Source organism: Wyeomyia smithii, chromosome 2 (genome assembly GCF_029784165.1).
Source record: "Wyeomyia smithii strain HCP4-BCI-WySm-NY-G18 chromosome 2, ASM2978416v1, whole genome shotgun sequence".
Taxonomy (NCBI): domain Eukaryota; kingdom Metazoa; phylum Arthropoda; class Insecta; order Diptera; family Culicidae; genus Wyeomyia; species Wyeomyia smithii.
In genome coordinates, this window is record NC_073695.1 from 105,039,440 (window position 1) to 105,183,618 (window position 144,179).

At 37.1% G+C, this 144,179-nt stretch overlaps 7 protein-coding genes and 2 long non-coding RNA genes across 26 annotated transcripts; 5 read left to right on the forward strand and 4 right to left on the reverse strand.

The window, feature by feature from the left end:
• Positions 1-452: 452 nt before the first annotated feature.
• Positions 453-24,296, forward strand: LOC129723004 (uncharacterized). The gene is made up of 3 exons (XM_055676917.1): positions 453-818; positions 928-1,125; positions 23,339-24,296. Exons 1-3 carry the CDS (start codon positions 737-739, stop codon positions 24,196-24,198), a joined length of 1,140 nt encoding a protein of 379 aa, XP_055532892.1. The 5' UTR covers positions 453-736; the 3' UTR covers positions 24,199-24,296.
• A 2,426-nt stretch (positions 24,297-26,722) lies between these two features.
• On the reverse strand, positions 26,723-28,490 carry LOC129723005 (transmembrane protein 134). Of its 2 annotated transcripts, none has more exons than XM_055676919.1 (2): positions 27,924-28,490; positions 26,723-27,635 (listed from the first exon to the last, which is right to left on the reverse strand). In XM_055676919.1, exons 1-2 carry the CDS (start codon positions 28,124-28,126, stop codon positions 27,320-27,322), a joined length of 519 nt encoding a protein of 172 aa, XP_055532894.1. In that variant the 5' UTR covers positions 28,127-28,490; the 3' UTR covers positions 26,723-27,319. The 2 variants fall into 2 exon arrangements, with proteins under 2 accessions (XP_055532894.1, XP_055532893.1); XM_055676918.1 differs by having other exon boundaries at positions 26,723-27,668; positions 27,924-28,489.
• A 2,079-nt stretch (positions 28,491-30,569) lies between these two features.
• LOC129723006 (uncharacterized) lies at positions 30,570-43,952 on the forward strand. Of its 2 annotated transcripts, XR_008727696.1 has the most exons (8): positions 30,570-30,697; positions 30,757-30,889; positions 30,952-31,223; positions 41,156-41,311; positions 41,555-41,747; positions 42,912-43,175; positions 43,307-43,654; positions 43,725-43,952. It is a non-coding gene; the product is annotated as an uncharacterized LOC129723006 (long non-coding RNA). The 2 variants fall into 2 exon arrangements; XR_008727695.1 differs by lacking the exon at positions 41,555-41,747.
• A 4,022-nt stretch (positions 43,953-47,974) lies between these two features.
• LOC129724452 (citron Rho-interacting kinase) lies at positions 47,975-55,586 on the forward strand. The gene is made up of 6 exons (XM_055679381.1): positions 47,975-48,390; positions 48,458-48,555; positions 48,621-48,773; positions 48,851-50,685; positions 52,121-54,300; positions 54,446-55,586. Exons 1-6 carry the CDS (start codon positions 48,168-48,170, stop codon positions 55,483-55,485), a joined length of 5,529 nt encoding a protein of 1,842 aa, XP_055535356.1. The 5' UTR covers positions 47,975-48,167; the 3' UTR covers positions 55,486-55,586.
• Positions 55,587-58,871: 3,285 nt separating this feature from the next.
• On the reverse strand, positions 58,872-60,095 carry LOC129723597 (cuticle protein 19.8-like). The gene has a single exon (XM_055677918.1). It carries the CDS (start codon positions 60,016-60,018, stop codon positions 59,098-59,100), a length of 921 nt encoding a protein of 306 aa, XP_055533893.1. The 5' UTR covers positions 60,019-60,095; the 3' UTR covers positions 58,872-59,097.
• Positions 60,096-62,054: 1,959 nt separating this feature from the next.
• LOC129723598 (alcohol dehydrogenase 2-like) lies at positions 62,055-74,727 on the forward strand. Of its 3 annotated transcripts, XR_008727778.1 has the most exons (6): positions 72,081-72,258; positions 73,341-73,574; positions 73,629-73,802; positions 73,958-74,115; positions 74,169-74,347; positions 74,430-74,727. XR_008727778.1 is itself a non-coding variant. In XM_055677921.1 (5 exons), the coding sequence occupies exons 1-5, from the start codon at positions 62,203-62,205 to the stop codon at positions 74,290-74,292; spliced, it is 702 nt and encodes a 233-aa protein (XP_055533896.1). In that variant the 5' UTR covers positions 62,055-62,202; the 3' UTR covers positions 74,293-74,444. The 3 variants fall into 3 exon arrangements, 2 of the variants coding, with proteins under 2 accessions (XP_055533896.1, XP_055533894.1); XM_055677921.1 differs by lacking the exon at positions 72,081-72,258 and adding an exon at positions 62,055-62,214 and having other exon boundaries at positions 74,169-74,444; XM_055677919.1 differs by having other exon boundaries at positions 72,082-72,258; positions 74,169-74,444.
• A 4,770-nt stretch (positions 74,728-79,497) lies between these two features.
• On the reverse strand, positions 79,498-80,320 carry LOC129721869 (lectin subunit alpha-like). Its single transcript, XM_055674951.1, has 2 exons — positions 80,272-80,320; positions 79,498-79,908 (listed from the first exon to the last, which is right to left on the reverse strand). The coding sequence occupies exons 1-2, from the start codon at positions 80,287-80,289 to the stop codon at positions 79,528-79,530; spliced, it is 399 nt and encodes a 132-aa protein (XP_055530926.1). The 5' UTR covers positions 80,290-80,320; the 3' UTR covers positions 79,498-79,527.
• A 1,478-nt stretch (positions 80,321-81,798) lies between these two features.
• LOC129721870 (uncharacterized) lies at positions 81,799-82,307 on the reverse strand. 2 transcript variants are annotated; one of them, XR_008727504.1, is made up of 3 exons: positions 82,176-82,307; positions 82,047-82,110; positions 81,799-81,966 (listed from the first exon to the last, which is right to left on the reverse strand). It is a non-coding gene; the product is annotated as an uncharacterized LOC129721870 (long non-coding RNA). The 2 variants fall into 2 exon arrangements; XR_008727503.1 differs by having other exon boundaries at positions 82,021-82,110.
• A 12,759-nt stretch (positions 82,308-95,066) lies between these two features.
• LOC129721868 (uncharacterized) lies at positions 95,067-125,843 on the forward strand. Of its 13 annotated transcripts, none has more exons than XM_055674947.1 (5): positions 95,067-95,212; positions 107,520-107,942; positions 121,897-121,971; positions 124,889-125,142; positions 125,203-125,840. In XM_055674947.1, the coding sequence occupies exons 2-5, from the start codon at positions 107,808-107,810 to the stop codon at positions 125,390-125,392; spliced, it is 654 nt and encodes a 217-aa protein (XP_055530922.1). In that variant the 5' UTR covers positions 95,067-95,212; positions 107,520-107,807; the 3' UTR covers positions 125,393-125,840. The 13 variants fall into 13 exon arrangements, with proteins under 13 accessions (XP_055530922.1, XP_055530920.1, XP_055530923.1 ...); XM_055674945.1 differs by lacking the exon at positions 95,067-95,212 and adding an exon at positions 95,267-95,401; XM_055674948.1 differs by lacking the exon at positions 95,067-95,212 and adding an exon at positions 96,357-96,381.
• The last annotated feature ends 18,336 nt before the right edge of the window (positions 125,844-144,179 follow it).

A 144,179-nucleotide genomic window follows, 5' to 3' on the forward strand; every position in this document is an offset into this window, starting at 1 on the left:
TTGTGATAAATGTATGTCGGGTTGGTTGAGCACAAAAACGACTTCCCGGAACCCCGGCTACGTCAGTTTGATCGATATAACTTCCATGCATCGTTATCATAAGAGACTTCGTCAGCCATCCCTTATGTTTTCTCGTGTTAAGGGGACCATCTTAGATTACGACCTAATTCGATAAACCAAAATGTGCTATTTGATACAGTTTGCTGAAAATCAGGCTACCTACTATGAATGAATAATTTGCGGTATACTCATGAAACTTTTGTACCAAAACAAAAACTATCAAATATATTTGAGGTGTTAGAAAACCTGTTACAGTTTGTTATTTAATGACTTTTATGGAACTTATGGAACTTTTTATGGATGTCTACCGACCCGCACCGCACGCAACGCTGCTGTTAAGGACACGAGCCAGTGAACCTGGCGGTTTCCAGTTGCACCTGAAAGCATGTTTAGTTTTAGTCTGTTACTCTGACTGTTCGTTACTCTGGTTGTTCGTGACTGCAACCTGTTTTGCTTAATAGTTCATTTCAGCTCCTAAAAACTTTATTGGGAATACGCAAGGAGAAAGTTATAGAAATAATTTAATCGAAATGGGATATAGAACGCACAACTTTTAGAAAAACACTAGAATGAGTATCATTCGAAAAACATCTGTCTAAAAGCGTATTGCACCATCTTATTGATATAGCAAAACCAATAGGATTACCTGGTAGTGCAGAGAAGAGCGAGGTTTCGGATGCGACCAACTGGAAAGATTTGCCAATCTTACAGTGACGTGATGATCGAAAACGACGACGAGGATGACTACGAAGCATATTGTGAGTACGGTGTCGTGTCAAGTGGATAGTTCAGTTTGGACCGCAAGGCATTGAACTTGATGTGGTGAAAATAGTGCACTAAGTTCTCCGTATTTTTTTTTGTCTGCAGTTCTACGCCCAGCCAACGAGTACAACATCAAGGAGAAAATCAAATTAGCTAATCAGGAATCCTTTGCAATTCCGACACCACCATCGCCAAAGTTCGCTATTGGTGAACGGAGGGTTACGTTTCGAGAGCAATTGGTCGACTATGAACCGGACGAACATAGCGAAGCCGAAGATGAAAACGGTTTCGGGGAAGTAAACGGTGAGACTAGAAAAAATATTTCATTAGTCAATCTTACATATGCTAGTAAAACAAAAAGACTCTAGATTACTGAACTTTATTGCTGTGTTATCCTTAATTATATAATATGCAAACTGCTTTTGACAAATATGTTCGTTCACCCTAATGGAAGCTTCTAATTCTTCCTTGTAAAAACCGAAGGTATCTTTTGAAAGTGTTATAAAAACCACGTTTCAGCTTTTTTAAACAACAAGTAACGATATATGAAATGATCAAGTTGATTCGAAAGTCGATGTAAAAATAGCAGAAGTTTGCAGAGAAATTGGATTCCGTGTTCTTGTTTTATTGCGACACGCCTTTGTTGTCCTGGTTGCAGCTATAACTGGTGAAAATGCGTATTAGTAGATAGTTTGGAGAATTCATGATTTGAAAATGTATTATTTGCGTACTATGGTTGAACAAAGTAGGTTATTTCCATGTGTATCAAAAAAAAAAACATTTGTGTTTTCTCTGAAACGAAAGGACACGACTGTTTTCAATTCAATTTCCATCCATAGAGACCATCCCAGAAAGTAATTATACACCCCAATTTATTTATTTGTCTATTTATATAGAAATGAATTGGATTCTCTTTTACGCGGGGGATGCGTTCCAAATTTGTATGGGTCCGCGTAAAAAAGACCTTTTTGAGTTGGAAATATAACGGAGAAAACCGTCCTTGAATATTTTAACCACGTTTGAATACGAAAGTAGGCAATCTAGAGACCAAAATACAATACACTAAGGTCACTTTTTACGCGGTTTTTTTACGCGGGTTTTTTACGCGGATTCCGGAATTTACGCGGTTTTTTCTACGCGGATTCCGGAATTTACGCGGTTTTTTTTACGCGGATTCTGGAATTTACGCGGTTTTTTTTACGCGGCACGTATCCCCCGCGTAAAAAGCGACTTTAGTGTACTTCAAATTTGCAGAATTTTTTTTCAAAAGGGATGTAGGGGTACTGGGGGTAAGCCCGGCCCCCTAAGGAAAATGATTCTTTAGCAGCACTTGATGACGAATATTGTTATATTCCTTTCACAGAATCATTGCCCAAATTGTTTTCTACAAGATATGAAGGTTTTCAGAACTTTCAAACTGTTATTTTACAAGGAATAGTGAAGTTTTGAAAAACGACGTTTAGCAATCAGTGCGGGTGAAACCGGCACCCCTTGGGGTAACACCGGCACCTAGGTTTGTTCACGAATTAACTCGAATTAACTGAACCAATTTGAATTCGGAAACCGCCGAATGGGAGATCTTACATTTCTGTATGTTACTGTTGAATTTAGTTGTCGGTTAGCTGGTTCTGGGCAGATTGCCGGAACAAGTTCCGGTGAACATTATATATAAACAATGAAAGAATTTGATACTCGGCAAGCCTATCATGTGGCACTTTAAATCATATTATTAACTAGTTTCATTGAAGCCAGAATCACATTGATCACACCAGAGCATATTTCAAATACCACCGGGAAAGCCGTCAGTTTTGTGACTTGATTCAGTACATTTGGCATCTCTGATAACCCTTGGAATCATTCATAAATCACAGAAGAGCTTGAGTGCATGGTTCTAAGTCGGTTGATTAATTTATTTATCAGTGAGACATCGGTAGGGTAGTTTGGGTTGTTATAAAGCTACGTAATTATCTAGAGGGGGTCCTGATTTTGTGACGAAATGCTACTATGGGGGAGGGGGGTGTCAAAAAAAAAGCTACGTCATTTATGGATGTTGCCTAACAATACAGGCAATAAATAGTAGAGCAACAAAAAATTATTTTAGTCTTTTCAAATGAATAAAAGCTTAAGTTCTACTCACGAAAAATTACATCCGCTCACGCACCAGCTGCAGTAGCGTATATTTTGTTTATAATTTTGACGTTTGACGTTTCACGGTGGCTTCGATGTGTCTTAAAATGTCTAAAATATTAAATACCAACACTTCACCCAAAACACAGTTAATTAGCGTTTTCTAGTGAAATCCCAGGGGTGACGGTCTTACCCTCAGTGCCGGGCTTACCCCCAGTACCCCTATGATTGTTTTTAGCCTGAAACAGAAAATGTGATTGAAATGAGGTCGATATCTTGTACCGTACCCGCGTAAAAAAGAGCTGCACTGTGCGTTCGTGACCGCATACTCAGGAACGAGTTACCGTTTTGTATCATACTTTTTTTGTTCATCTTAGGCTGTGTCACAAAAGAAGTTGGGAAGATGTTCTGGAAAATTTGAAAAAGATAGAAAACCAATTTAGTTATGGGAGAAAATTTCCAAAACTAAAACACAAGCATTCGCTAATCGTAGTGGGCGCATGATAAACGTAAACAATATCCGTTGTTTTTTTCATGTTAAAACGCAGGTTGATAAATTGTGCATCAGAATAAATATAAAAACTAAGAAAAACAAATGTACATACATAAAAAAGAAGTTCTGTTTGTCCTTAGAAACATGAAAGTTACCGAACCGATCGGTGTAAAAAAATTGCATGTAGGGGTTTTTGGGGCCTGGAAAGGTTCTTACGGTAGCTCGAGAACCCTTCCCTTTCTGAAAGAGAGCTTTTGTAAAGGGTGATTTTTTTGCTATTTGGTTACAAATAATCGAATTTTTGGGCCTTAGAACAACTTGCCGAAAATCCACTCTTTTACCGAAAAATTGTGTTCAGTGACGAAGCTCATTTCTGGTTAAATCGGTATGTTAATAAGCAAAATTGCCGCATTTGGATCGAAGAGCAACCAGAGGCAATACAAGAATCGCCAATTCACACAGAAAAATGCACGGTTTGGTGCGGTTTACACGCTGGAGGCATCATTGGTCTGTACTTCTTCAAAGATGATCAAAATCGCAACGTTACGGTCAATGGCGCTCACTATCGCGCGATGATTTTTGATTTTTTTTTGCCGGAAATGGAAGAGCTGGGTCTTGTTTACATGTGGTTTCAGCAAGACGGAGCAACGTGCCACACATCGCGCGAATCAATGGATATATTGCGGAATGAGTTCGGTGAGCAGTTCATCGCACGAAATGTACCGGTGAATTGGCCGCCTAGATCATGCGATTTAACACCGCTAGATTATTTTTTGTGGGGCTACGTTGAGTCTCTCGTCTATGCGGATAAGCCAACAACAATTCCAGCCTTGGAAGACAATATTACACGCGTTATTCGCGAGATACCAGCCGAAATGCTCGAAAAAGTGACCCAAAATTGGACTTTTCGTATGGACCATTTAAAACGTTGCCGTGACCAACATTTGAATGAAATTATCTTTAAAAAGTAAATGGCATAAACCAATTTATCGGCTCAAATAAAGATTTATATTTATATTTATTTATATTTATAAGCAACTACCAACAGACATAAATAGCTAGTCCTAATGGTTAATAATATAAAACACTACGAAACAGAGAAATGAATTTTGAGCGTAAAGCTCGATGCGATAGATGAAAATCAAAGGCAGATGAAACTCGGTTGAAAGCTCGCTGAATACCAGTGATGGCACCGTTAGCACTGTAGTTAGTGCGGCGGAAAGGTAGTTGCAGCGTAGATGACCTCCGCAGGTTTCTAGATGGCGCGTTTAGGTTGATCAAGCGGAGAATGGCTGGGCAATCGATCCGGGATGTCAAAACGTCCGACACTACCATGGCGCGTGCTGTTTCTCGACGAAGCTGGAGAGTCTCGAGCTGGAGAAGCTGGCAGCGGTCCTCATATCGGGTATTGCGCATGAGCTGTCGCCAGGGGAGCATTCTAAGTGCGTAACGCACAAACCGGCGCTGGATGCTTTCGATGCGATGAATTGCGTTATTGTAGTGAGGAATCCAGACAGTAGAGCAAAATTCTAGCGAGGACCGAACAAGTGAGCAGTAGAGTGTCGTTAAACATTGTATATTTCTAAAGTCCCGCGTCAAGCGACAAATCACACCCAGTTGCCTAGAGGCTTTAGCAACAATGAACGATATATGTTGCTTGAAGGTGAGTTTGGAATCAAGGAGGACTCCAAGATCCTTGACGTGTTCGACTCTCTGTATTGGAGTCCCATCCAATGTGTAATCGAAATGTAGTGGGCGGTGCTTTCTGGTAAACGTTATCACAGAGCATTTATCGGGGTTTAGTATCATGCAATTCAACTTACACCAGCGTGTAAATAAGTTGAGCTGTTGTTGAAGATGAGTGGCGTCTTCGACGTTTTTGATTTCATTGAACAGTTTCAAGTCATCAGCGAAGGCAAGGCGAGGACATTTTAGCGAGTGATGTACGTCATTGAAATACAACAAAAATACCAGCGGGCCAAGATGACTACCTTGGGCAATCCCGGAAGTAGCAACAAATGATTCCGAAATTTCGTCGCCGATTTTTACTCTAAGAGTTCGTCCTCGCAGGTAGGATTCGAACCAGTGGAGCAAGCTGCCACTAAATCCGTAGTGGTCGAGTTTGGCAAGAGTGATTTGATGATTTACTTTATCGAACGCAGCTGAAAGGTCCGTGTAAATCACATCGGTTTGACATCGTTTGTCGAAGCTATCAAGCACGTAACTAGTCAGGCAAAGCAAGTTTGTAGCACAGGAACGTTTAGGAAGAAATCCGTGTTGGTCGTCCGCAATAGAGCATTGGCAATGAGAAAAAACTGGTTGGAGGACGACTAGCTCGAATAGCTTCGAAATTGCACACAAAGCCGAAATCCCTCTATAATTGTCTATTTTCGAGCGATCGCCTTTTTTGTGGACCGGAAACAAAAAGGCCTGTTTCCAAGTTGTGGGAAATCTACCAGTAGCGAGTGATAAGCGAAACAAGTGAGAAAGCGGTGTGACCAAACCAGTAATGCATTTTTTAAGTAGCGTTGCTGGAATACCATCCGGGCCTGGGGAGTACGAATGTTTCAATTTACTAGCAGCGGCGAGGATAGCATTGTCGTCAATGTTGACCGAGGCGATGGAGCGGCCAGGTAAAGGAACGTTATTAGCAGCATCAGAAATGTCCCTATCCGTTGGTGTATCCTTGCTGAACACGCTTGAAAATTTGACTGCGAACATTCTGCAAATAGAGGCAACATTATCCGCTTTCTCACCAGCGAATTCCATCGTGGATGGAAAGCCTGATTTCTTCCGTTGTTCGTTGACAAAGTTCCAAAATTTCTTTGGATCGGCTCGCAGTTTACCTTCCATATGTAGTCTGTAGTTAGAATAGCACCGTCGGCGAAGTCTCTTATAATCGTGGTTTAACTGTCGGTAGTGTTCGCGAAGTATAAGGGCACCACTCGCTGAGAACCTCCTCAACGCAGAATTTTTTAACGTTTTTAAGCGTCGCAAAGCCGGTGTCTGCCACGGACGATATTTCTGCGATCGGTTCCGTGTTTTAGGGACGAAAACTTCTATCAGACCGTTTAAAATGCCGGAAAAATCGTTCACAGCCGAATCGATGTCAGTCGAATTTAAAATGCCAATCCAATCGACAGATAGTAACGCATTCAACAAACCGTCGAAGTCGGCTCGCCGAAAGTTGAAATTAAATCGAGTGGAAGGTTCCCGGTAGTCGATTTTGAATCGATCGTCGAGAGACAAGACAAGTGCCGGGTGATGAAGAACGTTTTTTACGAGTGGATCCGGTGCGTAAGCCAAGGGCGGTGCCGTGTCATTAGTGCTGACGAAACAGAGATCTAGACAACGGCCGTTCTCGTTTGCTTTACCATTGATTTGCTGCAGTCCTGCGGCGCTGTAACCGTCCAACAGATCCAAGGCGCAGGCATGAAAAGTGGACTGGTCCGGGTCAGGATAAAGAAAACCGTCGCGGGAGGGACGCCAAAGTAGGCCTGGTAAATTGAAGTCCCCAATAACAATAATCTCATCGCACGGCTTAGCTCTGGCGGCTATCGTTGACAACGACTGAAGATGAGTGTCAATCAGTAGCTTGTCGCGTGTTCGATCAGGTGGAAAATAGACAATGCAGATGAATAACTTTCGACCAGACAATTGAACGGACACCCAAACCTGTTCAAGAATGTTCCAATAAGTCTCGTGGATTATGCTCGCATTCAACCGGCGGTGGACAGCAATAAGCACACCTCCACCGGTCCTTTTCTGGCTGTTGATAGGACTGCGGTCGCAGCGAAAGCCCTCGTACTCAGAGCCGAATAAATGCGATGATTGAGTGCGATCATCCAGCCAAGTTTCCGTAAGCGTAACAAAGTCGTAGTATCCTTCTGAGAAAGCCAGTAGATAGTCGTCGATGTTCGAATTCATGCCACCAGTATTCTGATAATAGAGCTGAATCGGCGAGTTGGCTCTGCAAGCATTTGGCGTCCTAGATTCGATCAGCGACGGACTTGTCGAAACGGGGGCATTATCATGCATGCTAGAACACGAATCGGAATCTAAACATTCGTCGTCATAAGTATAAAACGGAAGATACTTAACTTGTGCGAGAGCCGGCTGACTCTCGCTTAACAATATCACAGCGTTTGAGTAGTCATACAGTTTTGTAATTTTTATGCGTTTTTTTTTTAAGAAAAACCCAATTCTTAAAAAATCAACTTTTACAAATGAAACAAAATTTTCTACATAACTCGAGAACTAGTAGAGCAAATGAAATCAAATTTGGCATCTAGAAGTTATGGGAGCAAGAAATGTTTCTATGGTAGTTCCACACTCTCTCCTTTATCTAGGGGGGCCACATGAAATACAAATTTCTGCATAACTCGGAAACTAATCAAGCAAATTAAGCCAAATTTAGTATGTAACAGTGTTTGGGTACGAGCAATGTTTCTATGGCGGTTTGATATACTACTTTCAGATATTAACGCATTACCATTAATGCTCTACAGACTCGATATTACCTATTTTGCTTTGTGGAATATACTAAAACCATGCCAAAAGCGTTGTCGTAGAATCACCGTTTTAAGCTCAGTTTTTATCATAAGTTTTATGATCTCTTTTGATGGCGAACAGAGTAGTTGATGTTATTTTGTGGTGATATATAATTGTTAATTTACGTGTGAAATAGTGAAGTGATTCACGGTAGATATATTCTAACGTGTGTCGGTAGTGAATCTACAAAAGGCTAAGTACAAGAACAGTTGCTTTAAGCAGCAAGTTCGCGTTAAAGTTTGTTAAAATAAAATCCCCCCCGACGCTTTCAAAGCAGCGGTGGTGGCGATCATTTTTTTTGCCTCTGTCTCTTGTTTCTCTGCATGTCTATTGGTATAGCGTCCCGTGTTAACGTGTGTTGTGTGCGATGATTTGCTCTGGCTGTGGTACGGCAATTGTCCTATCGGATTTGCCGTTGAAATGTGTGGGCTTCAACTGTGCACGTTTGTTTCACTACAAGTGTACTGGACTCACCAAGGCAACGGCAAACATAGTTACAGATAATGATAATCTTTGCTTCAAGTGTGACGAATGTTTATCAAACCAGTGTTGTGGTGGGCAACATTTGATACCGGACATCAAGCGTATTGAAGAAGAGATGAAGAAATTATCTTCTCTCTCTGATTCGGTCATTGAAATGCGGGATCAAATATCGGCCCAGATAAACAGCGCGTTGAATTTCGGTATGGAACAGTTGAGATTAAATGTAAATGAATCTCATGAAAAATTATTTTGTGAGAAATTTGATAAATTAAACAATTCGGTTTTGGAATTAAATACGCGTCAAAATTAAGCTGCAGTTAATGATGCCCGCGCGCGGAAGGGGCGGTTCCTTCTGAATCGGACCAAATCGGCAAGAAGCGTAGAATTGATGACGATAATAGTGATGATGTTTTTGATGACGGCGTGACTTTTGCGCAAGTCGTGAAGGGTCGCCGTAAAAGTATTAAAACGAGTATTAGTAATAATAATAATATTAGTGATGGTTTTAAGCCCGTTAAACATAAGACTCGTCCGGTCATTGTGATCAAACCGAAAGAGTCCAAACAAGCTTGCGAGGAAACTCGGAGGTTTTTGAAAACAAAATTAGATCCAAAAACACACAAAGTGAGTAATTTTAGGAACGGTAAAGATGGTTCCATTATTGTTGAATGCGCTGTTGGCGAAAATATTGATAAGTTGAAAAATGGCATTGAAAGCAATCTGGGTGAAAACTACAGTGCTGTTGTTCCCACGTCGGTGCCGAGATTGAAAATAGTGGGCATGAGCGAGAATCTTTCTCCTGATGTTTTCATTGACTTTTTAAAGAGTCAAAATGAAGGTATCAAAATTAATGATGTAAAAGTAATAAACTCGTATGAAAATCCACGCTTTCGGTATAACAAGTATAGCGCGGTAATAGAGGTTGATTTGGAAACGTATAACAGCTTGTTATCTGCTAAGCAAGTAAATGTAGAATTTGATCGGTGCTTAGTATTTCCCGCGGTAAATGTTTTGAGATGCTTCAAATGTGGAGAATTTGGGCACAAGAGCATGGATTGCAAAAATTGTGATACGTGTTCCAGGTGTAGCCTTAAACACAAAACATCTGAATGCACGTCTACTGTTTTGAAATGCGTTAATTGTTTAAAGACGAATAAAGAGCGTAACATGAATTTGGACGTCAACCATGCCGCATTTAGTTCAGAATGCTTGATATATAAAAGATTATTCAATCAAAAGAAAAGCAGCTTGTGTTTCAATAAATAGCAAACAAGTTCCAAGAAGAATGTGAATAAGTTTGAATTTTTGTATTTGAATATTGCGGGGTTGACAACAAACTACGTTGCATTACGTCAGATTGTTGAAGATAAACGTCCACTTTTAGTGTTCTTATCAGAGACTCATATTGTCGATATTGAAGCATATGATCAATATAGTATTCCTGGATATAATGTGGCTGCTTGTTTATCACATTCTAGACAAACTGGCGGTGTTGCTATTTATGTCAGAGAATCAGTTCAATTCGAGCTTTGCCGAAACGAAGCGAAGGATGGCAATTGGTTCTTGGGCATAACAGTAGTACGTGGTATGAAGGTGGGTAATTTTTGTGTTTTGTATCATTCCCCAATGCTAGTGATCACCGTTTCCTTGAAATATTGGAAAATTGGCTTGATGAATTTCTCGATTATAGTAAAATGAATATATTGACTGGCGATTTTAATATCAACTGGCGAGATAATACAAATTCGAAACATTTGAAGCGTTTAGTAGAATCTTTCAATTTAAAACAAAGCGTTAATGAATTTACACGTATTTCCCAGCGAAGTAGAACTTTGATTGATCATGTTTATTCCAATTTGGATTCCATTTGTTCAGTAACGGATTCTGATATGAAAATAACCGATCATGAGACATTAGTGATCACTGTATTAGACAACTTGAGTGAGAAAAATGATTTAAAAAAATTGAAATGCTGGAGAAAATATTCGAAACAGGCTGTTTCGAATCTTGTTGAAAGAAGCTTGGATTTTCCAATCGCGTCCGGTAATTTAGATGATTCTGCAGCTGTTCTTACTAGTATTTTGAAAACGTGTACGAATCAATTAGTTGAACATAAATTTGTAACCTTAAAGAACGCGAACAGCTGGTACAATTTGGATCTTTTGCGTCTTAAGCGCAAGTGGGATAAATTGTACAAAAAGTTTTGTAGATCAAATAGTCAGAGTCATTGGAATGAGTACACAAACGCGCGTTATAAATATTTGAAAGCGTTAAAAAAGACGCGTTGTGAATATATCCAGAGAAAGATGACTCAGCATCAAAACAACAGCAGAGTTATAAAAATTTTGAAATCTTTATTAAAACCTAGTAATTGTAAACCGCGGTCCATAACTTTTGATGGCACATTAGAACAAACAGAACAAATAATTGCTAATAAGTTTAATGATTATTTCATCAATAGTGTTTCATTGATCAATCAATCAATTGAACTGGTTGATGAACCGGATGAAATAAAACAGCCGACTTACGTTAATAGTAGATTTGATGGTTTTCACCCAATCACAATGGATGACCTTAAAAATATTTGTTTTTCATTAGGTAAAACGGCTGGCGTAGACAATGTAAATGCTAGGGTTATTCAAGATTGCTTTAATGTTATTGGTCACACTCTGCTGAACCTTAATAATGAATCATTGCTAAGTGGGCATGTGCCTAAAGTGTGGAAAAAATCGTTGGTTGTTCCGATTCAAAAGGTTGCTGGAACGATTAAAACCGAAGAGTTTCGTCCCATCAATATGTTACACACGTTAAAAGATATTGGAACTTGTTGTTAAAGGTCAGCTGTTAGAATATTTAAATAGTAACTCGTTATTAATTCCGGAACAATCTGGCTACCGGGAAGGCCATTCGTGTGAAACCGCGTTGAATTTAGTTCTTGCAAAATGGAAAGATAACTTAGAAAATAGAGACACAATAGTAGTATAAGCAATTGAAATTGAATATTGATAAAACTAAATTTATGATTTTCTCGCGCACCGTGGTAAATGACGATGTCTCTGTTATAATAGATGATGAGACAATTGGTCGCGTTCGGGAGATTAAATATCTTGGCGTGATTATTGATGACAACCTAAAGTTCAACGCTCACATTGACAATGTTATCAAGAAAATTGCCAAGAAGTATGGAATATTATGCCGTTTGAAAAACGAATTGACAATTAGTAGTGAAATACAGCTATACAAGTAAATCATCTCGACCTATTTGGATTTTTGCCCTACCTTTTTGTATTTGGCCAATAACACACAATTATTGAGGTTACAGCGTTTGCAGAACAGAATAATGCGTTTGATTTTAAATTGTGATAGATTAACTTCCTCTGCTTTTATGTTGGACGCTTTGCAATGGTTATCCGTGAAGCAACGAATTGTTTATTTGTCTATGGTGTTCATTTTTAAAATAATTAATGGTTTGCTACCTCAATATTTGTGTGATCGAATTGAAAGAGGAAGTGATTTTCATAGATATAACACTAGAAACGCGGATGAAATAAGAACACCTTTCTTTTTAACCAGAGCTTCACAGAATTCATTATTTCATAAAGGTATAATTTTTTTCAATTCGATGCCAAGACTTGTTAAACGTGCACCAACACTTGCGGAGTTCAAGAGACAATGTATTTCACACGTGAAAGTTTCTGTTGTACAGAACGAAATTTAAAAGCTTTTAACAATGACGAGAGTTTATATGACGAAGTTTAAACAACGGATTTATTTTGGATGAAATATTTATTTTTGAAACCTATTTATTTATTGATTGTTTAATTGAAGCCTGTAACTGACGAAGTTTTATACGAACGGATATGATTGTGTTGTAAAATTTTATTTATATTTTATATTGGATCTTTTTTTAACATATAATGACAAAACTACTGTGTTCGTCACGGTGGTGATGATGGATTTTTTTTCCTTTATGTTGTTGTCGCATAGAAAGTGTCTACATAAGTTTGAGCCTCGCGCGCGGAAGTCAGATATAAATAGATTCTTTTACAATTTAAACTTAATTGTTATTTGAATGCTTAGAGAATATACATGAAGTAGTTGTGGTTAGTCTGACTGAAGGTCATGAAAACCCTGTGCTAGCTTTGTGTAGCTCTACAGCAATTCACGTCTTTACCGATGTGAATCAAGTAAACAGTTTTTGAAGAAGTTTATATCTGGAAATGGAATCAGTTCGTTTTTTTTGTATAACTGATTGAAATTGTGATTACATTAATTATCTATAGATAAATCGTCCAGCTCAAACCTTTGTAGGGGTATGTGGCGGGACCATCATCATCATCATCATCATCATCCGATTCAAGATCTGTTTTTTTTTAAAGATGGGTAAGAAGATGCTATTATGTGGACAAACTCTTTGAATTTTGATATTTGGCTTTGAAAAGAAATGGCGTCGAAGAAATATTGAAAATTTTCGATTTCTCAAAAATTTTCCAGTGTTGCCCTTAGGGTGAAATGTGTTCAAAATCGGCAAAATTTGTGCTTGCGTCAAAATACATCGAAAAATCATGCCAAGGCAGAAGAAAAAGAATTTGTTTTGTTGCACTGCGTAATCGTTCTAGGTAAACTATTTTGAGTATTGGAGCAACATTTTTTTCTCTATTGTCGACTAGCGTAATTTATTATTGATTTTATTGAATTCTTGATATTGCGATTATACTCGAATGCAACAACGCATTCAATATAACAAACAGCTCTACAGAGTGTTCAATAAGTTCGAATACAATTTAAAAACGTATTAAAAAAATGAAAATATAAGAAGTTTTTTCCTGAATTAGTTTTTATCGAAGCAGTGTTTATTGAGAACCTTTGCGACATATTAGCTGGGAGTACACCCCCCTTGTGTTATATGGCGAGCTTGAGATGACGCACCTGGTCCATCGGGATCTTGTCCGAGATCTTGGAAATAGGCTTTTTAAGGGTCCACAGTTCTAACTTTATGTTCGCTCTGCTTGGCCAGCTTGTACGACTATACATAAAATTGCAGGGAATCAAGGTCATGGCATCTGTGAGGCCACAAAGCCTTATCGAGCAAATCAGTCAAATTTTCCTGACTCCACGCTTGGACGGCATTCGCCGTGTGGACCGGTGCACCGTCCTATTAAAGGACGTAATGATCCTTACCGTAGAGGTCCCGAAGAGCCGAGGCCTCAACCTTCTCCAGAACATAGGCCTTGGAAACGACCTCAAACCATCACCGACAGGGCGCTCTGGAATCGCGGGACGTTCATTTGGGACGGGGGGATGCTGTCCAACGTTGTTGCCTACAGTTGATCATTTTGGACATTGTGCGGCTGTTGCAAGACAAAAAGTGTCTCATCAGAAAGCACGAACTCCTGACCTGCTGCGTGCCGCAAATAACTTTATTACGACGTCGCGGTACTCCTTCATCGTGCGCGGTAAAAAACAACTAATATAAGCAAGCCGACGCCATGCGCATCGGTTAGCCTATATATAGCCGAATTAAGGGTGAGGGCAAGGGGGCCATGGACTCCGATGTAAATATTTTCATTACGAGTCGTGTCTAAAATATCAGCGTGTCTAGTGTCTCTAAAAACCTGGTGAAATTAGTGAATTTTGCTTGTACAACAAAATTTCTTCTAAAGGATTTATGTTGCTTTTTGTACATTCGCATATTAAGTCAAGTTGTATGAAATATATCTTTATTGAAATTTTGACGAATAAAAAGCGGGCCCACACAACCTTTGATCCGGCCATGCCTATATATACCAAAGTAACCAAAAGTTCGGATAAAAGTAGAATTCATAGACTAATCAGTCAATCTATCGAACATGAATAGAATTCTATTCAGCTCAATTTTTGAGTAATTAACCGTACTTTCAAGTTCGAATTTGTTGAATAAACTACGAGTAGCATGCAAAGCAGCTTCTAAACCGAACTAGAAAGTTCACATTAAGTTCGGATAGGTCGCTGAACAGAGCGTTATTCAGCTTGAAAAGAAAACTTAAAAAAAAACTAAAATAAAAATCAATTTGCCATTTTGCCATGATAATCATTACTGAAGAAATCTAGATCTGAAGAATAATTGCCTGGCTCCATTTATTATTAAATTTCATATTTTTTTTGCAACTTACTACACCAAGCTTCGAACTCGAGTCCTCCCTCTTTAAAGCCTTGATTCATACCACTGGTCCGTTCCCGCTATAAGAGATCGGCATCGATTTTACTCGATGTGCTGATTTCTCTTCGTTACCTACACGTTCATGGCTAGGAACATACCGGGTCTCTCTTTCAGCTTGAAAGTTCAGATAAAGTACAGGCGGAACCTCATGCGAACTAGGAAGTTCAGTAAAGGCTGACGCGGAACTTTTTCTGAACTTTCAAGTTCAGAAAAAAAACACGCGGAACGCAATGTGAACTTAAGACTGACAGTTCTCTAGTTTGTTTTGATTTTACTTTAATTTGAATGTTTATTTTTAATTTAATTTTTGATTTTGAATTTATTCTGGTATGCAGTATATACAAAATATGATAAATGACCAAAATCGATAAAAACTTTTTAGATTAATAGATATGCTGTTTGCCGTAATCGAAACGAGCCGTTGGTGACATAGAAAACTCTCGGTGGTATCCGAGAAATGGATTCGGACCTCCAGAACCGGCAACATCATGCCGTGGCCGAACGTAAAAAACACCCAAGATTTGGACAAAATGCTGAGGGATAAAAGCATCACGCGCAATCAAGTGTCTAACGGGAATTCACAGCTTACATCCGGTTTATTTTTTCTGCTGATCTGAATTCTTAATAGATTTCCTGTAAGATAACAAAAGAAAGTGTTTAGATAGAGAAAGCCTTTAAACACCCTTATATTACCTATTGGAATTATAGCTTTGTTTTCCTTTTGCCGTTTATTCAGATAAAAAAATCCGATGATAATAAAATAAACCACTTTTCCTTATTGTTTTTGAAAAACTCATTTTTCATCACTAATCCTGGAGCAAACTTCACTTTCGCCAAAGCCGAGTCGGAACTTAACATGAACTTTAAAGTGGAAATGAAGTACGGCATAGACTTCTCCTGAACTTTCGTGCTGATTAAAAGTACGGATAAAATGCTAACCGAGCTTAATTTCCAGCGGCTTTGAAGTTCACGTGTGAATTTTATATGAACTTTAAGGTTCTAATGAAGAGTAGTAAGCAGCTTCTACTGAACTTCCGTGCTGATTGAAAGTACGGATAAAATGCTAACCGAACTTTAATTTCCGGGGGTTTTGAAGTTCACGTGTGAACTTTATGTGAACTTTAAGGTTCCAATAAAGGGGAACAAGCAGCTTCTCATGAACCTTCAAGTTGCTTTCAGGTGTTGACGGTACTTTATTTAGAATCAAGTTCGGTTTGTGAGTATTGTGTCCTGTTGTTCAGCAAGAAAGTTCCACGGAACCAAATCTGAACCTTATGTGAACTTCTAAGTTCGTGTGTTAAGTGAAATTCGAATTTCTGGTTGCTTGGGTGAGGCCTAAGCTGACACCAATACCACACAGAATGCACAAGGTGCATACCTACACAACGATGAAAAGTTGTATTCGAACTAACTGAATATCCCTGTAGTTCCACGTTAGCCTTGGGGTCGTGGCTTTTGCACAACAACCCCTGTTTTTTTTTTTGTAATAACTACAGAAATTTCATCAAAACAATTTTAGTACTAGCTGAGGTTTTCGTTCGATTGATTTTGTTCCTTCAATATTTCTATCGTTTGATACCGACCAAAGAAAGACTCATTACGAAAATGTTTCCGAATATCGCCCAGAGTCCAAAGCTGTGTTCAGAATTGAGTGCATGTGCAATCTTAACGGCGAAAAACAAAGATATCGACGATTTGATCTTTATCACTTGAAACGAAATTTTTGGAAAGATTGTATGTATAAATCAGTAGATTTATGAAACATGAACCAACCTAAATTATGTAGCGGGACAAGATTGGTCGTAAAGCATCTAAAACCAATGTATTACAAGTAACGATACTTTAAGGCCAAAATTTGAAACGATTTGCCTTATGAGTTTAAAAGTATTCAATATCCGATTCGCCATGAATTTGAAATGACTAGCTAACCAAATCGCAAAGTCAATCTGTGGAATCAATTTAGAATTCCCATGCCATTAATAGAAAAAAAAATCAAATCAATGAGTAGAAAAAAGGTGGGACCTAGTTTGCCAGATTAGCTAGTTAATCATAATTCCAAGATTGAACACTGATGAGTTTTTTGTCGAAATCGCAGCGATTCAGGAGGTTCGGTGGCCAAATTCCGGAGAAAGAGAATTCCGTGTAGTAGACCCTACTGCACACACTTCTTTCAAGTACTACATCTACTACAGTGGCGACAAAGCAGCGGAACCAGGGGGCTCTTATGGCTGTCAAACTCCATACATTTTCCATCTACCACTCATTGATTCTGGTACCAGCGTTTCTGGTACCCACTTTTTGGTTTGTTTGCCCTAAAACAAGTGAAATAGAGCAAACGTCCAATTTTGTCGGTAGACTTATTTCGAGTAAATGTCGTTTTAGATGCGAAAAAACAAGAGCTCAACATTTATTTTCAGTACAATGTGCACTTTTAATGAATAAGATAAGTTTTGTAAGCATTTGATATGAAATATTTATGATTGGTAGGCAAAATGTTGACGTTTATAGGCGGAACGGGCTGTCGGTTTCGTAGTGTTAGGAAATCAGTAAACAAGAGTCATCCGGTGGAGGCCCGTAGATGACCGTATATGCTTGTTGAGGATTAAGGGAAAATTCTTCAACTACAGTTTAATCAACACCTACGCACCATCAAACGACAAATCCGATGAAGTCAAAGATGAGTTCTATGAAAAGCTGAAATGAACCTATGACGTGTGCCCAAAATACGACGTAAAAGTTGCCATCGGAGATGCAAACGCACAGGTTGGGAGGGAGGAATTCTTAAGCCCGGTCATTGGATGGCATAGCCTCCACTCGTCAACCAATGAAATCGGCCTGAGGTTGATGAACTTTGCCGCGGCTAGAGGAATGGCCAGATGTAGCTCCTTTTTTCCACGGTGGAATATTCATTCGGAAACACACCTGAAGGCATCTAAATGGAGAAACCAACTCACAGATCGATTACGTACTGATTAATGTCGGCACTTTTCGAATGTTACTGATGTTAGGTCTTTTTTTTTTTTTTTTATTCTCGCTTATTTTCCGTCGGTCTATTTCCGCCACTGTTGTGGCCAATTACCGACGCCCAGGGAGGCGACTCCACACCCAGGTCCCTAACTCACGACCCGTTTATTAACGGACCGGCGCCAACGGCTTTACTTCCTCATGCGATGGAAGGCGTGATCCCAGAGATTTTTCGCCTCAGAAAATCTCCCGGTGTCGGCTAGGATTGAATCTAGACCAGTTGGGTTGGTTGTGAGTGAATCACGCCACCCCACAACCATCGACACCTATGTCGGCGGTGGGATTCGAACCCAGGCGTCGAGCGTGGCTGGCGGAGACGTTACCAACCACACTAGGCCCCCGCTAGATGTTAGGTCTTTTCGGGGACCAAACATTGACTCTGACCATTATTTCGTCGTTCGCAAGATTCGCGTACGGCTGTCGAACGTGCTGAAATCTCGCACTGAGAGGACGACGCGTTTCAACATTCAGCTGATGGCGTGGCAGCAGAACACGCCAGAGAGCTGGATCAACCGATCGCAGAACAGCAGGATGAACGAGCGGAAGACATAAATGGGCTGTCGAGCAGTATCCACGGTGCCATCGAAACGACTGCGAGAGAGGTGGTAGGCACGACGCGTGGAAGACAGCACAACGACTGGTTTGATGCCGAATACCAGAAAGATGAGAAGAACCGCGTCAAAGCAGAGCGAGATACAGGGAGGCAAGAGCTGCCGAAAATAGAGTCCACCGTCGGAAGAAGCGCGAGTACAAGGAGTAGGTGCTCGCCAGACCAGAGGACAGCTATGCTAGAAACGACGTGCGGAGCTTCTATAGAGCAATCAACTGGGTCAGAAACAGGAATTTCCCTGTGCCGGTCGCATATATCAAGATGGCTTGACAACGTAATTTTTTTTAATTCTTTTATCACCAATATTTAGTGGTTAATTTGAGAGTTCGAAATCCAATTTGTGGTAATTTGTGGTTAAGTGGTTTCCGAGAAATTTTCAAAAAACTGAGTCAAGCCATCTTGAAACATGATTTTTCTTTAAATGAATCGGACAACGATGATATATACATCAATCGAAAGCTCTCACAATCGAAAGTGGTTCACGAAAATGTAATTTTTAACGTCATAATTACTAGTGTTTGTACAGAAATTTGTGTTTTATTGTTCACGTAGTTCTACGTTTTGATTATTTGTTGATGACGCTGCTGTCCGCTAGTGGCGTTGGCCGTTTGCGGTGTTTGTCACTGCTATACTGAGCGTGCGTTTGGGGAATATGGTAAATATCGAGATTCGGGGAACTTAGCCAACACACTTGCTCTACTACAGGTAGCCCAACAGGCGCAGAAAGGATATGTGTAAATTTGTTGACAAAAAGGATACCGGTAACGAAAATGTACTTTCAAAGGAAAGCAATCCAAATTCGACGGATTATTTTTCGAGCGCACAGAGAGGTAACTCGAGTGGAAACCTGGCCAAAATTATTTTCGCTACTGTTTAGTAATATGTTGAAAAATATTTGAGTGAGAAGTGGAAGTGGCTGGTTCGAGTATTGTATCAAAGAGTAACTCTAATAATCACGCACATAACTTGATGTTTACATTTACATAGCCTATGTGGCTTCATTAATGTTATCGAACAAATGAAGAAATACGCTCGTATAATTTACGCCTGAGAGGCCGTTGCGTCGAAGAAGTTTCCTGCATTTGGATCCTCGAAATCGACTTCATGGTTGTCATGATCCAATTCGTGTTATTTGCCACCGTTTAAATGAGGTATACGACCTGTGACTTCGACTTGCCAATCAATGTGTTTCGTCAACGACTCCTAGATGCTTTCCGCAGACTGTGACGGTAAAGTTTTAATTTTAATTTTAGTTCATTAAGACTTATCTTTGTCAGATGAATGTAATTGTTTAATAATAATAATAATAATAATTTGTGTTCGCAAAACGGGCAGCGAAACGAATCGAAGAATTTGCAAGAAAAATGATGTAGCAAAATATCTTCATTTTGAATTTTCAATTTGTTGCTCACAGATTATATAATGCCTCGTGGAACCTACGTAGGTTGGAAAAAGGCTTTTGGACGGAGTGTTATTTACCTGGATTATTGATTCTGTGCATCAAGTTAATTTTAAGTTAACTTAAATTAGTTGAAGTTCATTCACTTAACTAATCTCATTTAATCTTTGTTGAATTGAAACTCTGTTTTAAGCATGAGGCAGGTATTCGTCAAAATATGCCATGAACAACATTTTTCAAACGGGTCGCAAATGTCAATCCGGACGTTACCGGATGAGATATTTGCGAGGATGTGATGTTATGAACTTCCATTCCCCCGATGATTATATGATCGGATTCCGCGAGATTTGATAACTCTTTCAATATTGAAAACGCTCGAAAATATGTCAAAATCACTAATTTCGAAAACTTCTTAAGAGTGGCTATAATTTTTAATATCGGAATTTTTTTCAACCAATTTATTAGCATTGAACATAAAGAATTCATTTGGTGCATAATATTAATCAATTGTCATTTTTTTGACGCCTGGCACAACTTGGTTCGATTCCCAAAAAATGCTTGTAAATTTGTCAATGTTTACAGCTCTCCCAGCATATGATAATACCGTTTAACGCTGATCGAGTGATGGTATATTGTGAAGCATTTATTTAAGCTGCAGAAAAAAATATAGCGGCACCAAAAAGCGAAAAAAAATTTTTTTTCTTATTTTGGCCAGATTTTTGTTCTAGGTACTCCTCTGTGCGACGGTGCCACTAGTAGCTTGACAGACACGCGGACAGCAGAAATCTGCTTTATTACTTTGCTCATAAGTTAGCACATATACATGAAAATATTACAGAAGAGCAACATTAAGTTGGATCCCGACATTTGTTTGAATATTTCTGAAACATTTCTCCGAATCTAGGTGATGAAAAAGTGATAATTATTGTTTGCCATTCCTACTGGTTCTGAAAAATAATCCGTCGAATTTGGATTGCTTTCCTTTGAAAGTACATTTTCATTACCGGTATCCTTTTTGACAACAAATTTACACATATCCATTCTGCGCCTGTTAAGCTACCTGTAATGCAAGTGTGTTGGCTTAGTTACTAAGAATCACGATATTTAGCATATTCCCCAAACGCACGCCCAGTATAGCAGTGACAAACACCGCAAACAGCCAACGCCACTAGCGGACAGCAGCGTCATCAACAAACAAACAAAACGTAGAACTACGTGAACAATAAAACACAAATTTCTGTACAAACACTACTAATTATGACGTTAAAAACTACATTTTCGTGAACTACAAATTAAGAGCTTTCGATTGATGTATATATCATCGTTGTCCGATTCATTTAAAGAAAAATCATGTTTCAAGATGGCTTGACTCAGTTTTTTGAAAATTTCTCGGAAACCACTTAACCACAAATTACCACAAATTGGATTTCGAACTCAGAAATTAACTACTAAATATTGGTGATAAAAGAATTAAAAAAAAATACTTTGTCAAGCCATCTTGATATATGCGTGCCGGTCATTTGTAATAACAAGGACAGCAACCTGCTTACTGATAAACCGACGGTGCAGCCTGGTGGAAGGAGTATTTTTAGGCGCTATTGAACGGTGAGGAGCCGGATGAGCAAAGCAGGAACAGGATGACGATTGTGAGTGACGAACAAGCTGTGGAGCCACCAACAAAAAAAAAGGCGATTAGTGAGCTGTAAAACGACAAGGCCGCTGGGAAGGACGGTATCCCGGCCGAACTTCTAAAAGCGGGAAGCGAGCGGCTGTACTATGCGATCCATCAGATGATACTAAGGATCTAGGCGGATGAACAAATGCCGAACGACTGGTTGGCCTCATATGCCCTATCTATAAGAAGGGTCATCGATTGGATTGTTGCAACTATCGAGGCATTACGTTGTTCAACTCCGCGTATAAAGTGCTCTCCCGTATCCTGTTCTTCAGATTGAGACCGTTGTCGGAATCCTTTGTTGACGAATACCAGGTCGACAGGGGCGTTCCACGACGGATCGAATTTTTATTAAGTTCCGGAAGTACAATTTACCGACTCACCATCTGTTTATAGATTTGAAGGCGGCATACGATTCACTGAAAAGAAACGAGCTATGGCAGATAGTGCTGGAATACGGTTTCCCGACGATACTAATTAGGCTGATTCGTATGACGCTGGAGAGGTCGAAATCATGTGGATAGCTGGCGAGACATCAGCTGCGTTCGTAACGTTAGATGGACTAAAGCAGGGGGATGCGCTCTCTAACTTACTGTTCAACACCACCCTTGAAGGTACAGTACGAAGAGCAAACGTGCAAAGAAACGGTACGATCATCACGAAATCTCACATGCGTCTAGGTTTTGCGAACGACATCGATATCATCGGTATCGACCGTAAGGCCGTGGAGGAGGTACGAAACCTTTTAAGAGGGAAGCAGCTAGATTGGGACTTGTCATTAACTCTGTCAAAACGAAGTACATGATAGCTGGCAGGGAGCATGGGAGTTCCCGTGGTGTTGGTGCAGAGGTGGAAATAGATAGAGAATGATTTGAAGTGGTTGTTGAATCCGGTTATCTTGGTACGCTTGTGTCATGTGACAACGATGAGCCATGAAATGAAACGACGAGGTGCAGCTGCGAACAGGGCCTCCCACGGACTACGTAACCAGCTTAGGTCCCGTATTTTGCAAACTCGCACAAAACTACCCCGCACAAACACTCCCGGTGGCCCTTTACGGATATGAAGCATGGAAGATGAAGTGTGGCGTATACGCATGAATCATGAGTTGTACCAGGTATACAAACATGCTGATATAGTGACGGTAATACAGCGGGACAGGCTTCAGTGGGCTGGACATGTAGCCAGAATGCCATTAAAGCCACTAAAACTATCTTCAATAGATAACTAGAAAGAAGCCGTCGACTCCGTGGTAGGCCTCGCATGCGGTGGATGTGCGCGGTGGAAGAAGATGCACGATCTGCTGGTGTACGCGGACTGAGGAGTCTGGAGAACGGCTGCCCAAGACAGAAGAAGCTGGACATCTCTAGATCGTTCGGCCCTAGACCGGTGAATGGTTTGTTAGCCAACAAAGTTGTTATAACATTGCAAACTCCGATTCAGAAATTGACTTTCTGTTTATTCGATACAAAACTTCAGTGTACATGACAATTACGCTAGGAGTTCATTGATTTTAAAGGCGTCTTCCAACCAAGATTTATAAACATGACCCCAACTTCAACCTTAAAGTGCAATATACATGTTATTGTATTATATAATATTGTTTTATATTTTTTTCGATTAGGTTATCATTTGGATACAAATACTCGATTTTTTTGCTCCGTCACGTTAAAGGTTTAGCACAGATTTATTTTAAATAAGCTTTGAAACTTTTGTCCAATATTTATAAATTTTCAACTATATTAGCTTCAGGTATTTGGGAAGTTGTGCTTCCAGTTTATGTTTTTTTTGCACAAAAAATGCAAAAAACTATATCTTGCATTGTATTTCATAGACATGTTATGAACGGCTTGCGTATCAGTAGCAAATTGTTCAACAAAAATCTTCATAACTGCGGATAATCTGTACAGTGCTCGAAAACAAAAACAATTTTGACATACATTTTCTTTTAATAGGCTCTTCAAAAACACAATCCAACTCACCACTAGAACTGAATAGTGAGCAGAGCAAAAACACTGCTGTTGATATGGATGAAGTTGATGAAGAAATCATCGAGGAGTTGAGTCTCAATGAACCGCCGGAGGATGATGTTGAATCCAGGATTAAGACAGTTTCGGTGGATGACGATGGCCAGGAAGAGGAAGAGCATTGCGATTATGATGAGTTTGAAGAGGAGGTAACAGAATCTAGTTTCGACACCGAAATTCACAATCCGGAAACGCCCAGTGAAGATAGTAGTAGCCCAACTAAAACCCATGGTAGCGAAGAAGTGTCTGTTTCTGGACAAGAGGAAATAAATTACTCCGAAGAGTCTCAGAACGATGATGAAAATTCAGAAGAGCGTGAAATGATGAAAGAGCGTTTGATGCGAGAGTCACTAATATATGATCAGGAACGTGGGGAGGGCGAAGATGTTATGGAAGAATCGGCCGTGGGTAGAGATAGTCCTGTGCAAGCACATTTTCAAAAAAGGTCCGTGAGATGCCAGCGTAAATGCTGCCGTTTTAAGAAACGAGCGGGTGAGAAACTTCCATACTATAATGGTTTTCATTCGGAGTACGGTTTATCTAAGGAGGAATTGGAAGCGAAAATCAAGAGGGTAGAGGCAAAAAAGAAACTTTTCTACGAGCGTCACCAGAAGAAAATCGAAGAGCAGCAGATTAAAGCTCAAACTAATGAGGAAGCATTCTCCGCGTGGCTGAACAAAAAGCTGAGAAATTCTATAAATAAGTATCAAAATATGTACGATTTCAAGGAAAAGAAACACAAACGAAGTCTTTCAAAAGACACTTGTATCAGTATGTCCGTGTGTTAAGCAGCGTGTGTTTATATTATTCGTGTTTTATATAAGATGTAGCAAAGAAACCTGATATTCAAGTTTTCTAAATGAAACATGATTTGCATGAATAAATGGAGATATCAATTGAAGTGTTTGGTTTTTTTTTTCTATCGGATCTTTTCACTAAACTCGAATTTGAAAGGTATAATTCATAACAACCCATGAAATAGTGCTGGTAAACCGTACTACATCAGAGAGGGTTGGATGAGCTGCCGACTTAATTAGATCCCACCTGGGTCTGCTTGGCTTCTAAATTTAGTATTAATTTTCTTCGCACAATGATCTCCTAATCATGTCTGAATCAAAGTTAACTTCCAAACAACACATGACATTCACCCAGTGGCGTAGTGTGACCGGGTGACACCCGGGGCGGAAAATTGCGGTGAAATCATTTTGTTATCAAAAATTGTGAAAGTTAACACGTTCGTTTCCAATTGCACTTTACCCATTTTTGAAAAATTGGTTGTGATTATACTCTTAGAAGCAAATTTCTATAATTTTCGACGACGGTTTCACCCATTTCACCGCGACCTCCACCTAATATTGATAGTTAATCTCACGGGTATCGTCCTTTCGAAGGTGATACGTATGAAAATTTTCCTCCTGGGTGTCACCCCCTAGAGGGTGATTTTATGAAGCGAAAGTTTTTTTTCAATATTCGCATAGTATGATGCGGATGCAAATGCGGATGCGGATATCCGTAACATCCCTACTTAGAATAATGCGAATCAGTGTGGAATCTCTACTACCTATCTGAATGGAATAAACAGAATCGAATCAGTGCAACGAAGATCTGTTCGCTTTACTCTCCACGTACAGAATAGGCCAATAGGCCCCTATTACAGAAGACGAGGCGAGCAAACTGTTGTATTAGGGACTGCGAGTAAAACCTTGAAACGTTACGTTACGTTTTTAAAGATAAATGATTTCAAAGCTAAGCTGGAAATACTATGTTCTTTCGAGAAAAAAGGGCACATGTTTTCACTAATGAATATAATTACTATTAATAAAAGTTTTTGTTTATTGTATATGCCTTAAAAGTAATAATTACCGTATCTTCGATTAAGCATGTACCAAACATACAATGAAAATCAATTATTGAGGTTAACGGTCTCAGATTCCACATCTTCCGCTCTGTTTCACTATAACCTGTGCACTAAGGAAACGTTTTTGAAATTAAAAAATAGTTATAAGCAAAGCAAAGCTCATATTAGTTTTCTTAGCGTGGCATTACAACCTGCTGTTCACCAATGTGTTGCAATGCATTCGTCATGGAAGTATTATTTCAGATTTTCAAATATTATCTATACTATGCGGTTCATATAAGTTTTGAAGGTTAGATTGGATTATTCAGACAATGATGCAAAAAAGGGGCATATTCGTAATTTCCTAGCCTTTCTATTTTTCTCATATCAATATTTAATATACGTCATGTACTGCTTTAAAAAATTGCATATCCAGTCTCATCCTCTTCCATTGCAATACTGTGTCGCGTAAATTTGTGGAATATAATCTTGGTGATGGCAATCGCTTTCCATAATGCTAATTTTAGATGTTACCTCTACCATCTGCGTACTTTTTTATCGATTTATTATAAAACGGTTTTGTTTACTTCACAACATCCGAGTATCAAAAGGACGATGGCACTGAATTCAATTGTTGTTGTTTTGCCTATTAACGGAAAAGGGCATTTTAAATAACCAGTGACATGAATCACAGTTACGAAAACAGAAGAAACCTTGAAATCATCATACGAAACATACGAAAGAATGAATATAAATTTACTGACCCATATTCTGCGTTAAATAAACGGATTACGCGCATTCACTAATTTCATTAATAACGTTTAGTGTTGTATTTAATCTTGTTGTGTACAGTGTGAGACCGACATCACTTCATGCCACAATCTACTAATCTATTATAATTATAATTTAATGAACAAGGGTCAGTCTTCAACTGTACATAACATTATTAAATTGTTTCTTGGTTCTATCAGGCAGGGGACGCGGCGGTCTGAAACATTTAATTTTTCAATCTGTGCAGTGTTAGAATATTTTGTAAAGTATATATATATATATATATATATATATATATAAACATATACATATATATATATATATATATATATATATATATATATATATATATATATATATATATATATATATATATATATATATATATATATATATATATATATATATATATATATATATATATATATATATATATATATATATATATATATATATATATATATATATATATATATATATATATATATATATATATATATATATATATATATATATATATATATATATATATATATATATATATATATATATATATATATATATATATATATATATATATATATATATATATATATATATATATATATATATATATATATATATATATATATATATATATATATATATATATATATATATATATATATATATATATATATATATATATATATATATATATACCGCTTTTTACACAACTAAATTAATACTTCGAAATTATCAAATGAATAAACAACAAACAATACGTTCGTCTGAACCGTTCATATTTAATGCAACTACAATATCAAACGATACGTTGAGCGATGCGTGAGCTCGTGAGATAAGTACTGTGTCCTTTCTCCAAATCCTTTTCTATTCTAATTTCTATAGATACCTTCTGCCAATTTCGATCTATTTATTGCGTATTGAATCCAAAAAATCACCTTTTGTACATTTTAGTGTATATATCCTGGACATCAAGAGATATAACAAATATAAAATTAGTTTTATTATTAAGCGTTATACATAAATTTTTTCTGTAGATGGGGTCGATCAATGTTCGAAAACAAAAAAGCATGAATAATGTACAACCTAAAATAAATTCGATTTCTGATCTATTTTTAGATACGTTCGGACTCTATTATGCGTTCAAGTATAATTTTATCTTCGTGTTACAACTCTAGCTGTTACTATCCTTATTACCAGACAAGGATGCAAACTATGCATCACATTGAATATCTTACAATGTATGTAAGAGCACAAGATCTGTCATAAATATATAGCATATATGCGCTTTTCTCTGCCTACGTAAAAAGGGGTAGATGATAAAAATCGAATCCACGATAGCCACGTGCAGCCAACCAGATGTATACAACATGGTATGCTCCGGGGACAAAGCATATGAAACCAGCCACGAAAAATACTGCCGCTTGGGAACCGTTGTGTGGTTCGGCAATTGCATATGCTCCCATCGCTATTAGACCGGTTCCAATGACTAGCAGAGTGGCTGCGGCCAAGACAGTTCTCCAGTTTTCTCTGACTTTTGGATGCCGCCAGCAGTAGGTGTTGGTGTCGTCTGATGACAGGTTGCCATACTCCTGTATTAGCGAGTCACTATCCCTGGAGGTGGTATCATCGGTGTACTTTAGAGTCCTGGGAATTGTGCAGGTTTATATGGAAAGTAGGAAACACCAAAAGCCATACGTAGAGGGCAAAATGTGTGACGGAGTGCGGAAGATACGGAAGAAGAAAAGTCCTAAGTCTAACAGTATGTACTCGACAAAGTAGAAAATATTATGTTAAGAAGTACTAATCATGTTGTGAATTTATTTCATTATGTGCTTCGCTGATTTGAAATCTCCACCACCGGATTAAAAAAAAAACATCACTGGGGAACCGTAGGCTTACCTTTGATCGTGTTGGATACGAATAGTAATATCTTCCGGTGATCGAACTTTTGCTCGCATAGGTGTTGAAATTACAGTTGAGCCATACACTTTGATCACTTCATCCGTTTCTTCCTCAAAGGCATCATGAATCGAAAAGCGCTTGCTGGGTTCTTTACCGCTGCTAGCGCTGGGCCCTCGAGAACTTCCGGAGGATGAGTTCATTTTTTTATTTCGCTATGCGAATGAACGCAAATAAATTCAGATTGAATTATTTATAGCTTCCGTTGAAAAAAAAAAACACAATTTTTACTAGTTGTAAAAAGAAAACACTACAGCAACGGCGACACACAAATAAAGTACATATTATACAGGTGGAGATGTCGTATCAAGTTGTGTTGATCTTCAGGTAACTTCACTCTGATTTTCATCACTCATCTATTTGTTATCAAAACACGATGTAATGTTAACAATTACAGTTTGTTTGTAGTGCTGCATTGAGAAAAAAAAATTGTTGCAAAAAGGTTTTGTTCGGTGATTTCGGTAATCGAAGTTTAACGAGTTTGACAAGTAAATTTAGTAAATAGACAAGTTCATTTCTAGCATGAATGAAGATAAGGGCATAACATTTGAATTACACACTGGTAAAAATCCACGCACTCTACTCCATGAGGAGAAGCACATGGTGTAACCCTGGGAGGGCGAGGGAGAAACGGATACGAAGCTGTGTAAGTGTCAAAATGGACCAGAATGAGCTGTCATCGACTGTCAATTTGAACCAAGGAAAAAAAAAGCATTTTTTTGCGATGAGTATTTTTATAACTGATACCTTTCAGTTGCTCGAAAAAATATTCATCGCTAACAGTTTTTGCATTCATTGTCGTTTCACAAAATATTTTGGTTCGTTTTTACGTAAAATAATAAATTTTATAAGCTTTAAGTAATAATCATGCTAGCTTACTTCGATTATTAAACTTGCCCCAAGGAACAATTATTGTTGCCTAAACATTTACTCAATCAGTTTTATTAGGCTACAGTTGAATAACAACCGAAATGGAAAATAAAGAACTTCTGTTCGATGATTGTTCAGTTAAATTTGGAGAAATTATCCGACACAAAGTTGTTTAGGAACGGTGAAGAGGGTTTTAAACAACAACAGCAGAATATTTCATTCAACACTTGTTAAACCAGCGTTGAACAGATGCATCGGAAAACATTTATTAGGCTACTGTTCTGCATGTGTTCGATCTGCCGAATAAAATATTTATTAAACATCTGTTAAACCGTTGCTCGATTTTTGGAATGCTCTTATTAAACACGTGTTTAATAATAATGTTTGCAAATGTTTATTCCACGCAATATAGCACACTTATGCTGCTCACGCTGAATAGAAGCGAGGAAAAAAGTTTGATCGACAATAATTGAGCTCTTTTAGCACAAATAAAATGCAAAAAAAAGTTCGTATTTTTTTATTATAATAATAATTATTAGCTTTGTATTAGTTTTTTACTTATGGAAATACCATGGGTAAAGTTTTTGATTTACATTAGAAAGCTATGCCGACCTTTAAAAACCATCCTTTTTTGGGTTGCTGGTGAGATTCGAACTTGTGGTCCATTGCTTGGCAGTCATCGATTAATGCATCTGGGCTAATCTATAATATGACGTGTGCTGTGTTTAAAGTGAATATGCTTCCTAACGTTCTGGTCTAATAAACGTTGAACAGGCATTGCATAACTCCTGGAATATATGCTTCTTGCATGCACCTCTAAACAAAGCGCACCGGTTGATTGTACATAATCAGGCATGCCAGACTTTAAGAATAGCCTACAAATCTTGGATTTTAGTGCGTGTGCGGATGTAATCAACTGTCGTACCGTGCGGCTGCATTGGTGTTTTCTTTCTTCAATGTTGTTTACAGGAATTTATTATACTCATCACATTAATTTTTAACGTTTCTGTGCAATCTATTGCTCCTTTTATGCTTTTCGTAAATATTTTATTCAATCTTCATTGTTTTCACAGTGTTAATTTTCAAACATAAGCTTGATAAAAAGCAATATGCAAAAGTTACTCAGCAATTAAAGATAAGGTGTCGTGAATGAGTTAACATTGGGCAAGATTTAGAAAAAAAATCATTTAACTGAATCTATCTATTCTGTTGTTATTAATCGATCCATTGATTTAATCGACTAGTCGGAATCGATATTTTCTATTTTGTTTAATTTAACCATATTTCTACAAGAAACATTGATTATCTTGTATATTTTTAAAATTGCGCATAGATTTGTTGTGTCTGTTCAGTTCAGTTCGTCTGGCATCCCTTGTCATTGCTATGTCGGTGTCAGCCAGCGTTGCCAGGTATCCAGATTTATCTGGATTATCCAGATTTTTGAACATTAATCCAGGTAGACAGCTTTGATGTTCAATTATCCAGATTTTTCATGGATGATCCGGATTTTATCCAGATTTTATTTTCTCTGTTCCGCAAAAAGGTCATCACTTCAAATTTGGCGCGAAATTTTGCAATTTTGTCACCTAAAATTTTGCGTACCTCAAGACTTTTATTCAAAAAGTTTAACTTTCACCCCACGAAATGACTGCCAGATTTTTTCCAGATTTTTTTTTTGCCTTTTCCAGATTTTTTAAAAAATGACCTGGCGACGCTGGTGTCAGCGTCTGTTCAGTCTCAGTGTTGTTCCGCGATTTCAGCTCCCAGTGTTATTCCGTTTGTTGCCTCTATTTACCAAGTTTATTAAGTTTACATTGAAATAAATTAAGTTTTCGTGATGCAAGGTAATTATGAATATGAAGTCTGATCAATTAAGTTACTAAGTAAACATCTTTCAACTTAGGGACATTACGGAATTGCGTTGCTCGACTGTTCATCAGCGATCAAGGCGATCAACAAAGAAATCTGCTGCTGCTCCAGATAATTAGTTTGTTTCCATTACTTTGGCAAACGTGTATATTTCAATAATGATAATAGTGAGTATTTTATTACCATAGAACGTTTTTTTTAGAATAAAAATACGAACTCTTTTATGCAGATTCTGGGGACGGCGGAAAAGAAAATAAACCATCGATGCTACCAGAAAGCAGCCGTACGGAGAGTGATGTCATCAGTTTTGACATATTATAAAAGAGAACTGAACAAAGCAGAATAATACGCATAAAAGTTAGAATGTCAGAGTGTATCAAACATGAAAAAGTTGTAATGAATTACATATACATATACTGCCGCTCTTCGGCAAGTGGAGACAACGTCGATTGAATTTTTTGTTTAATTTTCGGTTATTTTGTGTCGGCATGGCTTGTTCTAGTAAGTATTCGTTATAAATTGGTTAAATTGAGTATGTTCAATTCAATGGGCCTGAAAAATTACATAAAATATATTTTTCTATTAATATGACAGCAATGTGACTGACATACAGCATGACATATGTGACTGACATGCGAATAATTTTCGATCTGATCAACTAATTATTTGATAACCGTCTCGTAACGAAAAGTGTTGCACCAGGTTATCAGGCAACTTCGGCAGCGGTTCTCTTCGGTAGGTTTTCTACGGCCTTCTAATGCAATACCCCTCGAAGAATACTGCTACTGAAATAGTTCGATACCACACTTTTCCCATTGTTTTGTCATAATCATCAATTATTTATTACCCTTTTTCCTGTGTGTTCTGCCATATCGCATCACCAGACATCTAAACTTTGATTTCAATTCAAAATTTATACTCGAAACTATTAAATATGGTTAGATCGATCATCAATATGCTATACAGTTGGTAGCCGTGCATGCAGTTAATAAGTAATAAGAGATAGATTTCTCCGCGGGAGATGGTTTAAAAAAAAAAGTGCAACAAGAGGGTATGGTAGTATAGGTTTGTTTAAAAATTACGTCCACATTTTAGGGAAAAGAGAGAGGTTTTAAACATGTGTGATAAAACGAATGAGTAGTATGCGAAACAGTGCGACATGCGAGTAAATTATTAAATTTATGTTATATGAGTATGATTAGATTTTGTTTCAGAATAACCATTACCATCGCATAGTATGGTTCAAAAATGGACACTTCAAGACATCAGTGAGACAAACAAAGTTTGATTTTTAAAATTATACGAATAAAGTTTACTATTATACTATTTTTTTTATAAACTTGAAATGATTTTAAACACATTTCCACAAAAAACAAAAACATCAAAAATCGATATGGAACGGATATGCGAAGAGTATCAGTATACTACATATATTTTTTAGATAACTTTATTACAAAACTCTTAGTAAGACTATTAGTTTCTAGGTAAAGTATGCTGAAGAGAAATAAAAACAATATCGTCACACTTATACTTAACTGCCACTAATTTACAAAAAATATCACTGATACTGTATGATTTCTCGTTCTCTAAATGAACAATGTTAGCGATATAAACATGCAAATACGTAGAGCGTATAGGCTTAGAAAAAAAAAGATGTATTCTGGATACTTTCTCGCCTTTTACAATTATTTCACTATTTTCATTTATTACTGCTGACGTCATATGAACTATATCAAAGCGTTTTGTCAAAAACCAAGAATTTTTGAATTTGTTGTCTAAAATAAAGTCTTCGCTAAGGCGACAAGACACAACTTCACCTTTTTTTGACGTTGACTAACGTCTCTATCGAAGTTAGGCCCCTGAATTTGAAAATCTAGTAATTCAACCAGGGAAAACCAGAGAAAAGTGGTCAGGTTTTGAGCGCTTATTTTGCAGTCATCTATAATCAGGTTTTCGAGGTTTTGGCATCAATCGATCAGAAATTCTTTTACGGTTAAATTTATGTAACAAAAACAAACTTTTGTTTGAGATACACTATTGAAAAATTGGTAATTAATATCGATTGTCTAAATCATACCGCGCAGCCAATCACTACCTCTCTTCCCAAGCACAGTCGACACTAACGGATACAATCGATCTGACTTTGTTGTTATTGTTGTTGTCACTTTCTGTTTCCGATGTTTATGCTGCTGCTTGCGGAAAAAACCTTGCAAATATGCATTTTTTTGTTGGTGTTAATATTGCGACAGCGGCCGGCGCCCCATAATTCTGATTCCAAAACCGCACCAGTGACATGCGGACGCTAGGTGATAGCAGCTGAAAGGAGGAAATACAAAATAGTACCGGTCATCTCGTGCCGGTTTCACCCGTTATGCTGGTGGCTTTAGTAGTAAATGACTACTGCAAAACACTTAAATGGCTGGAATTCTGGACGGACTAACCAGGAAACTATAATCGGCAACTGGCACCTTTTGTTGCCTCGAAATTTTGGTACAGAAGCGGCTAATTGAATTTTCTGTTTTACCAAATGCTGCTGCTAGCGGAAAAAACCTTGCAAAAATGCATGTTTGTGTTGGTGTTAATATTACGACAGCGGCCGGCGCAGCTTTCAAGAAACATTTGTCTCTACCATTCCATCATCTATGTAGCCCCGCCTTCTTTCTAATTATCTGACGAAGCCTCGGTATAAAACGTATCGTTCGAACATTTCACCCCATCAGTTTCATTACTAAACCGTACCGGATACATACGGACGCTCGGTGTTAGCAGCTAAAAGGAGGAAAAACAAAATAGTAACGGTCATCTCGTGCCGGTTTGACCCGTGATGCTGGTGGCTACTGCAAAATACTAAAATGGCTGGAATTCTGGACGGAAACCAGTAAACAAGAAATCGGCAACTGGCACCTTTTGGTGCCTCGCAGTTTTATAATAGAAGCGGTTAGTTGAATTTTATGTTTTACAATTGCTGCTGTTAGCGGAAAAAAACCTTCCAAAAATGCATGTTTATGTTGATGTTAATTTCACGACAGCGCTAGGTGTTAGCAGCTGAAAGGAGGAAAGACAAAATAGTACCGGTCATCTCGTGCCGGTTTCACCCGTTATGCTGGTGGCTTTAGTAGTAAATGGCTACTGCAAAACACTTAAATGGCTGGAATTCTGGACGGACTAACCAGGAAACTATAATCAGCAACTGGCACCTTTTGGTGCCTTGAAATTTTGTTACAGAAGCGGCTAATTGAATTTTCTGTTTTACCAAATGCTGCTGATAGCGGAAAAAATCATGCAAAAATGCATGTTTGTGTTAATATTACGACAGCGGCCGGCGCAGCTTTCAAGAAAAATTTTTCCCTACATTCCATCACCTATGTAGCCCCACCTTCTTTTTATTTATCTGACGAAGCCTTGGTATAAAACGTACCGTTCGAACATTTCACCCCATCAGTTTCATTACTAACCCGTACCGGCTACATACGGACGCTATCTTGAAAGAATTCTGGACGGACTGACCAAAAACATGGATATATTCGGCACCTGGCCCCTTTTGGTGCCTCGAAATTTTGTTACAGAAGCGGCTAATTGAATTTTCTGTTTTATTACAAAATGCTGCTGCTAGCGGATAAAACCTTGCAAATATGCATCTTTTTGTTGGTGTTAATTTTACGACAGCGGCCGGCGCCCCATCATTTTGATTCCAAAACTGCACCAGCGACATGCGGACGCTAGGTGATAGCAGCTGAAAGGAGGAAAGACAAGAGTACCGGTCATCTCGTGCCGGTTTTACTCGTTATGCTGGTGGCTGTTAGTAATAAATGGCACTGCAAAATACTAAAATGGCTGGAATTCTGGACGGACTAACCAAAAACAAAAATATATTCGGCACCTGGCCCCTTTTGGTGCCTCGAAATTTTGTTACAGAAGCGGCTAATTGAATTTTCTGTTTTACCAAATGCTGCTGCAAGCGGAAAAAACCTCGCATAAATGCATGTTTGTGTTAATATTACGACAGCGGCCAGCGCAGCTTTCAAGAAAAATGTTTCCTTACCATTCCATCACCTATGTAGCCCCTCCTTCTTTTTATTTATCTGACGAAGCCTTGGTAAAAAACGTACCGTTCGAACATTTCACCCCATCATTTTGATTCCAAAACCGCACCAGTGACATACGGACGATACGGATTTTTGTTATAAAGGTTTACAGCTATAGTAATTTGCTAGCAGTTTTGTCTAGTGCTGCTGAGTCTAAGCTAATCATGCATGAAGTTCATTTACTGTCAAATTATTTTCCATCTGTGAATTTCCACTTAAATCGTTCTGGTCTCAAATACCAAATATGTTCGTAATTACTGTCTACTGAAATAGGAAGAATACATCGAATTTGTTAATTCTTATGTTTTTCTTGTTATTTTAAACTACGAAAAAATGCTTTTCTAATTTGAATACCTGGGAAGCGGGGATGCCAATATAAATAAGGTTTCATCCATATATGTCATTTATATTATTTATTAATTATTTTTCAAAGCGCTCTAATGTCAGCAAATAAGAAAGCACTGTTAGATGAAAAATATAGAGTCCTACGTCATGCGGTATGTATGAAATGACAGCGATTAAATAAGAGAGATCCATTCTTCTAGTATTCAGCATTCAGAAATGCACTGTTAGATAAAATTGCAACAAATACTGGAGTTGCAATTCCCTCTACTATTTGTTTTAATGGAATATAAGAATACGGTAGTCAACGTCATGCGGTCGTGTCTTGAATACCACCCTCCTACTTTTTTAATTCTAGGAAAGACGTAGTTATTCTGAGTTTTAGTACGTATTGCCGCTCTTTGTTCAGAAAGTCTGTTGGCCACCTGCTCCAAATTGTCTTGTCCATGCCGTAACAACTTTTTGATCTGATATAGCGCATTTTCAAACGGATAGGATGATATTGAAGGCAGTGGTCCAAAGCTATTCACATCTTCAACTATGTGTTCTAAGTTAAGGACATTACTGGTTAGGTATTCTTCTCCATATATATTTTTGAATTCTATGATGTAGCGTTCAAAAGTTTGTTGCGCTATCGGTCGGTAATCTTTATAAATGCTACATGAACAAATTGTAACAGCTACAAAAAGGAGCAAAAAGTGTTCGTACACATGGCTACTCAGAATATCTTTTAAAACAACAACACCAACATAGTTCAGAAATGATCTCCATTCTACGCCTTTCCAAAACGCCAAGCAGTCCATTCCCCGCATGGAACGATGTATTTCCGAAGGTAATCGGGTTTCTAAAATCATTTTGTCGAGGTTTTCTATGTCACCAGAACATAGTTTTCCTGCGAATTCTAGTGTACCATCTCGCCATCCTATGAGGCATCGCTTCATTATACCTAGCTCCAACAGATGAAGAGAATCCGCTACAATAAAGTCTTCTATCATATTTAAGCCAGGTATTCTTAATAGTGGTGTATCCTCCTTGTGATGCCTGCCGTATTCCTTCATACGGAATTTCTTATCAGTTCGCAGAGTACAGTTCAGACTTGGAAAAATGACGGTTCGGGAATTATATGAATACTCTCCTTCAATCGTGCATTTATGGCATCCATTAATTCCATTGAAGTTCGTTACACCTTGAATTCAAAAGTTTGATAAAAATAAATTACAAGAGCAGATTGGGTAATAGTACGAGGGTGGTATCCAAGATACGACCGCATGTTTGACGTAGGACTACGATAGTTTTATATTTTATTTAGAGAATTTAGACTTTGTTCGATTTGACCACGTTTCACTCTCGACACGGCACACAAAAGCCAAAAACGAGCGGTTATGTTTAATCATAATTTATAGTTCTCTTGTTTTGGTTTTAAACAATTCAAACTCAACAACCACCAAGAGAAAGGCATTTTGTCCATTATGTTGCCGAAACCGAAACCAAAATAGACATGATCAAAGCAATGCCGTGCTATACCTCTAATTACTCGGAAGGGTCATATCAAGTGTCTAGGTCGTTGAAGGCTTCATGCGGACGTTGCGTTCCGAATACTTTCAGATTATTGAGCCTTAATCCATCAAACGACACCTCTAACAACTTACAATCCTAAAACTAGTTCATTGGTGGCCACATATTGTTAAGGTCATATGCCACCAGAAAGTCATAAAAAGAAAAGCGTTTATTTTTAAAAATAATTTAGATTATTTGTTTGCAGACATCTATTTAAGAAGAAATAAACACTGTTTTTAACATTGATGAATACCTTTCATCCTAATGCAGTCAAATTTCTTCAACACGCGAAAAGGCAATTTTTTATATAGGTCTTAATTAAGAACGATTTAGTAGAAAGCAAACTTACTTTCATCTTCAATTGCGCCTGTAAAAGATAGCTCACTCACCGATTTCAAAGCAGTATCATTGTCAGTTTCATGCAACTGCTTAGCAAAGAAGTCACATATTGTTAAGGTCATATGCCACCAGAAAGTCATAAAAAGAAAAGCGTTTATTTTTAAAAATAATTTAGATTATTTGTTTGCAGACATCTATTTAAGAAGAAATAAACACTGTTTTTAACATTGATGAATACCTTTCATCCTAATGCAGTCAAATTTCTTCAACACGCGAAAAGGCAATTTTTTATATAGGTCTTAATTAAGAACGATTTAGTAGAAAGCAAACTTACTTTCATCTTCAATTGCGCCTGTAAAAGATAGCTCACTCACCGATTTCAAAGCAGTATCATTGTCAGTTTCATACAACTGCTTAGCAAAGAAGTCACATAAAAAAATCCTGTATTTACAAGTTCGTTGGAAAAGTGACGATAAAGAGTTGCAGTTTTTAGTAGAAAATCTATATTCACAAAAATTTTGAAATTGACATTGGAATTTATGAGGATGTAACATGTCACAGTCATTTTTTTCATTTTTGGCCAATTGAAACATTTATTCATTAGGCAGAACCAGAAAAAAATTAATCAGTTTTATGATACCAATGAAAAAACAAACAACAAAATGCCATATTTAAAAGTCATCCGGCTGTTTCCTTCAAGAATAAACCTAGCTCGGTTTGATAAACAACATTAACCTCTCCAACTGATGTTTGCATAATGTTGTTCAATTACAAGTCTGGCAATGACAGGTTGTGTTCATATGTTTAGTATCTTTACACGGTTGTGTTTATATGTTGTGTTGTGCGACAGGTTGTCTTTATATGTTTAGTAATATTTTCTTGCAGATGCTGATGTAATATTTTTGTAATTGAAAAATACGAATATGAATGTTTGAAACCTAACGTCAAGATGCATATAATTTGGGTTTTCTCTATACCACAACCGCGTAATGCAACTAGGATTGTCATATTGAATTAAATTTATTTAACTGGAAAAATAAAACCATCAGTACAGCTTAAACGAGCTATCTGAACTATCTGTTTAAAAATCTTTACGAAGCATATTGGTTTTCTGTTGTCTTGCAAATAGACTATAGTTGGTCATTTAAATAAATCTGAGAAAAACAGAGTGTAGAATTAAAAAAGACAGCAACCCAATGCAACTTCTAATTTTAGGAATTTGAAAGAAGTTTTTATCATTAAACATGTATAAGAAAATCACTACGGTTGTAGTTCAAATGCCATCTACTCGTCACGACAACCAAAAGGAAACGAGCAACGGGGTAGCAAGCTTCTGATTAGTAGAATGTTAACACAACTTTTGTTGAAGAGATATTTTAATTATTATATAACAATCTTTCGCAATATTCTACCTGTCGATTAAGACATCGGTGTTTGAAATCTGTTCAGGGGTAGTAACACAATAAGCACTTTAAAACGATGACAAAACATCTGTTGCAGCTATATAAAGCGAGCTCGTGATTGGTTGAAAGCTGCGAAACTGAACTAGAAGAAGTGGATTTCAACTGAACTTTTTACTAATTTATGTTCATCGTACAATATACAATGATATGCCAATTATTGTATCACATGCTTTGGCAACCGTCGTCGTTCGATCAAGGTCAAAATCCGTTCAGTTGTAATCACATATTGGATGCAACATCCAATATCGCGATATACTGTTGCGTACAGAATTATTTTATCCCCGGTCGCACAGCGTAGTGTGCGAACACGCACCACTGTACGTCGACAGCAGCTACACTGTTTCCACTTGGCTTGACTGCACACAAATGGCAATCGAGTGCTACTGCACTGACGACGAGCGACCGTCTTCTCATACATGGCTCGGTGCAGTACTGTTGCCTGTGTATGAACTTTCCGAAAGAGCTTTACTTTCAAGACATCAAAATAGTCTAGGTTCATAGAAGCAAATATCAGTTGACCTGTTGGGACGGGGAGGTTCTGTCCAATTTTTTTTTGCCACTGAATAGAGGTTGTCATAGCAAGCAGTTGGTGTCCACTCATGAAGTCTGTGCCAGGAGTGCTCGCATGTGATTGGTACATTGTTCGTAAAAATACGACCTTGAAACTTTTCATCAATTTTCACTGTTTAACAATTAGGTAACAATGATATATGAAGAATCACAAAATTGTCCATCATTTTATCAATCCAACGACATATTGATTATTGTGATCCATCATGTGGTTACATCAGTATTACCGTTTGAAATCTTTCATTCCGACGTTACATCTTGGTTTTTAGTTTCCTCAGAATGTATCTCGATATAGTGCGGTTAGACGTAGTCCTACGTCAAAAACTTTATCTGGGACTATACTGTTCTCTTAGTACGATCATCTTTATACAAACAAAACCAAAATTCGAAATATCATGCTAATCTTTACCTTTGATAAACGCACGAGCGGGAGAATCACATATAAAGCTTCTTATTCTCATTTTAATTGTATGTTCGTTTACAGAAACTCCTCTCGGCAGGATGTCAATTAGTTCAACAACGAAAGGTGATAAAAAATCTGTCAAACTTTTCGGTTTGACTTTTCCCAAAAATATCCCTACAGCCATTGGTGGAATATGCTGCATTTCATGTATGTTAAAAAGTATAGGCCAAAATTGGAACCTTGAACTTCTATGGATCGGTAGTCCATCTATATTGACATTGAGCTCTATTTGAATATCCTCGGAAAGATGTCTAAAACAGTTTTTCAAACACACCTCGAGCCCTTGGTGCCAATACTGACCACCCGGAACAGTTTTAATTGACCTTCCTATCTGCTGAGGCGATTCCAAAAAAGTACGTGGGTCTAGTGAAATATTGACATCACCATATTCTTGTCGAATTATCTTTAGAAGCTCTCTCAATGCACGATGTGTAATGTTGAAATCGATTGCCCAAGAACGTAATCGATCAGAAATTGAATTCGAATTGAAGCTTTTCGAGTTTTCTAACTTATTTGTTTCGAACGATTCAATAACATCGGAGTTTATAGATGTTTCTGGCTCAAACAGCTCCTCGGCTAGGCTTGTTGAACTTTCGCTTGATTTTGAAGCTATTTCGTGCCCCGACGAGCCTATATTTCACAAAGAAACCAAATCAAAAACCAATTTTTAAAAGCAATGTCATTTACTTACTCGGTGAAGATTCCACTTCGGGTTGTTTTGGTGTTTTTTTCCGGTGTATATTTTCTATTGCTGTTTTCTCCTCTCAATGCTATTTCCAGAAATTTTTTATACTCGTCACGTTTATTTTTAACGTTTCTGTAAAATGTACCACTCCGTTTGTACTTTTTATAAATATTTTTATTTATCGTGTTTTTTTGTATTGCTTTAAATTTTAAACAAATGTAGCTCGATAATAAGTAACAGTTGCCAAGTAATAAATTATGTAGTGTTGGGTATTAGCATTGGGAAAAATTCAGGAAAAAATCCATTTAATTGAATTCTGTCTGTTCTTTTTTTTCTGTCTATTCTTTTGTAATTGACCAAATTGTATCAGCAATCGACTCGTCTAGATCGATCTTCTCTATTTTGTTGAAATTTTACAATATATTTCTCATATTTCTACGACAAACCTTGATTTTCTTGTATATTCTGATAATTGCGCATAAATTTGTTGCGTCTGTTCAATCCAAATATTCTGGCATCCCTGACCATTGCTGAATCGCTGTTCAGTCTTCAGCAGGGATATCAGATATGCAGATTTGTCTGCAAAATGCAGAATGTTAGAGTTCGATTGCAAATTTTTATTGATTTGCAGATATTTGCAATTTTTTCATAGTTTCTGCAGATTTTTGTCAGTGTCTTCTTATATTTGCGCAGACTTTCTCAAAATGTGTGCATATATTTGCAGACGCAGACATTTTTCAAGAACATATGGCATCTCTGGTCTTCATTGTTATTCCGCAGCTTCAAACTCCAGTGTCTTTTCGTTTATTGGTTCTTTTTTCGTTGTTTTTTTTTTGGCAAATAAACTACAATTTACGTGATGCAAGGTTATTTTAAATATAAAGTCAGATCAACCTATGCGCTAATTAGTGAAAATCTTCGATTTACAGGACATTACTTCTGTGTGGTACAAACCGTCGAAGCCAGTAAGCCAGTGGTAACTGTGGTTCCGCATCAATGGATTGACGGGAAATTTCTTCTCTGGCCTCCTAAAAAACCCGATCGCCTAAGAAAAACGGCGTCTTCAAAACCAGAATCTAACTAAGGTAAGATTCCTTGTGTAATCAAAAGGCAGTACATTCCAACATTTGATGAGGCAGAAAAGGAAGCTGCATTTCTATCTGACATAACAACGGATACCTCCGATACACCTGCACCACCAAAGAAAAGGCTGAAAAAAGCAACAACATCAATTCAAGAATTTGACTTAAACCATTTGCTAGAAAATGAGGGTTTTTAGCACATTATGTTGTATCATGTCTAAATAATTTTACATTTTCATTTTCAAGTACTTCAACGACGTTTGTTACCATCGAAAACACGTCTGCGTTAAGTGTTGATAATTTGGTTTGCGAACCCATAGAAGGATTCGAAACAGAGCAACCAATTGCTACTTCTTATACGCTACCTGGTCCCAGTACTGCAATTATACACCGGAGTGAAGATCGTGCATTTGACCCACTATTTGACCGCGATGAACATGTGAGTAACTATATCGTCGGCTTCGTGCAACACTGGCGCAACATAAAATTTTGCATTTTTTTAGTTTTTGATGGTAAACAATGCAAAATCTAGTTAAGTTTCATCCCACGAAACCTGGTTTCCAAATTCCCGAAAAATCCAGAGTTATGAGTAGAAGTGCCTTTGCTGCACAAATCGAAATTTCTCCATAAAGTTAGTAAAAATAAGGTTTTAACTTGGACAACGTGCTCATAATATGTGCATAATAGACCCAAAAGTGTTAAATAAGGATTGATAATTTTAAACTTCAGAGTTTTCTTGAAAATCGAAAACATAAATTTTCAAACGCGTATTCCTCAAAACTATGATTTTTGAGTTGTGCCAGTGTTGCACGAAACCGACGATATGAAGAGCGACTCATACATAACATTACATTTTAGGGCTCTTCCTCTCAGTGCATTTTCACACTCACAGATATTTTTTTATGTTTTTGATGGATTGCTTTTTGAGCACCTGTACGGTAATTCTCTTTAGGAATGAGATTTTAGAGACATCAATTTATAATAACATTTACGTAGTTTTCTTCCCATACATTTTTTGTCTAAAAGTGTATTGTTTTTTATAAAGCGATAACATTACTGTCTACATTTTCGCCGAAACCATTGTGACTGAATTTGCAGTTTTGTGACGAAATTTGGCGAGGGGGAGGGTGAGGGTCAAGTCAAGCTACATAGCAATTATGAAACTAGAAAAAAAAAACAGCTTAAATATCAACTTCTTTGTAAATCTAAGATTTTATGCTTGAATTCTTACTGATACTAGGTATAATGAAATAATTTTGTTTATTTTGTTTTTTTTTTTAATTATTATTTTGTTTCTTCTTAGCCTTTTTATACTTTCTTGTCTTTTAGTATTTATTAATGATACAATGTAACATACATGCATTGGCAATAGAAAAATAATGTTATAAAGCTACGTCATTATCTAAGGGGGGTCTGCAACTTTGTGACGAAATGCTACGTTTTGAGGGCCCACCTGGGTTGAGTTGGGGGTCGGTGGTGAAAAAAAAAATAAAAAAGCTACATCATTTACGGGATGCTGCTTTATGTTGTGCGAGGGTTGATAGCAAAAGGCATTCGAAATTACTTCCATCTAATCCAACTTTATCTTTATGTGTGTCGGCAGGTAACAATGAACGACGTTATGCAAAAGATTGACATGGCAAAAAACGAAATTATTTCTACTGTGCAGCAGACGATGGAAAGTTTGGTCACCAGAACTATATCAGTTATAAAAAGTGACTTCGACACTAAAATCCTGCATTTGCAAAATTCAATACGGCCCACAAGCGTTGTATCAAAGAACTTTTCATTTTCATTAGTTTGCACTATCGAACAATTACAAGAGCTGGATTCGAAGCTCGAAGATCATCTATATACAGAAAACGTGGTAAGTGCAGATTGAGTAAAATTGTAATTATTTATCATAGAAGAACCTAAAAATATTTACTTCAACAAATCTAGCTGTTCAACTTTAAAAATGTGTATAACTTTCTCAACACATCTTTCAATACTTTTCAGAAAAAATATATGATGGACAAGATAAGCAATGTTGCAGATACAGTCAATGGGCAAAATACATGCTACGAGCTTGTTGATCATTTTTTTGATCGAAAGCTAATGTTGAAATGTTCATGGACCGGTGCAAGCAAAAATGAAAACCCAAAATGTGCACTACGTTTGTATAAAAACGTTCTCAACACATTTTTCGAAATCGTCAAGGGTATCAATTCAATTGCTTTAACGTCAAATTGATGGAACATTTTTTCAAGTCAGTCACGAGAAATTCTAAGAAGCGTTGTGAAGCCAAGGGGTTGCGCTGCTCGACCGTTCACCGGAGATAAAAAAAAAAGATCACTTCCGTTGCAAGTAATTTATCTGTTCATATATATATTTTTCGTGTATTTTACACCTTTTTTATCTGTTTATCCGTTTTTAGTTGCTGAATGTATGATCACTGATGATGCGGGAAAAGAGAACGAAACCGCTTTGCTACAAGCAAACAGCGACACAGAAGAGGAAAGTGATAGTGAAGATTGAGCATCTGTTACGTTTTCGCCTAGTTTTAAGTAATCTTTTATTAATTAATTATTTTATGCTAAGCTTGATCTGTAATTCGTTATTCTGTATGTAAGTTAAGAGTAGAAGCAGGACAAAAAAGATTCAACACTATGTATTTCTGCTGAATGTACAAAATCGAAATGTTTGTTCTAATAAAAGGCTTTTTTATGGCACACTATAATTTATTTTATTAGTTTAGGAAACCACAATTGCAAATTATACGTTGTATAAAACGTAAAACCTATCAGACAATCAAATGCTTTTCACTCTCTACCGGTAGTTACATTCTACGTGAAATTCACATGAAATGCATATGTCTACTGAATAAGATTCACAGGATGAATAATCTCACCAGTTCATGAAGAACTCAAATGACAATCACGTAAAATCTACATGAAAATAACAGTGGAAAATATTCACATAACTTTTCCGGTAATTATAATGTGAAAAATATTTTGAGTGATTGGTTACACCATGGTAGGGAGAAACGAATACTACACTCAAAACAGAGAACACGCACATGCGTCGTTTTCTGATAGCGTGTAACTATCTTCTTGCTGTAGCGCATGCATGACTCGAACGAAGTTTTTGCTAACATCAGGAATTCGCGTTGACGGTGTTACTGATATTTGTTTGGTTTTTGCGTGCGAAAAAGAAGAAAGGAAATATTTTTGCTTCTGTCATCACGTACATTTTGACAATTACATATGAGAGCTCACATAAGTGCGAACAGCCTTCAAAATCTTTTTCAACGCGAATAATGTGCAAATTGTACACACACTTAGTTTCTTTTACCGAACTCAGCAATCTTTTTAACGAGTTCTCAACAGCTGAGCCATCAGCAATCTGTTCAGTGATTTATTTGCTTGACGAGTGTTCGGTAATTTTTCATTCTCGCTGAAACGTCAAACGTAGAAGATAGCTCAGTAAAAATTTACAAAGTGTTCATCAAAAATTACTGCATGAGTCGGTATTTACAATGCTGACTATTCGTCACGAATTACCGAGCGTTTTGTAAATTTACAAAGCTGACGATTAGTCAAAAATTACCGAGCGTTCTGTAAACGTACAACGAAAAGAGAAAAATAAATACGACCATTGTGAAAGCTGCTATTACAACCGTTGAATAATTTTATAAAGGTATTTCGGATTGTATGGATCGATTATACTGGTGTTCCCAGCACATTCGAGTAAAAACTTGATACGTTTAATGTTGTGATGAATATAAGCTTTTTATTGCAGGCTTTTAGTGAACTGCTCTCCTGTGGTGGAAAAATTTCCATATGCTGACTGAAATGATTTGCATTATCTCAATTGTAATAGATAGAATTTTGGGTGAAATCATTGTTGCGGATGTGCCATGATATGAAACATTCAACTGAAATACACAAATACGTACATATTTGATAAATAACAACTTACTGAATAGATCGTGTACTTTCACGTCGTTTTTTTGTAGATTTGAAAGTACGATATCCATTTTATTTTTATTTTTTTTTGAAAATCACACGCGAAACACTTTAAAAACTCAGCTTCGAAACTCTTTGAATATTTCCAAAATGGCGAACTTTTGTTTGTTTCGTTTTGACAGATGCATAAAAATTGCCGAACAGTATAGTAACAAATATCAAGAGTTCAGTAAATCAATTGAAGAGTTTTCAGCAACACCTAGGTAGGTGCTGACAGATCGTCAAATATTTACTGAACTTTATGAAAGTGCAGAACATCCTTTAGTTTACAGAAAAGGTAAAACAAACCAAAATATTTTGTGAAACGACAATGAATGCAAAAACTGTTAGCGATGAATATTTTTTCGAGCAACTGAAAGGTATCAGTTATAACAATACTCATCGCAAAAAAATGCTTTTTTTCCTTGGTTCAAATTGACAGTTGATGACAGCTCATTATGGTTCATTTTGACACTTACACAGCTTCGTATCCGTTTCTCCCTCCCAGGTCTATATATAGTGTCTATAGTGAAAACTAGCTAAACAAGGCACAAGAGATATTTTTTTTCTCTTATAATACTTACGGAAAGTGAACCACATAACATGGTGATTTTGCTTCAGGTTAATAATTGAGATCTATAAATTCCCATCTAGAATGAAGAGAAAACAGCTAAACGAAATCGAAAAAAAAAAAATCGAGAGAAATGAAAGAGTCCTTTTGAAATGTTTCTAGAGATTTAACAATTTTCATTTTCGAATGCATTTAGAATCCCCCCGTGAGATCTGCCACTTCAATGTCAAATATGACTTTTACATCAGATTTCACGGATTGTGGTCCGATAACTGTAAAGTTGTTGCAGTTATCGGTCTTGCAGTTAAAAAGCGTTGCAGTTAAAAATCTTGCAGTTATCGAACGGCGACTGTATATCAATAGTGTCTTGCCCCTAGCAATATAACTTTTTTCACGAAGGTACTGATATTTGTTTGTTTTTTGCATGAGAAAAAGAAGGAGGAAAATATTTTTGCTTTTGTCATCACACACATTTTGACAATTCATATAGAAGTTCGCCTAGGTGCGAACATGATGTATAGATACATGGTGTAACGGTATGCCAAAACGCATAGTCAGCCATGTTGAAAAATCAGTTGACATGGTATCGATTTGCTTACAAATAATAACTGATCTTCAGTCTCAGATCTTTAGCTGCAGTAAATTTTATAAATTGAGATTTTAAAACACTAAAAGTTGGACTGAAATTATTATATAATTTACCGAAGATTAATAATAAGATACCTATCATGGCAAGTAATATTCTAGAGTTGTTCGAAATTCTGTCTTGCAACCGGAGATGTTTAGTTTGCGTTCGATTATATTTAGTACAGCTTGAGTTTATCGTGCAAATTTGAATTCTATCACACACACATAACCCTGCTTAGTTTGTGCTAAATTCCGTTAGTAATAGTGCGCCGAATCATGGTCACTTGAAATCTGCGCAGAAGTTCAAACCAATGCTTACCGGAACGAAAACCGAGGCAATTATTCGGTTCATCTCACTTTGAAGGATGATGTCGTACCAATGAAGAACATTTTATACGGTCCGGAAATACAGTTTGACGTAGCCGATGTTTACGAACTCGTACCAAATCATTGCTGCAATTTGCATCCTATGCAAAACCTGCGAAAAAAATGTTACGCAAAGCCTCAACTTGGCCGAATCGGAAAGTGTTTTCTTTCCAAAATCAGTACAGATACACACGGGTTATTTAATAAAGTATTCAAGTTTATTTTTTCTTCTTTTATTTTGCTGTAAAACCAAATCACAAGAGATGCAAATTGAATAAAACAAATGTTCATGGTTAAAGGCACATTTAGCAAGCAAGAATCCAAGTGGTTTCCGGTGAGGCCACCGATAGATTTTCTTCTTAACTTCATGAACAGTACCATCACTAAAACAGTTAAAAGAAAAATAGCTGTGGCTGGAAATTCGAGGAACATTTTTCAGTCTCAATTGACATCATGAGCCACATCCATCATTTCCATACTTTTTCGAACTATTCTGTAGCTTGGTGGATTTCACTGATAACGAGGAAACGTTCTGATCCGGTAACTTAGCTAACTTGCCAAAAATCTACAACGTAAAAAGATTAATAATTACTCAGTACCTACAAAACAGTAATATAACCGCAATAGTATAACTTACCTCTGTGTGTTTCTTGATGAACTGCTTGACCGTATGCTCTAGAATCTAAAGAATCTAGCGTGTAGATTCTCGGCAACATTCTTTCACCCCCTTTAACTGAAAAAATAATGTAAAATAGCCCACAAACATTTCATTCAACTGAAGAGACATCGAAAACAAATGCACTGTTGTTATTCGAAAAATTGCTAGCTGTCACTTAGCGACGTTTCGTCTCCACCTCTCTAGTGCATAAAAGCTACCTCACCGCGCGCCTAGTTTTTGTTCAAACCGTTACACCATGTATTTATTCATCATGGGTGCGAATAGCATTTAAAATCTCTTTCTACTTTGTAGTCGCGAATTGTCTTGCCCTTTATCCGCATTACCGACGATAAAATCAGCAGCTGCTAATTTTTATTTGGGGTTTTTACTGTCTATCTATAGACAGTGCTGTTGATATAGATACCGCGTCTTTACGCGCTCATTTGGCATCACTGTAAATTTTGCATCCTCAACGGTTTCTTATATCATGTCGTTCTCCAGTTTAGTGAATAAATGAGCAATAATGCATTAAATATTGGTTCGCGCGTATTTAGTTTACACCAGTTTGTAGTGGTCTTTATTATTTGGTTTTTGTAATAGTCACGGTGATAGGTGAAATAGTGCCAATCAGGCAAACAAAACTTTGAAACTATGGACGGCAAAAAAATAGTCGCGCGGACTGCGCATTTAAATGGATTAATTCTCGGTCGATCAGTAGGATGTCCAACCCCAACGAAACCACCGATCGATGCATCACTGGAAACGGCAATTTCTCGCGAGGGCCTCCTGGATTCATTATTCGTGTTATACGAGGAATGCAGCAAGGATGCTTTGAAAAAGAAAGATAAATCTATTGCTGAGTTTGTAAACAAATGTGAGTTTACTGGATTAAGGTATGACCGTAAATGAGTGTGAAATTAATCTTTTGCTTTTTTGTATAGATCGGCCCATAATCAAACAAACCCGTGCCATGCGGGTCAACATAAATGATTTTGACGTTAGAAATTTAATCGGAAAAGGATATTTTGGGGAAGTACATGTAAGACATTTCTTTATCGTTAACCGTGACAGCTTGTTTAATTTTGAAAATGCTTGACTTTTCAGTTGGTGTACGAACGTGGTCAAAGAAATGGCGAAGTTTACGCCATGAAAAAAATGTGCAAAGCAATGGTTACGGCAACCCAAATTCGAGAAGAACGCGACATTATGGCTTGCAGAACCTCGGAGTGGATTACTTCTTTACAGTATGCATTTCAGGTTAGTAATTGTTTTGTTTTTCGTTAACGAAAAATGCATAAGCAGTCGTTTTGATTTGACGATATTTCTTTCCTTAGGACCAAGAATGTCTGTACTTGGTGATGGAATATCTTCCTGGAGGCGATCTGCTTAGTCTGATGATTCGAACTGGAATATTTGATGAAGAGTTAGCGCAGTTTTATTTAGCGGAATTGACGGAGGCGCTCAATTCATTACATTCACTTGGATATGTGCATCGCGATATTAAACCGGAAAATATTTTGTTGGATAGGTTCGGTCATCTTAAACTGGCAGACTTTGGTAATGCAATAGCAATAAACAAGGATGGAAGCGTGACGAGTATGACACCCGTTGGTACACCAGATTACGTTGCACCGGAGCTTTTGCAAACGTTGTCGACCACAAGTCGATCGCCAAACAGTAATCACGATGTTACTTGTGATTTTTGGTCAATGGGCATCATTGGATACGAGTTTGTTACAGAAACCACACCATTTCATGATGAAAATGTTAATGAGACTTACTCTAAAATTGTCGCTCACTGTGAGGGCAGATTTACCAGAAAACTTCAATATCCAGCACACGTATCAATTTCATCGCACTACAGAGATTTAATTGATAGGCTTGTAACGAAAGCATCCAATCGAATGGGATATTCAGAGATCAGACAACACCCGTTCTTCAGTGACGTCAAATGGGATAAGTTGAGATATCAAATTCCACCTATAATTCCAACAATTAGTAGCGATGATGACACATCTAATTTCGAAGATGTTGACAAATCGGTCAAACGAAATGGGTTTGTTAATAAGCCTACCTATCCTATATCGAAAGTAAATGATTTTAGCGGACAAAACCTGCCTTTTCTCGGCTATAGTTATGTCTATGAAGAACCGGACATAGCTGGAAGATATCGTGATACTGATGAGCATATGGCTTCCACTAGATTGTCCCAAAAAATTAAGGAGCAAGATCGATTGATTAAAGAACACAACGAAGAAATACACCAGTTACAACGCGGTATTTTGGAGCGGGATCGCAAGATTGCCTCGATGAATGCACAGAGTAAAATATTCGGAGATACGAAGAAAGAAATGGAAAATCTGCAGGAGTTACTAAAGATCAAAACTGCTGAGCTTGCTGCTGCCAAAACTGACATCAAGACGCTACGGAATAGATTCAAGATCGAGGAAGAGCAGCGTTTGAAGAACGAAGCAACTTTGGCAGATATGTTGAAGCAGACGTACAAAAAGTGGGAAAAGGCTAAGCAAGCGTCGGATCAAGTATACGAAAAACAGATTATAGATCGACGTACTGAGTTCAACAGTTTAAACGAAACGTTTCGGCATCAAGCTAACGAACTACGCTCTAAGGTGGAGGAGTGCACTCAGCTACAATCGATGATTAACAATTATAAAGAATTATTAAGAAAGTCTAAAGATAAGCTGAAGGAAGATTATGACCAAAGCCATGACCAGTTGGTGACGGCTTACGAAACAAAAATTGTTGACCTAAAGCAAAAGTGGAAAGCGGAAAAGGATATGCGAGGAAAGCAAGAAGAGGAAATTCGAGAGCTTCGATCTAGATTGCAGGAACGAGAGCATGATGTTAGAAGTAATGAGCATTCGCATCAGAAATTCGTTGATAACCTCAAGCGACGAATGACTATCCAGCTAGAGGAAGCCAAGCAGGTGACCGACAAGATTAGCGAAGAGATGCAACAGAAATGCAACAATTTACGAAAAGAGATCAGCAAATTGCAAGAGCAGAGCGTTTCGTGCAGTACTAGCAGCAGCAACCGGAGCTCGGTGTATAGTGTCAATGAGCAAGAGTTCAAGAGTGCCAACTCCAGCTTGCAGGAACTGCACACGCAAGTTGAAGAGCAACTGCGTAACGATTTAATTAAGGCAAGGTGAGTGAAACTTCGACTAATTATTCTTATTTGTATAGCTTCATAATACTCTACTGCTCAAATCAGTTGTTTATGTCCCATTACACCATCCAGAAGTTATAAACTTGGTGATTCATAGGCTAACCCAAGTAACCGTAGGATGTTATGATTCGAATGAATTCGACATTCCTTGACTTCGTCTATTTTGAAGGAATCTCATTGCACCGTGTGACATGTTTAAATGCGTTACCCTAGAATTGACTGCAGACTCCAAGGCTATATTCGTATTGAAAATTCAAAATTTCAAACATATTTCAAACAAATATTTACAATAAAAACATAGAATATGATCTAATCTGGGTGCCGAATGGGTGACGTTTCAGAAAATAATGATTATACATTTCTGTTCTACAGATGTGTATGAGCCGTATTACAGAAGCTGCGACGAGCAGCTCGATTTATTTGAAATACATGAGCGCGTTGGCTTGAATTCTTTTAACAGCGTCCCATATTAGCTCTACAAAATGCAAGCCAATTTTCAATCTTTATTTCGTTTTGTGGCGATATTCTGTTTGCGGCTAGAAACAATGAAGGTAATTAGCAATTAAGCGGAATGCTGTCTACAACTGAAGTTTAGTGTAGTGTAAGGTATCTCAATTTTTATTATGAATGTTTTTTAAAATACGTAGATAAATTTCAACAAATTAAATCCATGTAACTGATTTAGCCCTCAAGTAAGCCAGTTAAGCAGACGCAAAAGAATCTAACAGTAATGAGGTTTACTGAGAATAAAATAAGATTCGCCATTGTAATCGCACATTATCATCGACCGGATTTTCACAGTGAGAAACAATAACCAAGTTAGGTAGCATTTGCAGTTCAACTTCATAGTGCAAGGGTAGTAACACACCACGCGCACACCGTTAATCGATAGGGTGACGGTAAAGATCAATAACCAGTAAACAATAATGCACATTGTAGAAATATGTGTATTTTTTCTACACACCACTATTTTTCATGAACATATTTTTCATAGAGTGACTTGCTGTTGGTTATCAACAGTTGGTCACTCTATGACCATGGGGGATCGATTTTTTGCATTGGCAGCGTGTGTGCGTATGCAAGTATTAATTGTTCACGCCGATCGAATAGTAACGTTGTGGCAGCATAAAGCGAATCAATGAAAATGAGCTCTTGCAGCAAGTGTACCGTCTATTCACGTGTACGTGAAGCGAGTTGTTGTTTGTCGGGTTTATTTTACTCCCTCGTTGTTTTATAATCGTTTTCAAATCAACCGGTAATTTTGGTTTTATTCAACTTAAAGAGAGACCCAGATACGGCGAACAAGCTCCCCCTTCCCAAATTACATTATTCAATTGAAACGAAAAAAATTGAAAGTGATCATTGTTAGAAGTTGATATGAGTAACAAACCAAAAATTATTTTTCACATTTCAGAGAAAGCGAAGATCTGCAACGTAAGCGGGCTGATAGTTTGGAGGAGGTTGTTTCGCGCCTTGAAAAAATTATCGATCAGTTCAAGACGAGTCCCGGTGGTGTGGCGGCTGCTGGATCTAGTAGCGTAACTCTGACATCAACTTCTTTATTGGAGCGACAAAATGAACGACTGGAGGATAGATTGAATGCCGTTAGAGAGCAGTCAATTTTGGATAAGCAATCCGCAAGGACTGCTAACCTGTCACTGTGGAAATTAGAGAAGGAACTAGACCGAATTAAATTAGATAATTCTATTCTTGGACGAAAGGTCGAACAAACTGACGAAAGAGCTAACAAAATTCGAAAGGAAAAGGAAGAGGCCGAGTTTAAAGTTAAACAAGCCGAAGAAACGATTTCCAATAAGGTGAAGTGTATTGACGAATTAAAAGAAGATATTCGTTTGTTAAAAGACGATTTGAAAAAGGAAAAGAACGCTAGAGACATTGTAGAAAGAGGACGATTGACCGAGAAAGCTGACTTGATTGCCACTACTGCAAAGCTGCAGAGTTTAGAGGAGAAATTAGACGAAGCCAAACAAAAAGTAAACCAGGCCAATGATAATTTCAGAATGATTACATCGGAAAACTCAAAGCTTCTTCGCGAGCTGAACGAATGTCAGGAGGATCTTGCTGGTGCTGAAGAAGCTAAGAAAGAACTTGAGCAAAAGTTGGCATCCGTTACCAAAAATTTTAACTTGCTTAAAGGTGCATGCAGTATTACTGAAACACAACTAACAGAACTAGAAATTATGTTAACGAAGGAGCAGAAACGAAACAAGGAAAGTCAGGAGAAGATTGACGGTTTGTGGAAAGAAATGAATATAAAGGATTCAGAAATCACGAAACTTCGTCAGGAGTTGCATCAGGAGAAAAGTACGAAAACTTTACATGAATCGAAAACTACTCAGCTGCAATCTGAATATGATAAACTCCGTGAAAAGTTCGAAGAACTGCAAAGCCAAATGCTTGATCAGCAAAAAGAGTTGATAGAAAAAACGACGAGTTTATTCGAAGTTCAAGAACGTATCGAGATGTTGAATTTGGATACAGCAAATTTACAGAAGGTAGTTTCGAATTACGAGCATGAGCATTTGTTGTTGAAAGAGGAAAATTCGAAGATTCTCACGGATTTGTTTATGGCCAAGGAGCACATCACGAAACAAAACAATGAAATCAAAGATTACAAAAATCAACTCAATCAGCTCAGCAACGAACTTGATCATGTTAAAACTGTGTTAGCCGAACAGAAAACATTCTACTCAGAACGCAACATCAAATCGGAAGCTACTCTTGATCAGTATAAAAAATTGATTGACTTTCTTCAAGCCCGAGTAGATGAAAATGCCCACAAGAAAAAGAAATCATTCGCAGATATTATTTTCGGTACTAGCGGCCATGACAAGAAAGAAAACATTCCTCCTTCCACTCCAATTATGGTTGAAAACACCACCAGTTACAAGAAACTTCAGGAAGAACTACAAAAAGAGCGTCATCGAACCAATCAGCTGAAAGAGCAATTGTTGCGGACGAAAACAGATATGATTGCAATGCAAGGTTCGTTGAAAAAGGCTCGTAAGGATGAAGAGAACCAACAGCAGTTGGTTGCTGAAAACTCCAAGAAAGAAACTTTGCCAGGTAGAACACCCTCGAACAAATCATCAAAACCGTCGTTCAGAGTAGAACCGAAGAATATTGCCAAGCGACAACCCGCGTCAGGCACAAAAGCTCATACATTTGATATGACTTTGGAAACACCGTCTTCGAAGAACCCTGTGCAATTGTGCAGTGTTTGTGATCGTCATATTCTGGCTGGACATCCCTACTGGAAATGTACAGTATGTGCTACAAATGTGCATAGAAAATGTCGTTCTGGCGTTACTGACAACTGTCGGGGTGATGGTGATTTAGATTCGTTAGCTAACGAACTTGTACAAGAAGCTGCCACTAGCAGCGATACGGAATCGATACAAGAGAGAATAAGCTTCATGGGCACCGATTCCGGTCCTGCAAGCAGTGCAGATGAGAAGACTGATGATGATGATGACAAATATGTAGGTGATTTGCTGTTCAAGATAAAACGATTGGAACCGGTGCTGACTATCAACGATGTGTATGATGTGACCGAAAATGTTGTATTGTTAGGTGAGCTTTAATTACGACCAATTGACTTTACTTTTTCCTTTTTGATGTAAGCGTTATCTGTGATATGCATATTCTCACAATTGTTATAAACATTATTGCATCATTGTATAAGCTATAATTATTATAATTGGCTTTTCTTTTTCAGCCTGCGACAGCGGTTTGTATTCCTACAATGTTGAAACTTGCGAGTCAGTACAAATTAAAGGTATACTGAATTTGAAATCCTTCGCCATATCACAGCATATTCCGAAGGCGATTATAATTGGCAATGATGGTGAATATCTTTACCAGTGCGATGTCCGCCACCTTCAAAGCCGTGCTCAAGCTTCGTCTTGCCTCTCTCCGAAATTGGAGACCTTCGTTCTGGATTTGTCAATCGCAAACCGCACTCATAATGAACGGTGGCATCTAGTCCGTATCATGGATGATGGGTCCCAGCAATTATCAGATGCTGTTGCGATTGCAGCGACCTCTTCACGGATTGTGATACTTAAGTTCGATGTTAACCTTGGTCGATTTAAACCGGTTCGCGGTTTGGACACAGTACTTCCGGTTACGTCGGTGTTGTTTACCAAGCATACTGCTATCGTAAGCTCTGATAAATTTTTCGAAATTGATCTCAGATCGTATGGCGCTGAGGAGTTTCTGGATATGTCTGATACAAGCCTTAAGGACATCCGCACATGCTCTCCGATGGCCGCTTTCAAAGTAAACAGCCAGGAATTTCTGTTGTGTTTTAAAGAAGTTGGAATATTTGTGGACGAATTTGGCTGTCGTTCAAGACCGGATAACATAAACTGGCTCCAGGAACCACTGGACTTCAAATATCGAGAATCGTGCCTGTTTATGGCTCATTCTGACTGTGTTCAGGTGATGTATGTAAGCAAATCGTACACAAAGGAGTTGGAACGTAGAGAAGCAGCCGATGAACGGAGGGCTTTCGTTAATCTCAACTCACCACGACTGCTATCATTCTTGGATTTTGCTCGTACAAGTATCTATGTCGCATGCGAGTGTGGCCCAGAGCGGGAGAAAGAGATTATTAAACTTGATGGCTACAAAGCACTACAAACGACAACACCAGGTATTGGTAGTTCTATGGAAACCTTGTCTAGTTTGGCAAGTTTTCCAGCAACTATGGCTCAAAGTAACGAATCTGTATCAACGCTTGGACATGCGGTTTAATTTTAATCATTTTTAAATGATGGTATCATTCGAACTGAATGAATATTCAAAATGCGAGACGCGAAGTTTGTTCCCTTAATAAAGGTTTTACTTTTCAAATATGTTTCATGTGGTAAAAGTATGATTAGTCCGAACGATGTCACTTTCTTCGGTGAAATTGTAATTATTATACTTAAAACTTTATCACGTTGCTAATAACCCTGAGCTTGGTGGTTGAGCTCTAATCTTGGGTTCTTATAGCTTTACAGAACCAAATTCAAGATAGAGCCAAAAAGTTGTTTCAGCTTTGACAGCCCAAGGGTGCGTGCTTTTGGGTGGTGGATGGAAGTTAAGGGAGATCATGAGACAAATACATACTTCTTAATTCTGTGCAGCTATAGTAGCTGTAGTAGTAGAAACAAGAGTCTGTGTTGTAAGGTGGATGCGCAAAGAGAAAATAGATCCGGCAACCATCTGCGATCCGATGGGTTTGGGTTTGTTTGGGTCTCCAGATGGAGCTGGGAGAGCTTAGTTTTGGCCTTCTGTCTTCAAGTTTAGTTTTGTCCACGTAACGACGCCCTACTCTAATGTATTTGTGTATGTAAATAAGTTCTGATGTATATGTGTTCTTATGTATATGTGTATGTATATGTGTTTCTTTTTATGTGTATGTATGTATGTATGAATTTTTTTTCATATATATTGTTACACTAACACATTACTGAAATTGTGAAACCTATCAATGACAGATATCTCTCCTCATCTGTGTTTACTTCTTCCTTTCCTTCCCTTGATTTTACCTCTGATCCCATCGTTTTGGTGACATAAATCTTTTTGCTGATGACACAGTATTGGTAATTGCAGCTAAAAATCTGGAAGATGCCATATTGCATTTGAACAAACATTTGCGATCGCTGGGCAGATGATTGAAATTCAAACAGCTAAAATTGAACACTAACAAAACTAAATCCATGATTATTTCGCGAAACCGTGTAAATGAAAATGTCTCAGTTAAAATTGATGGTGAGACAATCGATCGCGTTAGTGAGATTAAATATCTTGGCGTGATTATTGATAACAAACTAAAGTTCAATGTTTACATCGATAATGTCATCAAGAAAATTGCAAAGAAATATGGAATCCTCTGTCGTTTGAAAAAGAAGTCGAATACTTTCAGCAAGATTCATCTCTATGAATCAATCATCTCTCCTCATCTAAACTTTTGCACTTCCATTTTATTTTTGGAAAATGAAACACAAATATCGAGATTGCAGCGTTTGCAAAATAAAATAATGCGGTTGATTTTGAGATGCAATAGATACACTTCCTCGTCCTTGATGCTGGACGCTTTGCAATGGCTATCGGTGAAGCAACGAATTGTTTTTCTGCCAATGGTGTGCATTTATAAAGTAGCTAATGGATTGCTGCCCCGATATTTGAGCCGTTGCGGAACAGAGTGGTCTATGTGCCATCGAGCAAATTTGTCAGGAGAAGCAATTTTCGAAAAATCAGAACAGAATGGCCATTCTGTTTCGGACGAAATTTCAACATGGTATAAATCAGCTTTAAAGTTCGATTTTTCGAACTTTGTCTAGTATCCTAACTTCAGCTTCTTAAGTAGATGCGGTGTATGTAAGAAACTCATTTTTGAAAAAAAGGTCTTTAGACCACTCTGTTCCGCAACGGCTCATTCGTGTGATCGAATTGTTAGCGGAAGTGACATCCATAGATATAACACAAGAAATGCGGGAGAAATTAGAACACCACATTTTTTAACTAGTGCTTCACAAAATTCATTGTTTTTTAAAGGAATAAATGTATACATTTCGATGCCTAGACACATCAGACGTTCGGCGATGCTATCAGAATTCAAGAGACTATGTGTTTTACACGTCAAAGCTGAATTTTAGGCAGTTATTTAATTTTTTTCAATTTAGCAAAACTGTAATTGACGAAGTTCTTGTAACGGATGAACTCTGTGGACTCTGCTTATATAGCTTTTTTAAGGAATATGGTAGCACTGAAAAACTATTATGTTCGTCACGAGGGTGATGATAGATTTTGTATTTATTGATGTCAGTAGTATAAAATAAAAAAGAGTAGTCTACGAAGGTTTGAAAATCGCGCGCGATGATCAGATATGAAGGACTGAATTTAAAAATTAAATCATTTGAAATGGAGAACACCTTTATATTTTTTTAGACATTATCAAGATACTCGTCAGAGTACCTAATCGGAACGATTTTAGTTCTGCTGGTTGTTATTCGACATTGGTTTTCTAGCCGGTCTAGGATATTTTCGAGTTGAAAATATTCTTGACTTCCCTAGGTGGGGGCTCTCTTGTAAATCACATCGAAGTTGACAGTTGGACTTGTGCTTTGCTTGCTGCTCACGGCAGGAATGGCCTCGTCGGGATTGTATCGACTTTGTGGATGATTACACTGGATGTTGGCTTAACTCAGATGCAATTAATGTCTTGTGGCTGACAGTTGACAAACAAATTGATACCGACAACGCTTTGTCGATGAATTACTTGATTTTTGACGAATATTTTCTCTATTTGTATCACTGCAAAGCATTGGATCAATTGTGAAGAAATTTATATCTGTGATGAAAACCAGTTCGTTTTTTTTTTTGCTTTTGGTTTAATTGTTTTATAATAATTATCTTGTAGATAAATCGTCTTTCTCAAACCTTTGTAGGGGTAAGAGGTGGGACCATCATCATCATCATCCCTATCTGCAACTATCATCACTGTTACTTCGACTATCCCCTATATTGAACAACCCATCTTACTATCTGGCAGTCCCAAGCAGGATTCATTAGACCACTGAGGTTATTATTCTGCGATGCCAAATCTACATCTCTCTCTTGGTACAGCATGGAAAGTGTTAAATCACTGGAGACATGGCCCTACGGTCGCCTTCAGCGCCCGAAAACGAAAACGAAACTTTATCACTTTGCTAATAATTTGTTGTGTCATACATAGTTCGATATGTGGCGAAAACATAAAATACATAAGTCATATTAACCTATCTCGTGCTATGTTGTAAAGGAACAGAATTGAATCATCTGAAGCCTCTGCCAGGCTGAACGCCAACGCGAGCGATCGGGCGAGATTTTTGCCATAGGTTAATGAACAGCTCTACTTACGGCTGTTTATTTACCTACGGCAAGAATCTCGCCCGATCCCTCGCGTTGACATTCAGCATGGCAGAGGCCTGAGTTACTATGGGACATATATACTTGAAAGAAACAACGACATTCGAAGGAAATATTTATATTAATCCACGAAAGGAGTGTTGGCATTGTGCAACTCGAGGACCACCCTGATCAATGTAGAACGCATAACTTTACTTTTTGTGAGTTAATTTGTTGGATATTACTTTATAATTGAACGGCAGGCATAAGCAGATTACATTTTAGTTTATTTGTACATTTCAGCACAGTGACGTTTTTGAAACGATTGCATCAATTCTTCATTTTATTAATCTACGTTTTTTTTCATTTCTTGAACCTGTATACATTTATACAAACGCATTGTTATCCAAAGAACTAGTTTCCGGTAGGGCAATACTGTCTTAGTTTCGGCATAGTTCTGACCTGTTATGACTGCGGTACGGCGTATTTGCTTCACTGCAGGTTACGTGCTTTAACTTCGGCAACGGCTTGCAGATGTTCGGCCTTGGCCTGGGCGACTTCCGGGGTATCCTGAACTGGTCCTGGCAAAATAACCGGAGCCGAACGGGCATTTAGCACTACGGGAGCTACATTGGCAGTTGTGTAGTAAGCGGGAGTGTTATAAGCATAAGCGTAACCTGGAGCGTTAACGGCGTAAGTTGCAACCGGAGCTGCACTATATTGAACTGCGGTAGGGATCGTCTGGGTGTACGTAGAATAGGCGAATGAAGCTGGGGCGGAAACGGGAACTGGAGCAGCGTAAGTGGTATAGGCTAGCTGTTGTTGAGGCTTTAGCGCGACAGTGGAAGTAGAATATGCAAATCTCGATGCTGGTGTTGCCAAAGCGACGGTTGGAATTGTGGCACTATAGGTAGAAACTGGAGAAATTGCAGCAATTGGAGCAGCATTCACAACGACTGGCTCTTCAGCTGGTGCAGCAGCATTACGTGCCTTCACTTCCTCAACTGCAGCTAAATGTTCGGACTTGGCTTGGGCGACCTCAGGAGTATCCTGTACTGGTTCTGGAGCTGTATGAGTTTCAACGGGCGCTACTGGCATATTGCTAGCTTCGGCACGGAATCCATTAACAGCATCAGCGGTATAGCTAACGGTCTGCACTTTGTTTTCAGCATCCAGGAAGGTGTACGATCCACGAGTAACGCCATCCAGAGACTTAGTTTCCGTTTTCGCTGACAGTCCTCCACTATATCCATATGAGTATTGTCCTAGTTCATCCTGGGCGTGAAATTGATTGGTGACTTCCGCGGGGGCCGCTGCAATATATGTAGGGGCAGGAATGGCAGCGTATGTTACTAGGTGTGGCGCAGCAACAGCCACTGCCAACAAAGATGACACTACGATGAACACTTTCATATTTGATACTAGAAATTGTAGCGCTGCTGGTACACCAGTACTCGCTTCTGCGAAGGATTGAAAAAGATTGATGTTTAAGATGTTCAATAATAGGACTATTTATACCTTGATTCTGTTTGCGCCATCTTGCTTGCTAAACCTTCTTTCAAAGATTTATTTTTTGCATCGATTGTGTTCTCGTTCTTGAAGGAACTTTTAGCATTCGCTAAAAGTAACAAGAAAAAATTGAACCTGATTCATTAAATGTTGTCTCTTGATCACGATGTTTTGCGCGGTTGTGGTCGAAACCGGCTTTTCGATTATTTCGCACGTATGTATTATATATCTGTACGCGCTTGAAAGGACAAAAAGGGTAGGATTAATCCGGCCGAACTGGACTAGCCTTATCGGGAAACCGGTCAAAAGAAGAGCTGGATAGCATAGGGGAAACTAGAAACAATGGTTAATTTATCAAATCGTTCATTCACTTAGCTACAACCAGGGTTGCCAATGTTCCAGTTTAAACTGGATTCCTCCAGTTTTTTTCAATTGATCCAGTCAAACAGTTTATTCCCAAAATCTTCCAGCTTTTTCAGATATTTGCCAGTTTTATCCAGTTTTTTATTCACTGAAGCTCCGATTGATTTTCGGGAATATTTTTGAAACGTAAATTTTGTAGATTGATAAATTATTTTGACAATTCTTAACAGCATTTTCAGTATTCTATCTTCTCGCACGAAACACAGTCAAATTAAAGACTGCATGACATGGTTGAGATCACATCCCTGTCACGAACGTCATCCCCATACATTTCGCTTGAAGCCGTTTTTCTCTGGCTCTCTGGCTCAATTATACGTCAAAAGGCTGTCAGTGCTTGCGAAACAGCCGATTAAGCACCGTCCATGCGAGATCAACTGTTGCTGCAAGTGGGGTGACGAAATGTAGAAAGCGAAAAACGATTGTTTTGTTTTGAACGTTTCGTGGATTTTGTGCAGGACATAAATGGTCACGTTCAAACTTGTTTCAACACGTTCCGGATAGCCCTACATTCAATGTAGTTAGAAACACGCAAAAAATCCGTACAGTAACACATGCGGCACAATGAACGAAGCTTATGACCATATTTCCAATAGCAGCGCCATCATAATCGGCGGCGGCTTCAGGAAACTGTTGCCATGACTTCGGTCTGGTTGAAATAGAACCAAACAAATAGATTTTACCAGACCATTAAAAAAAATTCTATTTATTTTCTGTTGCGTAGCAGTTAAGAAGTTGTTAGGAGAATCAATTACCAAAAGATAGCGAAGCCAGAAATAATTGAAATTTCAACTTCACTGATGTAACGAAAGAATTTTTCTCTATTTTCTTAATTTTGGGATAGATTGATTGCGTAATTTTAAATTTTGCTGCTGTTAGAGAAAAAATTTTCAGTACATAATTTCAACAAAATGTAATGCCCTGTTCAGACTACGCCTGATATCACCTGATATTGCCAGATGATATCGGATATCACATCGAGCGTTCACACTACAGTGAGCTGATATGATTTGACATTTGCTTTGGTAATTGAAAAAAGAAGAAAACGAAAACAAGTCAAAGCTAAAACAAGACAACAAGAGCAATGGGATTAGGATAGAGATGTCAGCTACTTGGCTCGCACCAACGCGAACTCTCAAATGCAACTATCAAAATGTGAGGGACGAAAATAGCAAAAATATTTCCTTTTTTTTTTCTCGCATGCAACGCGAATTGCGAAATTTGTAGGGTTGCGTCAAATGTCTGTTGGCCGTGTTGCCAATGTAGGGGATACGGGTTACATAAAATAAATATTCAGATTAAAAAATAAATTTATGTTATTTCATACTACATTACAAGCATATTATATCCAGAATCCTGCGGTTACACTGTTATCATTATCTCAATGTTTGGAATACTGTGGGTAGACTGTATCTACCAAGTCTTCGGTTAACATTCACGCATACACTCTCATACCTAGAGATCGGCTGGAAGATTATTTCCTCAGCGATTCGTCGTCAGTTTACTGAGTGATTTACACAGTGAAAGACTGCGGAAAAATGAGCTCTTGTCGAGCTGGTACGTCTGGACACTACAGCCAACTGCTGGAAATGTGGTTATTATTGGTTTTCGAACATGATATCCGCGATAGCATGTAGCCGAGGTGATATCCGTTGACAGCTCGATTGTATGGGATATCAGGTAATATCGCCTCGATAGCGCGAATCGCCTGATATCAGGTGTTATGCGGTGTACTGTGAACGGGGTATAAGCCCGAAGCAAAACAGTGCTGATTAAAATGAGTATTTTTTTGCGAAGAGTTATCTCTTTAGTTGCTGTTTAAAAAACTGTCACTGGATTCAATTCCCATAACAGAAAAGCACTCTCACAATCATTTTCTCCTTTTTTTTTTTTCAATTTATTTGGAATCCAGTTTTTTCCAGTTTGTTCTTCCGCCTTTTTTCCAGTTAAATCGAAAATTTTATTGGCAACTCTGGCTACAACCTTGCTACATATCTTTTTAATGATATTTAGCTTTCTGCCATCTCCATTCCGGATTCTCTCCTAGTGGTCGCTCACCTCCGCTTTAGTATACGCGAATTGAACAGTGAAGCAAGTGCAGAAAGATCAGTGCGTCTTGAACTGTCCTACAGATCAGACGTTTTTTCGGTTGCCTGTGGACTGGTCTTTGACTGCCTATAGCTTCAAAGTTTGTGTTTTGTCAGTGTGTCTTTTAAAGACTACCTGAAAGTTATTTCCCATCAGACTACCTACTTTTGAATTTAACATTTGTTTTAACTTTTTTCGTATCACCTGAAATGGCTAGACGGAAAAAGAAACCTCGCATCGCTGCGGGGAGGAAAAGAGAGACATCTCTTTCTGACACTTCGAGTGTCTGTAGTGACAATCCTTTTGATATTTTGCCTGAGCAAGAAGCTGGTGAAATGGAAGTTATGAGTAATGAAACTATACAAAATGTCAATTCTTTAAAAAAGGAAAAAGTTCCACCTATTGTGGTAACTATTTCTTCTGAATTTAATATTTTCAAAAAGGAACTTTCAACGTTTGTTTCTGACGTTAAAGTTACCTATCAAATTGGTCGTAGAGGCGAATGCCGCTTATTAGCCGACTCTATAAAGGGTCGTAATCGTCTTATTCAGTATTTAACTGAAAAGATGTATAAATTTTTTACATATGACACGAAGAGCGCCAAGCCGTTCGTATTGAAAGGTCTCACCAACGATCAAACCGTTGATGAGATCAAACTTACTTTGACAGAATTACTTGGTATAGCCCCTACCCAAGTAATTCTAATGAAACAAAAATCACGAGGCGATAACAGTCAGAGAACTGGAATTTCCCTTGTTAATTTTTTAATTCATTTTAACCGCAATGAGGTTAACAACTTAAAATTTTTTGAAAAAGCACATGCTTTGTATAATGTGCGTGTAAAGTGGGAAATTCATAGGAAGTATGGCGGAGGTGAAAAGCATATCACCCAATGCCGTACTTGCCAACGTTATGGCAATGGTTCCAAATTCTGTAACATGGACCAAAAATGTCTTAATTGTGGAGACTCTTCTCACAAATAGGACACATGTCCTGTGAAAGAGAGCAAAAATTTTCGCTGTGCGAATTGTAACGGCAACCATATGTCAAATTTTTATCAATGCCCAGTCCGTTTAGCAATTGTTAAGGCAAGGTAAACAAAATTCAATTTCTCAATTAAAACCAACTTCAAAACAAAATTCTCCAAGCGTACCAGTGACGCATAGTTTACCTACTCCTTTGCATACCCGTTTAATTTATGCACAGGTTACAGGTAGTTCGAACATTATACCGCCTAGTGTTGGTAGTTCGAAAATGACCGTTAATATGGGTAAGCAAAACACGCTAGAAAATAATTGTACACCTATTACTCCAGCTAATATTGCTGCCGAAAATATTTTTTCTAATGTCAACTGCCTGGGGCCTATTACGGCAGGTAAACTTTCTTTTTTGCAACAGGCAATGTTCGATCTTATGAACGCCATGTTGCAGGCAAAATCAATGTTTGAAGCCATTCAAATAGGCACAAACTTTACTATTAAAATTGTTTCTAATTTAAAATTTAGCAATGATTTTAAATAAAACAATTAAAATATTAAATTGGAATGCTCGCTCATTGAAGGCCAATGAGAATGAGCTTTTTAATTTTTTAACAGTAAATAATGTGCATATTGCAATTATTACTGAAACATTTTTGAAACCTAACAAAAAATTTAAATATGATCCCAACTACGTGGTTCATAGATATGATAGGATTCAGGGTTCCGGCGGTGGAGTTGCAATTGTTATTCATCGCCGAATCAAACATCGTGCTCTTCCCCATCTTGAGACGAAAGTTATTGAAACTTTGGGAATTGAAGTTCAAACTGAACTTGGGATTTTATTTATTGCCGCAGCATATTTACCATTTCAATGCACACGCGAGCACAAAAATTATTTTAAAGGTGATTTACAAAAACTCAGCAGAAATCGTTCGAAATTTTTTATAATCGGCGATATTAACGCTAAACATCGTTCATGGAATAATTCTCAAAGTAATTCCAATGGCAAAATTTTATTCAATGATTGTTCTTCAGGATACTATTCTATTTTGTCTCCGAATAGTCCTACATGCTTTTCTTCTGTAAAAAACCCTTCAACAATTGATTTGGTGCTTACAGATCAAAGTCATGTATGTAGTGATTTGATCAAACATGCTGACTTTGATTCTGACCATCTTCCAATAACTTTTTCTTTATCACATGGATCAGTTTTAAACCCTATGAGCTCTGTTTTTAATTATAACAATGCCAATTGGGAAAGATACAAAACTCATATTGAGAGAAATTTCAATAATGAGCTTGATTTGCAAAACGAAGTGAATATTGATTCCGCTTTGGAAGCATTAAAATGTGCAATTGTTGATGCCAGGAATTATTCTGTTCCAAAGGCTCAAGTGAAATTTGATTCACCAATAATTGACGAAAATCTTCAACTTCTAATTCGTACATTAAACATAGATTAAACATAGATTTACTCTTCTGAGAAATCAAAATTTTGAGACTAAAATTGAAAAATTGAAACCATATTCAAAACCTTTTTGGAAGCTGTCGAAGATTCTTAAGAAACCTTCAAAGCCTATTCCAGTTTTAAAAGATGGTGAACGTTTTCTTGTAACCAATAAACAAAAGGCTCAAAGACTTGCTCAGCAGTTTGAGAGTGTTCATAACACAAATTTGAATTTTGTGAGTCCAATTGAAAATGAAGTCACACGTCAATTTGATTTAATTTCTTCCCAGAATTGTTTACCTGCAGAAATAATTGAAACTAACTTGAGTGAGATTAAATCAATTATTAAAAATTTCAAGAATATGAAGGTACCTGGTGACGATGGAATCTTTAATATACTAATCAAACATCTCCCTGAGAGCACAATGGAATTTTTAGTGAAAATTTTCAATTGCTGCTTCAAAATTGCATATTTTCCCAAATTATGGAAAAATGCAAAAATTACTCCAATTTTAAAACCGGATAAAAACCCAGCTGAAGTTTCAAGTTATCGACCAATCAGTTTGCTTTCTTCAATAAGTAAACTGTTTGAGAGAATTATTCTTAACAGAATGATGTCACACATCAACGAAAATTCATTGCAATAACACGAGCAAACGTCAATGAAAGTTAATACCCTGTTTTTAAAACTATTTATAAAGATTTACAGAAAGAGATTAAACATAGATTTACTCTTCTGAGGAATCAAAATTTTGAGACTAAAGTTAAAAAATTGAAACCATATTCAAAAAAAAAAACAGTTTGGATTTCGCCATGGGCATTTCACTACTCATCAATTGCTCAGAGTTACTAATATGATACGAGCTAACAAATCTGAAGGTTATTCCACTGGAGCTGCTCTTTTAGACATAGAAAAAGCATTCGACAGTGTTTGGCATAAAGGTTTGATTGCGAAATTGCAAACTTTTAATTTTCCAATTTTCCTAACCAAAATTTAAAAAAATTATCTTACTGATCGAACTCTGCAGGTTGTCTATCAGAATTCAAAATCTGATAGATTTCCTGTCAGAGCAGGTGTACCTCAAGGTTCAGTCTTGGGTCCAGTCCTGTACAACATATTCACTTCAGATCTTCCTGATTTGCCTCCAGGATGCACAAAGTCATTGTTCTGCGATGACACAAGCATTTCCATAAAAGGAAAAAGTCTTCGTGTCATATGCAGTCGATTGCAGAAAAGTTTAGATATTTTTTCTTCCTACTTGCAAAAGTGGAAAATCTCTCCCAATGCTTCTAAAACTCAAATGATAATTTTTCCGCATAAGCCTAGGGCTTCTTTCCTCAAGCTAAACAATAATCACGTTGTCAAGATGAATGGGGTTATTTTAAGTTGGTCTGACAAGGTTAAGTACTTGAGACTAATTTACGATGAAAAACTTATTTTCAAAGAGCACATTGAAAGTATACAAGCCAAGTGCATCAAATATACGAGATGTTTATATCCTCTCATTAACAGGAATTCTAAACTTTGTTTAAAGAACAAACTTTTGATTTACAAACAAATTTTTAGACCAGCAATGCTTTATGCTGTACCGATCTGGTCAAGTTGCTGTTCAACAAGAAAGAAAACGCTCCAAAGGATTCAGAATAAAATTCTGAAAATGATTTTGAAGCGTCCTCCTTGGTTTGGTACACTCGAATTACATAGACTTACTGGTGTTTAACCATTAGAAGCTATGTCAAATAAAATTATTAACAATTTTCGACAAAAATCGTTGCAATCCTCAATTGCTACGATAAGCTCTCTTTATAGCCAATAAGTTAGCAATTAAGTTAGTTGTAAGTTTACTTCCCCTTTTCTGACAAGTAGGTTTAAATCCCCACGAATGATAAGTCAACAAAAAAGCAAACAAATCCTAACAATTAAAATTACAAATTTCTAACAGTGTTGAGAAGTCACCATTTGTGATTGGACACACATACTCATTATTTACTAATATTTATCATAAATACTTAAGCAGCTACTAACAAATCCCCCCCTTATAAAAAAAGTGCACAAAGACGAAGTTATGTAGCCATTCTAGTAACATTTACGCCAGAACTAGTTAAACTGCAAGAGGAGTCTGTTGTGTTGTGAGTGTTATTGCTCATTGCAGCATCTTGGTGGCTTTTGTAATATTCCGGAATGCTGGCGGCATGAAAATTATATAAGCAGACAGTCTGATTCGAAAGTGGGCGAATTTCCGGGCTGCTGATAGTTTTAACACAATTTGGGTAATAACGTCGGTTCAACTAGAAAAAAAAATTAATTTTGTGTTATAAAAAATTGTATTTTTTTTTGTAATAACAATTAAGTAATAAAAATAAATGGTAAAAACAATGCTATGAACAACTTTTTTTGCATGGACTTTTGTGTAATGCAAAAATATAAATAAATTGTATGTTTTGCTACTTATCTACAGAAAAAGTAATTATCTTTTTGAAACTCTAAAAACAGAGTATCGACATTTTCTTTGGCTGGCATAATGTATAAATAAACTGTTAAAGGGAAATGCTACCCTAAACTGGCTATTTTGTTTTGGCTATAAGTTTTTTTTTTGGGATTTTTCTGTAGATTTGAAACATATATGTAAAGTGACCAGACATTCCGCATTTCGCGGGACAGTCCCGCGTTCCAACAAATTGTCCCGCGTAAAAAAAACGTCCCGTGTTTTAGCATGAAACGTCGGGATCAGGTGTTATCTCGAAAAAATTTGAAAAAACGATTTTCTAGGACATAGAAAATTCTTAAGCCTGTGGAGAGCTTTCCAACTAAAAATTTGTAAGTAATTAACCGATTTTTTCCAATTTTTTTTCAGGTAACACTGGATCTCGACGGTTTGTACATTTCTAAAACATTTGACAAACAAAAAATTGTGATACCGAACATTACACGAACTTAATAAGTGAAAAAAGTGAAAATGTGACCGCTTTGAGGCGCTACTTCCCCACGTCCGATTGAGCTGAACGTTGTTCAAGAATACGAAATTACTGAACCTTACTGCTAAACGAAATGCTAAGGTCGAATTATTACAAGTCATTGCCACGTAACGTGTAATTTTTGACCATTTCGAAAAAAATTATTACCCCCCCTCTCTCATCTTTAAACAAAATTGGTGTCCCGCGTTTGAGCTCTAACTATCTGGTCACTTTACATATATGTAGTACACAAAAACGAGTTTTGTAGTATATGAGCATACATTTAAAGATTGTTATGGAAATAAATTAATACCCGGGATCACCAGAATCTTAGATCTGATTCATACATATCTTTCAGTTTCAATATGCTAGGAAGAGAAAAATATATTAGAAATATACGCTATGTAGAATCAATGAGGTATATAAAGGTTAGAAAGAAGAAGACACTTGTCAGTATTAGTAGCGAAAAATAGGCAAAAACCATGTGGTTTTGGGTTGTAACGTTAATCTCAACAACAAGCAAATGCCATTTGAAATTGTATACCATATTGTTTATTGGCACAGGAAGGCTTTTTCAGCCGTCAGACGTCATAACTTGTGAAAAATTCTTGAAAAAAAATGTACTGAAAAAATGTACTTTCGTTTCATGAAGAAACTTAAAGAGTGGTTGATCGGGATCAGCATGCACTTCTTTCTATTTCTTTTGGTAGCTGATTCATTGTTGTAAATATGAATCTACAACGTCCCCGTGACTTTTGAGCATTCTACAGGCAATGCCGCGAAATGATGGCCACTAGTAAAGCTTGAAATTAATATTAACTACGTTTCCTGTATCGGTTCCGTAACTATTGAGTTTCAATTTTGTGTTTATAGTGACAATACATTCCAGATTTGTATGACAAATTCTATACTATGTATTGTGGTTCATAGAGTATGGCATGTATCTTATAGCCTCGTCTGTAACAAACTTACTGTGTTCTGCTGGCAGAATCTTTTTATGAATTTTGTTCACGCCCTATTCGGTCCAGTTTCTGTTGTCTGGTTGATGTCTGCTGTGGAAGCTATAAAATTAGTACTTATTTAGGGTATACGTTGAGTGGTTCTGTTGTAGACTTGAAATGTGCAGACTCATAAGTAGTCTATAGTAAAAGTTTAGCATTATTAACTTTCATTGACTTTTGCTCGTGTTATTGCAAATGTCATTAACTAGAGCTCTGTGATAATGATGAGGATTTCATAGTTAACTTGAGGTCTACTGTGAGTGCATGTACCTTATTGGCTTATATCGCATTACATAAAACAATGAGCCTAGACGACCTTGAACTAAACCTGTTCGAGTTTGTTGATATTTATAAAAAGAGTTATCTCGAGATGACTTTTTCAACGATTTGTTTCTTTTCATTACAACTAACATTCATCATGTATCGACTAGTAAACTGGATGAATGCTGCATACCCTTCTTGGCGCCTATTCGAATGAACAGATTATTTTAGGGGCGTCATTCACACGGATGATTATCTGATCATTAATACCTGCTGTGTATCGGTAGAAATTGCGTTCCATGAGACAAATGAAAAGAGATCAAAATTTCACTATCTATTCAGATGTAGTCTGGATGATATTTTTTGCAAATCAATGAAAAAATGCTATTTTTCTGCTTAGAAAAATCAAACAACTTTGGCTTTAAATCAGTTTCAATTCAAAAATATTAAAACAAAATGCAGATAGTAATGATGCCACACACATGATCGAGATCTGACAACGTTGCAATTTTAAATGAATTCAACTCCAAATTTTATTTATTATCCGGAAAATTGAGAAATGTTTTTTCCTAGTCAAATGAAATTTATGAAAACTTATGGAATTTAAAAAACATCCTTTATAGGAAATATAGTGCAACATGTTTGATAGTTTTTAGTTTCCATCATACAAAACTAATTTGGTTTGAAAATGCAAGAAAACTTTTTTTTCATTTTGAGAATTTTGGCTTTAGTTCATCGTTGTGACAAGTCTCGTATTGATAGATTGATGTATATATAGTAGGGTGGGGAAAAATGATCGATTTTCCAGAACCCGGTTTTTTTGGTTCCTTTTGGGGTCCCAAACAATCCTAAACTTACCTGAAGTCGATTGGTTTTGTCTCCGCTTGGCGCATTGCATTTCAAGTTTGTATGAAAATTCATATGGGAAAACCTACTTTCTTGCATTTACCTTTCTAGCGAGCTCAATAATGCTCTAATAATGACCTACATTATGTGAATCTTGTTTTCTGCCAACATTACCAATGTAACGGCGTCAGTAGGATTCCCATCAGAAGTAACCTGTCGTAACGAGTTTATACACTCAGCTGGACCAAGCAAACAAATTTAGGTCAATATTCTAGACGTAAATAGAATCCACAACGTGTTTCAGAGGTTACTTCTGATGGAAATCTTACTGTCGCCGGTACACTGGCAGTGTTGGCAGAAAAAATGATTTGCAACATAAATTTTGACATACTCAACTTTGAACAGCTCTAGTATTTTTTGGCACTTCATAGCTCTTTAGTGTCTTCGGCCAAGTTGTTAGGCATCAAAAAACCTACCATTTGAAGTCATGAAACCTATGGTGTGAGCCATTTTGAGCTCTTTAGAATGGAAAATACAAAAAGGTTGGGTTTTCCATACAAATCTCCATATAAATTTGAAATGCAATGCGCCAAGCGGAGACAAAACCAATCGACTTCCAATAAATTCAGAACAGTTTGGGGCCCCAAACAGAAAAAAAAAATTGGTCCTGGCTTTCTGCTATCAAGTTTCGTTTTTTCCATATAACAATTCCCCACCCTAATGTATAGGCATGCAAAACTAGTTGCGTACATTGATTTATGAACATTATATGCGAGATCGACTTTTATAGTAACAAACGGTCCCTGTTCTAGTAGAGGTCAGATTACAAACTGCTGCATTGGCGCTGTGTAAAACCGCAAACAAGAAACAAGCTATAATTATTAAAATTAATTACGACTCTGAATGTTTTTTACACTTTAACTCAACAGTTTCTACTTACTGTCAATAAGAACAGGACAACAATAAGCAACTGACAGGAAACGCTTTAATATTTTTAATAATTCGATTCCCTTGACTTAAACGAAAAAAAATATATTGATAGCAGTAAAATTTTTCATCCTTTCCTATAACTGGAATCGTAAAATTATTGTGATGTTTATTGTTTTTCTTTAGGAGAAATAGTTGATACGTTTATTTTGCTTTCGAAAGTTGACCATTTTAATAAGACAGACTTCGCAACATTATGAAGGAAAACTATGCAAACTATTGACTCCAATTGTTTCTCTAAATGGAGATTCGAACATACGACGATACGCAAGTTAATCGAAGATCGTGCTTCGAGAATAACATGAAGGTTGTCTACAGTAGATGCTAACGAAAGCCAGTGTAATCGGGTAAGATGTATTTTACAGTCAACCAGAGGGGATTCACTGCTGTCAAATTTCATATATGTGTGTGTTATCGCAGATCAACTCTGGTCCATGACGTTTGTTGGTCCATGATGTTTGTAACTATGAACAATAATGGGGGAAAAATGTGAATAGCTAAACAACATTCATGAAAGTTTTCCGCGGTTTCTCGAGTTTTGATGAAAAACATTCCAATTCTATAATATTTCACATCGATCAATTTCATGAACAAAAGGAACAAAAACCAAAACAAACACCATGTTGCCGAATATGTTGGTTACACGATTTTTGACAGATAGATCCCCCCTGCAGTCAACGTCGTTTAAAAATTGATGTATACCAGCAACAAACAAAAACTAAAAAGTAATTCGTATTGTTTGTGCTACATGCAATTTTTTTGTCTTGAAATTTGTACTTATTTCTACTTTTTTTCTACTTTACTCGATGTTTTTTTACTACAAATTATAACTGTAAAATAAAATATTTAAATGTAAACGTACTGTGAAATAAATATCTTGTTAAAAACATCCTATGGTTTAATTTTGGAATCATATCTCGTATTACTTTCTTACCTCACAAGACCATACGCACAGTTAGTATGCTTGCACCTGTTCACTAGGTATCTAACGAGTAATTGTCTAGGATATTGCGTTTAGTTACAATTCACTTCTCGAGCGGTACAGAACATTGCTTGTAAGACTAGAATGTTACTGAAAAATAAGACTGCTATAATAACTGGAGGTGCGAGTGGCATTGGATTTGCAACAGCAGAAGAATTACTCAAACATGGTGTTTCGGTATGAAATTTATCCTGTAATTCCTACAGTGTTACAAGCGACCTTGAAGTTTTTATTTATGTGGAGAGATCGCAGTCCTGCGTAAAATAAATACACTTGGCTCAAAACACAAGCGCTATAATGAGGCGAACATGTTTTAGTCTGTGCGTATAAATCGAACGTAATTTATTAAACAAGATTATTGTTCAATATTAAAGCATTGCAGACCATTGGCATTCTTAGGATGTTTTTTACCGCACAAGCTAGGCCTTTAATTCACTTACATATAGTTGAACTTTTCATGTAAGGCGTAATTGTTTGTTATTTACAATTATGAATGACACTAGAACACCTGTGTCTTTTGCTTGTGTCTTTTGCTATGTAAGTGATATTTTTCTTCTCAACCGATTTACACGCATCAACTGCAGTGAAACTAATTGTTGATCGAAAGTACACATCAGAACACAGAGATAGATAGTAAAACATTCGTAGTTGATAACATTTGCGATTTTATATCCATTTTTGAACATTCAGACAACACGTTGACTGATCCATAATTGTAGTGGGACTGTATATGATATATAAGCGCGATTATGTAAGTTTTATATGTCTCACTATGAATAATTCTGTTTCGCATTTAAAGTTGTGTTTCAGTTCCGCTCCAGGTACATACAAATTGCACATCGTACAGGCATCACATTAGGAAAACCCGGATAGTTTTTTTTCAGGAGAACTATCAGATCGAAATATTGATTGAAAACACGTTTTTTTTTTAATTTTATATATATTCTGTATTAAACCTTTGAAACCATTTCGCGTATTTTTAATGTTCAGTGACAAGAAATTAAATGATTTTTTTTTCAAAATATCTTCTATTCGATGATATTCAGAAGAATGCACAATTTCTCATTAAATGGTACATGGAAATATGTAACAGAATAGATCTACAATTTTTGCTTACATGTATGTACATTGAACCAAATTGGCAATGGTAATTAGTAAAAAAAAAAACAAGTTTAGTAGAATCTGTGGTAATGGGTGCATAAGGATAAGATTTTATTTTCATTAGGCAGACTAAGCTTATTCAGTATTTCTCTCCGCAGAAGATTCTCCTTATTGATTTGAACGAAAGCTTGAACCCAGATTTGAAAGCCCAACTGAATGCATGTAACCAGAATGCCGAGATATTTTACGCCCAGTGTGATGTATCGAATAAGTTGCAACTTGAAAAGATACTGCGTCAGGATGCTATCCAATGGCTAGGATCGATCGACATTCTAGTGAATTCGGCTGGAGTACTAGAAGGTTCCGCAGCGCACTGCATTGGAGTCAACCTAGTATCATATTTTTCACTATTGCTAAAATAACTTTTCAAGCGATATTTTTTATAGATTGGATTGATTGAATGTACGTTCATCACGATTGACCTTATGACGAAGGAGAAATCAGGAACGGGTGGATTTATAGTGAATATTTCGTCAATTGCCGGATTGGAACCGTACCCTATTGCCGTTGTTTACACGGCTTCCAAATTTGGAGTAACCGGATTCACCAGAAGTTTGGGGGTAATATATGATCGTTTTTCTCTTGTTCTAAACAACTTTGTAATAGCTTTAGAATAAAATTAACAAATTTTTGATTTTCCCTGTTGGTAGGTGTTTCGAAATTTAAATTTAAACTTAAGCTGGAGCACTAGTATTTAATCTTTTTTCATCTGCAGACCGATTTGCTGTATAATAGAACAGGTGTAAAGTTAGCTGTTGTTTGTCCTGGGGCTACTGAAACAAAAATGATCCAAGAAGCAGGAGATCATATGTGTACATACCCTTGGATGATGCCTGCTGCTCGAGAGTTACTAGCCAAGTTTACTATGCAACAGTAACATTTTTCACTACCATTTCGAAACACTAAAACAAAATCTTTTTTTCTAGACCAAGTGCGGTTGGAAAGTGTGTTGTGAAGGCAATCACCGAAGGTGAGACGGGATCAATCTGGGTAGCATCAGAAGATAAAATAATTCCAATACAAACCGAGCAGTGTAAATTCAAATTTTAACGAAAGTTGTCTACGTATCTTCAGTTGCCATTCTCGACAGTTTCGAAACCACGAGGTATTTTTTGATCAATTATAACTTTAATTACGATTTTCGCTAATCATAATTTTTGGGCTCAAATGCAAATTTCTAAATATAGCTGTACACTGAAAAATATGAATCCTTCGTGATTTGAGAAAGCACGGCTCTTTTTGAATTTTATCAGAAAATTCACTTTCGACATAGGGTATCGGCTTTATTATCGTCAGGTTTTACTTATTATAGTCCAGGGAGTAAATGATGTCCTAGAGCGTTAATGTTTTTGCAAAATAATTTTTAAGGGAAATTCAACTCTTTTGAGTATTAATATGATTTTTTTTTCTTCAATTCCGGATATTATTTACATTTGTGACATTTTTCTTTTTGTCGATTCTATCTAGAAATGCCAAATTTCATGCTGGATTTCGATGAGAAAAAAAATTAAAAAATATATATTCTGTAAAATGTGTTAATTATTTTTCTATAAACTTAACCTTCAATAAAAAAAAATGTCTTTCATCTCTTCATCCAGATTTTTTTATCAAAAATTTTGTTAGGTATGTATTTAAGTTTCTTAATAAAACTAATAAAATCTACTCTTTTTTGTTTGAACTATAATTAGGCGATCATTCGTATTTCATATGGTCAAAATTACGGTGTTTTTTTTGTAAAGTATTGTTAGTTCCCTATAATTCATTCACAGACAGTAAAACCAAAGATTTATGAGCTACAATGCTTTGAGCCTATTCCAAAAATGCTTCCGACTTTTTAGAAAATTACTCTTGAGTCTGAAAAATTTCTCCATCCGCGGAAAATACCCAGTTTGCTAAATCAAATACGTGTGCAAAGTTTCATTCAAATAAGAAATGGTTGATATTCGACCATTAGGTCATTTCTCATTTGATTTTTATTCTGAAGTGTTCAAAGTTTGAGACTTTCAAGGCTTGGATCAAATATATACTACAGAACTCTGTCACGTGTAATTGTTTCAGTTAAACGTAATTGAGTCAATTGAGTTGAATAAGCCAGTTTGTGTTTCAAGTCATCTTTGATTCAGTTTTATGTGCTCTTGAGCCTTTTGTGTCTCTGAGTTTCGTGAGAGACCCGATTGAGCAACATTTCTCCATTGCTCGAAAATTGTTTGGATGAACATGGTACAGAATCAGCACTCTTTAATTAATCCTGAACAAACAAACAACTACCTATATTCTCTTCGAGCTGTTCAAAAAATATATGTATTATTTTCGACACCGAGTTGTTGGTTGTTGATGTGTTAACAGCTTAACACACATCAGCTTTTCATTACATAACTGGCTATTCGTATCTATTTTAACCACTTTTTATTCTAAAAATTCTCAATACAATGTTTATCGACACCTTCGCAAATGAAATATTCCCTAGAATTACGGCACTCGTTGTCATTCCATTGTCAAACACGATTCACGTATATATTGTGAATAATCTCAATACAGTGTTCAGCACGGTTTTCGTTGTTCGGTTCGTTATCAGCCCAGTTAGAGAAGGTCAACAACTGACCACTGGATACCCAGGTATAGGTTCCTTCCTCCGCAAGATCGCTGGCGCCGATCCAGAATCTGGTGGCATTGGAAAATTTATCCGTCTTCTCTACAAATCGAATCAGTTCGTTGTGTTCTACTTGAGATTTCACCGATACAAAAACCATCCCAAGTGTTGTACAAAACTCATTGGCTTTGTGCCAATTCGCCTGCAATAGAAATACTATCAGTTAAAGTTATAGTTTTGGATTGAACGTTTTTTTCAACTTTAAGATTCGGTATGAAGTATCGTTTAGCGCCGAGTACAGATTGTACGAGTATTAAAAGAATAATGATCTTCTTTGTCATGTTGCAACTGATTACTACGGTGAACTGAGCTGTGTGCTCAAATTCGTATAAACTTTGTTTGAAATGATAATAAGAGTGATGTGAATCCCCTATCAAACAGCTCTGCATGTGTTAGATTTTGTTTCAAATGCAAAGTTACAATAAAACATAACTTAGTTCTTTTAGGATACTACACGAAGCCATTTGATGAGAAGTTACCTAGTGCTTAGGTCATTCTATGGAAAGCATACACTTATTCACTCAAAGAGTGTATTCAGTTTGTTGTATCAAAACAGGTATATATAGGTATGAAGCATGTTGGACAGCTATTCTATAAGTTGCACACAAACATGTGTAAAACTTGTTTACAGTTCACTTAACGAACGACAAATATCACTCTTACCGAATGGTTCCAGTCTAGATTTTTGCTCATAATTGAAGAATGGGCTAATATGCCATTTTTACCAATATAAAGTAAAAAGTTTCTCATGATAGTAAAAACCTCGAACAATGTCACTACCGAATCCGATTGTCAAAAAATGCATGGGGGTTGGCAAAAAGATCACGTGATCTTTTCTCTTGACTTTAATTTATTATTATTTTTTTTACATTAGGGGGGTTTGTTAGTAGCTTAGGTATTTATGATAAATATTAGTAAATAATGAGTTTGTGTGGCCAATCACGAATGAGCCGTTGTGGAACAGAGTGGTATAAAGATCAGTTTTTTGCATTAACTTAAAAACTGAAGTTGGGAAATTAAGAAAATTTTTAAGAATCGAACTTTATAGCTGATTTTTACACCGTGTTGAAATTTCGTCCGAAACAGAATGGCCACTCTGTTTCGGAATAGATGTGCATTCTATGTACATACATCGGTGTAATACTATCATGTAACACGAGACATGTAACATATTACAAGTGATAATTAACATGTCACTTGTCCTGTAACATGTCACACGTGATTTGTAACATGTTACACGTAATGTAAAACGAAAAATGTAACATGTGAAATACAATGTAATATTTAACTTGATGTCAATGGCCGAAAAGGCTGATAGTAAACGCGACGCGACAAATCCGTACTAAACTGATAATATGTCCGGACAATTCAGCAATGTTATGCAGGGCTGCGATCGAATGAGTCGCCTGATCAGCCTTGCTGTACTAAAATCAGCTGCTGCTATGCCGGTTCAACAAGACTCTACATATTTCGATAGTTCAATGGCTAACTATTGTACTGTTTAAATATGTAGAGCAAAACCACAAAATCGCAATTTCCCGCATTTTGCTGGACGCATAGCTAATTTTCCAATCGATTGCTGTGGAAATGAAGGAAATCTGTTGGAAACTTACTGAGTTTCAAGCAATCGAAAGTGGACAGGTTTCGTAACGCTCTCGATGTTTATGGTTTTCAACTTGTACCCTTATATAAGATGCCGTAAGACGTAAGTCTACGTAAAAAACAATTCTAGCATTGAAACGGTTTGTTTGTTCGGTATAGTGCCTTCGGCACTGTTGATCAGAATTAATATTGTGTGTTCTGCCACAAATGGTGACATATCAACACTATTATATATATATATATATATATATATATATATATATATATATATATATATATATATATATATATATATATATATATATATATATATATATATATATATATATATATATATATATATATATATATATATATATATATATATATATTTGTACGCTCTTTTATATTATTGAATGTTATTAGCTTTCGCAGTTAAGTTAATGTAATTGTAGGAAAATAATTAAACCTACTTGTCAAGGAGAGAAAAAAAAAGAATAAAACAAAACTCAAAATAATTTTAAAACTATCTTACTGACTATTAAGTGAGCTAATCGTTGCAATTGAGGATTGCAACGATTTTTGTCGGAATTTGTTGATAGTGTGGCTTGACATATTTTCCAATGTTTCTACATTAGTGAGCCTATGTAGCTCATTCGTGCTAAACCAGGGAGGACGCTTCAAAATCATTTTCAAAAGTTTATTCTGAATCCTTTGAAGTGTCTTCTTCCTGGTTGCACAACAACTTGTCCAGATGGGAACTGTATATAACATTGCTGGTCTGAAAATTTGTTTGTAAATTAACAGTTTATTCTTGGGACAAAGTCTAGATTTCCTGTTGATAAGAGGATATAAACATTTGATATACTTATTGCACTTTGACTGGATATTTTCAATGTGCTCCTTGAAAGTAAGATTCTCATCATAAATAAGCCCTAAGTATTCAACTTGATCAGACCAATTTAAGACCACACCGTTCATCTTAATAATGTGGTTATTGGCGGGTTTGAGAAATGAAACTCTTGGCTTATCCGGAATCATCTCTTTTCTTCAATTCCGGATTTTATTTACATTTGTGACATTTTTCTTTTTGTCGATTCTATCTAGAAATGCCAAATTTTATGCTGTATTTCGATGAGAAAAAAAATTAAAAAATATATATTCTGTAAAATGTGTTAATTATTTTTCTATAAACTTAACCTTCAATCAAAAAAATGTCTTTCATCTCTTCATCCAGAATTTTTTATCAGAAATTTTGTTAGGTATGTATTTAAGTTTCTTAATAAAACTAATAAAATCAACCCTTTTTTGTTTGAACTATAATTAGGCGATCATTCGTATTTTATATGGTCAAAATTACGGTGTTTTTTTTTGTAAAGTATTGTTAGTTCCCTATAATTCATTCTCAGACAGTAAAACCAAAGATTTATGAGCTACAATGCTTTGAGCCTATCCCAAAAATGCTTCCGACCTTTTAGAAAATTACTCTTGAGTCTGAAAAATTTCTCCATCCGCGGAAAATACCCAGTTTGCTAAGTCAAATACGTGTGCAAAGTTTCATTCAAATGAGAAATGGTTGATATTCGATCATTAGGTCTTTTCTCATTCGGTTTTTATTCTGAGGTGTTCGAAGTTTGAGACTGTTCGGAGCTTGGATCAAATATATACTACAGAACTCTGTCACGTGTAATTGTTTCAGTTAAACGTAATTGAGTCAATTGAGTTGAATAAGCCAGTTTGTGTTTTAAGTCATCTTTGATTCAGTTTTATGTGCTTTTGAGCCTTTTGTGCCTCAGAGTTTCGTAAGAGACCCGATTAAGCAACATTTCTTCATTGCTCGAAAATTGTCTGTAAGGGCATGGTCAGCATCAATAAATTCATGCATGAATATCCAGAAAAAATAAACAACTACCTAAATTCTCCTAGAGCTGTTCAAAAATACGTGTGCTATTTTGGACACTGAGTTGTATGTTGTTGATGTGTTAACAGCTTAACACACATCAGCTTTTCATTAAATAACTGGCTATTCGTATCTATTTTAATCACTTTTTATTCTAAAAATTCTCAATACAATGTTTATCGACACCTTCGCAAATGAAATATTCCCTAGGATTACGGCACTCGTTGTCATTCCATTGCCAAACACGATTCACGTATATATTGAGAATAATTTCAATACAGTGTTCAGCATGGTTTTCGTTGTTCGGTTCGTTATCAGCCCAGTTAGAGAAGGTCAACAACTGACCACTGGATACCCAGGTATAGGTTCCTTCCTCCGCAAGATCGCTGGCGCCGATCCAGAATCTGGTGGCATTGGAAAATTTATCCATCTTCTCTACAAATCGAATCAGTTCGTTGTGTTCTACTTGAGATTTCATCGATACAAAAACCATTCCAAGTGTTGTACAAAACTCATTGGCTTTGTGCCAATTCGCCTGCAATAGAAATACTATCAGTTAAAGTTATAGTTTTGGATTGAACGTATTTTCCAACTTTAAGATTCGGTATGAAGTATCGTTTAGCGCCGAGTACAGATTGTACGAGTATTGAAAGAACTAGGTGGCCCGTAGTGGCTAGCCACTTTCAAATGCATTTTATACTAATAAAATTTGGTATTTAATCTAAAATGATAAATTATTTTTTTGAAATATCGAGTTGAAGTTCAAGATGTAACTATGACAATATCGACAATTCGATGCAGATGACCAGCGCTGGTTTCAAGCTTAATTAATTATCTTAACTGCGATAAATCCTTCGTTCAGTAGATCATGAAAAAACGCGTGGATTTATTTGCTTACCCGCAAACGAATCTGCATTTCGCTTCTTATACGGATCCACTGCACAGCTATTTTCTCCAACATCTAGAAACTTTTTCTTCATTATTTGCTAATATTCGAAAAATTGTTTTCTAACAATTTAATCTTTTTTTAATTTCATTACATGAATAATAGTTGATTTTCTCAATTGTTTGATGTTACATATGTTTTATTTAAACTAAACTTAAAAAATAAACAAAAATGAACGTGATTGAAAAAAAAAAAACAATTTACAAAAACCATTGCTCATGAAAAAATACTGGATTGCTCAAAAAAATATTCACACATGCAAAAGTTCGTCTTTGCAATTTGTTATTAACAATAGCAAAGCTTGGAATAACTAAATACTGTCCTCTTTTAATCATTGATGGGTAGTTCAAATCACTCTCTAATAATCCGATATAACTTCACACATGATGAATGACGCGCATGGAACATCTGTCATCTGTGCGTTCCATCACAGAACCCTTTTCTAGTGTTGCGTAACAACATAACAATCCTCATCCCATCACCACCACCTTTGTCGGAGAGGAATCAGTTTTTACCTCAAACTTCAAACTCTTATAACTCATCAACTATATACACAATTGAGACAAACTGTATTGCATATTAAAGATCAATCTGTTCTCGAACCTTACTGAATAGTTTCATCGTGAAAATTTTCAAGTATGGTTGTTGAACTTGAATCAAAGCTTGAATGTTACCCGTCGGGAATGGGTTTATCTTATACTGTAGATTTTTTTGAAACAGCTAAAATTTTCACGTATCAGCAAAATAATTGTCGCTTTTCCCGTACATCTTGAACGTCGTAGTATACTTAAAGAATTAATTTGGGGTACAATATATGCAGCATGTCTTGTGTAGGTTAAATGTCTTTTCTATTTTTAAAAATATCGAAAAAAAAACACTATATTGCTCTATCTTTAGGTACAACTTCTTGAGAACATTTTTGTAAATTTTGTTAGAGCTTTGAGTAATAGGGAGAAAGTAGGATAGATTTCAAGTGCGGCTTGTCACGCGCCATGAGCTAAACTTGAAACTCGATATGGTGTTTTGCATAAAATGGCTTTGCCGAGTTACGGCCGGTTTTCTTAAATTTTTAAAAAATGTTCGTTATTACCGTCTTCGGTCGTAATTGATTTTTTCAATAAACAAACAACTTTTTGCTATCGAATAACTGTACTATTGAAAAACTACAATTTCAATGCATAAAAATTGCTACACACTTGAAAAGAATCCAAACTGCTTATTTTTCCGAGCAAAAAGGTTTATAATCCCCATCATGTTCTTGAATTTTTCATAGTCTATCCTTAAAGAATTACAACAGGTACTGCCTTATTCCATCACTTGACAACCTAAATTTGATGGCAATGCCATAGAACTTATTACATATTACATAGAACATGTAACTATAAAGTAACGTTCATAATCAACTGACAGTGGTTTGGCTATCTTCAGATTTCATTTACATGCTTGATATCTTTGATACTATATCTTTCTTACATCTTAAAATTGCCTTCCGCCCTTTGTTACGTTTTTGGCGGTTTTTGTCGATGCACCTGCATCAGAACCTATAGCCATGTGCTATTTTAACACGTGTACCGAATATTAGTTAAGACGCAGTTAGCTTTGATTTCCTTACGACTGGTTTCATATCAGGCGACAGGAGGTGGAGGGCTAAAAGCAAAGGTAACTTGTAGTCAGAACATGAGTGTTTGCGTTGCTACATACAAAAAAATTAACAAACTTTAGTGTACCTCAGGTTCAGAGTTTGCTTGGGAAAAGGGCAATTTGAGTAACTTTCGTTTGTCGTGCGCGTGACTGAAAGACAAGAAAACTATATATATTCCGATAATGATCTTTTTTGTCATGTTGCAACTGATTACCACGGTGAACTGAGCTGTGTGCTTAAATTCGTATAAACTTTGTTTGAAATGATAATAAGAGTGATGTGAATCCCCTATCAAACAGCTTTGCATGTGTTAGATTTTGTTTCAAATGCAAAATTACAATAAAACATAACTTAGTTCTTTTAGTATACTACACGAAGCCACTTGATGAGAAGTTACCTAGTACTTAGGTCGTTCTATGGAAAGCATACACTAATTCACTCAAAGAGTGTGTTCAGTTTGTTGTATCAAAACAGGTATATATAGATATGAAGCATGTTGGACAGCTATTCTAAAAGTTGCACACAAACGTGTGTAAAACTTGTTTACAGTTCACTTAACGAACGACAAATATCACTCTTACCGAATGGTTCCAGTCTAGATTTTTGCTCATAATTGAAGAATGGGCTAATATGCCATTTTTACCAATATAAAGTAAAAAGTTTCTCATGATAGTAAAAACCTCAAACAATGTCACTACCGAAACCGATTGTCAAAAAATGCATGGGGGTTGGCAAAAAGATCACGTGATCTTTTCTCTTGACTTTAATTTATTATTTTTTACATAAGGGGGGTTTGTTAGTAGCTTACGTATTTATGATATATATTAGTAAATAATGAGTTTGTGTGGCCAATCACGAATGAGCCGTTGTGGAACAGAGTGGTATAAAAACCATTTTTTTCGAAAATGAGTTTTTGGCATAAACTTAAAAAGCTGAAGTTGGGAAATTAAGAAAATTTCGAAGAATCGAACTTTATAGTTGATTTTTACATCGTGTTGAAATTTCGTCCGAAACAGAATGGCCATTCTAACATGTAACATGTTACACGTAATGTAAAACGAAAAACAACATGTAACATGTTGTAACATGTGAAATACAATGTAATATTTAACTTAATGTGTAGAGACAGTGGTAATTCGTGGCCAAAATATTGAAAATTCGCGGGTGACAAAATAGAAAATATTCAAAATTCGCGGTAATTTCGCGGTAACCTTTTTCTTCAGCGGATACTACAGAGATGATTTTTTGGTAGAAACAAGAAAAAAAAGGTTTTATCATACGGTCATTTAACCGTACGATCCATGATTTCTTTGCATTACTGACTAAAAGTACATAGTGTATCGAATTGTCTTTAGTCATATTTTGGTATCCCTATTGATGTGTACAGTTTCCGGAAATCGATAAAGAAATTGGAAATCCGGAAATCGATTGCTAACCGGAAAAGACCAGGAAAACGTCCACGATCCGAATACCTAGCAATTTAATAATACCAATCTCACTGTCAGGTACTTTGAAAATGCTTGTTTGTACTTTGTTCATCTTGCAACTTTGATTCGACTGCCCACTCTGGAATTCTGTCATGCAGGTCACAACCGTAAGCGAACCCGTCCGAGGACAATTCAACCCAGGCTGACAAATTCGCATTGTAAGAGAGTAGTAGTACTGTTTAATCTCCTTGGTTACGTAGGAAAAAGCTTCCCGTTGTCGTCGAGATGCCCATTAATCTTCACTTTTGTGTGTATTGCTGGTTACCATGAATTTCGCAGGTCTCAAATTGGTATGTTTCATGATGGACGTAAATTGTTGCTGTTTATCATTACTTTCGCGGCATTTCGCGATTTTTGTAAATTCCGCGGCCAATGCTGAATTTCGCGGAATTCGCGGCTTCCGCGAAATCGCGATTTACCAATGTCCCTATTGATGTGTTACATATAACATGTTACATTTCACATGCTATGTAATTTGTGACACTAGCCATTTTATACGAGTTACCATCATTTTCTTTGTCTTTTACTAGTCTTGTGTACATAGACCACTCTGTTCTGAAACGATTCGAGGATTCCAGTGAAATGTATTTCCATGTTTGAAAGAAACCGTTGAACCTAAATTCAGAGATTTTTCGAAAATTGCTTCTTTTGAAATTTTTTCAACGGCTCAAATGGTAACTTCTCAACACTGTTAGAAACTTGCAACTTTATGTGTGAGGATTCGTTTGCTTTAACAATAAGGATTTATAATTCGTTGGGATTTCTACCTGCTTGTTAAAAAACGGAAATAAACTTACAATTAACTCAATTGCTAACTTATTGGCTATAAAGAGAGCCTATCGTAGCAATTGAGGATTGCAACGATTTTTGTCGAAAATTGGTAATAATTTCATTTGACATAGCTTCTAATGTTTCAACACCAGTAAGTCTATGTAGTTCGAGTGTACCAAACCAAGGAGGACGCTTCAAAATTGTTTTCAGAATTTTGTTCTAAGTCCTTTGAAGCGTTTTCTTCCTTGTTGAACAGCAACTTGACCAGATCGGCAGGCATAAAGCACTGCTGGTCCAAAAATTTGTTTGTGAATTAAAAGTTGGTCTTTAAACGAAGTTTAGAATTCTTGTTAATGAGAGGATATAAACATCTCGTATATTTGATGCACTTGGCTTGTATACTCTCAATGTGCTCTTTGAAAATAAGTTTTTTATCGTAAATTAGTCCCAAGTACTTAACCTTGTCAGACCAACTTAGAGTAACCCCATTTATTTTGACAACGTGAGTATTGTTTTGTTTGAGGAAAGAAGCCCTAGTCTTATGCGGAAAAATTATCATTTGAGTTTTAGAAGCAACTTTTGCAAGAAGAAAGAAAGAATATCTAAACTTTTCTGCAATCGACTGCATATGACACGAAGACTTTTTCCTTTTACGGAAATGCTTGTGCCGTCGCAAAACAATGACGTTGTGCATCCTGGAGGCAAATCAGGGAGATATGAAGTGAATATGTTGTACAGGACTGAACCCAAGACTGAACCTTGAGGCTCACCTGCTCTGACAGGAAATCTATCAGATTTTGAATTCTGATAGACAACCTGCAGAGTTCGATCAGTAAGATAATTTTTTAAAAATTTTGATTATAAAAAATTGAAAATTAAAAGTTTGCAATTTCGTAATCAAACCTTTATGCCAAACACTGTCGAATGCTTTTTCTATGTATAAAAGAGCAGCTCCAGTGGAATAACCTTCAGATTTATTAGCTCGTATCATATTAGTAACTCTGAGCAATTGATGAGTAGTGGAGTGCCCATGGCGAAATCCAAACTGTTAATCTGCAAAAATTGAATTTTCATTGATGTGTGACATCATCCTGTTAAGAACCCGATCGGTCAAAAATATCAGGATTATAACAACTCTTGATATTTTGTTACGAACTTATATTCCTATCAAAATTACTTACTGATTATGACAAATTATAGCAAGTTTTGTAAGGTTGTAAGGTGAGCAAGTTTGAAAGATCAGAATTAGTTAGAATATACAATATTTTGTCAATTGAATAACGAATTTTGTTATAAATATGTTTAAAAAAACACACGTTTGAGCATTCAGGTGTATGATAACAGAATTTGATATAATTCTGTACTTTTTATCATATTGGCATATCAAGAATATTACAGGCTATGTTATTTCTATCAAGTTGAGATATATTTGTGTTACCCATTTGTTATAATTGTTTTACCGGGAATAACTCTCTAGGTCAAATGGTCGCGAAATGGTCTATTTGTACTTATTTCTAAGGATAAATCGACTATTTATTCAACACTCAAAATTGAGAAGCGTTTGCAGATTTTAAGATGATTGTTTCCAATCAATAAATTTATTGCACATGGCCTAGCAGTTTAAAATTTTTACCGAAAGTTTGCGATTTGCAGTATAAAATTTACCATAGCTAAAATCGAAAAGTATACCATGGAAAATTTAAATATTTAAACAATTTTTCTTCATGACTACCTAACAAAAATTGTATTAGTAATCCTATTAAATATACTCAACAGAACAGTAAAGATTAGGGTTATCAATTTATTTGTTGCATCGGTAAATTTCAGTGATAATTCTCTTTCAACTATCGTTTTTATTAATTGATGGGTAATTTCGAAAAGAAGGGTTGATTGGTAACCTAGAAGAGAACCATTGATTTTGGATTGCCAATTATCGATGGCATGGGATGATTCCAGTTCAACGAGACAATGCGATAATATCACACGCTATCGGAACACTCATAAATATTAGTAATGGCCGAAAAGGCTGAAAGTGAACGCGACGCGACAAATCCGTACTAAACTAATAATATATCCGGACATGTTCAGCAATGCTATGCAGCGCTGCGATCGAATGAGTCGCCTGCTCAGCCTTGCTGTGCTAAAATCAGCTGCTGCTGTTCTGGTTCAACAGGACTCTACATCTACTATTGTACTGTAGAAATATGTAGAGCAAAACCACAAAATCACAATTTCCCGTATTTTGCTGGATGCATAGCTAATTTTCCAATCGATTGCTGTGGGAATGAAGGAAATCTGTGGGATAATTACTGAGTTTCAAGCAATTGGAAGAGGACAGTTTTCGTGACGCTCTTGATGCTTACGGTTTTCAACTTGTACCCCTATATAAGATGCCGTGAGACGTAAGTCTACGTCAAAAACATTTCTAGCATTAAAATGGTTTGTTATTTCGGTATAGTATCTTCGGCAGTATTGTAGATAATAATTTTGTTGACGATGCGCTGACGGTAGCAGGCAGAAACGAGGAACCAGAGCTGCGGCGTCGATTGGCAGCGAAATCCAAACTGTGGGTCTACCCTGGCATGGCACCTGGTAGATAGAGATGAATGTGCGGACTGACTGACGAACAGCAAGCGGCGATGCGCGGCGACATCAAACGGAAGGGGTTCGGGGTGGAGACAAGGCTCTTGAATCGTATGGACACAGAGGTCCGGAGTGGAGGCCCCCAAAACAATAATGTACGGACGCGGTTGTCCAGAAAGCTACCGAATGGTGCGCTCCAGCAGCTGCGTTCCGGCGGATGGTACGCTCCGTCCGGTTTACTAAAAATTCGGTAAGCGTAAGCGAGTTGCATTTGATTTTACTTTAGCGAAGACTTAACTAGGGGTAATGGTGGGGCAGCAGACTCGTTCACCTGGATGACCAAAACCTGCACTGCCCCTAGTGCCTGGCTGGCTGGAACCTGGTGGACTAGTGGCACGATAAATGTTAATTCGGATGGCTGAATCCCAATGCTTGCAGCTGATGAATCCGGATGGTTGAATGGTGATGAAATTGGCGCGAACTAAAGTTGCAACACGTCGCACTCGATAAGTTATTTTCCATTCTGGTTCCTACGCCGGTCGAAGCCGGTCGCCAATTAGAAGGGCGCAATTATTCTAACCGGGACATCAAGTTGATCAAAGTGGTTGCTTGCAAGAGTGAATTTCGTTAAAGGTTGTTATTACAAGTGTAGCATTTCAACTACCATGGACAAATTGGACGCTGGGAGACATCAAGTGGCTGGATGAATCTGAAAAGTAGCTGGACGCCTCAAAGGAACAATTCGCTGCCATGTGCGAGGATGGTGCAGCGAGCGAGGAGCGGAAGGTGGAAACGGCCAATGACCTCGATGAGGCGAAGCTTATGATGCTGGTTCAGCACGGACGAGTAGCAAGAGCTCTACGGAAGGCAACCGTAGTTTCGCAAGGCCAGCAGTCTTCCAACGGGGTCGAGCCCAAGTCGGAGAAATTTAATCGTTAGTCCGCTGTTGGTGTTTTTGCCTCCTTGTCGACAAGTTAAAGGGAACAAATAAACAGAATCGAAAACGATGAAAAAAAATAAACACAACGTACGGTCGGTTTGCGCCACGCAACGAACGATTTGGGCTTGGGACTTGGCGAAATGGGATTGCAAATTTCAACGTCTAATATTGCCGAGGGCATTCTGCTCGACTTGAACGGAATTATATTTTCAACGACAACGAGTGTAATATTTAGGTAGTATTAATTAGTTAACGGAGACTTTAAATTTTTAGATTCATTCGTCTCTGGTAACGAGTGGTATGGACGCGGGCAACTTGCACGGCAGAGTTGACGTCCCGTTAGAAAAGGTTGCACTTCAAGAGTGGCTTTGCACTTTGCTGACGACTGGCACTGAATTCAACGGTTGTGAAGAGACAAGTTACTTGATGAGACGTGCAGCACTTGGCACTGTATGAACTTTGGTCTTTAAACTATTGAAAGGCACCACACTAACATCGAACGACGGAAACGCGCGAGTTTTGCGGAGCACTACCTGGTCACGGCACCAAATCCATGTTGGCGTAAACCGACGATGTTGTGTGATTTTAATTGGTCGGTAGGCCCGTGCGTTTACACACTTTCGTTAGAATAATTAAGGCCCAGTATGAAGGGTAGCAGGTGTGGAGCGGAAAGGTTTTCGAGTGATGAACCAATAACACGCGTACGTATAACTATTACGAAATATGTTCAAACTATTGAACTTGTATTACAAGGACACGACTGGCAGCGAGCTGGCTAGCGCTATGAACTAAGGACGAAGCTAATTTTAAAAATAAATAAGCTTTTAAAGATAGGTAATTGATTTTTATTTAATTATTTTTTTTCTTTGAAAAATATATTTTTTTTTTTCAAAAAGACAAAACTATTATCTACAACTTTTCCGAAGAAGTTACACACTTGTTACCATTTATGTCACTTCTGGCTTGTTTGGAACATGTTCGAATAAAGTGAAAATAAACAATGTCCAATTTATTTTTACTTTTGCTTCTCAAGATCTCATTCCTTTTCGCTTCAGAAATAATTTCTGGTTACGCCACTGCATCATGAAAGAAAAGAAATATTTTATTTTATGTTCGTTAATAGTAATTTTGCATATTTTTCTGTGATTCGATTATCCGGAAAACGAACTTGTATGCAGGCATGGGGAAACCACAGCACTCCAAAGCGCATGTGGCCCATCTGCTAACAAATACACCACGCAGGGCATTTCGTATTACCCTTCGTCGCGAGTTCAAGACAAAACACTGGAGAGCCATTCGTGAACACGCCAACCGAGGATTTTTAACTTCGGCACATGAAGCAACCAAGGGCTTGCAGTTTCGGGGAACACACAAGCATTAGCCACTACGAAGAGATTGACAATGGAACACATTGGACAATTCGAAGGGCTGTTTCATCTAGAACACTGCGGGTTTTTCGTTTTGTATAGGCACTGAAGGGCAATCTGAATACCCTCCGTGGCATCGCTTGAAACACACACGCGGGTGGTGTGGTGGGTTTAGACATGCCTGGTTGTATGGATGTAGCTCGTCGTAGATTACCCTGTCGCATCCTGGAAAACAGAGCGATTTGCGGTTCCATGTCCCAAGTTTTCAATCGTAGTCCTTATTTCTTTGCCTAGGTCCATGCCGATTGTTTTATCTCTAACGTTGTTTGTAACACATAGTTTTCTAGGGCGGCTCGTTGGACCTTCTCCAACCCCTTGTCTCGCCGGGGGACCATCGTGTTAGCTCTGTTTAGAGGCCCACGCAGACACCAGGACGATGATCAGCCACTCCTAACATGAAGATCAGACGCTGTTTTGAGCCGCACCATCATGGTGAACAGACGCTCGGGTTGGCGTAGCATTTCCTCTACCGCCGGAGTATGGTTTACGCGCCAACGATCGTGTCGTACCTTCTCATTTAGCTACTGTTGGATGACAACATTGCCCAGGCAACACCAACCAGTTGTATCCATGGTTTAACCGGCAGTCTAGTATAATCATATGACTCGTGGAGGTGTAAGATAGTAACTTGTGAGGGCCGGAACTATGTTTGACGCTCCTTCCAGACAGTCTTCGTTGTTGCACGTCGAACAAAGTGTGCGAGAAAAACACGTTTTCGCTGTGCCTCTGATTCTTATGTTTGGATACAAACATACATTTCCCGCGCTGTATGTTTGCACAAATTTGTGAACATTGTTCTACACAGTAAAAAAAAATTACATTACTTTAAATGCACATAAATGGAGCATTGGAAACCATGTAATATTCCTTGTGGCATTATATTCACATGCAATGTAAATGAATATGTTGTGAATTTGCACGCATATTTATATTCGAAGCTTTAAGTTTATATCAATTAACGTACAAATTTACATGACTAAAAACGATTCTGTATTGTGCATTATTAACGGTGTGAAATTGTATATATTTTTCACTTTATGTGCCAGAAACCGTTATGTGCTTTCATTTGTATTAGTTGTAAATTTTGTTTTTTGGTACTGTGTAGCTAATGTTTTCTTCTGATCAAGTAACAATCTAGTGTGCTAGGTTCTAAGTTTTGGCTGTGCAAGCGGCGTTGCATTTCGAATCATTTGTAGGTACCATGATGTGTAGAACATCATGATTTGTAGTACTACCTATGTTTTATTATGACTTTCTCAAGCGAGCCGCAGTATTTTGGGTAGTCAATGATTTTTTTATTGCACCTATGTTGCAAGGCTGCATGCAAAACGAGGCGTGATATGTTGATTAATGTAATAATATTTGTACAAGAAAATATACTTAAATGCTGTATATAAACTGTATTATTCTGGTTCATCTGTTCTTTATAGTTGAGGCCGTTGGGTTGGCTCAAGTTTTTTTTTCTATTTATTCGGCGTGCAGTTAAACCGAATCAAGCGCTAAAACTCATTATTCCGAGTAAATATCATTCAAAGTTTGACCACCTCGTATGCTTTCTGCAAGCAGCTGAAGAGAATTTTTGTTTTACTGTCGTTATGAACTGTTTAAATGATTTCAAATTATAATTTAAATTCAAGTTATGTAACAGCAATACATTCAGCCAATACGCAGGACAAAAGGCCGAGTTCAATATAGTTGGACTCGATTATCCAGAGACTCGATTATCCGGAGGCCCGATTATCCGGAGGCCCGATTATCCGGAGGCCCGATTATCCGGGGCTCGATTTTCCGGAGAAATTGGCTCGATTATCCGGAGTATTTTTTTCCTCTGTATGTCTATAATGTACTTTTGTCTTTTCGAGATTTTCGGGATTGTTCAAAATTGTAACAACAATGTCCCGTTCTGTTCAGGTAGTTTGTTTCCAGCACTTTTCTCGTCGTTCCTTCAACCAATTCTTACTCAACAACCTCCAAAAGCAAGCATAATGTTTTTAGTTGCCGATGAGGACAACCACTATTGGTCAACCGGTTTCGAATTTATGGCCGGAACATATTTCTGTAATATAATGGCCATGATCAATGCAGTACTTGGAACCACAAACTGGCCTGTTTCGGTGTTGTTCCGGATACTCCTGGATTATTGAACCAAAACTCATCAAGCGAAATCAATAACGATTTGAAATCCGTAAAGTAGCCCATTAGTGGCCATATCGAGCGTCTAGGTGGTTATAGGTCACTTGAGAAATAGAAAAAAAAATCATGAGTGTTGTCAAAATTTAACAGGGTCTGTATATGTAACACCTCAATTCTTCTTAATATATAAGATAATAAAACAGATAAATACCTCAACCAAATCAAATTCTATAATATTTTCTGAAAAATATTTCCTTTAATCTCTCGAAGCAAAAGCTGTCTTTTTAATAGTAGTTTTGATTTATTTTATTTGGCTTTTACATCTTCGAGATAATCAATTTAACATAATTTATTATTACGTATATATGTATAACAATCGCCGAAAAACAGTCTAATGACAATTTTTAATTTATTTCGACGGCACATGTATTGTGTACAACATGCTATAATAGAAAACTCACTGTTCAAAATGAGAGATATAAAAATTAAAAATGGCTCGATTAACCGGAGGATTCGATTGTCCGGAGCGAAATGTTTTTCAAAACTCCGGGTAATCGAGTCCGACCTGTATTTAGAAATTGAAAAGAATTCATACCAAAATTCACAACCTAATTTTTGATATTACATCCCTTTTACATCAGGTCGGCGTTGAGCCTACCCGAACTAAGAACCAAAATAATTATTTCAAGTAAAGCATTCAAAGTTTAACCACTCCGTACCTATGTTTTCTGAAAGCTGCTACTGAGAATTTATGTTATTATTTCATTATGAACTGTTCAAATGATTTCGTTTTTTCTTGAAAGATAGATTATCAATTCTGATTTCCGCCAGGGTTAAAACCTCAATTTAACCCTTTCCCGGCGGAGGAAAAACAATTTTTACCACAAAAAATGAACTCCAAACTCTTATTAGTCATCAAATATATGCACAATTGACACAAATTGGATTGCAATTTAAAGATCAATCTCTTCTCTAACCATACTGAATAGTTTCTTCGTGCAAATTTCCAAGTATAATTGTTAAAATCAAATCAAAGTTTGAATGTCAGGTAATGCCATATGGCATCGCCCGCCGAGAATGGGTTGAAAAAATGGCGCTCGGTTCGGTCTGGTCTAGGGTTTGCAATATTCCCGAGAATAGATTTCCCGGGAAACGGGAATGAAAAATCTCATTTCCCGGGAATTCCCGGGAACCGGGAAAGGAAAAATTCTTAGCAAAAATGAGTTTTCAAATAAAGTTTATTAATAAAAAGTTTCAAACAATCGTTTACAATTTAATTATCAATTGAAAAACAAAATTTATTCAAGTTCACTCCAGAAATTCATGAACAATCGTCGATCAATCGCCTCAGTTCCGCTGACAATTTTTAGTTAGGCCAAAATAATGTGTTATTTTTGACAAATAAATTAAGCAAATAACTTGATATTACACGGCAAGCAAATATTGCAATATTGTATGGAAAAATTTTCCGAGGAGCTCGGGAATCCCGGGATCCCGGAAATCAATATTCCTATTCCCGGGACAGTGAACAGTGAACTACGATGGAAATCGCGCGCTCGTTCAACAAAAATATAGGATTTTTACATGGTGTGCACATGTGGGCATGTTTTGCGGAAGACTGCTTCCAGGTGGTCACCATTTGATGTTTCTTAAACACTTTAAATTTGACTGTTACGTTTTTGGAAGGATTAAATACTATAGAATCTAGGAAAAATATTGACATTATTGGAACATGAATTTAAAGATTTAGATTAGTTGTGCGCTTGCATGAGACCTCTGCCCCCGACGATCATGCGGTCGAGCCGCTTTCTTTTGGCACGGAGTAAAGTATCGGCCTTCCGAGTTTAGCAAAGCGTGGTTTTGGCCATTCAAGAATTGCCGATTGGAATTCGACTATTTGTCCAAAGCACGGTTTTACATCTAAAGACAACAACATCTGTTATGGCAAGTAGTTAAAAGCCTATGATGCTGCAACCGCAAGCTAACTTGCATGCAATGTTTTGGCTATATATGTATCACCCTCATTGGCTTAAAAAGTTTTACCTGCCGTACAGTGGTATTAAATGGTAGATAGTTATAGATTACAGTTGTTTTGTTTTTTTTTTTTTTTTAATTATATCAGGCGGATACATCCAAAATAAAAAGCCATTTACTAAGCTTTAGTTAAATTTGTTTAAACAAGAAAAATTAGTTAGTAGGTCTGGCTATTTTGGAAGTATACGAGTTTGGTCGTACGTTGTATTACACAGTGCAACAAAAATTGACTTTTTTTGCCTTGGTATCTATATATAATTTTTTTGTGTATTTTTATGCAAAACTGAATTTCCCCGAGTTTGAACATATTTCAACTTAAGGGGCAACAATGGCGCCATTTTGAATTTTTGAGAAGCCGGTAATTTTTGTGGTTTTTTCGTAGCTATTTTGTTTTGAGGCCAAATATCAAAATTCTAAGAGTTTGTCCACATATTAGCATCTTTTTACCCATCTTTTGAAAAAACAGATCTTAAATCGGACAAAAACTGAGCTCAAAACGGTGATTCTACGAAACCGGGTTTGGCATAGTTTTAGTATATTTTTCACAGAGCAAAATAATATCGATTATTCTTGAGCATTAATGGTAATTCGCTAATATCCTAAAGTGGTAGTCAAATTATATCTTATTTTCAGTAAAAAAGTCTCAGAAATCGAATGGTAGGTGTCTGATCTACGTAAAATGTCAGCAGATAAACCTATTTTAGTATTGTAGGGGAATTGGGGCAAAATCGACATTTTGCTGACATTTCACGTTGATCAGACACCTACCATTCGATTTCTGAGACTTTTTTACTCAAAATAGGATATAATTTGACTACCACTTTAGAATATTAAAGTGATATTAATTAATACTCAGAAATAATCGATATTCTTTTGCTTTGTGAAATATACTAAAACTATGCCAAAACCGGTTTCGTAGATCACCATTTTGAGCTCAGTTTTTGTCCGATTTAAGATCTGTTTTTTTTCAAAAGATGGGTAAAAGGATGCTAATATGTGGAGAAGCTCTTAGAATTTTGATATTTGGCCTCAAAACAAAATGGCGTCAAAAAAAACAACAAAAATTAACGGTTTCTCAAAAATTCAAAATGGCACCATTGTTGCCCCTTAAATTGAAATATGTTCAAACTCAGGGAAATTTATTTTCGCATCAAACTTCATCAGAAAATCATACATAGGAGCCAAGGCAAAAAAATTGTTGCACTGTGTTATCAATATTTTTCCAGATATGGGCTATAATCATATTGCCATTACATATTTGTTTAAATTATGTACCTAGTACATTTGGTGACACTGAAAATTGATGTCCTAAGATCAATTTCTCTGAGACTTCTTGGTGTTAAGTAGAACAACAATATTTTTGATAATTAGCTATGCAATACACGACTTCGAATGCTGATGTTGCGTGAAAAGTTTATCAATTCGTATAGATGTAAAACAGTTTGGTCATCTGACTGGGAGTGAACCGTCCTTTTGTATATAATCAAAATATAACGTTTTTTTGCTGGTCTACCTGTATTTCCGTTCTGGTCAAATAAACTCTGTCACTCTGTTTATAAAGTGTTCAACGCTACTTGCACTCAGGCACCTATCTTGAATCGCTAGTAGGTATCTATGTTCGGGGAAGCCGACAGCAGGTTACTGCTAAATTCAATTGAAATTGAGCTGATCGCAAACGCATGCGAGTACAGTAATACTAAACGAAACATAACAGCACATGCATATAGTAGCGTCGCAAAATCCGTCAGTAAATCGTCATCGTCGCGATCGCCGGTTGCGGCTAGAATACGCCGTCGTTACCTGATACAAGCCGGCGTACATTGCGTGTCGCCAAGCGCAGGAAGTACAACAGGAAAGCAGCGTATGGAAATTAAGCGTGCGTTTCATTAGACGTTTTTTGTGTACTATTTAGCATTATTATTTGCGTGCACTTGTATCGGTGAGCAAGCGGCTATTTCGAAATTGAAACGAAATAAATATAAACTATGTAAAACAGTATTGCAAGTGCAACAAGCGTGGAGCAAAAGGGGAAGACCACATTTTTCTTGGTTGAGGAATCGGAAAAGTATTGTATTCGATTCTGTTACTTTCGTACATTACGATCTAGGAGCATATTATAACCAAAATCATAAAAGTCACACAGATACTAATTGGATAAGTGTTTTCATTCTTTTGGTGTAAAAATTAGTGCCCTATGAATTCTCAATTAGCACCCACAAATGCACATGGATATGAATCATACACGTGACCTACCTTTCTGTATAATAGGGATTTTATTCCGGTAGCGAATAACATTGCTTTTGTTATCATTCAAATGTGTGCCTCATTCGGTTAACACTTATCCGTTTAAACGATTCAAATACTAGACCGCTGTAGATATAACAAAGTATCACATAATACTATTCCACCTAGAAGGGTGTAAACAGTTTCTGATATAGTCATGTTGATACGTGGCTATAATTTTATTATAGCTAATCATTAACTTATATATTCTTAGTTTCTAGTCTAGGTGAATTAGTTCAACGTTTAAAACTGTTCCATAGTAATTATTCTAATGCATGTAATATAAACATTTTGTACACAACTTTAAAGTAAAAAGGCATTCGAATAATATTCAGTTCGACGTTTAAACAACGTACTCTACGCTTTTTAAAATGGTGCAAAGGGAGACATACAGAATTAGACAGAATAGTTTCGATATTTTACTATGATAGGTCTACTTTTCCTTGTGATTTCCTGCTCTAGATGGATAATAATACCTTTCTCCCAATAAAAAAGGTAAATATTTATTTCTACATCACTTAGTGAATGCTGATAGAAAAGAATGAATACGAATAATAAAATAATAACAAACGTGCAAAAAGTGAACAGCATGAGCAACTTTTAGCTTTCTGCTGCTTTCGTAGAGCCAGCAATAGTGTGGGCAAAGCAATTTGAAATTTATGCTCCGGTCGAAAGCAGGTGAATCCGCAGGGTTTCGGCGGCTACAGACTGACTCATTTCACTCCGGTGCGCTCGTGCTAGGAGGTTTGAGAGTTGCTACGGGTCAGTTTGGTTTGTTGTTTTGCCTCAATAGAGAGATTCCTTCTTTTCCGGAGCGGGTGTACCTACTTAGTTTGTGCGCGTTTATTGTGCGAGGGTCTCCGTTGGTTGGTTGGCTATTGCAGTTTGATTTTGGGGTCTGAACAGTGCACAAGTGTTGGATTTTTTTGCTTTTCGAGTTATACATCGCGTGTGAAGTATATGATAGTGTTTTACAAATCGTGTGCGTCAACCGTTGTCCATTCATTGTCTGCTCGCCTTTGCCGTTTATAATTTGCGCTGAACAAACAATTGATAAGGATTCCCCATGCACTGCCGTATACGTTGCACGCGAAAGGTTGTGTGAGACAGTCGGCATTTGTCTACCGTGGCTACCGTGCAGCGGTGGGTGTAATGTTTTTTTGAAGTCTGGAAATCAATTAGCTTTCCAAAACCGAAATTGGTTACGTAGTACGCGTTGAATGGACGAGGTGCGTTCTCGTAAAGTGATCGCATCATTAGCCTATTTAATAAGCTGTGAGGAGAAGAAAACCTGCAAGAAAAAGATTCACAAAGACGTTTATTAGCAACAAATATAGCTAACTACCTAATTGAGTGTCAGTGAAGTGCGAAGTGAATTTAACCAGCCATGTCTGGATGATTCACGCTGCTCAGACAGTTTGAGTTTGTTATTTATAAGAAAAATACTTTGGTTAATATTCAGTTGCTTCCGAAAGTGGAGTGGATGTTCAAAATGTTGTTTGCATTGGTTGCATTGCATTGGTTGTCTTATCATTACAAATATTGAGTGTCGCTTTATAAATAATGTTCACGTTTGAGAACGGCTTCGAGTATTTTTCATAACGCAACTACCTAATTACTTTTAGGCATAATGTTTTTCACACCAGTATTTTATTATTTTTGTGTATGTCGTTATGCAATTTTTGAAGAAAATGACCTGCGCTTACTCGAGAGAAGGATTCCTACTTCAGCTAATCGAGTTTCCACGTCTTCTAAAGCATTGTCATTGCATGTTAGCTCGTGACATTCGAAAATTCAAATTTTTGTTTAATAATTCCGCTCATATAGTTCATATGATATATGTAGTTATTAATAGTTCTATAGGGAACAATAACAGGTAGTTATTGAAAGTTTATAGAATTTTCAAAAACCACGTGTTTACACGTAACAATAATATTCAAGGAAATTCACCTGAACGTGAAAATGCAAAGTATGCTATGTTTTTTCCAACATAAACAATAATCAACATGGTATATACATGAACTTACATTTAAGTATTTTTGTTCCATGTTCCATGTTCTTACAAGTTTCTGCAATTTTCCGCAAGAAATGTTAACTGCTCTGTATGTAGAGCACATGAACATTTCAATTGGTGGTAATATAGCCGTGGGATTGAGCAATAGGTACTTAGTGGCTTCAGCAAAGTGTTTTGTTATATTATTTTGGAAAACTATGCTAAAGACGGTGGTAAACAAAATTGATTTTTCGAGAAAATATATTTTTTAACCCACTTGCAGTGGGATTTATCACAGAACAGGTAATGTAAACGGAAGTGTCCTTTTTTACTCTAAAATGTAGTCTCATTGCTCTAAAATGTAACGTTCGCGAGAAAATAACTTTTGCCCATTTTTTTCATTTCTGGACTAAAATGCGGAGTAGGTTGAATTACTTTTCTAAGTATAACTTTTCAATTTAATAAAAAATCTTTATTTCCTACATTCCCATTAGTAAAACAATAAGATATAGAGTGAAATTAATACTCTTAAACAGTGTTTAAACATTCACTTGTAAACTTTTGTACTGATCTTTATATGGTAAATACAATCTTTTTTTCCCAAAAACTGTCTTGTTTCACATGTAACTGCCCCAACAAGACGCATTCGGAGGCAGCGCTACCTCAAACTTCCCCTCATTGTGAAATCGCCGCCAACACCACTGTTTTCCTCCGTCTATGGTTATATTTGTTTATCGATCGATTACGATCGTTATTATTCTAAGGAAGCAGCAGCAAGCATATTCTGTTTGGTGAAAGTATTTTACATGTTACGATACATTAATATTTATCGTTCCGGATAGTGCGCCATCTGTTATAGTGGCGCTTCGTGTGCGAAACTTGAGTGAAAGGTATAATTAAAGAGTTCGTCCTGAAGTTAAAGAAAACTTAATTGTTTTATATTTTTTGGCATTTAAAAATTCTCTTGTTATCAAATTATTTTTTGATTATAGTGTGCTGATATATGTGTTGTTTTAGAAATTTAAAATTATTTTATTTTCATAGAAGTTGTAGACGTTCTATTGAACCAAATTAGAATTTTTCAACTCTGTGCAGAATTTTAGTTATTTTCAATATAAATAACATATTTCTTCAAATAATAACCGAAACAGCCACTTCATATTAATATTTTCCTGTTTGTCGAACCACGCGAATTTTTTTTTTTTGTAATCTTCATATTTGCCATCCATTGGTTGCTTGGACTAAAACTTAGTTATGCAACGATATCGCAAATAATGAGGTTCAATATTTAAACAATACTATTTAAGCAAACGATCAAAAATTGGCTATCCAAATTCAACTCTAAATTATAGTTACTGTGGAAATATTTATATTCCGTAAAGTGTTTGATACTTTTTCCGATGATTCTAGGGTGGATTTGGAAAAACATTTCGGAAATGTGGCGATTGTAGAACCAGCTGTTCTTTTAACACCTTTATTCTTTTTTTTTAATCCTCACGGTAGTCACGGTACACCAGATTCTTTTTATGCACGGTTTCTCAAAATAACACGGGTCGTTTCCGTGAAAAAAAAAATGAATCGAATATAACACGGTTTTATTTCTCACGGTTTCTCGAAAAAACTCATTTTCTGAATGGTTTCTCAAAATTACACTTTTAGGCCTTTTTTATACGGGACGCATCCTTCCTGCAAAGAGGGATCGGATGTAAAACGTAAAAAAAACACGATTTCTCGAAATAACACATATTTTTGCACGGTTTCTCAGAATAACTCGTGTTTTTCACTCGTGCAAAAAAAAAGAATCGGATGTACAGTAATTACTTTTTCGATGCGTCTGTAAATTCTAGATAACAGATTTTAAAAACTTAAAAACGGCAAACAAATCTGAAAATGTATTTAAAACGTTGTAGTTCTGAAAGATAGAGCGATATTTACCAAGCCATAAATTTCAGTGGGAGTGGGATATGTGAATTAGTACATTGGTTTATAAAATGTTCACGCAACAGTCAAACCACATCAATGTTTTGCGAAATTAGTGATATCGACCAGTTTAAAACAGTTTCAAGGCCAAATATCTCCATACATTGTCTGTACGATCGGTTTAATTGCTTAATGCAGACATCATAATGATGAACGGAATTATTCCAAAATCATTGGATGGCAATGCCAACTAATTGACATCGCATTCGGGCTAATTCATTTCCAGCAGTCGCAGTGCAAATATTTTTATTTAGATTCTGCCTATCAGTGTTGAGAAGTCACCATTTGTGATTGGACACACATACTCATTATTTACTAATATTTATCATAAATACTTAAGCTACTAACAAATCCTTCTCCTAAAAAAAAGGATTCTGCCTACTGACACGTATGGTTGTGTATTGTCTACATAACAAATAATGGTACTACGACAGAAGACGAAACGAGCAACTCAAAACAAGGGTGTTAGGGAACGCGAGTGAAACTTGGCTGGTAACAGCTGAGTCACGAACGACTCGAGCAGTTAACTCAGACGAGCTAATCGTATGAAATCCAGCCTACTCGCCATCTGGAATACAAAAATTGGTCAGGCGAGTAACTCGCCGCTCGTCTCGTCTTGTCTAGTAGGTTCCTATGTTTGCTTCAACAGCAGCGTTGCCAGTTCAAGTTAAAGAAATCAGGATAAATGTGATAGTCCCTTCGTGGGACGAAAGATCATTATTTCGGATAAAATTCTTGAAGAAATCAACATTTGAATTTGACAAAATTGCTAAATTTTGTGCAAAACTTGAAATGATGACCTTTTGGCGGGAAAGAGAAAATAAATTTATGAAAAATCTGGAATATTGGACAGCAAATCTATTTGGTGAAAAAGGTGGTCGTGAGGAAGGATTGTTTTCTATCGAAGGCTCTGCATCTCCAATACTGCGGCGAAAAGGAAGGGTTTGCGAAGGTGACGGAATCAAACAACGTTGCGCTCGATCATTACGAAGAGCAAACACAACGAGTCTATGCGATCGGACCGCGCTGAGACTATTCCCCACCAGAAGCATTGAAGAGCTTAAATATTTGTCTGATACCAATAACGATTTTTTTCAAGAAAGATTCTTTAAAAAGTATACATTGTGTAGTGATCAAATTTAGAGGTTATATACATTTTTAGTTTACAAAAATTCGAAAAAAAATTCTCGCATTATCTTAAAGTACAACTTCTTGGGGACAATCTCTCAAATTTTTCAGAGCGATCTGAGCAATAGGGAGAAAGTCACGCGATTAGAAGCACGCCTCGTCACGGCCGCATAAGCTAAACTTGAAACTTTGTACGTGTTTAACTCGTGTTTCTGAAAAAATGACTTCGCCGTGTTTACGATTGCGGTCAAACTACTGAACTAATTTTCTGCATTTTTTTTCAAATGCTCGTTATTGAATTTCGCGGTCGTTAAACGATCGATTTTTGATACACGAAATTTAACTTTGCCGAAAAAAATTCACCAGTGTGTAGGAGAGTGTTTTTCACTGCGCGAACATCTACTCTCACACTGGTGGGCAAAGCAACGCACTTGTCTGAAGAGAGCAGCGCATCGTGTGTATCTGAGTAGTTTGCAAAATAGCACCGCGGTAGAATCTGAAATATCATTCCAGAGAGATAATAAACTATAATGATTTTTCTATGCATTCACAGTAGAGTGATTCACCACACTTGTTTCACTCAGTTGTGGTTAGGGTTTGCAATATTCCCGGGAATCGATTTCCCGGGAAACGGGAATAAAAAATCGAATTTCCCGGGAATTCCCGGGCCCGGGAACTGACAAATTCTTTAGCAAAATGACATTTTCAATGAAGTTCATCAGTAAAAGGTAAGGCGTCGTACACAAATTACGAAGGGGGGGGGGGGCTTGAGTCTGCGTTACTTATTGTTACGTAGGGGGGAGGGGGGTAGTAGAGACAGTTACGTAACTGTGATGTTTGTTCGAAATTGAAAATTTCGGAGGGAGGTCAGGCTGTTCAGCGTTACGTAATTTTAGGGGGGGGGGGGTTATATCGAACGTTACCCATCGTTACATAGGGGGTGGGGAAGGTGGTCTGAAATCTAGATTTTTACCGTTACGTAATTTGTGTACGACGCCTAACAAAAATTGTTTAAAATTTCATTCTCAATCCGCATGAAAAACAAAAAAAAACAAATGAAATACAAAACATTTTTAAGTTAACATAAAAAATTCGTGATCGATTTTTGTAGCATAAATTTGCAGAAGAGGAGAATTAAGGGTATTGATGTCGTCAAACAATCGCTTCAGATCCGCTGACAATTTTCCGTTAAGCTCAAAAATTTTATTTCCTTCTGTAAAACTTTGCTCAAGTCTGCTGAATCACCGCTGTTTGAATGAATGGATACGTTGCGGCTGCGGCAATTTGACAGTTAGCCCATACATTTTCTGTCAAATTAACGTCAACGCAACGCAAACGTATCCATTGTGTTTGGGCTTTTAGGCAGGCATTGGTCGCGAAAAATATTTGCTATATTCGGTACGTACTTTTTGGGCAAAATGTTTTTTACACTACAGTAAATATTTACTGTTTACTTGAGCGGTAGCAAACCTATTCGCTATTTTTTTTTCATTTAAATATATTTGCTGTGCCATTGTGATTCATTTTAAATAAACTGCGTCTCAAATCTAGTTTTCATTGACAGAACAACATTTCAAACCCTTTTGGAGTTTATATCATTATTGATAAGAACGTAAGATTCCAAGGAAGATTTTTGGTAAATTAACTACGTTATTTCGCCGTTTGGTGGTTTTCTGTGACAAGACAAACTGGAAGGAATCGATAGAATACTAAATAATCAGTTCAATACGACTCAAAATGAGTAAGTCTTAAAGCATTTGAAGGCTAACTAATTAACCTGCAAAGATGATTTTTACGTTTAAATACTATACTGACTTTGAGTTTTATTAAATGATTTACTTCAGGTCGCACCAGTCTGACGTATTTAATTTTATTGCAATAATGCATAAAAAACTATAGTGAATCATATAAAATTTTTCGCTGAACTCGGGAATCCCGGGATCCCGGGATCCCGGGAATCAATATTTCTGTTCCCGGGATCTGGGAATCCCGGGAAAAGCTGTTTCCCGGGAAATCGTTCCCGGGATTGCTAACCCTAGTTGTGGTGAAAGTAGAAAGTGTAAAATTTTTCTGCGAGCGGTAGGAACATAGCACAAAGCAGAATAAACGCTGGTTAAGAAGTGAACGGTGAATATTCACTCTGCTCTGTCCACATATTAAGGAGAATAACAAGCCTGTTTATAACTACAAATAAGGTTTACTTTATACATTATGACCAAATTAGGTTACTAGTTAATAAATCTTTTTCAAATTCCATAACTTATTTATTACTTTGAACATTCTAGCAGATTGGTTTTTATCGATTGATGTTTATTCAAAGATTGCTTTGTGATGAATAGTATTTTAAATATTCGTAAAACAGCCAGAAATTCAGTGCTTTCGTTTCTGTTAATGAGACTATCGATATTTATTAAAATTAAGAGTTTGAGTAAATTAGGTTACTAGCTATAAAACCTTTTACAAATTTCATAGCCTATTTATTAAGCAAAGTAAAAATAGGCATAAACTGCTGAAAATAGGTTCCGTATCCCACCTGGAGAAGTTTAAACTGGGTCCCTCCGCCTATTTTGTTTTGAAATATTTTGTAGAATCTGTGGGGATCTGCGGGATCTCCGAGAATTAACCCATGGTTAAAAGTCCTTTGACATCAAATGATCTAGTTCAACTAAGGTTCGAACCAATGATCACTCGTCAAGGTGAACTCTGTTACCTTGCGACTACGCTGCTCTCAAGCTATAAATGTTTGCAACAGATAAACCTTACATACAGACGTTTAAAAAGCATCTAATGGTATATGTGATTTTTCTACACGCTATGTAGATAGATGCTAATTTTCGTAGAGAATATAGTTATTCTTGAAGAGGGTGGAAAATTTTCAAATATTCAAAGAGTCACATATAAACGAAATAAGAGTTATCAACACTGATAGCAGGTCTATCAAATAAGATTTTTTTCACGAGTAAATCATTGTTGTAATTTTTATAGGATCGCATATATTTTCACTGTTATCTTATCAAAGTCTACAAACCTCCAGTGTCGCTGAGTGCATCATTATAGACACATTATAGTTTTCATAAAACACCTGCAAAGTTCTGAGTTGTGTCGATTTCAAGGCAAATGCTGTTAGTCTTTTCTTTTCTCATAATTTTTCCCTAAATTGTCAAATGGTGAAAACACTTATTAACAGCTGAATGGTAATATAATTTCAATAAATAGGGCAGAGTTTCATCGAAGTTTGAAAACATGTACTCCAGTATTGCTACGTTACACCGATAAACAGTTTTTGCGAGCCTCATTGCAGTCCATTTTATTTATTCGCTTATCAAATTCGATAACAATCGCACGGAACATGAATCATCGATTACTTCTGTATTAGTACCAACCTGTAGAAAATGTGTCAATATTCTGCAGCACATCATTTGTTGAACTACCTACAAGTAAAGAAGTTTGCCATTACGATTGTGTCGTGTATAGTACAAAATTTTCGGATATTATCAGCCAATTAAATTCAAAACTTTGACCTGTTCTGGGTGACCACATTGTATTCACCAGCCTGAGTTTGAAACGCAGCAAAAAAAAGTGAAGCTACATTTTACGCGTGGACTTTCGATGATCATTTTGGCAGTGGCGCCGCGATAAGGTAAAAGTGAGGCTTATAAACTTCACTGAGCTCTCGAGGTTTAATTGAGAACTATCCGAATCCCGCGGTAAGGAGTTTACAGGCCAGCTACCGTCAAGTGAAGTGTAATGTGTTAGTTATAAAGCTTTTTTGATATGCAATGTTTTTCACGGTTGCCAATTGCTGGATACTTCTATTGGATTCATTAATCGTTTTGAATTTCACATTTGAAATATCAAATATTGTTTCAATTCAGCCAAAATACCAATTCATTTGCCATGTTGTCTTAATTCCGAGACAAAATTTTTCGTTTGAATAAAGATAGACGTGGGATGAAAACACTCCATGTTTTGGTATTGCACTTTCATCGCGGCGATGGCAGCGGCTCATCACTAAAACGGTCGGATGATAAACTGGTGACTACGAAGCAGCTCTTTCTCATACGTATAATAGTGAAGACGAGAGAAATTACGTTCACTTTGAGGGTTACCGTGGGGTGGGAAAATGGACACTAATTTTGATACGGACGGCCACGTTTTCTATTTATTATGGACTATGGACTTATTGTTCAGCGTGGTGTGTAAAATTCATTTCATTTGTACGTTTGAGACGCTAGCGTGAAAACCGGGAGCTGTTTTTCGATGCTTTAGCAGATCCGCGGTGTTTTTTTCAGCTGAGTTTGAATTTTTGTTTGTATATATAATAAATGATATATGTGAAGAAAAAAAAAGATATATCACATAATTAAAATATATATATTTTTTTAAATTTTTCATCACCTGAAGTCTAAGTTTCTCTGGCTATCATGAACATATACGCATGACTTAAAGTATAATATAAGAAAACCGCTGTGTCCGAAGAAAAATTATGCGATTTCTATTAATGAAATTAAATTGATGCTAAAATATAACAAAATTGTCCATTCAATTTAGAAATTAAATCGATATCGAATTACTTTTTTACTGATTTTATTTGATTATTAGCAGCACAGTACACAGCTGAGTTTCCTGAAGTAATTTTTAAGTATCTTTTCAATTAATTAACGTATATGCTTCTAATTAAATGATAACTATTGATTGTAAATTTTCGGGTTCACTACTGGAATCAGCTTGCCTCTTTAATTACAGTTCCTGCTTGCTGTTTACACTCTGTGTGTACCATGAATTTATTTAAATTCATATCGGCTTCGCGAAATTATTACCATGTGAATTTTCTCGGCGTTTTTCCCAGCGAACCGTTGCACGCACGAGTAAAATCAAGGTCCGGTTGTGTATAACTAGCACAGATCGGTTTGTTGCAAGTATGTTTAATTGCTCTAAGAATTGATGTGTACCTGATATTTAAATTCGAGTTAAACTGGCTATGAATTAATATCGGTGACATTTGAAAAGAACGGTTACATTATCTTGCTTAAAGTCAAATATTGGGTCCAATTGAACATAAAAATTAAAAAAAAAACTAAGGTTGTTTTATTCAATTCAGTTAATAGTGATGATTAGTATAATCATAAATCGCAATCGAGAACGACTGGGTGTAATCGGAGCATTATTAATAAACTAAAAGATAATATACACCGGATTTTTTCTCGCAACGAATAGTTGGACCTCTAAAAAAAAGGTTAATCAACAGATATATTGGTTGTTTGTCGGCAACACAGTTGTGTGAAACTTCATTCACGTTTTAGTTCAACTTTCATGATGGAGTTATAATTTAGTATGAAAAATTAATCTACATTGTGTGAGAACAGTAAACGGTAGGTGAACATAAGCGAAACAAACAAATGGAGGGAACTCTCAATTCAACAGTACAAAACCTTTCGTTTTCCCATAAAAAAAACGGCCAGGTAAGCGAACTAGTATCAAACTTCCAAAAAGCTAGCTTTATGTTTAGTTTACGTGGGTCAAGGTGTGAGAAAAATATGCGGATGTTAATGTCGTTTCATGTTATTTTTGGTTGCATAGAAAACTACCTGAGAACGAGTTGTGAGCAAGATGAAAATACGACGTCAAATAAAATACTTTAGTTTTGATTTAATGATTGATTCAATGATTGGTTGAAAGCTATGAAAGCTACCAAAAAATGAAAGGGTTGGGAAACAAAAAGACTTGTGTATAGTTCAACAATCTGGTTAAAATCTTCATCATTTGGTAATACAAATATAATAAGTTCACTGCCATTATTTTAAACTTTGTTGACTTCTTGAATGTAATTTTTATTGATTTTTTTTTGTTAAAGAAATAATACTTAACAAGCTTTTAAAGTTAGAAAAGAACGAATATATACAATGTCTATCAAAGGAAAATTCATATGAATATCGCAAAAAACGTGGAATTTAGTCAAATTTTACAAAAACACGTTTAACATTGAAATTTTTAAGAGATAGAAGTTTCGTATTTTCTACAAAGTTTAATAACTTTGTAAAAAACTGCACAGCTCTAGTGAGTAGGAAAAATCAACAACGATACTGATCACGACTGATTCTCTACCTGTCAATTACGTTTTTCTTCGAATTTTGGAGATTTGGGAAAAAATTGAAACAAAATTAATTTGCTAAATGTGCGGTTTTTAAAACAATGTAACCACTTGGCAGTGATGTCGTTTTAATTGTAATTTTATTTATTGGTCCTTCTCCACAAGCCGGATTACAGTAAAGTTCATCGTTCAAAAATGCATATTTATTCATTTATTTTTCCCATGTATCCACAACCTTCAAGTTCAAGTAAGTCAACATTATTCTACAATCAGCCGAAGCTATACCATTTCTGGTTTGAAAGTGTTTCAGCCGAGTACAAATTACAGTTCATATTTTGTGTTGGTCGTTAATATTTGTTTTCGTGAAACTTTAGCATATCAAAAGTCGTGTCATTGAAACTAACTGCCATAATGGCTATACGGTACAATTAGGGCATAGTTGTTAATAAAAACAAAAATCGTTTTCATTTCCCCGATGTTTGCTGTGAATAAAGCGTGAAACCATCGGAATGTGTTCTTGTGATTGTGTACACTAACCGCTACTGCATTTGCGGATGACTTGTTAAAGCGTTTTCATAAATTATCAGCGATCACTTTTGTGAAATATTATTTTTGTATGATAAATTGAAGTATATTCGTTATGCTACACATAGGAAATGTATGTCGTTTGTTCGTTATAAAAACTGTTTGTTTTATTCTCAATTCCAGATAACCTTCATTTTGGTCTAGCTATCGTATACACACTGCGTTCATAGATTGATTTGGACCTCAACGGCAGTAATGTAGATCGAAGAAACGCGAGCGATCCATTATTTTTCATTGTCCAACTCGAACCTAGTGTAGTGGCACTTTTATTTTGCAAAAAATACTAGAACAGATTACAGTATTAAAAAACAGAGCTGGTGAAATTTTCATACATTAGTTCATCCGTAATGAGCGTTGGAAAATTGTAACATACAGTTCAACAAGATTTCCGTGTAATACATTGGAGCAAAAATGTCCACAATAGCAGATATGAGTGCTACTAGTAATAAGGACCATAGTAATAACATCAATAATGTCACCTCTAGTGTTGACTCGCAAAGTCTGGAAGTTCAAGTCACAATCAAAGATTTACCAATTACGTTTAAGGTGAGTGTAATATTTATGGAATGCAAATATTTTTGCGATAACTCCATTTTCACCATTCAAGGTTATTCTAATCATATTCGAAAATTGAGATTGAGTTCTCACAATTGGTGAAATTGGACGTGAGTGCTCTAGTTTATGTATCTATTCATTTCTGAGAACTGCACTTTTTGAATTCCGTTGTTTGAATTCTTCGGTATTTTGACATAATAGGAAATTATGATAGAGTTATAGTTGTTTTGAAATTTGAACCAGCCAATCTTAAGGACAATAGCAATGCGTTATTGCAAGGGTGTTGTTATCTAGTGAATAAGTTGTTTTCAATTCAGTGCATACTTGTACTTATACGACATATTTTTGTGTATCAAGTTTGCGGTAAAAAAATCAAATCAAATCAATTTTTTTTGCTAACTCATGGGTTACTTTTATTGATGATGCATGAGTAGTTTCGTCAGTGCGATTAATGGTAAACCCATGAAAAAATTGGCAATTATTGTCCATTTTTTTACCGCAAACGTTAATGTTGAAAACCTAAATTAATCCACCTAGCGGTCAGACCCAGCCTTTCTCATTCAAACTTTTATATGTAAAAATAGATATACATGAACGCTTCAATCCAATAAATAAAACTACCGAACCGATCGACGTGAAAATGTGTATGTAGGGGTTTTTGGTCCCCATAAAGGTTCCTATGATAGTTTGAGACCCCTCCCTCTTCTGGAAAGGAGGGGTCCAATACAAATGAAACATACATTTCTGCACAACTCAAGAACAAACCAAGCAAATGAAACCGAATTTGGCATGTGGATGTTTTAAAGGGTAATAAATATGTCCAGAATGGTTCGACGCCCCTCCCTCTTATGGAAGCACATGTTTCTGCACAAATTTCTGCACAAATTTCTGCACATCTCGCGAACTAATCTACTAAATGGAACCATATTTGGCAGGTGAATGATTTTAGTGGTAACTAATACCTCAGACTTCAGGCAACATTTTGGATATTGTTTTTGGCACATTTTGCATGTGTAGGATAAGTACAACGATACACCGTGCCCCATTGCTGAGTCGAGAAAATTTCCAGTTCAAAAAGATCCTCGACATAAATATATCAATCAAAGCAGGTATAGTTTTAAATAGTCTTTGAATTTCTTTTCTTTCCATAACTTTTGAGCCACATATCAAATTGTTATGAAGTTTGTTATTTGTAAGTTTGAGAGATGACTCGTTCGTATGACACTAGTTATGTTCAAATAAGTCATGTGAAATAATAGACTTTCATTGTTTTATTAACATCTCTGAGAAAAGTGAGTGCGAAAGAAAGGTGCACATACACACGTACACACCCACACACAAACATATACACCTATACATGCATATATGCAGAAAATGCTCGATTCGTCGAACTGAGTTGAGTAGTATATGACATTCGGCCATTTCAATCATTTTTCTACCTTTTAATTAGCCAGTGATCGTTAGGAGAAAATCAATATGTTTACTTTCATTATGTGATTCCACATTTTTATGAACAACGGACACAGTTACAATCCGATTGCAATGAAATTCAATAGCAACCTATGGGGCAACTAGACCTTTTATTTGACACTAATTTTGTGAAAATCGGTTCAGCCATCACTGAGAAAAATGAGTGAGTTTAAACAACCTCAGGATAACTTTTCTTTACATAACTTTTGAACCATATGTTCAATCATAACGAAATTCAAAAATTAAGGGTTCTGGGGGCAGCCCAATCATTTGAAACCAGTTTGTGTGGTTTCTGAGATATTGATGTTTGGTGATTTTTACATTTTGACACATAACCTCTAAACTAAAAATCCGATTACAATAAAATTCAATAGCAATCTATGGCGCAACTAGACCTTTCATTTGCAATTAATTTTATGAAAATCGGTCCAGCCATCTCTGAGAAAAGTGAGTGAGAAAAAAAAGTTGCACATACACACACACATACACACACACATACACACATACATACACACATACAGAAAATGCTCAGTTCGTCGAAAGGGGTCGAGTGATATATGACATTCGGCAATTGGGACCACTTTTATACCTTCGGTTTTTCCAGTGATTGCTATACCTTTCTAGGAGAATGGCAAAAAGGCTTTGTAATTCGAGTGTTTGTACCAAACCAAGGAGCGTTTCTTCCTTGTTTAACGGGAAACAGGAGCTTGATCGCTGAGCCATATAGAGTTGCTGGTGTTGGAACCCCGAATTCTATCAAATCCATGAACCACCTGATTGGGATCATATTTTTTATAATACTTGCAGTGTGCACTTCATTGACTGCTGGATGATTGAAAGTCAGTTGTAACAATATAATGACGCAAAATAGCAAACCTCGGAGCCCTCACTTTTTGTTCGAACAATTTCGTCATTTATTACACCGAGCCATGATTAGAACATACGATGGCTGCCTTTAAAGTTGTATTTCGAAACCATTTAAACAATCCCATTTTCTAAATCGGCCCAACACTACCTACATTGTCGAATCCTAGACAGAATCGTTCCGGTCTTTCACCAAAGCGTAAACTTCACTCTATTGCGTTGGTTGAAACCCGTAAAGCGTGACGACAAGGTCTTTTTTCGTTGTAACCTTCTTTCTGTACGTTACGTGATTAGGTGGCGATGACGAACAGCGAAGCTTTGGTACGTGGTTCCAGCACGTTGCTTTCGACATTCAACGGAAATTCATGGTTGACTTCCGTTCCATAATGGAAAGTGGTGAGCGAGAGGAGGCGTGTTCGCTGAGTTCTATTCGTTTGGGCTGAAATGTACCTGTTACGTGGGATGGACAGAATACTGTCTACATAATACGTAACGATGATGTTGAGCAAATCAACAGTGTTAGTGATTGATTGAGAGACGTGTTATAAATAACAAAAGTAATGTTTTGATAGAGTTTCAAAAGGTAGATATCACAGGTGAATGTTTTCGAGTAACTTGGGAGCGGCAATTGTTGCGAAGTAAAGTCAGTGCGCAGTGGTCAGACCCAAATTATTTATGTTCTTATAAGTAATACATGTATAATATTTCATTCATGTCTGACACATTGAACAATATTTTATCTAAACATTAGACGAGAATCCCGTATTCCCTTACCCGTGTTTCCATTCAACGGTGTCGTGGGTTGCAGTATTCCATTTGGTTTACCGTGTGGTATTTTCTGCTGGGATGTCCTTCATAGGTTGGTGTGCATATCGTGATCAGAATTAAGATTTAAGGCTTACAAGTGCTCTTGTCGATATTTTGGATGTAAGCAGAAGGGTACAAATACAATTTGTATACTTAAAAAGCTTGCTGTAGATTTACTATTTTAATTTTGATTAAATTTAATTAAAACAAGTTTCGATTTAAAGGAACATAAACAACTCTTTAAAACTATAGTAATCAATTATTATTTAATTTGACAAATATTAACAGTGTGTCACTATCAACACTGTTTTAACGCTTGTAGTATTCATTTGCATGTTATATGTCGTGAAATCTGCCAAGAGTAGCAGTGTTTTTTAATCTCTTACATTATAGTTTTTTTTGTTGATCTCAAACGAAATTATTAATACAGCTACTTATGGTAGATTACACGACATATAAAATGTAATTTAAGAAATCAAATTTTTTATAAACATCATATTTAGTTACTGCCATTGCAATGATTATTGACAGTTATCACTGTGCAGGTGTTTTGGTTTAATGACGTAAGTCCGATCGTTGTGTTAATTAAACAACATACCAAATGCGCCAAAATGATATCACAATTCTCTCAATCAATCACTGCATATTTGATTGATATCATAATGGGCTTAAGCTTGCGATATTACCATTTTAACTACATTTATGAAACACATAACACACAAGCAACGCACAAGTGCATTATTCATGAATAAGTTTTCTTTGAAAAAAGTCTCGTTTCTGTAACATAACACCCGCCGAATTACTGGCAACACTGTTTAAATTGGTTAGAAGTAGTAATACTCAGAGGGAGAGATATGCGAAGAGAATGTTGAGAGAGTGAGGCAAACGAACATGTCAAAATCTGAGCCAAACGAACAAGAAAGAGGTATTGAGAGGTATTGCAATTAGATACAATAAAGGATATTTTTATTTTCACACGTTTTTCATGTTTTTTTGCAAAACAATGAATTAAGAGGGCTCCAAAATTGCTTTATCACAGTGATTTTTAACTGGTGGTTCACAAACCTTTTGTATGGTCAACACAATAATGATCAATAGGGGGTTTAAATTTGGAAGAATACCTGCTTTTTCTTATACTAATCGATAACCGATCTTTCAGTAGGCATTGCGTAATTTGTTTTAGATTTCTACGAGTTTTCTTTGATTTTAAAATTGAAAAATTATATTTGTTTTAAATTTTTACTAACTGGCAAGTAGTGCACAGAGTGACATTGCTGTTGCTGGCTTTTAGGGAATATAACCCTGATAGTAAGCAAAGTGACATTTCTGCTGCTAGCTTGTGGAAAATATAACCCTGGTTTACGTGTTATGACAGAGATGCCAGATGTGAAGACATGTCTTAATATCGAAAACATTTGAGCGCGTGTGAATAAGTAGAAGCCTAATAGTCGGTTGATTAACCGCACTCGATTTAATGTGTCACTGGAAGCTTTGTAATTTTTAACGGGGACCGTGTTTACAGATTTCCTATGTATAAAGACATTGTTTTGTGGAGTGTGAAGATATTTGAAAAATGACCTGGCCTCCCTGTGTCATGATTTCTTGACGGTAGAGTAAGTCTTAAAATTGCTTACAGTTGTTAAAATTCGAAATTGATTTTTTCAATAGTTTTACTGTTTAAAAAAAAGTCAGGAGAATATGTATTTTTTTGACATTTCTTACCAAAACAAAAAATAATATACATACCCTCAAAACACCCTATTATGGTGAAAGTCTATAAAATTAAACAAACATTAAATTTAACACCTTCACGGTTTTTGTGAGTATTTTTTTTGTTCCCCAGGGCTTCCACCGTCACCATCAGTTATACGAATGAAAAAGTTGCGAGATCTTTCAGCTCTGACATGTGAAACCTAGTTGCCAAATTGGCGTTTTTTTTTCATCGCTTATCTCTCTCTCTGAGTATCTCTAGTTAGAAGCGGTTTAGAAAAAGTTGTGAGTATGAGAATATTTTTCTATGTTGCGTAATAAAGAATTAAGGCACGATATTTAATCGAAAATTTCTGTTGTGTACTATAAAGATATGTAGCACAAATTGTTTTCTAGGGGTCCATCACCCTGAGAATTTACACGCAAAGACAACGCAATTGCTAATGGATGAAATTTTCGATATATTATGTACAAACATGGTACCGTGGAATGGGGTGAAATTGATCACCTGAAAATTCGTGATAGAAAATACTAATCAAAAGATACTGCTCTTACAACACTAGGCAATGTTAACGTGTCCTTAAACGCAACTTTTGCATGATTCACATACCTGTCAAAGTTAACTCTCGCATGCCCGGTACAATTTTTCATATTTTCGAAAAATTCTTCTAACTCACTCAAAACTCAATCAAATTTGATCAAACAAGTTTCCAAATAACAAGAAAAAGTATTGAATTTACTTAAAGTAATCTTAGTTGAGCGTTAATTACGTTAAATTTGGAGAAGTGAGTAAAGTTTGATAGAAGCTCAAAAAATGTAATTTTCAACAATGATCATTCCATATCATTGAAAAAATATTGATGAATTCGCTGGAAACCACATAGATTTTAATTTCAGAGCTAGTTTTTGAGCTTTTGCAACAAACCGAATGGAAATTGGTTTAACGACAATCAATACAGTTTAACGACAATCAATTACAATAAGAGCAAATTTAGCAACAAGCAGCTCGTGAACCAAAATAAACAAATTTTAACTTGAAATATCGTTATTTTCATTTCCAAACTAGCTGTAAATGATATTTTTCAGTACAGAAATCATCATTTATTTTTAGCATATCGAAAAAAAAGCACACTGCCAAAAGAATGTATGGATTTCAATGGTGATCAATTTCACCCCAATTTACCTCATAGTACCTTATAGAATTATCCAATTTATTTCATGAAGTAGACGATAGAAATTTCACCAATAGCCATAGAGGTTTACTGGAGCACATACCAGTACTTGTTTTAAAATTATACTATTTCGGGAAAAATGTACATGAAGCTAGTTAATTGGAAATTATTATAAAAACCTAAATTAATCCACCTAGCGGTCAGACCCAGCCTTTCTAATTCAAACTTTTATTTGTAATAATAGATTTACATGAACGCTTCAATCTAATAAATGTATATTCACTCTTTAGGTTCTAAAGTATTGATGTTGTAATCTATACATATAAAAATGTAGTCCGGTCTGTCAGTTCGTTTGATCCATATAGGCGCGAAAACTACCGAACCGGTCGACGTGAAAATTTGTATGTAGGGGTTTTTGGTGCCGATAAAGGTTCCTATGATAGATTGAGACCCCTCCCTTTTCTGGAAGGGAGGGATCCCATACAAAAGAAACATAAATTTCTGCACAACTCAAGAACAAACCAAGCAAATGAAACCGAATTTGGCATGTGGATGTTTTAAGGGGTAACTAATTTGTCCATAATAGTGAAACACAAATTTGTGCACATCACAAAAACAAACTTTGGCAGGTAAATGTTTTTAATGGTAACAAATATGTACATAACGGTTTGACCCCCGACTCCCATTTCTATAAGGAAGAGGTGCCATAAAAATGAAACACAAATTTCGCACAACTCAAGAACCAATCAAGAAAATACAACCAAATTTGGCAAGTGAATGTTTTAAGAGGTAACAAGTATGTCCATAATGGTTCGACGCCCCTCCCTCTTCTGGAAGTACATGTTTCTTCACAAATTTCTGCACATCTCGCGAACTAATAAACTAAATGGAACCAAATTGGCAGGTGAATGTTTTTAGTGGTAACAAATATGTTCCATAATCAACCTCAGATAACATTTTGGATTGTAAGATGGCAACTTCCGGTTTCTGGAAAACAGCCAAAAATGGCCGATTTCCACCCAATATAATAATATCCGGATCTAGAATAATACACAGGAGCTAAAATCGACCACAGATAGCATTTTTAATTCTAAGATGGCGACTTCCGGTTTCTGAAAACAGCTGAAAATTACCAAATACCACCCAATATGAGTTTTTCTTTAACCAGTATCCTAAATACCATTTTGAAATACAAGATGGCGACTACCGGTTTGCGAAAAACAACCTAAAATACTATCCAATATGACTATCTCTGGAACCAGAATGATGCAAGGAGCTAACAATTGTCCTCAGGCACCACTTTGAATTGCTAAATTGCAACTTCTAGGCAACAGTGGGAAATGACCAAATAATACTCAATATGATTCAACAACTTACGACTGATAATTGCTTTAGTAAAATTGAGTATATCGGCTTTCCAGTCATCTGCTTATCAAAACGAAAATTTATTTTCTATTTCCGACGTTTCGATTTAATATAAATCTTTTTCAAGGGTTAGAAAGGATATCGTTTTTTGTCTAATAGCTTTATGTTTTGAGCATCAACGGTCAAAGATTTAATTGTGGCTAGCATTCGTTTACGTTTTTGCATTTGAAATAATATAAACTTGAACTAAAAAAATATATCACTCTAAGCTGAATTCGTAGTAGCACTTCTCACTGCGTATAGCTGTATATTCAAATTGTAAATTCAAATTGATCAGATTGATGCCAGAAAATCTGCTGAAAATGACCGAATACCACTCAATATAAATATATTTAGAGTTAAAGCGATGTACACAAGCCAACAGTCGAGGATGTTGTCATTTCGATTAAAACCAATCATTTCAAACGAGTTGTTATTTGACTTTGATCATATCCTATGGCCGATTGGTTAAGCATTTGCAGACTTTAAACACATCGCAAGGAATCAATGAATTTGAAACGTTCAAATAGTACGATACCACACCTAAATTATGTTAAGGCCACATATATCAATCAAAGCAGGTATAGTTTTAAATAGCCTTTGAATTTCTTTTCTTTCCATAAATTTTGAGCCACATATCAAATTGTTATGAAGTTTGTTATTTGTGAGTTTGAGAGATAACTCGTTCGTATGACACTAGTAATGTTCAAATTAGTCATGTACTTTTTGAGATAACAGACTTTCGTTGTATTGTTAACAATTTAATACATAGCAGTTGCTTAAGTTCGATTATAATCAAATGAAATGGGAACGTATAGGGCAGCCAAACTTTGAAACCACGTGTTCAATCATAATTCATCAGTTAACCCTTAACTAGCCCGCTCATCTGATAACAATATTGATCATATCGGTTGTGTGGTTTCTGAGATAATGAAGTTTCGTGATTTTCACAAGTCGGTACATTACAGATGAAGTTACAGTTCGATTACAGTAAAATTCAATAGGGTCTTCTGAGGCAGCTAGACCATTTATTTGACACTTATTATGTGGAAATCGGGCTAGCCATCTCTGAGAAAAGTGAGTGAGTCCAAGTAGTCATCGGAATATGTTCCTTTGCATAGCTGGATTTCACATTTTTAAACATAACAGGCAAACTAATAGTCCGTTCGCAAAACAAATCATTAGGGTCTTATGGGGCAACTAGACCTTCCATTTGACACTGATTTTATTAAAATCAGTTCAGCTATCTCTGAGAAAAATGAGTGAGATTTAACAGTCTTCAGAACACGTTTCTTTTAATAACTTTTGAACAACATGTTCAATCTTTATAAAATTCAAAACTTAAGGGTTTTCTAGGTAGCCCGTTCTTTTGAGACCAATTTTGTTCAAATCGGTTGTGTAGTTTTCGCGATAATGATGTTTTATGATTTTTACTATATGATACATAACCTCGAAACTAAAAATCCGATTACAATGAAATTTAATAGGGTTTTATGGGACAACAAGACCTTTCATTTGCAATTAATTTCATGAAAATCGGTCCAGCCATCTATGAGAAAAGTGAGTGAGAATAAAAATCTGCACATACACACAGACACACACACACATACAGAAAATGCTCAGCTCGTCGAGCTGAGTCGAGTGATATATGCCATTCGGCCCTTTGGAGCACTTTTATATTTTCGGTTTTGCAAGTGATTGCTATACCTTTCTAGGAGAAAGGCAAAAATGATCAATTTCACCCCGTTCCATAGTACTGATTTGTCCAGGCTTGTAATTGGTAACAGTAGAACAATTTTTTACTACGACAATCGACTTGACAAGGCTCACTGTCTAAATACATTCTTGAACAAACATATCAAATGAATACTTGCTATCCAACGTTTTTCCCCTAAAAGTATTTTGACATTTTTTCTTGAAACGAGACGTTGTGTGCGGAGATTGTGGAAATTATTATCATTGATCGTGTAATAACATTTCTTAACAGAAATAGAATTGAGTAGACAAAAATTAAACAAAAGGACATCTCCGTACGAATGACAGTGTGCATCATTTCGATGCGCGATATTATCCCGATCAGTCAAAAATATTAGGATTACAACAAATCTTGATATTTTGTTACGACCTTTTTGTATCATCTTGTGTTCTAAACTGGGTCTCAATATTAGTTTTGGCAGATAAAGATCAGAATTAGTTGGAATGGTAAAAATTTTGTTATAAATATGCTTCAAAAAACATACTTTCAAACATTCAAGCGTATGATAACAGAATTTGATATAATTCTGTACTTTTTATCATTCAGACAAGTTCAAATATAGAGCGGGGGCCTAGTGTGGTTGGTAACGTCTCCGCCAACCACGCTCGACGCCTGGATTCGAATCCCACCGCCGACATAGGTGTCGATGGTTGTGAGGTGGCGTGATCCACTCACAACCAACCCAACTGGTCTAGATTCAATCCTAGCCGACACCGGGAGATTTTCTGAGGCGAAAAATCTCTGGGATCACGCCTTCCATCGCATGAGGAAGTAAAGCCGTTGGCGCCGGTCCGTTAATAAACGGGTCGTGAGTTAGGGACCTGGGTGTGGATTCGCCTCCCTGGGCGTCGGTAATTGGCCACAACAGTGGCGGAAATAGACCGACGGAAAATAAGCGAGAATAAAAAAAAAAAAGTTCAAATAAATTAGTGTTATTATTATTATTATTATTATTTTATTTCTTTATTTCATTTATGTAACGTAAGACATTTATCTTTTTTAATGTTACAATATGGTTGAATTTAGATTCTGACTATTAATTTTGTACTAAACTAAACTAAACTAATTGTTCTCTTTAATCATCTCTACTCGCCTACTGCAAGTTCAACAGGAGATCCCTCTTGAAGCATGAATTTGCGTTGAGAAGTTTGATGGAAGTTGGCAGACTATTCCAGTAGAAAATGCCTCTGCAAAGAATGATTGGCTGTAGTAGGAGGTACTATGCTGAGGTAACCTAAAATTTCTTGAACGAGTGCCCCGTAATGGTACAAGCTTTTCGAAGAGATAATTTGGGACTTTAGTTTTAATAATTCTGAGATTGTACTGCATGATCTGTATTTATAAAAATAATGGAAAGAGCACCGTAATAGGTTTTTATGCAAATGTGAAACATGTGCATATCGCGACAGGTTGAAAACATACCGGACACAAGCATTCAATGCCAGACGCAACTTATCTCTTGATTTACTCAAAGCATTGGTGTAAATGAAAGCGCCATAGATAAAGTGGGGTAGAAGCAAAGCCTTGAAGAGTTTGATTTTAGTTTGCGAATCGTAATGCTTCGTCGTCAAGGTGAGCCTTTTCAATGAACCGTAGGTTTTGGCACATTGACTATTTATGTGTGCATCCCATTCCAAGTTATCTTTGAATATGACTCCTAGATTATTCACGCGATTAACAAATGTGACATCAACGCTATCAATATAAATGGGTGGAGGACTGGGGGGAACTTTTTGCTTCGTTATTAACATAGCTTTGGTTTTACTGGGATTTATTGGTAGCAAGTTTCTTTGTGACCAACTCATCACCTTGCGAAGATCATGATTTAGCATGTTTCCTTACCTTACCTTACCAAACAGTCCCAAGCCGTGGCGTGGCCTTTACTGTACGTAAGAGTCGCTCCATTCCACTCAGTCCATGGGTGCAGTTCGCCAGCTCTGCAGTCTTCGTAGAGTCCGCAGGTCGTCTTCCACCTGATCGATCCACCTTGCCCGCTGTGCACCTCTCCGTCTAGTCTCTGATGGATTGGTTTCAAGAACCATCTTTACCGGGCTGTTGTCCGACATCCTTACAACATGCAACCTGCCAATTTTAGCGGTGTGGACGATAGATGGCTCCCCAAACAGCTCCTGCAGTTCGTAGTTCATTCGCCTTCCTAACACTCCATTTTCCATCTGCAGTCCACCGAAGATGGTACGCAACACTTTCCGCTCGAAGACCGCAAGGGCGCGTTGGTCCTCCACAAGCATAGTCCATGTCTTATACCCGTAGAGGAATACCGGTCTGATCAGCGTCTTGTATATGACAGACTTGGTGCGGCGACGAATTATACTCGATTGGAGCTTCCTCCGGAGACCAAAGTATTAACGATTTCCTGCCATAATGCGTCGTTGATTTTTTTTTTCACATATCAATGCGCCGTCGTTGAATTTTTTTTCACATATCAATCGTTGTCGGCAGTTACTAGTGAGCCCAGATACACGAACTCATCGACCACCTCGATTTCATCGCCACCAACTTGAACTCGAGGTAGGAGGTGAGCACTGTCTTCTCGTGAACCCCTTCCTATCAAGTCTTTGTCTTCGATGCATTGAAAATCGATAAACGAATGATGTGTGGGCACGTTGTATTCGCGGCATTTCTGCATGTCTTGCCAAACCGTGAATATCTGATCCGTGGTGGCGCGGGCACCCATGAACCCCGCCTTGTAGTGCCGGTTTACTAGTATATGTTAGATCAAATTTGTGCCCAAATTAAAGTTTTAAAATTTTTAACTCGGACCACATGGTATCCCTAATAATGATGACAGGCATACGGGCACGAGGCATATGGACGCAGGGCCGAATGGCGCGAGGCCGAATGGACGCGAGGCCGAATGGATGCGAGACCGAATGGATACAAGGCCGAATGGACACAAGGCCAAGGGGAAGTGAGCCGGAATACGGTATTATCGTCATCATTACAGCCTTCTTTCAATAACATGTATTTCGCTTCGAAGTGTCATTTGGAAAGCAATACACTCGCGGTCTTCAGCCGACTCGCTGGTCGAGCGAAAGCTGTCCTTACTCGCTACCGCTCGTTCGGACTTAACTAAGGGAGGGAAACTCTGTTTGAGTAGACCTAGCAAACCAGTAGATCAGTCGTTTGGGTGCGAGAGGCCGCCGCTCTCGACGGCGGGTCGGCGGCCGGCTCGGACTGCGGAAACCACGGCGGCTCAGTGCCGCCTCGTTTCCTTGCCCTCGTTTATGCGTCTTCGCCGCATGATTTCAAGAAAAATATTATAAACAACTTAAATTCTCTAGGAATATATTTACACCTGAACTACATAATTGGATCTCATGCGATCATAAAACATCGCATTCGGTCTTGGGTCCATTCGGCTTTGCGTCCATTCGGCCTCGCGTCTATTCGGCCTCGCGTCCATTCGGCCTCGCGTCCATTCGGCCTTGTGTCCATTCGGCCTCGTGTCCGTTATGCCTTGTGGCAGTATGCCTCGTATCCATTATGCCTCACATCCATTATGCCTCGCGTCTGTATGCCTAGCATACTATACCTAACATCCATATGCCTAGCGTCCATACGCCTCGTGTCCCGTCCCCATTTTATGGAAGGGCAAAATTACTGTCTACAACTTCGCTGAAGACACTTCACCGATCAAACAATATATTGGCTCCAACAATATTTTTCCTTAAACATCCGCAACAAAGCTTTTCAAAAGGTCCTCAAGCGCCAAACGTTGAATTTCATCAAAATCATCTCAGATTCAATCTCATTTGACCAACTGAATAAAGTAAACTTAAAAAAATGATTAAAAATGATTGAATAAAATGGATACCCGTTTTTTGCAGAATTTTCCAGCTACATTCCGCTATCGGAGCTTGACATTCTATTTATTATGCACAGACTTTGTGGTCAACTGTTATGATACTGTGCAGAACAATTGCTACAATGGGATACAGTTTGGTTGCTATTACTATTTTATGGTGATTACAAAAAAATTACTTTCTCTTTACTTCAAACGATGCCTAAAAATACTATTTTATTGCTTTATCACAAGGCTTATTTACCCACGCGTCGATCACGTCTCATTAGAAACGCTTAAGCGTATTGCAAGAAGTTTATGTCTTTTGTTCCCTAGATTTATTACATGATACAGCGGCACTTAATTCGCATATCTATACAAAAGCTTTATAAGGAAAGCATGCAAAAAGCGTATCTCCATCGGTTACTTGTAGGTACCGGGTGCACGTGTTTGAGCCGAATTAAACGGGGTATGCGCATTGATGGGATAAAATCTTCGACTAAAAAGCACAAAATAACCGTCAATAACTAAGCCGTGTGAGTAATCAATGAAGGTCTACACAAAAACATATTTGACCGACCAGTTTCAGTACACGCGAAACATTAGCACAGTAAAAGCAAGCGACTTACATTCGTTCGTAAGTTTCTTCCGGGTTGTTTGCCTATCGACACACCTCAGATTGATCGATCGATTGATCGATCAATAGGTCTTGTCTCGGGCGGAAGACATGCACAGCGAAATGGAAAGTGGAACGCGAACGTTTTGTTTTCGAACGCCATTTCCACATTGTTACGGCAGACGCACAAGCTCGTACTTTTTTCGTATTATCAATTAACGAATTTTCTTTTTCCGTCTTCGGCCTCGCCCGCCGGGGCAACATGTTTGTTTTACCTCGGAAACTTTTGCTTTCATTGATTCGTTTCGATTCTTTCATTTCTTATTTTTCTTTATTTTCCACAGGTCAAGTATTTGGGAAGCCAGTACGCGAGAGGATTGTGGGGCATTAAGCACACGAGGCGACCCGTCGATAATCTAGTGAGTAAATGACACAGAATATAAATCTAAAAAAAAAAGAAAAGAAAAATAATACAAATTCAATTTCGACTCAAAATGTATGTCATGCTTGAACCAAGATTCAAAAACAATTAAGTTTTACTAGTTAGTACTGAGTTAAGATGATGAAAAATTATTTTTACAATAAATTTTTAGTTATCAAATCTATGACATCGACAAATCTTGAATTGATTAGCGAAACTGTTAACAAAAAATTCATGCCTTCAAAACACTTTTCAGTTAACGAGTAAAAATAAATATTTACAAACGGCTGTGGATTGTCTTTCCAGCTGTCCTCGAAGCAGTTCTAATAAACCCGTCATAGGTTCGAATCTTATTTTGGGAGTGACAGTCAGTGTCAATACTCAAGTAACACCTTTAATTTTCCGACAAGCTACAAGGACATTCTAAAACTATACCACATTAAGCTATGGACAAGCCGCCTTCGTTTTTATTGCTTTTACTATAACGTTCACTAATAAAACCTGCTCAGTTAGCCCGTTTTTGCAAAGGTACTGAAAAGCAAATATATATCTTGAGGCAGGTACTTCAAGAACCAAATATATCAGCCAAAATATATTGAAAACCATTTAAAACCCATATGGGCAAATTGAACCAAAGCACCATGATATATATTTTCTCTGGATACTTGCCAAATCCCTTGAAAAAGCGTTGTTAGAATTAAGCAGAATTTAATCAATTCTATTAAGTCTTAATGGAGTTATTTTTACAAACCTAATTGCTTAGTTGGACATTGTAAAATAAATTTGAGTTGCACAATTTTTGGAACAATATTCATGAAACGTCATGATAAAACAATCCAGAGTAAAATATTGCACGAATTGTAAATCAAATGGACAAAACCATGGCGGTAACACGGAAATTTGTTTTTTTTGTGGATGACTTTTGTGACCTCATCTATAAGTGCACATCGTTATGAGGCATTTATTTTGTGAACTCATCTATAAGTGCACAGCTTTATGAAAAGGCATTTTTGAAAGTAATTTGTAGGCAGTGCCGTGTACCGTTGTCAAATTAAAGACCATTCGGTTTTTCGAACAGTTTGACTGGTATGGTACCCGCAGCTTGGCAGTAACAAATTCATCTCTGAACAATTATTAAGTATTAATTATTAATTATTAATTATTATTAATTTGTGTTATTTAACATAAAACTATGTCTTACAAAGGTTTGCTACAAACTAGTAAGGGAGTAGGAACTTGTCTCACAGTAGCTTTATTTGAGTGGGGAGAAAGCGGAAAAAAATTTTAGATCTCCGCTGAAATGTGCACTCGTTTTAATTTGTTCCATTACGAATCCATTTTTTTTTAATTTGATAAGAAGCAATAGATTTTTTTTCCTCTGTGTGGACTCATCACTGCGACCAGAGACATATTTATCTATTGTGATATTGCCCAGGTGTTTTCTGTACTCCGCACTTCATATTATTGGCAGTATCACTATTGAAATGAATGAATACGCTTTTTTTTATTTATATCCGTGCTTGTGTGTGAGAGTTTACCCTTTCATTTCAAGCTTACTGCTCTACTATACCGAGCCTCTTTTCTCTCTTCCAATATCGCCAAATTACAATTCCCTGAACTGAGGCTACACCTAACGTTCCTCTCTGGCCAGGTTTATTCTAAGAGGGACTTATTATGTCAAGAGGAAGGAATCTTATCGAAACCTCGTTCCTCGTGCAATATCGCCAATTACAATTCCCTGTAGAGGCTAAAAATTTCTGAAATCAGTTTTATTATAAGAAGGACTTATTTTGTCAAGAGGAAGGAGTCTTATCGAACCTCGTTCCTCCAACCAACACCGCGTCACAATCACAATTTCCTGAAGAGGCACTCAATGCTTCACCTCTGGTCAGGTTTGTTAAAAGTAGGACTTATATTTTTGTCAAGAGGAAGGAGTCTTATCGAAACCTCGTTCCTCCAGCCAAGACCGCGTCATAATTACAATTCCCTGAAGAGAACTATTATACGTTCTTAGAACAGTTTTGTTATAAGAGGGACTTTTTTGTTAGGATGAAAGTCAGCAAGGGTACTATAGAATTCAGCTTGAAGGAAGGGTATGTAGTGGAGAGCCTGAGAATGAACTCATGTTAAAGTCCTTCGACAACCAAATGGGCTGATTCTACTAAGATTCGAACCCACGACCACTCGCTAATCAAAGCGAACTCTGTAACCTTGCGGCTATGAAGCTCTCTAAGCAATAGATAATTATTTTAAAGCTCAAACCGCATCTTCAAATATATATTATTACTTTAAACCAGATAGTTTTTGGAGCTAGAGGGATTTGTTTGTTTGTTCGACAAACTTGTACATAGTATTTTGTCCTTCATGATCAAATACACACTGTAAACTTTTTTTTTTCAAAAAAAGAAATCAAAAATTAATTCCTAATATCTCAAAAAGGTAATTTAGAAAAACTTATTTTTAAAAATGACTGCAAAGTGCAAGATAAATATTGGGGAGTTGCGTAGATATTTCATAGTTTCCAAAAAATGCAGTTTTTCTATGGAAATTTTTGCAATTCCAATTGAATAGAATAACTGTTTCTGAATGCTCTTCGTACAAATGATACAATACGATAACATCTGTTCTTATCAGCTCAATAACAAGAGAGTGAGTTGGAGAGAGCGAACTCGTGATTGATTGAACTTTTCTCAACATAATTTAAGTTGGATTTAAGCGCAACTTTTCGTTAGTTTACCACTGTATTCGTATGCCACGTTACTGATTCACGAAATAAGTTTGATTTCGTTGATCAGCAGCTTAAAATAGCATTATTGAGCATAAGAATTGCATATGACAGATAAACATCTTATTCATCAGCTGTTCTTTAACTTGAGAAACGCTTATAAATTTTCAATATCATTTTTACCTTCCAGGTCAGTGCAGCCAAAAGCCTCCCACCGAATCGAATTCTTCCGTTCTGCAATCTGACGGTATCACTAGATGGTGTTAAGATGGAAACGATCACCTCCAAGCAAAGTTCGCTGACAAACTTTACCATCGATACCATCTCATACGGGGTGCAGGACCTGGTGTACACGCGGGTGTTTGCCATGATAGTCGTCAAAGAGAACTACAACCTGAAGGATGAGAATCCATTCGAGGTACATGCGTTCGTATGTGATAGCCGGTGAGTATTCGATCCGATGGAACTGAATCTGCAAAAAATAATTTTGTTTTAACATTGCAGTGCCATGGCGCGCCGATTGACATTCGCACTGGCTGCTTCATTCCAAGATTATTCGAAACGAGTCAAAGAGGCTGAGGAGAATAACGGCGGTGATACGAGCAGTAAACCAATACGAAAGAAGTTTGCCATCGATTTGCGAACACCAGAAGAAATGCAACAGGATATCACCGAACAGGAAACGGAAGCGTGATTTCATTTTGATTGTGATTTTATTTTGTTTACCGTTACCGTATAAAACCGACAGATGTTCGATGATGTGAAAAGTAGAAAAAAAAACAGTGTTGTGACTAGTCCTTTTACCTTATAAAACATTTAACCATAGAACTGCGATAGATTAGTAAACCACGATGTGATCCTCAGTTCGTACTGGGGAGTGTGGCCCAAAAGTACACAACTGCGACATACCAAAACCGATTGACACTTTCACAACAAAGAAATTTCTTTTTATACAAGATAAAAAATTATTGTTTTGTTACTATTTTTAATTTTGTTAAAGAGAATATTTTATTAAAATTTCTTCCAACATGTTTGAGAACAATTTTTCATATGGGAATTCAACTTGAGTAATAATCAAATGAGTGGAATAAAGTTGTAATTGCACCATCACGTGAGCAGTGTAATTGTTCATAGGACAATAAGAATGTCGTCGTCTTGTTTTATTCGAAAAAGCCTTTGTCAATGTTTGCCTGTTATATAAAAATTGCAAAATTTGATGTTTTGAACACAAATTGATAGTTAATTTCAGTATACTTCGCCTATATAGAACGTTGATGTTATGGAATTTTCATGCAAATATGTATCTCAGTCAAATGAAATCAAATGAAAAAATGCCGGCGGCGTCCTAAATGATAACTAAAGTTTGGTTTAATTTGATTTTTACAAGCTTAAAAACTCTTGTCAAATATGTAATATAAAATTATCATTTAGAAGTGATTTTGAATAACAATATGTTTTAAAAAATGATTTTACGGAAGACGGTTGAAGGAAATATATAATAAAATATATGAAGCATCGCTCAGTTAATTGTTTTCTAGATATTCACGACATTGTATGCCTAGAAAGCAACTTTCCGAGCGATGCTTCATATATTTTTGTTTTATATTTCCTTTGACCGTCTTCCGCAAAATCATTTTTTCACGTGTCACAGAGACGGGCAGTGTTTTTGAATTCTATTTTGAATCAATTGATTCCTCGATATTTATGCATTATTATCATAGAGTCATTACAACTGACAGAAAAGAACCAAGTCAAGTTATACTGAATGTGTCAAATATACTATTATTGATTAAAAAAAAGTTATACTGAATTCCAGGATACTGTTTAGTGGATGGCACTAAAAGAGCCAATACGGACAGGACTCAAGTTCAGATTTTATTGACAAAGAAGCGTTCTGTGAGGTGTCATCTAGCGTCTTGAAGGCAGAGTTGAAAACCCGGGAACATCGGACAATACAAGAGAACTGGATATGCTCTGAAGGTCCACGCCGCGCCCGTCGAAACTCTTCATACCACTAAATGTGATAAAAGCCAGCTGCTGCTTAGATTAAACAAAAAAAAAACTTAACTCAATTACAGGTCTGTTCACCGGACATTGTCTAAGTAAGCATCACCTAAAACAAGTTGATCAGTCAGATAACGAAATTTGTCGCCTCGGGTTCGAATGTGGCAATGCAGAACATTTGCTCCGCCGTAGTACCATTGTAGGGAAATAATACAGGGCAGATTAAGAGCCTTTTGAGGTTTGGATTGCAAATCCTAATAAGGAAATATATTTCATACGAAATTCAGTGCCAAATTGGAAGAAAGGGTGCGATATGACTAGGACAATTACTTTTTCTATCAATAATGACAAGTCTGTCACGAGTACATAGACTAAAGAAGAGGCAAACCAATGGCACTGGTCCAAATCTTTACAAAAAAAAAAATAGAGTCATCAAATCATATTGAGATGAGCAAATGTATAAAATGATCAGATTCTGGCTTTCTAAACTACATAAAAACAATTTCAAGAACATATGAGCCGTTGCGGAACAGAGTGGTCTATGTGCCATCGAACAAATTTGTCAGGAGAAGCAATTTTCGAAAAATCTCTGAATAAAATTCTGTTCAACGGATTCTTTCAAACAAAATGTTCTAATATAAAGGCTATGAAGTGGTTTAACGTGTAATACATAAAATTAGCATTTTTATGGCGAAATAAGTGAATTTACCATACCAATGTACAAAGACCCCTCTGACTTCGTATATATTTTACTGGAATCCACGTATCGTTCCGGAACAGAGTGGTCTATGGGGTGGGGAATCGTTATATGGAAAAAACGAAACTTGATAGCAGAAAGCCAGAACCAAGTTTTTTTTTTGTTCTATTTGGGGCCCCAAACAATCCTGCATTTATTGGAAGTCGATTGGTTTTGTCTGCGCTTGGCGCATTGCATTTTAAATTTATATGGAGATTTGTATGGAAAAACCAACTTTTTTGCATTTTTAATTCTAAAGAGCTCAAAGTGGCTCAAACCATAGGTTTCATGACTTCAAATGGTAGGTTTTTTGATGCCTAACAACTTGGACGAAGACACTAAAGAACTAGGGTGTACCAAAAAAATACTAGAGCTGTTCAAAGTTGAGTATGTCGAAATTTATGTTGCAAATCATTATTTCTGCTAACACTGCCAGTGTACCGGCGTCAGTCAGATTTCCATCAGAAGTTTTTTTTTTTTAGGTTTAAGTTGGTTTATTTGACACGGCACGATACATCTTATACTTTACTGAGCCAGATACAATTCTTATTATGTCTAAGTTAGCAGGAGAAAGAGGGAGGCCATTTTTTTATTTCTCGCGGCCGACTACGAGCTAGTGAGGGGGGGGGGGTAAAAGGTTAGAGGAGGGGAGGTACAATTTTTAATTAAAACTATTTAGTACTTTGTTTTTCAACTGGTAGAACAGTAACAGTGATGTGGCGCAGTTTTGGTCTGAAGTTTTTACATAGATGTTGGCTCTTCGTTTTCGTGTCTCCAGCATAGTGGTATTCTGACAAATAGACAAAATGATTTTAAATTTTAATGTCAGCATTTTTCAAAAAACAGTATAACTGTGTCATGTACTGGAGATCCCCGCTTCCCAGAATGTCTCTGACGGGAACGTTCGGTTGTTTTCCTCGGGCCCGAAGGGAATCTATCAGCTTGGACCTAGCACCAGAGAATTCGGTACACGACCAAACAACGTGCTCAATGTCGTGAAAGCCATCGCCACAAATGCAGTGATTACTTTCCACAAGCCCTATACGAAAGAGATGCGCGTTTAACGTGTAGTGATTGGACATAAGTCTGGACATCACGCGAATGAAGTCCCGACCTACATCCAACCCCTTGAACCATGCTTTCGTCGATACCTTAGGAAAAATGGAATGTAGCCACCGTTCCAGTTCATCTATATCCCATGATGTTTGCCAACTTTTGAGCGTCCTCTGACGCAAAATACTGAAAAATTCATCATAAGCAATTGGTCTATCATAAATATCGCCATCAATAGCACCCACCTTAGCTGAAGAGTCAGCCTTTTCATTGCCCGGAATGGAACAATGAGAAGGGACCCATGCTAAGGTAACCCGGTATTTTTTATCTGTTAAAGCACTTAAAAACCGCAGTATTTTCCCCAGGAAATACGGGGTGTGCTTCACAGTCTTCATCGATCGCAGAGCCTCAATGGCACTGAGACTGTCTGTGAAGATGAAATAATGGTCTATGGGCAAGGGTTTCGATGATCCCAAGAGAGTACTGAATAGCAGCAAGTTCTGCGACGTACACGGAAGCAGGAGCATCGAGTTTGTAGGACGCGGTAAAATTTTCGTGAAAAACCCCGAAGCCAGTGGACTCATCTAGATTAGATCCATCAGCGTAAAACCTTTTATCACAACTAACATGTTCAAACTTATTGGAAAAAATCTTAGGGATCTCTTGGGAACGCAATTGATCCGGGATACCAGAAATGTCTTGTTTCATGGTGGTGTCGAAGAATATAGCATTATTAGAAGTATCTAAAAGTGCGACATTGGAGGAATCGTATGAAGAAGGATTAATATCTTGAGCCATATAGTCAAAAGATAAAGTCATAAATCTGGATTGAGATTGAAGGTCGACCAACCTCTCGAAATTTTCAATTACTAATGGGTTCATAACTGTGCATCGAATTAGCAACCGGTAAGAGAAATTCCAAAATCGATGTTTCAACGGAAGGATACCCGCTAGCACTTCAAGACTCATCGTATGGGTCGACTGCATGCAGCCCAAGGCAATACGCAAACAACGATATTGTATTCTCTCTAGTTTTATAATGTGCGTGTTCGCGGCGGAGCGAGAACAAAAACAACCGTACTCAAGAACTGACAATATCGTTGTTTGGTATAACCTTAGAAGGTCTCCTGGGTGAGCACCCCACCAGGTTCCGGTAATCGTACGAAGAAAATTAATCCTCTGTTGGCATTTTCGTGTCAGATACCTAATATGACAAGCCCAGGTGCATTTAGAGTCGAACCAGACCCCGAGATATTTAGCAACTAAAACCTGAGTGATCGTTTTACCCGATAGTAGGAGCTGCAGCTGAGCTGGGCTATGCTTCCTAGAAAAAACGACCAACTCAGTTTTCTCCGGGGAGAATTCGATACCCAGCTTGAGAGCCCATTCAGACAAATTGTCTAAGGTATCTTGCAATGGTCCTTGCAGGTCGTTAGCCTCGCTTCCAGTAATGGAAACAACGCCATCGTCTGCAAGTTGCCTTAGCGTGCATGAATTTGCAAGACATTTATCGATATCATTGACGTAAAAATTGTATAAGAGAGGGCTTAAACATGAGCCCTGGGGAAGACCCATGTAACTAATTCGGGAAGTTGTCGAATCACCATGTGAGAAATACATATGCTTTTCTGACAACAAATTGAGCAAAAAGTTATTCAAATTTGGTGAAAGTCCCTGCGAATGGAGTTTCTCGGTTAAAACTTCTACAGAGACAGAGTCGTAAGCCCCCTTAATGTCCAGGAATGCAGAAGCCATTTGCTCTTTTCGAGCAAAGGCGAGTTGAATTTCAGTAGAAAGCAACGCTAGGCAATAGTTCGTTCCTTTGCCCCGGCGAAAGCCGAATTGAGTATCTGAAAGTAAACCGTTTGTTTCGACCCATTTGTCTAGCCGTAAGAGGATCATTTTCTCCATTAATTTCCGAAGGCAAGAGAGCATAGCAATCGGCCTATAAGAATTGTGATCAGAGGCAGGTTTTCCGGGTTTTCGAAAAGCAATCACTTTGACCTCCCTCCACTCGTGCGGAACAATGTTTAACTCGAGAAACTTGTTGAACAAGGTCAACAAGCGTCTTTTTGTAGAATCGGGTAGATTCTTCAACAAGTTGAATTTAATTCTATCCAACCCTGAAGCTTTATTGTTGCACGAGAGGAGAGCCATCGAAAATTCCAACATCGAAAATGGAGGCTCTTCCGTAGCTACTAAAAACGCGTCGCGAAAGGTTTTCTGTGCCGGTACAGAGTCCGGGCAGACCTTTTTGGTAAAATCGAGTATCCAGCGGCCTGAATATTCCTCGCTCTCGTTCGAAACATTACGATTCCGCATGCGTCTGGCCGTGTCCCAAAGAGTGCTCATTGCTGTTTCCCTCGACAACGCGTTTACAAACCGCCGCCAGTATCCGCGTTTTTTCGCTTTGATCAAACTCGTCATCTGCCTATCCAGTACATCGTACGTTCGGAGCAGATCAAGAGTACCGTGTTTTCGGAAGGCCAAATACACCGAGGACCTTTGCGCGTACAGTTCAGAGCACTCTTTGTCCCACCACTTGTTGGGAGGACGCTGTCTAATCGTTACCCCGGGTATCGGTTTCGTCTGAGCTTGAGTCGCGGCGTCGATGATCAAGCCAGAAAGGAACGCGTATTCTTCCTCCGAAGGAAGTTCCTCGTGAGTCTCGATAGATTCCGCTATAATAGACTCATAACGCTTCCAATCAATATTACGTGTAAGGTCGTAGGAAATATTGATTGGGTTCGGGGGAGTTGAACCATTAGCAATTGAGATAACGATTGGGAGATGATCACTACCGTGGGGATCATTGATTACTTTCCACTGGCAATCTAACGCTAGTGATGTCGAGCAAAGGGATAGGTCCAGCACGCTTTCACGAGCTGGAGGATCAGGTACACGTGTCGCTTCCCCAGTATTTAAAAGTGTCATATTGAAGTCGTCGATCAAGTTACAGATTAAAGAAGATCGGACGTCGTCGTAATGCGACCCCCATTGCAAACAGTGGGTGTTAAAATCTCCCAATATCAAAAAAGGTGCGGGAAGCAATTCTGCTATATCAGAAAGTTGCCTTTGTTCAATCCGCACGGATGGAGGAATATAAATCGAAGCAAGGCAAAGGTCTTTTCCATTATATTCGTTTGAATGGCAACGACTTCAATATTCGAGAGCGAGGGGAGGTCGATTCTGAAAAAGGAATAGCACTTTTTGATCCCTAAAAGTACCCCTCCACCGTGTGAGTTTCGGCCTCGACGAATTATGTTAAAATCATGGAAATTGGGTTGGTCATTTGAATTAAGAAAAGTCTCACAGAGCGCAAACGCATCACAATTGTATGTGTTTATCAAATGAGAAAATAGATCGAATTTGAGGATGATACTTCTGCAATTCCACTGCAATACAGTGATTAAATTCCTAACCTCTTTCGCCGTATTAGTCATCGAAAGATATGATAGCTGAAATGAGGGGCCAAGTTGCTGCTAGTTGCTTCAAAAATTTTTTCACTGTAGGGAGAAGGGCAAGAAGAATGTTTTTAAGGGGATCTGTTATGTTGAATGTTTTGAATATCCAGTCCACAATATCAGAGAAATTTATAAACCCTGTTTCTTTTTTATTCTCTGAACGAGAAATGGGTGCACGTGGGGTTTTTGGTGCCCCGGGAAGCGGTGGATACTCCTGGTTTGATTTGAAGTTAAAACCGGGAGGTATTTGCTTCGGTATTTCTTCACCGCTACCTTTTTGTGTTGGCTTATTGTTCATTCCGCTAGGGGTTATCTTGCGACCTTTGCGAGAAAGATTAGGAGAGTTAATAATTCTCCTCTTCCTTGATTCTTCTGGCATGGCATAAGAACACCCTTCGACGGGATCGTGAGATGTACCCTCATCGGTTGGCAAAAAGGAAAAGATGTTTCCTGTCGAGGGTGGCTCAGCCCTCTTAAGCATTTCTGCAAAAGAGCGCTTTGTGTTCCTTGAGGGAACGCTTAATTTTTTCCTCGCGCTGTTTGTACGCGGGACACGCCGAAAGGCCATACCGGGGACCACCGCAATAAAGGCACTTTTCAATGTCCTCACTGCAAGCGGTCTCAACGTGATTCCCTCCGCATTTGCTGCAGCGTGCCTTGTTGCAGCAGTAGGTGGCTGTATGACCCAACTGCTTGCAGTTTTGGCAGTGCATGACCCGCGGCACAAACAGGCGTACAGGTAGACGAACCCTGTCCAAACGGATGTAGTTCGGCAGTGCGGATCCGGCAAATGTCACTCGAAAGGACTCCGAAGGAAAGAATTTCTTCTTCCCTTCTTCGATTGATACTGAATGCAATTGCTTGCAATCCAGCACCTTTACACTTTGCATCAGGGGGTTTATGAAACAGCCCACCCCGTAACGCAAAATGTCTTCGACAGTGAGATTCCCTCCGGTGACCACTACTCTCTCGTGAAGAGCTCGTGGCAAGCAATTGCGTTTGCTTGCTTCAAGCTGTTCACAACAACTCGCAGTTTGTTCGGTCTCACTTTCGTAATTTCAGTGACGTCCGAAAAATCTTTTGCCAGGTCCTTGCCGATTTGAAAAATGTTCAATGGCTTTTTAAAGTCTGAAAAAACTACGAAAGGACCGCCAGCGGCATCTGGGTAAGCTTTTGCCCGTACCGGGACCTTCGGTACTGGGCTAGGTACAGGGGAGGTACAGGGGAAGGCAGGGGGGAACTGCAGGGGGAGATTTCAATCTCTTCCCCATTTGTTTCCACATCCAGGAATAGTTCTATCTGGGTGCTGTCCATTTTTGCGGGAGCGTTCAGTTCTACCGCACGCAAACTATAAATATGCGTATATATAATAATTTTTGTGAAATGTGAAAACAATTTTCCAAAATAAGATGTGTTGAATAGAAAAAAAGACTATTGTATTGAGAAAAAAAAAAAAAAATATATATATATATATATATATATATATATATATATATATATATATATATATATATATATATATATACATATATATATATATATATATATATATATATATATATATATATATATATATATATATATATATATATATATATATATATATACATATATATACATATATATATATATATATATATATATATATATATATATATATATATATATATATATATATATATATATATATATATATATATATATATATATATATATATATATATATATATATATATATAAATAATAATAATAAAAACAAATGTGAATGCTTCACCAGACTTTTCGAATTTTGACCTACGCGCCCCACTGGCTGATAGTTGGGTTGATCCAGTAGGTGGCAGGAATCGCAATCAGTCTCCTTCAGCTGAGCCAGCACCAGGGACTAACCAACGGTTGGTGGTGCGGGAAGTTTCCTTCGGCAGCTGAACGGTTGATATAGTACTGCACTGGTAGCACAAACGACATGTGACCGTCTACACACAATGCACAGTAACCACACCGCTAGGGTATAGTCGGCGCCCAGCGGCGCGGGGGGTTTGCTCCAACTACTGAACGGCTTTTGATTTGACTCCAGTATCGGTACCGAAAACACAAGTAGTACGTGTATCGTCTGGAGACAATCACAGTCTTCTGTGCCACAAGAAGTAACCAGCGCCCGGCGGCGCGAGAATTTGCTTCGACTGCTGGACGTCTATTGTATACTTCACTATACCGAAAAAAACAAGCCACGCGCGCACCAAACGGTATTGTTTGTTCGAGCGAGCAAATTATAACGGAGCTGTTTTCAAATGCTTCCTATCGCAACGGTAGCAGAGAAGCGAATGGCCCCATCAGAAGTAACCTCTGAAACACGTTGTAGATTCTATTTACGTCCTATTTAATGACCTAAATTTGTTTGCTTGGTCCAGCTGAGTGTATAAACTCGTTACGACAGGTTACTTCCGATGGGAATCCTACTTGCGTCGGTACATTGGCAATGTTGGCAGAAAACAAGATTTTTTGCATTTAAATCGACATACTAAACTTTGAACAGCTATAGCTCTTCTTAGGGACATTCTAGCTTTTCAGTGTCTTCTGCAAAGTTGTTAAGCATCTAAAATACTATACTTTAACATAATGTAGTGCATTATTAGAGCATTATAAAGCTCTCTAGAAAGGTAAATGCAAAAAAGTAGGTTTTCCCATATGAATTTTCATACGAATTTGAAATGCAATGCGCTAAGCGGAGACAAAACCAATCGACTTCAGGTAAGTTTAGGGTTGTTTGGGACCCCAAAAGGAATCAAAAAAACTTGGTTCTGGAAAATAGATCACTTTTCCCCACCCTAATGAACATGAATAAAAATGACGTTAACTCGTACAAAATGGCTAGTGTCACATGTTATATGATGTACATGTCATGTCACATGTAACATGTGACGTGTAACATTACATGTAACAAAAAATGTTACATGTTACATGATATTTGACATGTTACATTTTTCGTGTTACATCACGTGTAACATGTTACATGATGGAATTACCTCGATTTATGTACATAGACCACTCTGTTTCGAAACAAAATGGCCATTCTGTTTCGGACGAAATTTCAACATGGTATAAATCAGCGTTAAAGTTCGATTTTTCGAGATTTTTCTAGTCTCCTAACTTCAGTTTCTTGAGTACATGCGGATTATGTAAAAAACTCATTTTTGAAAAAATGGTCTTTAGACCACTCTGTTCCGCAACGGCGTGAAAAGATTTACGTTATAGCTAATTTCCCACTGTCCTCACTAAAAACTTTCTTTTTGAAAATTATTAGCTGGATTAACTGACTCGGCAAACTTTGTCCCGCCCATTTTTTCTTTATCCAAATAATTTCAATCATTTCAAATTATTTTGTTCCTTGGGATTTGTTCATAGTCTGCAAATGCCTGAATCGAATATTGGATACAATCAAACTCAAAAGACAAATCGTTTGCAATGATTGGTTTAATCGGAATGAGAACATCCTAGCCTTTTGGCTTTTGTACATCACCTCGACTCTTGAAAACACATTGACTGACATTCGGTTATTCTCAGCTGCTTTCCAGAAACCGGAATTCGTCATTTTTGAATTGTGTGCAAGTCAATTCTTGGCTTCTATGCATCATCCTGATTACGGAAATTTCCATATTGAGTGGTACAGGCCTTGTTCGATTTTGGCAACACGTCCAAATTTAATTGTTTTTTATACCGGACTAAAGAGAAAATTCAATAGCCAATTATATAATCAATCCGATAATCAGAACAGAATTGTCCGATTCCTACCGGATTGAAGCGAACATTCAATTCAACGCTTGGATGGTTGCTGGTGGCAACACGTCTAAAGTTTTTATGTTGCCAAAATTAAACCGTGCCAAAAACGAAATGTACCAAAATCGAACGAGGTCCATATGTATTCGGTTGTTTCCGAAGCGAAAGAAACCGGAAGTCGCCTTCTTAGAAATCGAATTTATATCTGTGATCGATTTCTGGCTTCTGTGCATCATATCGAACTTGGAAAACTCAATATTGAGTGGTGTTCGGTCATTTTTGGATGTTTTCCAGAAACCGGAAGTCGTCATCTTAGAATTCAAAATGGTGTCTGAAGTCGATTTTTGGCTTCTGTACATCATCACATTTACGGAAATACTTATATTGGATGGTACTTGGTCACTTTAAGCTGTTTTTCAAAAACCGGAATTAGCTGCATTGGATTCCAAAATGGCATGTGAAGATAATTTCTGGCTTCTGAGTGTCATTCTGGACTCAGAAACATTCTTATTGAATAGTAATTGGAATTTTTAGACTGTTTCTCAAAAGCTGGAAGTCGCTATCTTAGAAATCAAAATGGTATCTGCGGTCAATTTCAGGCTTCAGTGCATCATTACGCTTACGGAAATACCCGTATTTGATGAAATTCGGTCGTTTGAAAAATTTTCTTGCTTTCAAAATCCTTGACATGCCGAATTCAGTTCCATTTGCTTGATTATTTCTCGACATGTGAGAAATTAGTGTTTCATTTGTATACATCCCCTCCCTTACGGAAAAGGGAGGGGTGTTGAACCACCATGGACATATTTGTCACCCCTAAAAACATCCATATGCCAAATCTGGTTCATTTTTCTTGATTTGTTCTCGAGTTGTGCTGTTATTTGGGATTCATTTGTATCGGAACCTTCACTTCCAGAATAGGGAGGGGTCTCAAACTATCTTAGTCACTTTTCCGGCCCCTAAAACCTCTAAGGACAAAATTTCACGCTGATCGATTCAGTAGTTTCCAAGCCTATATGGATCAGACAGACAGTTATGTTATGTTATGTTATGTTATGTTATGGTATGTTATGTTATGTTATGTTATGTTATGTTATGTTATGTTATGTTATGTTATGTTATGTTATGTTATGTTATGTTATGTTATGTTATGTTATGTTATGTTATGTTATGTAATGTTATGTTATGTTATGTTATGTTATGTTATGTTATGTTATGTTATGTTATGTTATGTTATGTTATGTTATGTTATGTTATGTTATGTTATGTTATGTTATGTTATGTTATGTTATGTTATGTTATGTTATGTTATGTTATGTTATGTTATGTTATGTTATGTTATGTTTTGTTATGTTATGTTATGTTATGTTATGTTATGTTATGTTATGTTATGTTATGTTATGTTATGTTATGTTATGTTATGTTATGTTATGTTATGTTATGTTATGTTATGTTATGTTATGTTATGTTATGTTATGTTATGTTATGTTATGTTATGTTATGTTATGTTATGTTATGTTATGTTATGTTATGTTATGTTATGTTATGTTATGTTATGTTATGTTATGTTATGTTATGTTATGTTATGTTATGTTATGTTATGTTATGTTATGTTATGTTATGTTATGTTATGTTATGTTATGTTATGTTATGTTATGTTATGTTATGTTATGTTATGTTATGTTATGTTATGTTATGTTATGTTATGTTATGTTATGTTATGTTATGTTATGTTATGTTATGTTATGTTATGTTATGTTATGTTATGTTATGTTATGTTATGTTATGTTATGTTATGTTATGTTATGTTATGTTATGTTATGTTATTTATTCATTTATTTATTTATTTATGTCATCTGACGTAAAGTCCTAATGAATGTTAAAAGAGCCATTAAAAGTTTCTACAATTAATTGATCTTTGTTTAAAAATATGACTAGGCTCACCATACTCAAATAAATGCTCTACACTCGTGAAAGTTCTTACACTAAACGCAGCAGGTTCATAAAAACCAAAGTTTGTACGATGGTATTGGTTTGCAAGCATAGAAGAGGGCCTTAGCTTGCGTTGTGATACACGAAAATTCATCATGGACAGCAGCTTCGGGGAATCCAGTTCAGAATTCAAAATCTTGGCGATAAATACAGCCTGCTGTAACTTACGGCGGCGGTCAAGAGTGTCAAGTCCAAGTAGGCGGCAACGGTCCGGATAGGGTGGTAGGTTGGTAGGATCACGCCAAGGTAAATCTCTCAGGGCCAGTCGAATGAATCGTCTTTGTACACGCTCAAGGCGCAGGTTCCATGAAAGTTGGTGCGGAGTCCAGACTATACTAACGTTTTCAAGTAAGGGACGCACTAGCGAACAATACAGTGCTTTCATACAGTGAGGGTCCTTGAAGTCGCGCGCAACTTTAGCGATGAATCCCAATTGCCTACTTGCTCTCGAAATAACTGCAGCGCGATGTTTATCAAAAGTAAGCTTTCGGTCAAAATAACTCCAAGATCAGTTACGCAATTTACTCTACGCAGCACTTCTCCATCGACAGTATAGTTGAAAATGATTGGTGTTTGAGTGCGATGAAATGTTATCACTTCACATTTTGCAGTACTTATAATCAGAGAGTTTAGTTTACACCACGTCACAAATGTATTTAAAAGTGATTGCAAACGATAACAATCCTCGGTGTTGCGAATCGTCAAGTATATTTTCAAATCATCGGCGTAAACTAATCTGCAACCGATCCCAAGAGTATCAGCGACATCGTTGAAGAAAATAATGAAGAGAAGCGGCCCAAGGTTACTACCTTGTGGTACACCAGACTTATTTGTGAACGCAGACGATACACCGGATCCCAGCTTGACTTGTAAAATTCTATCACGCAGGAACGATTCAAGCCACTTAACGAACCGAGATGAGGCACCAAGACGGGAGATTTTGTTTAACAATGTTTTATGGTCGATTCGGTCAAAAGCAGCCTTGTGGTCCGTGTAAATGGCATCGACTTGTACTTTACGTTCGAGTTCTGAAATGCAATGCGACGTGAAATGCATGAGATTTGTTGTCACAGATCGTCCGGGAAAAAAACCATGCTGGTCCGAAGAAATGTAGTTGCGTGCGCTACTCAATATAACAAAGCTTACAACGATCTCGAAAAGTTTATACGCGGCAGACAAATTGGTTATTCCACGGTAATTTTTGACGTTACGACGATCACCACTTTTGAAGACCGGGAACATATAGGAGTGCTTCCAGATCTCTGGGAACTTCCCTTGTACCAAAGACTCGTTGAATATGGTGCAAAGTGGAGCGGCTAGAATATCAATGCATCGGCACAAAAGCGCGGCAGGTATTCCATCGGGACCAACAGTGTACGAACATTTGAGTTTCTTAGCGGCGGCAGTAACTATATCATGTGTAACTTCGAAGATGTCAAGATCAACAAGATCTGCAGGAACATTCGCAGCGGCGCGAGCAGCATCGTCATTCGAGGCACAATCGAAGGCGAATACAGAAGAGAAAAATTTCGCAAAAAGTTCGCAAGAATCAGAATCCGAGCAGGATACCATTTCTTCCAAATACACGTCCGTTGGGGTTAGCGAACCTATACATTAGAGAAATGACAAGACACTCACCGTTAAGGCAACTGTCAACATCAAAACGGGCGAGTTGTATCATTTTGCATTGCCGTTATCCGTTTTGATGTTGACAGTTGCCTTAACGGTGAGTGTCTTGTCATTTCTCTAATGTATAGGTTCGCTAGTTGGGGTCGAGAAGCATTTCCGTTTTGAATTAACGAAATTCCAAATTTTTTTCGGGTTTCTACGCAGGTCTGTTTGAACTCCCAACACGTATGACTTGTACAGACTTGAATTCAGCCGTCGATACTCCTCACTTGAACGTTTAAAATCATACTTCGATTCATCTGACCGTAAACGACGGAGTTTGCGCAAACATGCGTTCCGTTTACGTTTCAAAACTCTCAAACTGTGATTACTCCAAGCAGGGGAAGAAGGTCGTCTAACAAATGGCAAATTATCTGCAACCCATGATCCAACAAGTGCGCAAAAATTTGCTGCCATCGAGTCCGCATCGTTACTGTCTGGCCACAGTGCTGGCCAATCAATGTTCGATATAAAAGCATTGAAAGCTACAAAATCAATTTTTCTATAATTTAATACTCGCCTCGCGGAAGGGAGACTAGAACCAGCCATCGCATTTTTAGTGGTGGGAGTCGAGATTGTCAATGGAGGATGGTGTAAATCAACGGGCAGCATCGGGGCAACACACTCCTTTACGGAAATTTCGCAATCAGAGTTGTAAAACACCAAATCAAGCACGCGTCCAAGGTGATTTCGAATTAAATTTGCCTGGTTTAGATTTAGAAAATCCATGCCGTCAATGAGAGTAGCACTTGCATTCGGTAGCTGCGTAGACTCATCATGTTTTATGACACCATTACAGTTATCCCATGCTAAACGCGGTTGATTATAGTCGCCGCATACCATCAACGTGCAATCGTCTGCGCTGCTCGCAAAAAAGTCTCGAACGGAAGCGACGTGAGCATCAACGATAGTACTATCGTTACTCTTGTCAGGAGGAATGTATATCGCGCATAGTAGGAGTTTTAGGCCATAGATTGAGGCTTTTACGCATACCTGCTCAAGACAGTTTGCATGTACAGATTCAAAGATTGTGCTAGTGTGATGCCGTGCGACAGCGATCAAAACACCTCCGAAAGAACGTTTATTGCTGTTCATTGGACTCCGATCGCATCGAAATACGTTGAAGGCACTGCCGAATAGCTGTGGTGAGAGTATACTGTCATTCAATCCCGTCTCGGTTAGCATAATCACATCGTAGTTGCAGTCATTGGTCGCCAAAAAGATATCGTCAATCTTCGTTCTCAATCCACGCACGTTCTGGTAGTACATACTAACGTTGGTCACATCACAAACGGTGTTCTGAAAAGACGAGTCATACAGCACAGGGGGCGCAAAAGAATTTACGGAATACTCGCCTCTGGTGGGAGCCCGTAAGCTCCCACCGTCAATGAAAGAACGCAAAATAGTAGGTTCGGTTACAGCAAATGATGTAGCAGACTGTGTTCTGCTTCCAGGAGTTAGTTTTTTGGACGGTCGACGAATTTCCTAAATAACAGTCCAGCTGGCCAAGAAGCAGGATCCAGGGCAATAGATTTCACATCCGGGTCCAATCCGATTTTATACGATACGTACGAAAAATTGCTTGCATCAGCACCTCGCTGTACTAGTCGAATTACTGCAATGGGCTCAATTCCATTCAAGCAACGTGATACAATTTTTTGCAAATCGCCGTCGCTTATTTTTGGGTTTAAACCAGATAAATAAAGCCAAAAACATTTCTGTGCTGCTGCAGAAGTAATAGACGGTACAGAGAGATCGCTGATGTCGATGGTGTTAGTGCCGCGGTCAGATGCAATTTCCACTGGCAAACGATCAGCACGACGGCGCTTAGGATTTCGTGCTGGCCAGACTGGTGTCGCTGATAAATTTATAGGGGTGCTAGCAGAACCATCAATATTCAGTGGTTTATGAGGCATGTTGTCAATTTTCTTACTCAAACCCTCAACTACCTCGGCAAGTTTTTGCACTTGAGCCGGTAAATCAATAAGCTGTTGTGAATTCGGGGGAGGTTGTTTATCTATCATGTCAGCCACATAAGCACCGATCGATTGACCGTTCAATTTATCTCTACAGTGCGGGCAAATAAACATGATTTTACCTTGCGAAAAAAGGTCTTTGCAAACTCTGCTATTGAATCCACAGCACTGTTGGTTAATGTGGTAGCAAGCATCACAAAAACCACAGCGGACCGGTTCGAGATCATTAACTTCGAGTTTGCACTCGCCGCATAATTTCTTTTCCATGCTTGATAAACGCCTTTGGATAGGCAAGGAAGAACACTTGCTGCTTGCTCTGCTACACGATTCCAAACAATAACAATGGCAATGCCAGCACACAATCCGATCCACTTGAGAGTATTGAATTGGGCAAATTAGCACAAAAAATAACTGTACTTCACTCTTCCAGTGTTCACTGTTAGCCCAATATTGGTTTCAAAGCACAGAAGTAACTCGAGAGTACGGGTTCACGATGAATTAACGGAATTTAAACACAGGTAGTAAAACTGAATATACAATAGCACAAACAGAGTTGCCAGATGTATGTTATGTTATGTTATATTGCCAGTATGTTATGTTATGTTATGTTATGTTATGTTATGTTATGTTATGTTATGTTATGTTATGTTATGTTATGTTATGTTATGTTATGTTATGTTATGTTATGTTATGTTATGTTATGTTATGTTATGTTATGTTATGTTAAGCCATATTTTCTTTAAAAATATTACAGAGCAAATGATTGATGATTTCTCGCAGCAATTAATTTATAATAGAAATGATTAAAGGAAAAGAACAAATTTATGTTAAATGTTTGAGCTACCGCAACGCATAAATTTTTTTGGTAGTAATTAAAAACTGGAGCAATGTGACGGTAAAGAACTAGCAGAATAAAACTAACATAGAGAATAATTGGAAAAGGAATATCCTCAACGAACATTTGAAGGCGAGATACGACTTTCGACATTATCACTGTTTGTTGTTTTTTTCCTGTATGGACTTCCTCACTGCGACAAGAATCGTAGATCTAATGTGAGATATGCCCGGGTGTCTGCTGTATCCCGCAGATCTGTTAATAGCAATACCGCTATTGAGAAGTGGCATGCTTAATATTATTGTTCATCAGTGCTTGTGTGTAATGTGATACTCTTCCTTACACGCTTACTGTTCTACTATACCGATACTCGTTCTTCTTGCCAAATATCACCAATTATAATTCCCTGGAGAAGTTTCATCGTGCGTCCTTCTGGCCAGTTTTATTGATAAGAGGGACTTATTTTATTGTTAAGAGGAAGTCACGCAAATGTATTGTTGATTTCAGCGTAAGTGAAGGGTAACTGGTGGGGAGCCTGAGAATAAACCCATGCTTAAGTCCTTTCTGACATCGGATGGCCTGGTTCTACTAAGATTCGAACCCACGACCATCCGCTTGACAAAGCGGACTCTGCAACCTTGCGACTACGCAGCTCCCTTGTTTGTTGTTGAATTGGGTATACTCACTGTCGAAAACCCAACAATAATAACAAAACAGCTTGATTTTTTCCTTCCTTTTCCAATTTTCCACATTTCCTAAGGGGTGTATAAAAAGAAAATGATATTTGTAACGGCCTAATAACAAATGTTCAACGCGACGAATAATGTCAATCGATTCTTCTGTCATGACGTACGTCATATTGAAGACAGACGTTTAAGCTGAATTCCTAACTCGTGTAAAGATTTTTAGTACTCCCAATACGCTACCAGATAGCGCTACCAGCGAGGTGTATTAGACACGGTGCACCTGTGAATTAATTTGATGGTAGCGATTAAGTCACCACGCGGCCCTTGTGTACACCTGATTTATAACGTATTTCTGTTTGAAAATTACACGGAATTTTCGATTAAACATAATGCTCTCTCGAACGTCTATCTGTGGCTATACCCTTCGTCGAAAGTAGTGCGCTGTACAGTATATCAGATATTATACAGCGTCACTACTTCCGAGGTTGGGTGTAACGTACGGTATAGGAGACAAATCGATTGTCGCTGGTTGAGTATTCCAATTTTCAAATGGATGAATAGTATATATATATATCATCAGATAATTCGCGAATACACTAAAGTCGATTTTTTCGTGGTTTTTACGTGGCTATTTTTTCGATTTTCGAATTTATGCGGTTTTCAAATTTTTTATCCACTCTCTTTAATCTCAGAGAATGAATTGTATTATATTGATCGTAAACTTCAGAAAAACTGTGCTTGTTGTTGGAGAACCACAAATAACGCACAAAAAACATATTTTCATAAAAAACAGAAATTTCCTAAATTTATTATTGACATATCTCAAAACCGAATGCATTTAGAAAGTCAGTAACTAAAAATTACTATTAGAATCATATTACGTCATTGGAATATATTTTTTCTCGAAAAGGTTGAAATTAAAAAAAAAAATTAAAGCTTAACTTTGAAGTAAAAATTTGTCTTAGATTTCTTCAATATTGAAAATAGGTTATGTTTCCATTTAATTCTACTATCAAACTACATTTATTAATTTTACATTTCTTTATCCAAAGCTTTTTATCAAAGGTTGCGGGATAATATCAAGTTCGACAAAAATTAATTCTAGGGGAAAGTTTAATTCGTTTTTGATTACAGTTTAACTAGCAAGTTAATAGTTAAGTTAGTTTAATAGCAAGTCAGTCCCATTTGCATTTTTACCGAAATTGAGTTAATAAGCGGAAATGGTAGCTAACTATGCGAAGTTTCGTAACAATAAATAAACTCAATTACTTTGTTCCGAAAAACTTCGGGAAA

What these genes read in the sequence shown, in the direction of transcription:
- LOC129723004 (XM_055676917.1), top strand. Translation starts at nt 737, where the DNA reads ATGCGACCAACTGGAAAGATTTGCCAATCTTACAGTGACGTGATGATC. An exon ending in GGATGACTACGAAGCATATT is followed by an intron (nt 819 to 927) that starts GTGAGTACGGTG and finishes TTTTGTCTGCAG; the next exon opens with TTCTACGCCCAGCCAACGAG. An exon ending in CGGTTTCGGGGAAGTAAACG is followed by an intron (nt 1,126 to 23,338) that starts GTGAGACTAGAA and finishes TTCTTTTAATAG; the next exon opens with GCTCTTCAAAAACACAATCC.
- LOC129723005 (XM_055676918.1), bottom strand. Translation starts at nt 28,126, where the DNA reads ATGAACTCATCCTCCGGAAGTTCTCGAGGGCCCAGCGCTAGCAGCGGT. An exon ending in CGTATCCAACACGATCAAAG is followed by an intron (nt 27,669 to 27,923) that starts GTAAGCCTACGG and finishes CACAATTCCCAG; the next exon opens with GACTCTAAAGTACACCGATG.
- LOC129724452 (XM_055679381.1), top strand. Translation starts at nt 48,168, where the DNA reads ATGGACGGCAAAAAAATAGTCGCGCGGACTGCGCATTTAAATGGATTA. An exon ending in GATATTTTGGGGAAGTACAT is followed by an intron (nt 48,556 to 48,620) that starts GTAAGACATTTC and finishes TTGACTTTTCAG; the next exon opens with TTGGTGTACGAACGTGGTCA. An exon ending in CTTTACAGTATGCATTTCAG is followed by an intron (nt 48,774 to 48,850) that starts GTTAGTAATTGT and finishes TTCTTTCCTTAG; the next exon opens with GACCAAGAATGTCTGTACTT.
- LOC129723597 (XM_055677918.1), bottom strand. Translation starts at nt 60,018, where the DNA reads ATGAAAGTGTTCATCGTAGTGTCATCTTTGTTGGCAGTGGCTGTTGCT.
- LOC129723598 (XM_055677919.1), top strand. Translation starts at nt 72,166, where the DNA reads ATGTTACTGAAAAATAAGACTGCTATAATAACTGGAGGTGCGAGTGGC. An exon ending in TACTCAAACATGGTGTTTCG is followed by an intron (nt 72,259 to 73,340) that starts GTATGAAATTTA and finishes TTCTCTCCGCAG; the next exon opens with AAGATTCTCCTTATTGATTT. An exon ending in ACTGCATTGGAGTCAACCTA is followed by an intron (nt 73,575 to 73,628) that starts GTATCATATTTT and finishes TATTTTTTATAG; the next exon opens with ATTGGATTGATTGAATGTAC.
- LOC129721868 (XM_055674947.1), top strand. Translation starts at nt 107,808, where the DNA reads ATGTCCACAATAGCAGATATGAGTGCTACTAGTAATAAGGACCATAGT. An exon ending in ATTTACCAATTACGTTTAAG is followed by an intron (nt 107,943 to 121,896) that starts GTGAGTGTAATA and finishes TATTTTCCACAG; the next exon opens with GTCAAGTATTTGGGAAGCCA. An exon ending in GGCGACCCGTCGATAATCTA is followed by an intron (nt 121,972 to 124,888) that starts GTGAGTAAATGA and finishes TTTACCTTCCAG; the next exon opens with GTCAGTGCAGCCAAAAGCCT.